At 44.2% G+C, this 144,179-nt stretch overlaps 4 protein-coding genes across 4 annotated transcripts; 1 reads left to right on the forward strand and 3 right to left on the reverse strand.

The window, feature by feature from the left end:
- The first annotated feature begins 21,003 nt into the window (after nucleotides 1-21,003).
- On the forward strand, nucleotides 21,004-79,058 carry LOC309559654 (methyl-CpG-binding domain protein 1-like). Its single transcript, XM_082263003.1, has 17 exons — nucleotides 21,004-21,211; nucleotides 21,289-21,419; nucleotides 26,307-26,418; nucleotides 26,496-26,647; nucleotides 30,268-30,353; nucleotides 33,021-33,061; nucleotides 38,093-38,236; nucleotides 38,624-38,758; nucleotides 39,964-40,020; nucleotides 45,586-45,639; nucleotides 48,014-48,067; nucleotides 53,531-53,692; nucleotides 57,592-57,693; nucleotides 57,785-57,877; nucleotides 60,363-60,464; nucleotides 60,553-60,633; nucleotides 78,016-79,058. The coding sequence occupies exons 1-17, from the start codon at nucleotides 21,197-21,199 to the stop codon at nucleotides 78,460-78,462; spliced, it is 1,968 nt and encodes a 655-aa protein (XP_082119129.1). The 5' UTR covers nucleotides 21,004-21,196; the 3' UTR covers nucleotides 78,463-79,058.
- Nucleotides 79,059-97,037: 17,979 nt separating this feature from the next.
- Nucleotides 97,038-97,832, reverse strand: LOC309559824 (olfactory receptor 1f45-like; the record flags this gene model as incomplete). The annotated part of the gene is made up of 1 exon (XM_082263257.1): nucleotides 97,038-97,832. The coding sequence occupies one exon, from the start codon at nucleotides 97,830-97,832 to the stop codon at nucleotides 97,038-97,040; it is 795 nt and encodes a 264-aa protein (XP_082119383.1).
- A 17,736-nt stretch (nucleotides 97,833-115,568) lies between these two features.
- On the reverse strand, nucleotides 115,569-116,534 carry LOC309559825 (olfactory receptor 5V1-like; the record flags this gene model as incomplete). The annotated part of the gene is made up of 1 exon (XM_082263258.1): nucleotides 115,569-116,534. One exon carries the CDS (start codon nucleotides 116,532-116,534, stop codon nucleotides 115,569-115,571), a length of 966 nt encoding a protein of 321 aa, XP_082119384.1.
- A 22,889-nt stretch (nucleotides 116,535-139,423) lies between these two features.
- On the reverse strand, nucleotides 139,424-140,371 carry LOC309559968 (olfactory receptor 5V1-like; the record flags this gene model as incomplete). The annotated part of the gene is made up of 1 exon (XM_082263446.1): nucleotides 139,424-140,371. One exon carries the CDS (start codon nucleotides 140,369-140,371, stop codon nucleotides 139,424-139,426), a length of 948 nt encoding a protein of 315 aa, XP_082119572.1.
- Between the last annotated feature and the right edge of the window lie 3,808 nt (nucleotides 140,372-144,179).

The raw sequence follows: 144,179 nt of genomic DNA on the forward strand, positions 1-144,179 counted from the left end.
ATGTGTCATATACTGTACTCCCAATGGGCGAAGGTCTAGATGTGTCATATACTGTACTTCCAATGGGCGAAGGTCTAGATGTGTCATATACTGTACTTCCAATGGACGTAGGTCTAGATGTGTCATATACTGTACTTCCAATGGACGTAGGTCTAGATGTGTCATATACTGTACTCCCAATGGGCCTAGGTCTAGATGTGTCATATACTGTACTCCCGATGGGCCTAGGTCTAGATGTGTCATATACTGTACTTCCAATGGGCGAAGGTCTAGATGTGTCATATACTGTACTTCCAATGGGCGAAGGTCTAGATGTGTCATATACTGTACTTCCAATGGGCGAAGGTCTAGATGTGTCATATACTGTACTTCCAATGGACGTAGGTCTAGATGTGTCATATACTGTACTTCCAATGGGCGAAGGTCTAGATGTGTCATATACTGTACTTCCAATGGGCGAAGGTCTAGATGTGTCATATACTGTACTTCCAATGGACGTAGGTCTAGATGTGTCATATACTGTACTTCCAATGGACGTAGGTCTAGATGTGTCATATACTGTACTCCCAATGGGCGAAGGTCTAGATGTGTCATATACTGTACTTCCAATGGACGTAGGTCTAGATGTGTCATATACTGTACTTCCAATGGGCGTAGGTCTAGATTTGTCATATACTGTACTTCCAATGGGCGAAGGTCTAGATGTGTCATATACTGTACTTCCAATGGACGTAGGTCTAGATGTGTCATATACTGTACTCCCAAAGGGGGAAGGTCTAGATGTGCCATTGGGCTAAGGTCTAGATGTGCTGAGGATATGTGTAATATACTGTACTCCAAATGGGCGTAGGTCTAGATCTGTCATATACTGTACTTCCAATGGACGTAGGTCTAGATGTGTCATATACTGTACTCCCAATGGGCCTAGGTCTAGATGTGTCATACTGTACTCCCAAGTGGCGTAGGTCTAGATGTGTCATATACTGTACTTCCAATGGGCGAAGGTCTAGATGTGTCATATACTGTACTCCCAATGGGCCTAGGTCTAGATGTGTCATATACTGTACTTCCAATGGGCGAAGGTCTAGATGTGTCATATACTGTACTTCCAATGGACGTAGGTCTAGATGTGTCATATACTGTACTTCCAATGGACGTAGGTCTAGATGTGTCATATACTGTACTCCCAATGGGCGAAGGTCTAGATGTGTCATATACTGTACTTCCAATGGACGTAGGTCTAGATGTGTCATATACTGTACTTCCAATGGGCGTAGGTCTAGATTTGTCATATACTGTACTTCCAATGGGCGAAGGTCTAGATGTGTCATATACTGTACTTCCAATGGACGTAGGTCTAGATGTGTCATATACTGTACTCCCAAAGGGGGAAGGTCTAGATGTGCCATTGGGCTAAGGTCTAGATGTGCTGAGGATATGTGTAATATACTGTACTCCAAATGGGCGTAGGTCTAGATCTGTCATATACTGTACTTCCAATGGACGTAGGTCTAGATGTGTCATATACTGTACTCCCAATGGGCCTAGGTCTAGATGTGTCATACTGTACTCCCAAGTGGCGTAGGTCTAGATGTGTCATATACTGTACTTCCAATGGGCGAAGGTCTAGATGTGTCATATACTGTACTCCCAATGGGCCTAGGTCTAGATGTGTCATATACTGTACTTCCAATGGGCGAAGGTCTAGATGTGTCATATACTGTACTTCCAATGGACGTAGGTCTAGATGTGTCATATACTGTACTTCCAATGGATGTAGGTCTAGATGTGTCATATACTGTACTTCCAATGGATGTAGGTCTAGATGTGTCATATACTGTACTTCCAATGGATGTAGGTCTAGATGTGTCATATACTGTACTCCCAATGGGCCTAGGTCTAGATGTGTCATATACTGTACTTCCAATGGGCGTAGGTCTAGATGTCATATACTGTACTCCAGGGGTTGACAAATTTTCTTTGAATCTAGGAGCCAGCTAAAAAAGTTAGGAGCCAGTTTTTTTTAAAATAAAGCGGCCCGCGCCCAGAAAAAAAAAAGAAAGAAATAAAAAGGGAAAGAAATGGAAAGAAGGGGAGAGGGGGGGTGAGAGAGAGAGAAGGAAAGAGAGGGGAGGGGGAGGGAGATAGAGGGTGGAAGAGAGTGAAAGTCTCAGGCAGATGTGTATATGTACAGCTCTATGGTGTGTACAGAAGAATTCTCCAGAAGTGTGGCACTCCCCCACCTCCAGCTTCCTCCTATACACTCAGAAAATGGCCTGCTCTGCTCCCCCACACACATGTCTATGGGGGGGGGGCTCCCACACCTGGCCAATAAGAGGTAAACTGTGCCCCCCAACTAATTGTAGGTGGTTCCCTTTCCCTTAGCCATGGCAGGATGGGCTCAGTCTGCATTCCCACCTCCCCCAGGGGCTGAGGATGCAGTGAAGCACAGGCAGGCTGGAGCAGTGGGATGGGGAACGGCTGACACATGAAATTCAGTGCAGAGCCAAGACCTGGTGCACCATTTCCCCACCTCACACACAGGGCGGACTTTGTAAAATGCAGCATGAAGGGGGTTAATGTATTGCCACTGGTCACTAATGCATTAGTGACCAGTGTCGGAAAATTAACCCCTTTGTGCTGCAGTAGTGGCAGTGTTTATAAACCCCTACATGCTGCAGCATAAATGAACACTTATACTAATGAACACTGATACTACTGCCACTAATGCAGCACAAAGGGGTTAATTTTCTGACACTGGTCACTAATGCATTAGTGACCAGTGGCAATACATTAACCCCCTCATGCTGCATATTACCATTGGTAATTATATAACCTCTGATACCAACACCCCCCCCCCCCCCCCATCACCACCATCACCCAGAGTATGCCAATTCAACTGTAGATGCAAATCTGCTTACTTTTCGGATGCACTGGCTGGCTGGCTGATTCCTTCCTGGCGGCTCTCTATGGTCCTCTCCGATCCCGCCTCCCGGTGACGTCGCGCCTTGCCGGGACTCGTAAGCGTCTGTCAGGCAGAGATTACCCTGCGGCTCTGCCTGGCAGGGAAGTGAAGTCCGGGTCCCAGGCTTGTGCCGAGTGCAGTAGTGTACTCGGCACATCCTCCTTACAGCTCTGCAGTGTTTTAGCGCGACAGGCGCCCAGCGGAAGTCACTTGTTGCCCAGAAAATAGTTAACACAGTGTCAGCACTTCACTTGCTCTGCGCCCCCCCCCCCTTTCTACAATAGATTGATCTGCCCACCCCTTGTACCGCCGCGGACCCAGCACTCTTACCTGATGTCAGATGGATGTGTGCCGGGTGACCGCAACGAGGAGGGCTGACAGAGTCAAGCAGTGCGTCCTATAGATGTGCTGAAAGTGGAGAAGAGGCAGCCGGTTCTGATTGGTCAGCGCCGTCCATGTGACGGTGCTGACCAATCAAAATGCCTTGTCAGGACACAGAGAATTATGGATAGGAGCCGCGGGGATTTCAAATCTCTGCATCACAGAGCGGCGTCCCGATGCCTGACAGCAGATGGCTGAAATCCTAGGCGCCCGGACTAAGTTTCTAGTCGCCAATGCGACCTGGCGCCCGGGAATTGTCGAGCCCTGCTGTACTCCCAATGGGCCTAGGTCTAGATGTGTCATATACTGTACTCCCAATGGGCCTAGGTCTAGATGTGTCATATACTGTACTCCCAATGGGCCTAGGTCTAGATGTGTCATATACTGTACTTCCAATGGGCGTAGGTCTAGATGTGTCATATACTGTACTCCCAATGGGCGAAGGTCTAGATGTGTCATATACTGTACTCCCAATGGGCGAAGGTCTAGATGTGTCATATACTGTACTTCCAATGGGTGAAGGTCTAGATGTGTCATATACTGTACTTCCAATGGGCGTAGGTCTAGATGTGTCATATACTGTACTTCCAATGGGCGAAGGTCTAGATGTGTCATACTGTACTTCCAATGGGCGAAGGTCTAGATGTCATATACTGTACTTCCAATGGGCGTAGGTCTAGATGTGTCATACTGTACTTACAATGGCCCGAAGGTCTAGATGTGTCATGCATTGTTCTCCCAATGGCCGAAGGTCTAGATGTGTCATGCATTGTTCTCCCAATGGCCAAAGATGTGTCATGCATTGTTCTCCCAATGGTCGAAGGTCTAGATGTGTCATGCAGTGTACTCCCAATGGTCTAGATGTGTCATGCAGTGTACTCCCAATGGTCTAGATGTGTCATGCAGTGTACTCCCAATGGTCTAGATGTGTCATGCAGTGTACTCCCAATGGTCTAGATGTGTCATGCAGTGTACTCCCAATGGTCTAGATGTGTCATGCAGTGTTCTCCCATTGGTCTAGATGTGTCATGCAGTGTTCTCTTCTCCCATTGGTCTAGATGTGTCATGCAGTGTTCTCCCAATGGTCTAGATGTGTCATGCAGTGTTCTCCCATTGGTCTAGATGTGTCATGCAGTGTTCTCCCATTGGTCTAGATGTGTCATGCAGTGTTCTCCCAATGGTCTAGATGTGTCATGCAGTGTTCTCCCAATGGTCTAGATGTGTCATGCAGTGTTCTCCCAATGGTCTAGATGTGTCATGCAGTGTTCTCCCAATGGTCTAGATGTGTCATGCAGTGTTCTCCCAATGGTCTAGATGTGTCATGCAGTGTTCTCCCAATGGTCTAGATGTGTCATGCAGTGTTCTCCCAATGGTCTAGATGTGTCATGCAGTGTTCTCCCAATGGTCTAGATGTGTCATGCATTGTTCTCCCAATGGTCTAGATGTGTCATGTACTGTACTTCCAATGGCCGAAGGTCTAGATGTCATGTACTGTACTTCCAATGGCCGAAGGTCTAGATGGGTCATGTACTGTACTCCCAATGGCCGAAGGTCTAGATGGGTCATGTACTGTACTCAGTAACAGTGCATATGTATAGCACTGATTACTGTAGAAATGTCACTGGTAACCCCAAAAGTGTCAAATGTCAGTCAAGGGTCCGATCTGTCTGCCGCAATGTCGCAGTCCCGCAAAAAAAATCGCAGATCGCCGCCATTACTCGTTAAAAAAAACAAAAAAAAACAAAAATGATAAAAATCTTTCCCTTAGTTAATAAACCGAATAACTTTTGCGCAAACCAATCAAAATACGCTTTTTGCTATTTTTTTTTTTTTTTTTTACCAAACATAGGTAGCAGAAAACAAATTGGCCTAAATGTTAAAAAATTTATATTTTTACATTTTTTTGGGGGGAATTTCATATAAAAAAATGTGAAAAATATTGTTATTTTTGCAAAATTGATGCTCTTTTTTTTGTTTATAGCGCATGATCAAAAAATCGCACAGGTGATCAAATACCACCAAAAGAAAGCTCTGTTTGTGGGGAAAAAAATTTGTTTAGGTACAGCATCGCACGACCGCGCAATTGTCCGTTAAAGTCACTCAGTGCCGAATCGCAAAATAGGCCCTGGTCAGGAAGGGGGTAAAATTTTCTGGGGCTTAAAAGGTTGTAAACTCGCTTTTTTTTTTTTTTCACCCTGCAAGAGAAACACATAATGAGCTAGTATGCATCGCATACTAGCTCATTATGAAATACTTACCTTAGAACGAGCCCCCACCGTGCCGTCCGCTTACCTGTATAACGGGCGACATGTTCAGTCGCCAGTCTTCCGGGATCGCGGCATCCGGCCATCTGATTGGCCGGAGCCGCGGTGACGTCACTCCTGCGGGAGCCGACGGTCACGGCACGGGGCTCTGAAGAAACGGCACCAGCGGCCGTTCCTTCAGAGCGCATGCGCCAGTGACGTCACTGGATGCATGTAAGATAAATATCTCCTAAATGTTTAGGAGATATTTACACTACCTATAGGTAAGCCTTAATATAGGCTTACCTATAAGTAAAAGTTGTAGAGGAGGGTTTACTTCCTCTTTAAGTGGTTAAAGTATTCATATTCCTTGAAAGTCTCCACATTTTGTCATGTTACAACCAAAAAGGTAAATTAATTTAATTGGGATTTTATGTTAAAGACCAAAACAAAGTGGCACATAATTGTGAAGTGGAAGGAAAACGATAAATGGTTTTCAAAATGTTTTACAAATATGTGAAAAGTGTGGCGTGCATTTGTATTCAGCCCCCCGAGTCAATACTTTGTAGAACCACCTTTCACTGAAAGTCTTTTTGGGTATGTCTCTACCAGCTTGGCACATCTAGAGAGTGACATTTTTGCCCATTCTTCTTTGCAAAATATGTCAAGCTCTGTCTGATTGGATGGAGAGCGTCGGAGAACAACAATTTTCTAGTCTTGCCACGGATTCTCAATTGGATTTAGGTCTGGACTTTGTCTGGGCCATTCTAACTCGTGAATATGCTTTGATCTTAACCATTCCATTGTAGCTCTGGCTGTGTGTTTAGGGTCGTTGTCCTGCTGGAAGGTGAACCTCCGCCCAAGTCTCAAGTCTTTTTTACAGACTCTTAACAGGTTTTCTTCCAAGATTGTCCTATATTTGGCTCCATCCATCTTCCCATCAACTCTGACCAGCTTCTCTGTCTCTGCTGAAGAAAAGCATCCCCACGTAATGCTGCCACCACCATGTTTCACAGTGGGGATGGTGTGTTCAGGGTGATGTGCAGTGTTAGTTTTCCGCCACACATAGCGATTTGATTTTAGAGCAAAAAGTTTAATTTTGGGTCTCATCTGACCAGAGCGCCTTCTACCACATGTTTATTGTGTCCCCCACATGGATTCTCCCAAACTGACTTCTTTATGCGCTTCTTTCAACAATGACTTTCTTCTTGAAACTCTTCCATAAAGGCTAGATTTGTGGAGTGCATGAATAATAGTTGTCTTGTGGATCTCTGCAGCTCCTCCAGAGTTACCATGGGCCTCTTGGCTGCTTCTCTGAATAATGCTGTCCTTGCCCAGCCTGTCAGTTAAGGTGGACGGCCATGTCTTGGTAGGTTTGTGCATTCTCTTTCCATTTTTAGGTGATGGATCTTGAGATCTTCAGAGCTTGGGATATTTTTTATAACCTAACCCTGCTTTAAACTTCTCCACAACTTTATCCTTGACCTGTCTGGTGTGTTCCTTGGCCTTCATGATGCTGTTTGTTCACTAAGGTTCTCTAACAAACCTCTGAGGGCTTCACAGAACAGCTGTGTTTTTACAGAGATTAAATTACACACAAGTGCACTAGTTACTAATTAGGGGACTTCTAAAGGCAGTGGGTTCCACTAGATTTTAGTTAGGGGTGTCAGAGTAAAATGGGCTGAATACTAATGCACGCCGCACTTTTCAGATATGTTTGTAAAAAATGTGAAAACCATTTATCTTCCTTCCACTTCACAATTATGTGCCACTTTATGTTCTATCACATAAAATCACAATAAAATCCATTTTACGTTTTTGGTTGTAACCTGCCAAAATGTGAATAATTTAATTTCATGCGGTGTGAATACTTTTTCAAGGCACTATGTATACACTTATAAGTATTTGACTTAAACATAGAGCAAGTACACAGCCAGTTAAGTGGGAGTTTGCTGACCTGTTCTGTGTCAGTGACTTGCCATTGAAGCCAGGAAATCTAGCATTTGCAAAGGCAACAATGGCAATCTTTTCCTTGCACAGAATAAGTAAAATCCAGCCACTTTGTCCTAGTCACAGGCTAAATTGATGTGTTCTGGAATAGTTTTATTTTGCCTCCCGAATTCTGAGTAGTTTGTTGTGCAGCACTTTACGGTGTGGTGCCAGCCTATCAGGGCATTGCACTTGAGGCATGTGATGGCTAAAGAGAATAAGTCACCATTGAAGAACAATCCTATTTAGATTCTTTGGTTTTGTGTTCCTTATGAGCCTCTGTTTTACCGAATGTCATTCCCTTTATGCTCTGCAGTGTACGTGTGTTTCATCCAAGCGTGTAACCTTGGCATGCATTTTCCTTAACGTGAATATTTCACTTTTTTTTTTCTTTCTTTTTTAATACACCAGATATATGGCTTTTGTATGAATCCGTTGCTCTAGACCACATGTGACAAACGCAAGGCCCGCGGGCCAAATCTGGCCCACTGGGCAATTTCATGTGGCCCTCATAGGGATTTTTCTCTGTCGGAATGGAGTTTCTCCACCTTTGGTTGTCGCCTTCTGGTCCCTGTTTACCACTGTCACCTATAAAAACAGAAGCCTTCTGTTGAGGACAGCTTTCCTCTTGGCGGCTTTCACAGATCCCTGCCTGCCCTGCACTCACAATGGAGACAAGGGAGATGTAGGAACTGTGTGGGATGGGGCATCACATGGTAAGCTGTACTGCGATCTCTATCTGTGTCTGGGTGCATTAATGCTGATTAATTATCTTTTTGCAAATGAGAGAGAGGGGCAGAGCCACCTACTCCACCGGCAGTTACTAGAACCAGGCTGGATAGGTGAGATGCACAGAAGTTTTTAGTGAGGGGAAGAGATGAGTGTTATAAAGGGAGGTCAGAGCCAAGGAAGGGTGGAAGTGAGATGTGAGCAGCCTGTGAAAGAGTCCTGAATCCTGCACACTGTGCATAGCATGCCCCTAAGCCCTGCACCAGGGCTCGACAAATCCCAGCCATCTGCTGTCAGGCATCAGGATGCCGCTTCGCTGATCCAGAGATTTGAAATCCCGCGGCTCCTATCCATACTTCTCAGTGTACGGACAAGAGCCATTCTAATTGGTCTGCACTGTCACATGGATGGCGCTGACCAATCAGATTCGTCTGCCTCTTCTCCACTTTCAGCATATCCAAAGGATGCACTGCTCGACTTCTGCCACTGTCAGCCTCCTCGTTGTAATCACCTGGCACACATCTATCTGACATCGGGTAAGAGTGCCAGGTCTGCGGCTGAGTGGTGTGTGAGGGTAGGGGAATGGTGCGCCGGGCCTGGGCTCTGCACAGAATTTCATGTGTCAGCCGCTCCCCATCCCACTGCTCCAACCTGCCTGCCTGCGTGTCACTGCTTCCTTAGCCCCTGGAGGAGGTGAGAGTGCAGACGGAGCCCATCCTCCCCTGGCTGAGGGAAGGACACCACCTACAAAAAGTTGGGGGGCACAGTTTTGAATTGGCCAGGTGTGGGAGACTTCCCCCCCCTCCCCTTAGACGTGTGTGGGGGAGCAGAGCAGGCCATTTTCTGGGTGTAGGGGACACATCTGTGTAGATACACATCTGGCTGAGACTTTCCCTCTCTTATCTCCCTCCCTCTCTACCCCCTCCTCTCTTTCTACTCCCCCCCCCCCCTCCTCAGTCTCCCCTTCTCCTAGTCCCCCCCCCCCCCACCTCCCCCTTTATCTTCCTCTCCTCCTTTTTCTTCTCTATGCGAGGTTTGTCCAGCGAACTCCCTCATTGAGTTGTATTCTCAAAGGGGGACAGACCCCTCGCCCCCCCTGCCAGAACACTTTGATTAGCCTTCTCTGCCATTGGCTGAGAGTGCTGATCGGGAGTGGATCAGCTGCTGGTTTTCCAGCATGCAGGTCAGACAGAAGCCAGCCACACCGACATACACATGAGCAGAATGTCGGCCGGTAGTTTTTGTACCGGCAAATGTCTCCTGACATTCAGCCTGTGTGTACGGGCTTAAACAAAATCCTGGGAAAATTTATATAATCTTAAAGATGCAACTGGCAGTTTGATGGTAACGATAATGCTGAGGCGGCCCATGATGAAATTGAATTTGACACCCCTGCTTCTGCTTTTTTTTTTTTTTTTAACCCAGTTTTAAAAAAAATCACAGTTTACTGTACTATCCAACATGGTCACGATATTTAAATTAATGGGCACTAATAATTTAGAGCAGTGGGGGGTCAACTATTCCACAATTGGTGGTAACTGTAGGGAGTATAGCTCCTTTTTTTAAGACACTTGGACGTGCATCTGAAAGATCACAACATTCTGGCACACACACCTGCACAGGTTGAACTTGATGGACCGTTGTCTTTATTCAACCTCAACTACTATGTAACTATTTTAAAATGGGGGCCTCAAGTGGGGCCCCTGACATTAAAGGGCAGCACATTACATTCAATGAATAGTCATTCATCAGAGACAGCAGACACACAACAGGATATAGTCAAAGAGAAGAGGTGGTCAGAGACTGTGGACATACTGTAAAACAGGAAATGGTTAGAGATGGCAGACATGAGGCAAGAGCTGGTCCGAGACTGAGGAAAGCTGCAGGAGACTGTCAGAGAGTGTGAACATGCTCTAGGAGTTGTTGGAGACAGGGGACATGTTTCAGAAGACAATCATAGACTGGAGTCATATTGCATGAGGCTGCTAGAAATCCCTACTATCAGGCCCCTTCCACACGGGGCAGACTCTGCCAGCTCAGAGGGGGGGAATCGGACTGCTGGTCCGTGTCCGCTCATCTTTTGCAGAGTGGACTCAGCCACAGCCCGCTCTCCTCTATGGGCAGTTGGATGGAAACGGACCACCTGTTTACACCTGACTGATATATCTGATCTGATCTGCTTATCTGTTTTTAGTGGATCGGATTGGATGTCGGTAGGTGTAAACAGACACGTCTATTTGCTCCATAGAGAAAAAAAGAGGGCCTGAAAAACTGACAGGCAGACCCAATCGGTCTGCTTGTCTAAAAGGGGCCTTACAGGGCAATAGGGAAATGCAGATTAGTGTCTGCAGGGGCCCCAAGGGCCACACAAAAAGTACCAAAAGGCCACAGGTTGGTCATCTGGGATTTAGAGTGAACCTTTTTTTTTGTCTATTCAGGGGATATTCCCACCTGTTTAGCTTATATGAGACCAGAGCCTTGCAAGAAAGAGCCATGCATAAATTCTTGACTGGTTTTAGACCAGAGCTTGCACGGGGCTAATAACCCGCTATTTGCTCCATGTAACAGTGTTTGGGCTTGGTGATTAGCCACTCAGGTAACCATCTTACTGCAATGCAAATTTTAGATAGATCTTGTGGTTGTACAGATGGCTGTTGAACACAGAGATATCTACAGACATTTGGTGATGGCCAGCCATGCACAATCAGGCTGCTAATCATTCTACGAGTGTGGATATTTGCATCATAAGAAAGTGCATGCTTTTTCCAATAGAACATCTTTGGCATTGGCCTCTTAACTGGAAACAGTAGTCATCAGCAGGAAAGCATCCATCATGGCTAATAAACTTTGTACCTGAGAAGCTTTGGAGTAGGGATCCACTGCTGTTCTGAAGTCTTGTCCATCTACAGAATACTGATCTGATAGTAAAAGGCCAGAATGCTTAGACATCTTAGGGCTCTTTCACACGGGCGATCAGTTTTTTGGCTCCGCTCCTGTCCTTTTTTTTTTTTTTTTTTATTACACGCTCCGTATGTCCGCATATCATCCCATCCATTTGCGGATGATATACGGACATAATGTATGTCTATGGGGATTGCTAAAGTCAGCAAATGACACCGCTGACATCCGATTTTGCTTCCTTTCTGTTTTTTGAACGGAGGAAAAATAGGGTTCTGTTCCGTTCCAAAAAACGGAACAGAACTGAAAGGAAGAAAATCCGATTTCAGTGGATGGTCATCCGCTGACATCCGCAATGCCATTGACTTACATTATGTCCGTAAATCATCCGCAAAAAAATAGGATGATTTGCGGACATACGGAGCGCCCGTGTGAAAGGGCCCAACGATACATGCTTAGTGCCTGTAGGCTCCTTTAGTTCTAATAAATATTTCATAGGGTCCTTTCACACGGCCGCTCCGCTGCTTTCCGTGTGTCCGCAAATCATCCTATTTTTTTGCGGATCATTTGCGGACATCAATGTAAGTGAATGGCACTGCGGATGTCAGCGGAATACCATCCGCTGACACCCGATTTTCCTCCATTCAGTTCTGTTCCGTTTTTTGGAACGGAACAGAACCCCATTTTTCCATCCGTGTAAAAAATGCAAAGGAAGGAAAATCGGATGTCAGCGGTGTCATCCGCTGACATCCGCAGTGCCATATACTTACATTAGGTCCGCATATCATCCGCAAACGGATGGGATGATATGCGGGCACACGGAGCGGATGACAGAAATGTCATCCGCTCCGTGGAAAAAAAAAAAAAAAAGTCCCGCAGCGGACCTTTCACACGGAGCGGCCGTGTGAAAGGAGCCGTAGGATTAATTTTTTTTTTCCACCCTGTGTGAGAAAGCATGGGATATTTTGAACCAAGTGCCAGCAGATATGTTTTGGAACCTTTCCAATTTACCTTATATGATACAAAAAGCCCAGATTGACAATATTTGCAGTCTATATTATGTAGCAGATGTGGGGCCCTATACCAGTGAAACAATACATTGTATTAGGTTTCATTGTATAATGGGAAGGTTAACGGTTTTCTTAAGAATGGGTATAAAGTGACCCATGGGACAATTGTCACGCATGCTCAAACACAACAACAAAGACAATACAGATTGGTGCTTCAGAAAACGCATCACTATTATCCCGCAGCTTATACCCTTACAGAAGGAATCTGTTGTCTCTGGAAGGGAAATTAAACTGAGACAGCTTTGGAAATATAGGCCTTTGTTAATCTTGACCTCCCCCCTGATTCCCTTCAGCGCCTAACAGTGATGAGAGGTGGGGGAGGAAACGGTGCTGTGATATACTGTGATGGTTAGTCTGTATCAGGATGGGTGTGATGATCTGTATCAGCCAGCTCAGAGTGTAGTTGAGAAATTTATAAAGAACAGGGCTCCAGTTTTCAGTTTGTTAGCCTAAAGCTGGCCATACACCGGATTTTTTTTTTTTTTTAAATTTTAGTTTTCCTAACATTCATTCGATTTTTCTAATAGTTAATGTGGGAAAGTTGCTGATCATTTATGACGGTAGTGATGAAAAAATTGAAGAATTAGGATGGAAAATTTTTTGAGAGAGGTTTTCAATCATAAGATCTTCTAGGGACTCAAAAGAATTGGCTTTCAAGCCTCTAGTCCACTGCCGGAATGTGGTGCGTAAGCGACTTACCACATCCATATATGAGTCCCCATGCCCCTTTTGCAAGGGCATAAATCGCTTCTGTTACACTTCCGGGGTCAACTGATACTTTAGGATGATCGCAGCCTTTATGGCCTCATAATCATCTTCCTGCTCCACTGGCAATTCAACATAAGCATCCAGGGCCCTGCCTCGCAGCCCTGGCATCAGGTACTGGGCCCACTGTGCTTGGGGCAGATGGTACTGATAGTTTTTTCAAACAGTAGAGAGATGTCATTGTCCCTATCCTTTTCTATAACTGGAAATTTGGCAGCTTGCTCACAGGCAGAGAGGTGTCCCTGTGCTCTAGGGATCCAAGGTTTTGAGCCTGGTGCTGCTGCTGGAGCCTAGTCCTCTCCAGTTTGTGCCAACGATCAGCCTCCCTCTGAGCAGCCTCTCTCTCAGCTTGGCACTCAGGGAACTGCAGGTACACCATAGGATCCGTCTCCCTGATGTGTTGTAGCGTTTCTGAGGCGAGTCTATGCTGGTTGCAGGCAAACTGGAGCTGGTCTGCTCATGTTGTGGCTTGGAGGTGACATTCCGCGATACTCCAGTGTCAGTCTCTGCTTGCCGATCCTGCAAGGCCATCTCTGAACAACTGGGCTCTGAGGTAGGCTCGCAGGACCACAATCTAGGTGCCAGCAGGCTGAGAGCGATTGTCACTGGGCCTGTTAAGCAATTAACCCTTTAAATGCCACCACCTCCGTTTTGTCCAAGCAGGCGGAAGCTCGTAATTCTAGCAATACCAATTATGATTTTAGGATAATTGTCTAGAACAGACAGGTATGTTCATAGGATTTATCCTATACAGTAGCACTCTTCAAGAGACAGGTTCTTTTTTAGCTTGCATTAAAAGCTTCGGGACAAGGTTAACACTTTTCAAAATATGGTTTTATTAATGAAAAGGTCAAAGTTGGTGCAAATAAAATATTTACAGATAAAATGTGTTTCAAAGAAATAGAAACATAATTAAGCAATAAAAAGTAAGGTAGAATTGAGGGGGAAGAATACTTGCAGTCAATGTCCTGGGCGTTTATCAGAGTTTAGTCGATGAGCCAGATGTTATCGGTTCTCAAACTTGACATGTTCCTGCTTTGATGGTACCATGAGAACTCTCTCAACTGGCTTTTCCTCTGGGATCAAAGGGATGTTGCCAGATGCCCCTGACCAATAGAGTGTCCATGGGCTGTCCTGGGTTTGTGACAATATCCGGTCTCTACAGACAGTTTTATACTATCTGATTGCCCCATAGAGGAGAATGGGCTGTGTCTGCATAGAGTGGACAGGACCTGTCATCCACCTGCTCAGTGGGGATCAGCAGAGGGATCCCAGCTGAGAAAGCAGATTCTGCTGAGTGGAGGTGGCTGTGTTAAAGGGGCCTAAGGTGGCATATGTTACTCTTGGTCATTGGATCTCCTATTGCCCCCACCTTGCTGCACTGTTCTTCCCTAGTGAGCCGTTGCCCATCACACGCAAAAGTACAAGGCATATTCATGACCACAAAAAGCCAAGTGAAAAAAAAAATGCTATTGCATTAAACACCTGGTGTGTCGCATCAGAAAATATTCATTATCTACACAAAAATACCTATGATGTTTGGTTCTAGTCGTCTTTATGTGTAAATTTAAGATAGGTAATTTTTGTCATTGAAAATAAAGCTTTGTTGTAAAAAAAAAAAAGCTGGCTCCTAGATTCCAAGCAAATTTGTCAAGGCCTGCTTTAACGGTTTTCCTGGAGTTGATCTTTACCTGTCACAAACCTTGCCATTCAAGTGTCCTTCTTTTGTACTTGTAAACTATGTTCATGCAGTTTTGCTCCATTTAAAATGAAACACTACAATATACTTTTTAACGTGTTTGGCCAGATTTAGAGAACAATTTGATTTTTTTATTTTCTTTTAGCTGTTGCTCATTTGTTCAATGAACGTTTGCCTAAAGCTGGCCATAGATGAATAGCTTTTTTTTTTTGCTCTCCGCTGAAGGTGTAAAAAATATTCTTTTATCCACACAAACAAGGTGGATGAAGGAATCTCCAACCCCCCCCCCCCCCCCCCCACTTGGACATTGTGTTCTGACAGCTGGACAGCACAAGTCACATTACTTCAGTTGTTGCGTTAAAGTAGAACTATGGGCAATAACTTTTTTTTTTTTTCATTTTAGATAGAATTAGTGAGGGTTATAAGCCCTTTTCATATCTTTTTTTTTTTTTTCACCATCTGTGTCTTATTGGGGAGATTTACCTTCACTTCCTGTACTATAGCTAAACAGGAAGTGAGGGGAAATTCTTGGGGACCCCCAGGTCACCAGAACCAGCGTCCCCGTTGGAAGATTTCCCCTTATATTATTATTCTGGGGACAACCCGAAATTTGGGATTTTCTTTTACTTTCAACAATGATATTGGTAAACAGGACAAATAGAGAGGATAAATCTCCCTAACAGGGACACAGAGAGCAATAAAAAGTGACAGATGTTCTGATCCCTCTCCACTCCAAAACGAAAAAAAAAAAAAAAAAAATTTTGCCTTATCGGCATTAAAGTAGCCCCAGAACCTGTGTAATGTGTTCGGTTTTAGGCCTCATACACACTGGACGTTTTTACAGCGGCTAATATTGGCGTCAGATGTTTTTTTCTGCAGCCAGTAAACTCCCCAGCATATTATCCTATGTGTTCATGCACACACAGGCTGTTATCAGCAGTTTTTGGCAGGGGCGTTTTCTGGCTGAAAAAACCCCAGAACTAGTGGGTTTAACAGGCGCTTTTCAGCTGTAAAAATGCTCGAACTCTGATAAAAGCTTAAAAACGCAAAAAATAACGCAACTATTCTGCATTTATCAACGTTTCTGAGCCGTAAGCTTTTGTTGGAGTAAAGTTTTGCTGAAAAACGCTACTGCAAAAAAGCAGAAAAACGTATTTTACAGCTACAGTCTTCTACTGACAGTTTGATAATGTCCAGTGTGCATGAGGCCTTAAAGAGATAAGGAAGCAACCTTACCCACAACCCCTGCAGGGAGTGAATAGAGGAACCTGATATATGTACTCATTAAGAGTGCTGATTATGCCTGCTCTTTCTGCCCCCCCCCCCCTCCATTCAATCTGTACAGTAGCTTCTATGAGTGAATAGCTATTTTCTCTAATCATATTTCAGGGCAGCACCTGAGATAGGCTCCTCCCACCTGAAATAGGAAAAACAGTCCACCATTCTCAAAAAGTCAGTCATACCTTCAGCCTCAGTTTGATTCTGTTTCCTCTGGACCCCCGAGAGCAGTTTATTTTTCAGTCTCTGCTATTTGCAGGAAACTTCCTAACCAGCCTTCCATTCAGCTCAGCGAACCCTGGGTAGTGCGGGGCAGGTGCAGCACACTGGGGCGAGCAGGCCCCCGCCCCCTGAGGTTTCGCCATACTAAGCGGTATGCAGCCATCCCCCCAGCTGTCAGGATGCCGCAGGTATTCCCTCCCCAAGACCGTACCCGGTTCTTTCAGGCCAGTCTGCCCGGCCTCAGCGATCCCTCCGGACAATTGTGATCATAGGTGTGGTAGAGTGAGTGTGGCACTAAAATGTACAAAGGCTTACAACCAAAAAAACCTAGAACATTTCTGGTACATGAGTCCCTAAAAAAACTTGGTAAAGAAAGAATGGATAGAACCCGGAAAATAAGCTCTTTGCCCCAGCTGCAATTAAACCCAGGTATCCGTTCACAGAGGAGGATACCAAACCCTGGGCTAAATGCCCCAAGGTAGATGCCTCGCTCACCAGAATCGCTAATAAAGCTGACTTGGCTTTTGTGCACTCTGGAAATCTCAGTGATCCGATGGATAAAATGATAGAGGCACTCCTGAGAAATGCCTGGGAAGCCGCAGTTGCAAATCCTAATCCAGCCATAGCCTTTACCTGCACGGCCAGGGCGCTATTGGTCTTGCTGACATAGCTGCAAGAACTGCTAGAGGGGGACACCCTAAGAGAGGAAAACCATTCCCACTCTAACCAGAGCGGCAGCTTTCCTGGCGGACGCATCTGCAGAACTTTCTGTCGCAAGGGTGGATCAGCCACCCGAGCCACAAGGTCATGAGGTATTAGGCCTGGTGCCTGAAAGGACAAGGTTGCAGAACAAAGGTCTGTCTGACGGGGTGATTGACACCATCTTAGCCAGCAGAAAACCAGTGACTAGAGCCATTTATGGGCAAGTGAGAAAAAAGTTTGTCCTCTTTGTCAAAGGGGCTCTTCCGGCAATCTTAGATTTTTTGCAGGAAGGAGCGGATGGTTTTTCTCATAACACTTTGAAGGTTCAAGTGGCAGCCCCATCTTCCCACCTAGATATTAGGCTGGCGGCAAACACTCTCATAAAAAGATTCCTGCTCTCATAAAGGAAACCCACACCCATGAGGTGCAGCAGAACTCCAACATGGGACCTCGCCACGGTACTAAAGGGATTCCTCCTGGCACCCTTCGAACGACTGGAGGGTAGTTCAAATAAATACCTTACACTAAAAACAGTACTCCTGGTGACGTTGGTATCAGCAAGAAGAGTCAGGCTCTATCCATGGTAGAACCCTGCTGTTTTTATTCTGGCAGATTCAATTATTCTCACACCAGATCCTTCTTTCCTACCAAAAGTCTGTTCAATTTTCCACATTCCCTCCCTTCCAAATTCTGTGGATAGTAGGAAAAGAGTCACTTATACCAAAGTGGATGTAAGAAAGAGCCTAATAGCTTACCTAGAAAGAACTAAAGCATGGCGTAAAACAACCACGCTATTCATCCTCCATGACGGAGTGAACAAAGGATGTCTGCTTCGAAAAGTATGATAGCCAGATGGATAAAGCTTGCTATTCAAACAGCTTACCAAGCACTAGACCTTGCCCCGCCGAGTGGAGTCACAGCCCACTCAACCAGGGCTTTGGGCATCATCAAGTGCAGAAAGAGCCAGGGCAACACCTGAGCAGATCTGCAGAGCAGCGACCTGGTTGAGTTTCAATACCTTTACAAAGCATTACCGTATCGACCAGCTGTCCAGCCAAGACCAGATATTTGGTCGCAAGGTGCTCCAGTCTTTTTCCCCTCCCTAGTAAGTATTGCTTGAGACATCCTCTTAGGTGCTGCCCTGGAGGATGATTACAGAAAACAGGTACCGGGTAACTTTTTCTAAAGAAGGCTTCCAGGACAGCATCAGTTCCCGCCCTAAACAACATTAAAAAAGGGGCTTTGAGGATTCAAAGAGCTTACAGAGGGGTCCTTCGGTACTTTGATGTTACTGATTCTGAAGGTATGACTGACTTTTTTATAATGGTGGACTAATAGGTTTCCTGTTTCAGGTGGAAGGAGCCTATCTCAAGTGCTGCCCTGGAAGACTTCTTAGAAAAAGAGTTACCAGGTACCTAAGGGCTCTTTCACACGGGCGGTCCGATCAGATCCGCCTGTCAGTTTCTTAGGCGGATCTGATCGGATGCCCCATTCAGTCCTATGGAGCAGCGGATGTCAGCGGTGACATGTCCGCTGACACCCGCTGCCATCCGCATCCGATCCTGTCCGTGAAATCCGGATGGATGGAAACCCTATTTTCCATCCGTCCTGGGGATTGGATGGGATTGGATGAGAGCGGACAGGCGGTCCACTCTCATCCGATTACCCATAGAGAGCAGCGGGGGCTGTGACACCTCCCTCTCCACACTGCAAGCGGAGACGGAGCTGTCATCCGCCGACTCAGCGGGCATCGCGGATCGATTCCCGCTGAGCAGCACGGATCCGCCTACGGAGGCGGACCGTGTGAAAGAGCCCTAACTCTGTTTTTGAATAGAGAATGTGCAGATGAATGAAAAATCCACATCCTCCGTTCATAGAGCATTTTTCATTCACGGACATAATAGTACATCTTCTATGAATGGAGGAGAGGGGCAGAAAGGGCAGTCATAGTTGGCACTTTTGTCGAGTACATATGATGGGTCCCTCCTCTTTATTAACCCCTGCAGCACCAAAAGATCACAGGATCACAGGAGGGGAAATCAGGGGGCCAGAAAGTTTTAAGTAAAACACATTGCATTGGCTGTAAGTAATGTCATTTGTGCTGATTTTATTTTTTTTAAACAACTAAACTTTGTCCTTCTAAAAGTGAATCTTTTCATTGCGCAAAAGAGTAACAGATAAATGAAAAAAAAAAAAAAATCCACATGTGCTCTGCATAGCTGGCTAACCATATTACAACTGTATTGTAGTGTTTTATTTCAAATAGAGCAAAACTGCATGGGACATAGTTTGCAATTAAAAAAGAAGACGCCTGAATGGTAATTAAAAGTAAATGCGGTCATTGCAAAGTAAGAATACAGTAATCCCCCGCTCCATCGCGGGTTCAGTTTTTGCGGTCCCGGTAATTCGCGTTTTTTTTTGTAATGTTATTTTACTATATAAATCATTAAAAATGAAATATTTTTGTGTTTTTCATAGCTCTTGCTCTGTCTCTTAGTATCTTTTATGTGTTTAACCGGTTGCCGACCGCCGCACGACTATATACTGCGGCGGTCAGCCCCGGCCAGGCAGAGTGACGTATCGGTACGTCACTCGCCTGTCACTGACTTGCGAGCCTATAGCGAGCGGGCGCGCGCCCGCCGAGGCGCGCGCCCGCCGCGGCTCGTTCACAGGCAAGTCAGTGCGTGTGACCGGCGGACTCGATGTCCGCCGGCCACACTACGATCGCTCCTGTGAAGGGAGAAAGACAGAGCAGCTTGTGTAAACAAGCTGCCTGTCAGTTCTCCCTGTGTAAAAGTAAAGATCTGACCGTTCTACTATGTAGAACGGTTGATCTTTGCTTTTACACCAATAGCAATGTCCCTACACAGTAGAAAGCACGCCCCTAGGACACACTTAACCCCTCCCTTCCCAATAAAGTTAACCCCTTCCCTGCCAGTGTCATTTTTGCAGTAACAGTGCATATGTATAGCACTGATTACTGCAGTAATGTCACTGGTAACCCCAAAAGTGTCAAAAATGTCAGTCAAGGGTCCGATCTGTCCGCCGCAATGTCGCAGTACCGAAAAAAAAATCGCAGATCGCCGCCATTACGCGTTAAAAAAAAAAACACCAAAAATGACAAAAATCTTTCTCTTTGTTAGTAAACGCGATAACTTTTGCGCAAACCAATCAAAATACGCTTTTTGCGATTTTTTTTACCAAACATAGGTAGCATAAAACAAATTGGCCGAAAAATGTTAAAAAATTTTGATTTTTACTTTTTTTTTTGGGGAATTTCATATAAAAAAATGTGAAAAATATTGTTATTTTTGCAAAATTTACGCTCTTTTTTTGTTTATAGCGCGTGATCAAAAAATCGCACAGGTGATCAAATACCACCAAAAGAAAGCTCTGTTTGTGGGAAAAAAAGGACGTCAAATTCGTTTAGGTACAGCGTCGCACGACCGCGCAATTGTCCGTTAAAGTCACGCAGTAAAAAATCGCAAAAAAACCCCTGGTCCTTTAGCAGCCAAATCCTCCGGGGCTTAAGTGGTTAAATGAGTTTCTATTGTTTTAAAAGTGTGTTTAAAGACCTTAAAATGCTTTTACACGTACAGTGACCGTAAAATAAACATGCCTACAATGCATTTTAATAGGGTTTTTCTATTTCGCGGAATTTCACTTTTCGCGGCTGGGTCCGGAACGTAACCCCCGCAATGGAGGGGGGTTTACTTATGCTGTAAAATGGATGAGTAGATGCCGTCCCCTCTGAAAACTGCTTTGGGTTCTTTTTTTTTTTTGACCATGTAGATTGATTAGACTTTTCTGCCTAAATTGTGCATTTAATGTCATTATTTTTGCATATTGTGTAATGCAAATGTGGTTTAAAAGGTTTTTATTAGCTGGCTTTTTGTGGGTTTTTTTTCTGTTGTATCTTGTAATGTCAGATTCACTTTAAAACCTCAAGCATCACCCAGAACCAGAAATATCAGCTTGGATGCACTGACCCTTTAAAGAGGCTTATCCTAGTGAAGGGGATTGTATAATGAAGTGCACTGGTCCAGGCTGCCTGGACTCAGGGGATGGAGGAAGAAGACAGTTAACTGATGGCCTTCTTGTGCATAGGATGTCATTCCAATTTGTTCCTGGCTTCCAGCGCATTGCAGGGTGTTCCTGTCTGCTTCACTTCCTCCCACAGCCTTTACTGTGGGCTGGAATAGCAGGAATTCAGTGAGTCAGAGACTCTGGCCCTGGGTTGAAGCTGTGAGCATCCATGTGTGTCTCCAATGTAAGTGTCTCCCCTATGGCTGCAGCTGCCGCAGGCTCCGAGGGCCTATTTATCATCCTGTCCCCTTGTTATTGCAGTTCCACGGAGCCCCGCTCACCATGTCTGAGGGCTGGGAGGACTGGCCACTGCTGGGCCCCGGCTGGAAACGGAGGACGTGCGTTCGTAAATCTGGACAGTCCTGCGGACACTCGGACACTTATTATCAAAGGTAGGTTTAGACGCAAACTAAGGGCCCTGAGTTGTTGTAAAATGACAGATAATTAGCTTGGTTCATGGCTGGCTAAACACAGCTATTGATTATTTTGTGTTACGATACATTTGCTGACGCTGAAAAAATGCATAGTTTAATTCAACTAAATTGACATAACAGTTAAAATAGATCTGTGGCATATTATTTATTTCTTTTTGTATGAATTTTGAGCTTATAAAGTTTTTTTAATTTTCATGTGACTTTTACATTTTATGTATGAGCTGCTCCATAAATTCATAATTGCCTTTAGTACGCAGATTTTAGCTACTTTTCTCCAGCATCACTGTGGATGTGAAATGCTGCATCTGCTGGAAGAGTCCTAGAGCGTGTATTGTTTTCAATCACTTTGCACCTTGGGTACAAAGACAGTTCTGCATATGTAATGAACAAATATGGCTGCCCCCATGCATGTACTATGGTTCTCTTTAACCACTTTACCACCGGAGGATTTTGCTGTCTTCCATCCAGGCCACTTTTTGCGATTCGGCGATGTGCGACTTCAACTGACAATTGCGCGGTCGTGCGACGCCGTACCCAAACAAAATTTACGTCCTTTCTTTCCCACAAACAGAGCTTTCTTTTGGTGGTATTTGATCACCTGTGCGATTTTTACTTTTTGCGCTATAAACAAAAAAAGAGCGTTTATTTTGAAAAAATAACAATATTTTTAACATTTTTTTATATGAAATTCCCCCCAAAAAAGATGTAAAAACCAATTTTTTTTTAAATTTTTGGCCAATTTGTTTTATGCTACCTATGTTTGGTAAAAAAAATCGCAATAAGCGTATTTTGATTGGTTTGCGCAAAAGTTATTGCGTTTACTAACAAAGGGAAAGATTTCTGTCATTTTTGGTGTTTTTTTTTTTTTTAACGCGTAATGGCGGCGATCTGCGATTTTTTTTTTGCGGGACTGCGACATTGCGGCGGACAGATCGGACCCTTGACTGACATTTTTGACACTTTTGGGGGTACCAGTGACATTACTGCAGTAATCAGTGCTATATATATGCACTGTTACTGTGAAAATGACACTGGCAGGGAAGGGGTTAATTTTATTGGAGAGGGAGGGGTTAATGTATGCCTGGTGCTTACTGACGTGTAGGGGGGGAGGTGACTGAGTGAGTCATGGACAGATCGGATGTCCAGCTATGCTGAACAGTCCGATCTGTCACTCCCTGTCACTATGGAGATCCGCCCGCTGTGTTTACACACAGCGGGCGGATCTCCAGACTCGATCCCCGACGATCGGGTAAGAGCAGCGGCGATCGCCGCTGCTCCTCCCCTGGCCCGACTCCCGCTGTGAATGAAAACAGCGGGAGCGAGCCTCCGGCGGCGCGCAAGCGCCGCCCAGAAGGGGGAGTGTCTGACGACGTAGTACTACGTCGTCAGACGATAACGAGCCACTCTGCCGCAGTAATATTACTGTGAGCAGAGGTAAAGTGGTTAAAGAGTACCTGCCAGCTGTACCTACTATATAAGTGTGTTTTCAAATGCCACAATTGTCACCTTGAGTGGTTGTTATTACCCATTAACCACTTCTGGACCGGAAGATTTTCCCCCTTAATGACCAGGCCATATTTTGCCATTTGGCACTGCGTGGTCATGCAACGCTGTACCCAAATAAAACTGATGTCCCTTTTTTCCTACAAATAGAGCTTTCTTTTGCACTATAAACAAAAAAAGAACGACAATTCTGAAAAAAAATAAATAATATTTTTCACATTTTACTATATAACATTCCCAAAAAAAAAAAAAAAGAAAAATTAAATTTTTTTTTTAAACATTTTAGGCCAATTTGTTTTCTCCTACATATTTTTGGTAAAAAAATCGCAATAAGCGTATTTTGATTGGTTTGCCAAAAGTTATTGCTTCTACTAACTACAGCAAAGATTTGTCTTTTTTTTTTCCTTTTTTTTTGTTTTTTTTACTAGTAATGGCAGCGATCTGCAATTTTTTTTTTTTTTCTTGCGGGACTGCGACATTGTGGCAAACAGATCGGACCCCTGACTGACATTTTTGACACTTTGGGGGTACCAGTGACATTACTACAGTAATCAGTGCTAAAAATATGCACTGTTACTGTAATGATGACACTGGCAGGGAAAGGGATTAACACAGCAAGTGATCAAGGGGTTAAATGTATACCTAGGGGCATGTTGCTAACTGTGGGGGGGGCGTGGCTTGTGAAATTATCAGAGACATATATATGTCTCTGTGACATATATATGTCTCTGTGATAATTTCACAAGCCATGCCCCTAGGTATACATTTAACCCCTTAAAAATATAAAATATGTCCTATATAGCAGGATCACATGCACTTACAACAGCTCCCCGTCCTTCTCTCTCAGCAGGGAGTGATCGTGGGTGTCAGGTGGCAATCACAGCCGCTTGCCAAGTGCATCGGCATCCCCGCTGCCGAGTGGGGGGTGGGAGCGCGCTGGCGGCAGCGCACGCTCGCCCCCTAGCTGCAGGCGCTCGACCAACGTATACCTACGTCGATTCCCGCAGGAGGGCCGCCCTGCCGCAGTATTAACTACGGCAGGCGTTCGGGAAGTGGCTAATTTTATAGTTCACCATTTGAGGTTGCAATTTACTCAGACTCTCTGTAGAGTACTCTTATTGCTTTATTTCTCTTTATCCTGGGTTTCTAGCATTAATATTTTACACGGTACAGACCTGTCTGAATAAAATTGTAATCTGCTTTAAAGAGTGTGCTAAAAGGAGTTGTTAAAATAATATGCCAAAACTCTTATTTATTTAGCACCTGTGTTGCCCTGTCTTTATTTCGGGGATTAATGAGAGCAGCTCGGTGTAGCAGAAGAGATCAGGAAAGCTTAAGCTGGATACACACTATACAATTCTCTTTAGATTTACCAAAACCATATAATGTGGTCAAATCTAAACACTTTCAATTTGTATGCAGTCAGACAAGCCCTTGCACTACATACTCAAAGGTAAATCTAAAGGAAATCGAACAACAAAAGTTGTATAGTGTGTATCCAGCTTTAGTCTTTATGAGATGGGTGTTGCCATTTGTCATTACAGTGGATGCAAATAACTTTAGGAAGCATGCATCACCTGCAAGATTTATAGTTGATGCATGGCTCTAAGAATGTTTAATAAAAGCTACCAGGAACTTGGCGCTGAATTGTATGAAAAAACTGACCTCCATTATGAAAATGCTAGTTGTTTTGACTGTCTTGCTGATCCACCTCTTTTTTTACTTTGTGAATTGGAAATGTAGCCCAAGCATGCTGTTGGGAAAGTTTGAGAAGGAGATGTCCTTTTCTGCATACTTGTTAAGGGGACACTGACTCAAAGTAGCCAGGCTACTGACATTTTCATGAGGTCAGTAATGGCAGCGTCCATGTAATTCTCATAGGTTTAAAAAAAAAACAAAACATTATGTGTGTGTGTGTGTGTCTAACCATTGAAAAGCATGAGCCCATCAAATTATAATTTCTTTATTGTCTATTGAGGGACTTTAAGCGAAACTCACCCCAAAGGGTACGTTCCATTTTATGCCCTCCTACCCCCCCCCCCCACCTTCTTTTCTGTTGCCACTTTTTGGAAAGGGAGGGGGGGGGGGGAAGAGAGAGAGCGCGTATCTGTTTTTGACAGGTACCAGCTCTCACTTCCAGTTGGATTGCCTCGGCAGTCCACCGAAAGTTAACAAATACATCATCAGAAAACTGCAGGACCATTCACAAAGCGCAGTGCGTCTCGCACAGTGGGCAGACAGCTGTGAAGCCGCAAAGGAATCGTAGTCGGCTACCCACAGTAAACATTCCGGCGCTCCCGCAGCTCTTAAGACTTTTATTAAAAGTCAGAAGCTACAGTATTTTGTAGCTGCTTTCAATTTTTTTTTTTTAAAAGTCTGAACCGCTTTAAGAAAAGTAGTAACCATAGACAACTGATTTATATGCAGCTGTCATGTTGTCTGTTTGCTACCTCTCTTGTGATTCTCAATAGACAACAAATAATTACCTATCTTAAACAATTACCTGTACGGAGTTTGCATGTTATCCCTGTGCCTGGCAGGTTAAAATATGTCCTATATAGCAGGATCACAGGTGCTCTGTGATCATTGCAGAGAGAACGGTCAGCTGTGTTTACAACAGCTGCCTGTCCTTCTCTCTCAGCAGGCAGCGATCGTGGGTGTCAGGCGGCAATTGCAGCTGGTTGCCAAGTGCATCGGCATCCCCGATTTTGCACGGAGTTTGCATGTTATCCCTGTGCCTGGCAGGTTAATTGGCTCCAGTCTAAATTGGCCCTAGTTTGTGTATGTATGAATTTAAATTAGGGACCTTAGATTGTAAGCTCCTTGAGGGCAGGGACTGATGTGAATATGTAATATATAATATGTTAAGCGCTGCTTAAATTGGCGGCGCTATATAAGTACCTGTAATAAATCATACAGTACAGGACACAGGCAGCCTATTCGTTCACCATGGCGCCTAAAACTGAAGGTGTATGAAAAAGTTGCCAGTGTTCTGTACTGTACTCCAAGATATGGGATTTACAGGTAAGTGTAAATTCCTTTTTATTATTTGGTATCTACCTTAAAATCTCTGGACTTCCTTGAGGGACACAGGAGATGGTAGTCATCATAGATGATAAACAACTTGATTAAACCATCCATGTAGCACACTTCATATCCTGAAAGATTGATTATTTTTTATAGTAGAGAAAGCCATTGAGTAGTTATTTTGTTCTATGTATGACCAGCATTAGACTGATTTTATATGCAGTAGATAGTGATTGTGAGTTCTTTTTTTCTGTTCCCATTATGTAAAATGTCTGACATTGCTTCATTACTTATCTTGCGCTTCTTGTTCGGTAGTCCCACTGGTCAGCGATTTCGCAGCAAGCCAGAGCTGTCCAAGTTCTTAGGAGAATCTGTGGACCTGTCATGCTTTAACTTCAAGCATGGAACCCTGATCCCACCCGAGGCGGTAGGTGATGTGTTTCCTGGGGGAGTAGAATGGTATAGTATTACAGTCTGTCCGCTAATTACATTTCTGTTTTTTAGAGAAAGAAGATTAAGAAAAAGAAGAAGAAGGCAACGCCAACATCTCCGGTGACCCCAACATCTCTGGTCCAGACTGAAAAAAATGTGTCCTTTCCTTTTAAGTCTTCTGATAAACACCAGCAAAATGGAAAGGACGTAAAATCAGTGACCGCGTAAGTTGCTTGCTTGAGTGGGAATAGACAAAGGTTTGTCTGTTGCATGACCAAGGTAGAGGCAGCCTCATATAGCAGAAGTGTCACTGTATTACTATGAAATGGGACTACGTGGCGTTTAGCTCTTTAAGGAAAAATGTAGTTATTTTTTTCTATTGGTTTTAAATGGCTCCTTATATGTCTTGGGTGGGAATTAGGGGTGTTTTAAGTCACCTTTTGTGTATTCCATCTCCTGGTGCTTTGTTCTCTACAGTATAAAACAAATAAAACCTACACCAGGGGTGGTGGGAACTTCTTATAATGGCCACAGCAAATGTGAAGACCCAAAAACCAGTGCAGATATTTCACCAATCTAGTCAGATGCAAGAACTGCCAAGCGATTTATTACTCCAGCATCTCTAACAATCTACAATACTAATTTTGTATGGATGTTTTTTTATACAGGAACGCTTTTTCTTAAAACAAGTGCAGGGTGCATCCAGCTTGCTAGGCTTTCTAGAAGAAACACAGTGGGGTTCATTTACTTAAACTGGGGAGTGCAAAATCTGATGTCAGCCAATCGGCTTCTAACTTTCGCTTGTTCAATTAAGCTTTGACAAAAAACCTGGAAGCTGAATGGTTTCTATGCAGCGCTTCACCAGATTTTGCACCCTCCAGTTTTAATAAATCAACCCCAGTGTGTTTACACTTTCAGACAGCCTGTGTATAACTGACTAAAGTAGAACTAGGCGGTCCGTCTTTAAGGTCCCTTTCACACGGGGTGAAACCTGTAATGTGTACCCACCTGCTCAGCAGGGAGTCTCTCCGCTGATCCCCGCTGAGCAGGCGGATGACAGGTCTGTGTACAACCTGCTATGCAGTGTGGACACGGACACAGCCCCGCTGTTCTCTATGGGGGGGTTGTATGAAAACCGACCGCCCTTCTGTTTCCATCAGCCGGTCATCTTCGCCCCGCTGGATGGATGGGGAATAGATCCCCCATCCTTCTGTTTTTGGCTTTTTTTCCCGCTATTTTCCGTTTTTGTCCACTGAGATCCACCGTTCCATAGAGATCAATGGCTGGTCCGATCAGGTCCGTCTGAAAAACTGACAGGCAGACCTGATCAGACCACCCAGATGAAACCAGCTTAATAGAGGAGAATGAAGGTGTCTCGCTGTTTTGTGTAATCTGATCTCTCCCACATTTCTGGTGTGTTTCGCAAGGGAGCTAGAATACAAAAATGGTGGGACTTGCTGGTCTCGAGATATTCTTTGAAACTATTTCAGTTTTATGTGAATCAAAAGAAATCCGCTTTTTTTTTTTTTTTTTTTTTAGCCCCTAAAATTAAGAATACTATACAATAAATATATTTTTTTCAATGGTTGCCTTTATTGCATTTTACCTTCTGTAAAGCTAGAATACAGTGAAACCTGAACAAAGTGTTGTACCAATGGCTCCTCTGCTGACTGAATTCTTGTACTTGCCCTCATCCATATCTTTTTTAATTTGGCCTTATTATAATCAAGAACTTTTAAAATCACAGAGGTTGTCCTGGGAAATTTGAGAGGCTGTGAGGAAGTTGACTTACTATACTGGATCTTTCATCTACAATATAGATCTTATTGTGGACAGAATTTTGTAATCCTAATGGGTTTTACGCTTACGGTTTTCATATTTGAAATAGCTGTATTCTGGAACTAGCTATGGGCACTTGATTAATGTGTCAGGATGTCTTAACCCTGTACTGAATTACTGATACATTTGTATTGGTCCGAGTCCTTGTGTTCAGTCTCTTAGATTGCTGTTCTCCACTCTGGAACATTGTTATTACTATGGAATATGTCTGCTAATGAGTTGTTTATGCTCAATAAACCTTTTTCAGATTTAAATTAAAAGGCAGAACAGTGTGTGTAGTTCCAGCAACACCACTGTTAAGTTAACTGCATTTTCATATACTTCGCATAGAGGGAGATTGTACAGTAGTAAGGCTGTATTTGGGTTTACAAGTGTATTTGAGGGGTCTGCAGGATTGGCTGTTTTAAGAAAAAATGTTATCACTGTATGGGCAGTAATAATAGATACATGTGTGTAATAATATACATGTGTGTAATAATATACAGTGTATAACGCTCTTCCAGCTCTATTTCTTTGAATCATTTGAGCTGTGAATGTGCAGTGCATTAATTCACAGTTTATTTTAGCTATATATTTCTGTGGGGTGGAGTTTGATGTAATCATTGTTCACATCTTTCCACCAGGCCCCATTATCTATGTGGCTTGATGCACACAAAACCAACAGGACTAATGTATCTGTAATATTTTCAGTAAGATTTGAAGGGGTTGATTTATTAAAACTGGAGAGAGTACAAAATCTGGTGCCGCTGTGAATGGTAGCCAGTCGGCTTCTAACTTCAGTTTTGAGAAAGAAACCTAGAAGCTGATTGGTTTCTATGCAGAGCTGCAGTATATATCTTTTTTGCGCTCGGTGGTGCCTGGGAATATGTGGGTGGGTCTCTTTTTACGCTTGCCCGACTGTTGTGTGTGATGCCAGAGATTTTGCTGCCCTCTCAGGACCTGTGTGCGTTCTTACAATCATTGAAAACTACAACAGAAGAAAGGGCACACTGACCTAGTGCATTACCAACAAAACCATTTTAATTGGAAGGTAAAATGTAGTCTACTTACAGACTCTTAAGCCTCGTACACACGCAACGATTGTTGGCCGTAAATTGTCGGCCAACGTCCGATCGGCCGATTGTAGGCTTGTTAGTATGATGCTTCCGACAACCAACTGCGACTTTTTTGTTGGCCAACAACAGAACGGGCGATTGTTCCTCCGTCAGTACAGATTTCGGCAGACAAAAATCTGATGAGCAAGACTGGGCATGCTCAGAGAAGAAAAAACACACGGAAAGTCAACCATCACATGACATCACTTCTGAAGTTGGTTTTTGTTGGCCAACAAAAGTCCAGTGCAAGTCTAGAGCACATTTGAAACATTAGTAAGCACTGGGATGTACAATGGTGCCGGCGAGACCGCCTTAAGATCCACAGTCCTCAGCCAGTGGTATGGGAAGCCCTCGTAGCATCCAAAGGCTAACCCGTTTTGAGGGTTGAGCCTTCTTCGTCAGAGGGCCTATACCAGTGGCTGAGGACTGTGGATCTTGAGATGATCTCGTAGGCACTATTATGCATGTCTATGCTTACGAAGAGTTTGTAAGTAGACTACTTTTTACCTTAAAAAAAACATGGTTATGTACTAGGTCGGTGCACCCTTTCTTCTTATGTTTTCTATGCAGAGCTTGGATAGAGTGGAGATGGATTAAAATACCTGTCCGTGTTCATTGCTGTCTGTGTCCCCATTAGGGAGATTCACCCTCTGCATTTTTCCTGTTTACCATTGTTATTGAAAGTAAAATAAAATCACACAGATTACATAAAGATTCTTTGTCACTTTATACGCTAAACCCTGGTGGTCCTTCATTTTATAAGTATTCTCCAAGGTAAAGAGAATAAACTCTGTGATCTACATGAAATATCTGTTTGCTGAATGGCCATCAGCATTTTACTTGCATGATGTTGCTGTCAAATCATTTGGATTGACAAGTATAAGGAATTCTTAAACACGCTTCTCTTTTAGATGCTGCAGTGGTTGTAAGGTTTGGTTTACCGGGGTCGAGTTCGGTCGGTCGAAGCATAACATTTGGTACTGTGGTAACTGTCGTGGTAAGAAATAATTTTAAACAAAATAAGAGCAATATTCTCTGATGTTGGAATTTTTTCTGTAACTCCTGAGATTCTCTCTTTTCTTTAAACTTGTAGCAGAAAAAAAAGTGAAATTCCCTTTTCGTGTGCAAGATGCCTTCAGTTTTCCTTTTCTATTTTGATAGAACATAAACAGCACACCGCTCACCTTTTTTAAATAGCTCGTGACAAACTGAGTACCCAAACTTAAAGCAGAACTAAAAGCTTTAAGTGTAGTAAAGTCTTTAAAAAAAAAAAAAAAGTGCCCCCGCAAGTTAATGACCTAATATGCTAGTATGCGCCTCATACTAGCACATTATGACAGACTTATCTGTAAAGGGGATCTCTCCAGCAGCATACTGCTGGTAGGGCTTCCATCTTCTCCCTGTCTCTTCTGGGTTTTCCAGCTGTGCATGGTTGTCATGGCTGGGGCACAGTGCTCTGGATTTACTGCACATTCAGTGTACCCTCAATTCATAGCGCAGTGCCGCGTTGTCTAGTGACATTATTCATTGTACCTACAGGAAGGCTTTATTATAAGCCTACCTATGGGTACAAGCGACCATGCAGTGTTTACTACCACTTAAATATTCACCTAACAGTCTTGCCTCGGCATCATTTTCTGAATGCTGGATTTCGTGCCTCTTCATTGGCTGGTGAGGGAAGACATCACTCTTGCACATGCGCAGGATGCCGTCATCCCCACACTGTGACTTGGTTGGGTGCTGTAAACTGAGCCACGCATGTGCAGCTCAATTTACAGACCTGGAGAAGACAGCAAGCAGGCAGGTAGGAGCATTTTATTTGAAAAGAGACAGTGTATGTCTCTTCTGCAATAAAAGCCTGCCTGCTTGCTGTTTTCTTACAGCAGAACTTTAGTTCTGCTTTCATATGTCTTTATCTGCTGGGGAGTGTACAGATAGCCTTCCCACAAAGAATGATTGTATTTCCTTTATCAGACATAATGGTGTAGGCTTCTTCTCCTTCTAGAAGGCTTGGCTCTTATTACAGGTGCGAGGACCTGGATTTCTCTCCTGATAGCTTCTTCCTACTCTCATCAGCCATCCTTTCTTTAGTGCACTGATTAGGTAATAGGTTGCAGTGGATTATTCAGCTTATTTCAGTAGAATGGCAGTCCCCCCCCCCCTTTTTTTTTTTTAAAGGTGTCAGCAGTCTGCATTGCATTGGAGTGTGGAAAATCCCAACAGCTTAACTTTAACCAATCATAACCAGTTATTACTGTGGTCTACCTCTGCAAAGTCTTTTTCTAAAAACACTTTACATTTTTCACCAATGCTACCTCAGTGAACAGCTGTGGACTGTGGTGTCATGGAATTTTCAGTTATTGCCACTTACTGTATCTGTTATTTAGTGGAGAGATTTCGGCACTTGTAGCTTGCATGCTGTATATACTTGTATACATATAACACCCTTGAAGGTCCAGGAGCCCCCTTTTTTATTTTTTTATTTTATTTGTATTAGATAAGAGGCTGACCAATGCGGATCAACATCTGTTACAATTCATATCCTAAGATTTCAATAAATACAAAATAAAGACCACATCATATATAATTGAATCCAAAGCCAATAAAACTTGAAAGTCTACCATACTTCCTCATACAAATGGTGTATTCTACATAGATGTATCATCCCTTGTTTTTATATACAGATTGCAAATGCATGTTACAGTTGGATAAATTTTGTATATCACATTTGCGGATGTCTCCTATGTCAATGTGCTTCTCAGGTTTCGTCCACTTCAGGACTTGAAGAACCCAGTTCATGTGATTAACATAATCCCATGGTGTATATTATTTAAATGAATTGGGATGTCATATTCTAAATAATAACGGTTTATGTAATACACATTTATAAATATACATCACTGCTTCATCAGAATAATGTTGTTACCGTATTACTCTGAATATTGCCTTTTGGAATAAATTATATGTATATATGGTATTGTTGTATTTTGTATATATTGAAGCTGTAGGATATGAATTATACAAATACTATAAGTACAGTGTATATGGATTTATTTGGGTGATCACCATTGTGCACACGCTTTTGGGATAATTTTTTTGTTTTAAACCATATACCCTCTGTTGGTTTAATGTCTGCCCTGGCTGTTCACTATTCTCTCTCCAGAGAAATAAAGAGTACATAGAAGGAGAAGGTTACAGAGGGCAAAAGTCCAAAATAGTTTTTTTTTTATTTTTTTTATTTTATCTAAGTTGTAATAGAAATGAACACAAAATGAACAGGTTACATGAAACCTCATTTCACTTCAGCGCTTTCACAATTGGCTGTCTTTTCTGTGTCTCTGAGACTATAATGTGTTTTGCAGTATTCCCTTTTTCTATCTATGTATCAAAGCTCCAGCCAAAACATTTTTACTAAAGCTATAGAAATAAAGAACATGAGTCCATAAGTAAACTGGTGAGGATTGCAATCAACTTGGGATGTGAACCCCTTAATTGATATTTATGAAGCACTGTGTAACCAAGTACCAACTACATTTATTTTGATGATAATCCTTAACCTATGGAGAACTGTAAGAGCTCTCCAGATCAAGTCTACAGTCGCATGACATCCATAAAATACATTGTAATGCTGTAAGATAACTATTTTTTCCATCTTTATTGTTAGCTAATCGAAGAGCATTCAACAGGGAACAGAAGCGGCTGAAGGTAAGCCTCTTTTTTACTAAAAAATAAATGCGTTAAAGGTATTTGGTGCCCCTGTACCATCCCTGGTCCCACCATGTTGTTGGCAGTCAACCAGCCTAACTACAAAGCCATTCCATGTGTATTTTGCTTAGTCTGATCTTAGTACATTCATTCAGAGATGTTAGGATATGTTTTTAGGTAGATTCTTTTCAATTGTTACTGCTATTGCAATTGACTGGTGAGGAAACTAGACCGTCTAAAAGATTCAAAGTGAGGTTTATCTACACAGCTTCCTTGACTTGGTAAATAGTTGAATAACAATTTTTGGCTGGAGCTCCTTTTAAAAACTATAGTTGAACCGTCCTCTGGGACCTTTTGGCCTACACCTTACTCTGCTTCCAGTAGGATTGCCTTTTCCTTCTGGAGAAATCCGATGTAAATAAGCCTTGATCTTAAATAGGCACCCTTTATTCTGGACGCAAATTATCACGGCACCTGTCCATTCCATTGCTTTGATGCCTGTTAACCACTTCCGGACTGCCCGCCACAATTTTATGTCACTACTTTGACGTTAAATCCTGAGGTTATGGCAGCAGATAGCTGCCATAACCCCGGTATTTTTTTACTGGGCGGGCGGTCCTCTTTCTCATAAAAGTGGCCCCAGCGGCGGATTTGCCGCGGGATCACTTTTATGGGGTGACGGGAGAGGTGCCAAAAAGGTAGTGCTGCATGCAGTTTAACTGAGAATTTAAAGCGCCCTGTCCCTCCGAGCTTGCACACAGAAGCAAACGCATACGCAAGTCGCGCCCACATAGGTAAACGATGTTCCAACCACACATGTAAGGTATCGCCGCAATAATTCTAGCCATAGACTTTTTTTTCATAGAATTTTTAAGGCGTCGCCTATTGAGATTAAGTACCATGTTTGTCGCCATTCCACAGGCGTGCGCAATTTTGAAGCATGACATTTTGGGTATTCGGCGTAACCTTCTTTCACATTCTAGAAAAAAACATGGGCTAACTTTACTGTTAAGTTGTTTTTTTTTTTTTTTTCAAATGCAGTGAAATATATTTCCCCACAAAAAATTGCGTTTGAAAGACCTCTGTGCAAATACCGCATGACAAAAAATATTGCAACAACCGCCATTTTATTCTTCAAAGTTTTTTCTAAAAAGATATATAGAATGTTTGGGGAATCTAAGTAATTTTCTATAAAAAAATACTGCTTTTAACTTGTAAACAACAAATGTCAGAAATAGGAGGAGGATGGGCAGAGTTTTTATTGGCTATACTTCTCCTGTGGGTAACAGAAATGCATTTAGTTCTGCACTCCTGTGACCCATTTTCAGCCATTTTCGGCTGACATCATAGACCTGGTCCAGGCTCTAAAAAAGATCCGGACCAAATGGTTGTGATTCGCCCAGCTGGCTCAGCTTTACAATACGCTGCTTCTGCCCCTCAACAGCTCAGCTCTCCAATGAGCAATGGAGGGGTAGGGCAGTGAACTTGGGACTCTTTACAGGCTGAAGATTGAGAGCTGACCGATCGGCGGTGTATGTTCAGTTTTCAGTCTAGAGGCAGTAGACAACTGCATCTGGGATCGGTGCTGCAGCCATCTGAAGGAGTATGATTGTTTTTTTTTTTTTTAGATTCCTGAACCTCTTTAAGGTTCTAAAACAAATAGAACCTCTAATTGGAAACCAGCTATGCATGTAACATTGACTAAGCATTAGTCCAAACTTTGCTTTTACAACCAGTTTTGATGATGGATCAATAGTTATTGTCTATAGACTACTGAGTTTCTTAATTAGGAGCAGTATAGTGATACGTTTTCACAGTGGTGCAATAGTGCTGGCACATATTATTGTCTTTAACCACTTTACCACTAGAGGATTTGGCTGTCTTGCGTCTGGGCCACTTTTTTCGATTTGGCGCTGTGCGACTTTAACTGACAATTGCGCGGTCGTGCGACGCCATACCCAAAAGAAATTTACGTCCTTTTTTTCCCCACAAACAGAGCTTTCTTTTGGTGGTATTTGATCACCTGTGCGATTTTTACTTTTTGCGCTATAAACAAAGAGCGTAAATTTTGAAAAAACAACTATTTTTCACATTTTTTTTATATGAAATTCCCCCCCAAAAAAATGTAAAAAAATCACAATTTTTTAAAATTTTTGGACAATTTGTTTTCTGCTACCTATGTTTGGTAAAAAAATTCACAATAAGCGTATTTTGATTTGTTTGCGCAAAAGTTATTGCGTTTACTAACAAAGGGAAAGATTTCTGTCATTTTTGGTGTTTTTTTTTTTTAACGCGTAATGGCGGCGATCTGCAATTTTTTTTGCGGGACTGCGACATTGCGGCGGACAGATCGGACCCTTGACTGACATTTTTGACACTTTTGGGGGTACCAGTGACATTACTGCAGTAATCAGTGCTATATATATGCACTGTTACTGTAAAAATGACACTGGCAGGGAAGGGGTTAATGTATGCCTGGTGCTTACTGACGTGTGGGGGGGGGAGGTGACTGAGTGACACAAGGACAGATCCAGGGTTCAGCTATGCTGAACCCTGCAATCTGACCCTGCCTGTCACTTGGGAGATCCGCCCGCTTGTGTTTACACAAGCAGGCGGATCTCCACACTAGATCCCCGACGATCGGGGAAGAGCGGCGGCGATCGCCGCTGCTCCTCCCCTGGCCCAACTCCCGCTGTGACTGAATACAGGGGGAGCGAGTTTCCGGCGCGCGCGCGCGCCGCCGAGAAGGGGGAGTGTCTGACGACGTAGTACTACGTCGTCAGACGATAACGAGCCACTTTGCCGCAGTAGTACTACGGTACTCAGACGGCAAGTGGTTAAAAAATAAATTGATTTAACATAAAGTAATCACTGAACTCTAATAATGTTGTTAATATTTTTGTTCATTTCAGAATTTTTTTTGTAATTTCTAGCTGCTGCCAGAGTATTTTTTTTACTATTTAAGTGTTAAGAGCCTGACTTAGCTTTTATAAAGCCAACCTAAACCCTGCTCTCATATGGCTGTCCAATACCAGCAACTTGTGCTGACACTTTAACTTCTGAGGATAAAAATATAGGGATTGCTACTGCCATTGGCTACCCAACTGAGCTAGGATTGAGTTTTATTTCTTACATAGGTCTGCTGTGCCTTCTGTGCCCTAGCAATTCTGCAGCCTGCGATTTCCTCCCATTTTTTTGCTTTTCGGTCTTTGTCACCTCTGTCACCTTATACAACCTTCCTGTTGGTACCTTGGAGCACTTTAAAAAGTTTCTGGTGTTAGACAATCTAATTTTTTTCCTGTGTTTGGATTCCTGTTGTTTTTTACCAGAGGGTTGCATAGAACGTGAAGTAAAATTAGAGGTGCTCCTTACTATAGTAGCTTTGTTTTTTTGTGAAACACTTTTTAAAAACTTTCATTACTAAATAGATGCCGTGCTTTTTTCCGATTTACCATTCTAAGATTTATTTATTACAGGCCAACAATTTACTCAGAGATTTATATAATCTACCTTTACATCAGTCGCTGCCCACAAGAAGCTTACATTGCTCAGATGATGACAATGAAGCCTCCTACTTAAGCTTGCCTTAGATGGTTCGAATCTCGGCTCGTTCAGCAGGGACCAGCCAATATACGAATCTATGTGCAGACTGATTTAACCAAAGTCAATTCATCAGTCGATCAGCATGTCGGATTTTTACATGTGAATATTGCCAGCTGCTATAGCAACTAGTAATAATGATTTAATAGTTTCTAATGTGAAGGCACCTGGTTGTTTACATGGGTCTATAGTATACCTGCTGCCCCTTTTAATTGTATAAAATACAATTATGATTCAGAGTATAAGGTAAAAAGGAGCTGGTATAATTTATAAAAATTCTTAAATATGTGCAATAAAATGTGAATAATTTTGCAATAAATTGCTATATTCATATATAAAGTGCTATCATTATGTGCAAAGATAAATAATTTGTGGTATTGTATTGATATTTGTACTTTTTAAAACAATGTGCTAACAATCTCTAGAAAGTGCTAGAAATAGTGCTGAAATAAATTCTTGCTCAATATCGAATTCATTCAATATAAATATAGAAGTATGTAGTCCATAACTGAATCTAATATTCCAATATTAAAGTGAACAGTGCATAAAAAGGTGAACTGTGATCCAATACAATTCATGCAGTGATGGAGTTCTTATTCATTCAGGTGCTTCGGTGATAGATAAGTGGTAATCAATGCCTCTTATCCGATAATACCAGGTCACACAGACCTCAGGCGCCTTTGATCCTATTTATTTAGAGTGAATCAAACCATCAAGACTCCTCCATTCCTCATCATGAAATACCATAAAAATGTAGAAAAATTGTAAAAGCTAGATTTCTCCTTCTCCTCACTCCTTCTCCACACTCAAGCTCATAGGACAGTAGCAAGCCAATATGCAGGGGAACAATAAATAAAGCCACAATAGTGTAATACTGTAAATTTATTAAAAATTAATAAAAAGGCTTTAAAATTTGCTGCTTACATTTAGCGGTGCCCACCTGGCACAGGCCAATGTACGTTGGTTGCTATGGCAAGGGATCGGTGCGGTGGCTGTATGATCTCCTATCTGCACAATCTGTCTGTATCTCCCTTGTAGCGTGGCAGCTGTCTGGCGTGTGTTCCACAGCTTGGGTAATAATGATTGTGTTCTCCCGGCAGGGACAGCTCCCCGTGCAGGCCCTTGCCCCCCTCCAGGAAAACACAATAGCTCCACGGATAGGATTCCCCCATCAATACTGACTGTATTGATGGGAGAATCGAGCAATTTTAAAAATCACATAATCTATGGCCTGCTTAGAAGTTTGAGAATGCACAGGATAAGGCCTGCATCAATTCCAAAAGTATAAATTGCTCTGAAGGGGATTTTTTTTTTTTTTTTGTATTTCTCAAAAAAAACAGGAGTTTCTCTATCATAGAATGTTTTGTAGTGTGTAAAATTGGTGAATTATATAGGTGGGAAATCCTGTTAATATCTCCTTCCTAACTTCAGAGCACCGGCTGTGGTAAATGTGCTGCATGCAGTTTGACTGAGAACTGTGGTTGTTGTTCGATATGTCTCCTCCGTACCCACAACCCTGAATTCGGAAGCTCCTGGAAGTGTGTGAAAAGGCGCTGTCTGAAGGCTATCCACAAGGTACCATCGCAGCAACTTTTGTGTGGCCAGCTTAAGAGCAACCTGTTCCTGCACCACTTTGGTGCTGAGCGTTCCCAGAAAATGAACAGTTTCCCACCCTGCTGAAGATTTATATTTTATCTGTTATCTCTTGAAATAGGTATTAGTCGACTCTTGACAAGAGCCTTCATTTCATGGTTAACAATGCAGTTCTCCTCATTTCCTGTTTTCTTTTTTGTGCTACATTAATTTGTATCTTGCAATGTAGCTGTTTTAACACAAGAGTGTCAGCAGCTATTTGAATAGGGTAACTCCACTACCCTTCTGTTTAACAGCATTTCTTTACAGCTTTAGCATAATTTGTATGTTGCAAAAAGTAATTGTTTTCATTATATTCTTCTTGCACAGACAGGTGACTGTGGAGTGTGTCAGGCCTGTACTGCAACAGAGGACTGTGAGGCTTGTTCTGTGTGTTTAAAGAGGCAACAAAACCCAGATCTAGGCATCAATACGAAGTGTATGAAACGAAGATGCCACAAAAAGGTTAGTTTGAGAGTGAGGGCATACAGATCGACCCTGGATGCATCTTGCTTGTGTCCAGGGCCGTTCACTTGCCATGTAATCATGGGAGCTAGCTATTCTTAGACTAGCTTCTGTGGAATGGCCCTGCTGAAAAAACAGCATTTGATATTGTGTATTTAATGGAGGGGGGGGGGGGTGAGTGTGAGGCTCGGTTCACACTTGTGCGATGCGGGAACGCTGCAAATATGCAGCGTGTTACCGCATCGCATCCGCACATCTGACAGTTCACACTACCATATGGGATACGCAGGGGGTGTCAATTAAAAGTTAACGACACCCCCAGTTGGATTGCAGTGTGATTTGCAAGTACGCACAGAATCGGATCGCACAAGTGTGAACCACTGTGCGATCCGATTTTGATGCGGCTCAAAAAAATGCCTCCTGTGCGTCTTTGGTGCGGATGCAGTGCGAATTCAGCCATACAAAGTGTATGGCTGAAATTCGCACCGCACATGAGATCGCATGTAATGAAGGAGCAGTGCGCTCCGAATTAAATGCGATCTCCGCAGCCGCACAAGTGTGAATCGGCACTGAAGGCAGACGTGTCCCCACTGTCAGAATACAATAGCGTGGCAGGGGAGACCCTGTATCCACAGTTCTTATGTGAATGCAGGGATCTTTGAGTTTTTTCATTTAACCGGCTGGTTGTAAGAAAAAAAAAAAAATCCCTGTGTTTTTACCCTGCTTTACTCCTAGGCTTCATAGGCAAGGTGCCTAGGTGAGGTAAAGTCAGTGAGTTGCCCTTTTTAAAAAATATTGGAAAAGTTGAGGATTCATCTACAGTTCTCATGCATCCTTTTGTGAGAAGTGGAGTCCTGCAATTTTTCAAGATTCTTCTGTGACTAGATCCTTCAGCGACAGGAAACAAAGCAATTAAAACCCAGAAATAAGGCGTTGTCAGCGGGGAGGGGGGTGGGTGGCGAGAGCCACATTTTGTGGGCCTTGCATTTTATTACAAGGTGTCTGCTGTAAATTGCACTTTCTCTTTAATGTAAAACTCATGATTTATTTTTTCATTCACACTAAAAGTAAGATAAATGCTTCTTACTGTATGTGATCATGCTTTTTATTTGATTGTTTTTTTTTACTTCATCCATTTGAGGTCTCTTTACACATAACTTCTCTATAAAATATTGCCCTTGACTTTGCTTATTTTGTGTTTGCAGAAATCAGGGACCAAAACAGAAGTAATTAAGGATTTTGCTACAAAGAAATTAAAAACAGTAAGTTTCTTAGGACTTGCAATGGTTTGGATGATCTAATGGGTAGGGCAGTAATTTATTTAAATTCACTTGGGTAGAGTGAGGATGGTTTAGATCCGTGTATGTTTTTTTTCAATGCACACCATTGGTTCTGGGCCCTAATATGGGTACAAATAACATCTTACATATGTGGTATCATTGCAATCATCAGGAGCTGGAGAATTTATTTTTGGTTCTTTATTGGCAAGTTATGGTGTTGGCAAGAAATATAGATCTTTTACTATTATGGGCCAGCTTTCTTTTGATAAAAAAAAAAGATCAGGAGATATCTTACCATTTACTACCAAATTTAAAGACCCTCGGTCAAAATGGGGTTCATTAGGACTGCAGTAGACCAATTATGCCTCTTTGGGAAAATGTAGTAACAGATCAAAACAGCAATGTAAGGTCATTGAATGAAGGATAAAAGGAAGATACAAGGATATCAAGAAATATTTTGTGGTACTCCCATGAGAATTAAGATATTGCAAATGAGGTGTGACAACCTAATGCTCTAACTCTCCTTGGTCGCAGACCCGTTGGTGCAATGCTTTGGAGACTCCCATGCAAAAAAATAATGTACATTTTTTTTTTTTCCTGCAAAAATATGTGCACCTATTTTATTATTTTTAAAGGTGAACTTGGCCCTTTAAAAGATATGAGGACAATAATTTAGGCACACATATTTTAAAGAATGCACAAAGTAAACCTGTGCATCGGCTATGCATATTAAAGCATTTACATAAATTCCTGAAAATAGATATGTATAGAGATGTTTCTAAAACAGGTTACTCAGCATTGGAGTTAGGGGTGTTATGAGGGGGGGGGGGGGGTTGTTTTAAAATATTTTTACCTGAGCCCGATCTCGATCCAGCTCTTGCCCAAGAGCTGTGGCACTGCTCTCTCTCCCCCTGCTCATTCACCATTGGCTCCCACTGCTGTCAGTCAAATCCAGTGACAAGGAAGCAGGGTGTGTGTCAATAGATGCACACAGTGCGGCTTGGGGGCGAGCCTGCATATGAGTACATGGATCTTCCTCCCTTAGTCCCCTTTTTGGGGGCTCACGGTTGTGTTTTTGGGTGGGGGGGCTTCACTGGTGTTGGACTGGAGAACGGTGGGTGTGTATCCCTTTGGAGGGTGCCTGTACCTTTTGGTGCTGCAGGGGGGGGGGGAGCCTGGGGTGTTTCCTCCTGGCGGATGCTCACATGGGCCCAGTGGGGTCTCCGGTCCCACGCAGTGGCGCTGCCACTTCGCCGTTGATGCCGTTTCCTGGCTTCGGCAGCCATGTTTGTGTAGTCCAACGGCCATGTTTTTGGTTTCCCATTGAAATTAGCGGCAGCCATTTTCTTGTAGTCCAAGTGCGGTGATGTGCTGCTTCTAGTGTCAGTGTCGCACTTCCTCTTTGATCTCAGTGTGGCAGGCTGTTCGGCGCTCTCCAGCTCTGGGGTGGTGAGTGTCTGTGGATATACAATCCTTCCTCTGCTATTCAGTGCCGCGAGTGCGCTGATTCTTGTGGTGCTCCAGCGGTGTGCAGGGGAGTTCTTTTTAAAAAACAAAAAAAACATGAAGCTTTTTTTCTTCATCCTTTTAAGGATCCTGTGGACAAGAGAGCGGAGGCTCTGGTTCATCTCCTTTTCAGCGTGGCAGGTTCAATGTTGAGGCCGGTGTTTGCTATCATCTTGATATCCCAGACCTTAACAGAATGGGCAAAAATTTTACGCCAGGATCTGTCTGGAAGGGGGTCAACACCCTTCTGAGCTGGCGGATCAGTTGATCCAGGGGGTACAGTACATTTGTGATGCATCTTTGGATGCAGCCCCCTTGGCCGGCATGGTATCTGTGACGGCAGTGATTCTTCGACGCATGATTTGGTTGAAGGACTGATTGGCCTGACCAGGCTTCTAAAAAGGTGCTGACTGATCTACCTTTTGTAGGTGTTTGTTCGGTGCCTCTATGGAAGAGATCATTAAGAGCCTTAAGGGAGGTAAGAGTACATTACTTCCGCAGGTTGCTAGGGGTAAGGAACCTCGTAAATGTGGTCCTTTTTTCTCCCCTCCCGAGCGGCCCTTTTGTCCGTCTGGATCACAGGAAAAGGGTTCGAGATCCACCCGTAACTTTGTGGGAGGCTCCAAGAGACCCTGGAATGGTAAGTCGAAAGCGGGCACTACCGGTTCCACAGACAAGCCTTCCCCAGCCTCAAGGGGTGTCCTCACCTGCATCTGGGGTGAGGGGACGTCTTCGCCTTTTTCCGGAACCGTGGACCTTGTTCATTCAGGACAATTGGGTCCACGAGTTGATTTGGTTACAAGATCAAGTTTCAGTCGTTGCCTCCGGCAAGGTTCTTTCCTTCCAACTTGCGCCTGTCTCACGATCGGCTACAGGGCCTCTACGGGGCAGTGCAGGACCTGTTAGCACAAGGAGTTATTGTGCCGGTTCCAGATTTGGAACGTTTTTATTCAAATCTGTTTACAGTTCCCAGGAAGAAAGGTAAGGTTTGCCCGATTTTGGATCTCAAGGCTCTGAACTGTTTTGTGTGGGTTCAGAAATTTCAGATGGAGTCCATCCGCACGGTAGTAGCTTTCCTTCATCAAGGGCATCTTCTGGCCTCTTATCGATCTCAACGGCGCTTACCTTCATATTCCAATATATGTCAGGCATCAGCGTTTTCTTCGTTTTGCTGTGGGCCTGGAGCACTATCAATTTGTGGTGTTACCCTTCTGGTCTTGCCTCCACTCCTCGGGTGTTCACAAAGGTTTTGGCCCCAGTGCTGACCTTGCTAAGGCAGAAGGGGGTCGCGCTACTGGGTTACCTGGATGATCTACTTCTGGGTGCAGAGTCTTTTTCGTCTCTAGAAGCCAACTTGGACAAACTCTTCAGTTTAGATGGACACTGAATTTTCAGAAATCGGCTTTGATTTCGTCCACCAAGCTGGACTACTTGGGTCCGATGCTGGACTCTGCATCGACCTGGGTGTTTCTTCTACAGGCGAAACTACTAAGTTTGCAGGATGCGATTCAGCTCCTGTTCTGGCCAAATGGAACCAGGATCCGCTGTCATTTGGTGGTCTGATCCTATTGAGTCGGTTACGAGGGGGCCTCTACTATGGTGGCTTTGCCTGGGAAAATCCTTTCTTCCCCTATATTGGACTGTGATCACTACGGATGCCAGTTTGTCTGGGTGGGGAGGTGTCTTTGGAGTGTACTCGGCCCAAGGTGTTTGGACTCGAGTCCAGTCTGCCGATCAACATCCTGGAGATTCGGGCAATCAGGCTTTGTTTGTCTCAATGGATGGATCGTCTGAGAGGATGCCCTGGGAGGATACAATCGGAAAATGCTACGGCTGTGGTATATGTCAATCATCAAGGGGGCACAAAGAGTGCCCTGGCAGCCTGGGAAGTAACTGGTATCTTCAGGTGGGCAGAACATCTCAGTCGGCAGCTGTGTCTCCAGTGGGGGACCCCGATGTGGACCTGTTGGCCTCCCATCTCAACAGGAAGGTGCAGAGGTTCTTGTCAACGTCTCAGGATCCTCTGGCCGATGCCGCAGACGCCCTGGTGGCCCCTTGGCTGATTTACGCCTTTCCTCCAATATAACTTCTGTCGAGAATGCTACGCAGAATTGAGGTAGAAGGGATTCCAGCCATTCTGGTGGCACCAGACTGGCCTCGCCGGTCTTGGTACACGGGCCTGGTAAAGCTGGGTGCAGACGTCCCTTGGAAACTTCCTCTCAGGGAAGATCTTCTGTCTCGGGGACCAATCTTCCATCCTGCTTTACAGTAGCTGGCTTTAATGGCTTGGCTATTTAAAGCCAGGTGTTGAAGGACAGAGGGCTGTCGGAGTCAGTGATTCCTACTTTGTTCAAAGCTAGGAAATTTACTTCCAGGTAAGTTTATCATAGCGTTTGGAAGGTGTACATTACTTGGTGTGAGTCCCGGGGGATTTCTCCCCGTTTCTTTTCTGTGTCTCGCCTGTTGGAGTTTCTAAAACTAGACCAACGTTTGGCTCTGGGCACCATCAAGGGCCAGATCTCCGCCTTGGCCATATTTTTCCAAAGATTGTTGGCTGCGAAGTCCTTGGTTCACACTTTTTTGCAGGGAGTTCACCATCTGGCTCCTCCGGTGCGATCCCTGGTACCTCCGTGGGATCTCAATTTGGTACTGTCGGTGCTTCAAAAGCCTCCTTTTGAAAACATTTGTGAACTCCCGCTGCTCACTCTGTCGCAGAGGGTGGCCTTTTTAGTCGCTATTACTTCTGCATGTAGGGTGTCAGAGTTGGCTGCGTTGTCCTGTCGGTCACCTTACCTGGTGATTCACAGGGACAAAGTGGTGTTGCGACCCTGTCAGGTGTTCCCTCCTAAGGTTGCCTTGGGGTTTAATTTGAATGAAAATATTGTGTTACCGTCCCTATGTCCTAAGCTGGAACATCCTAAAGAAATTGCTTTACATTCCTTGGATGTGGTCTGGGCGATATGGGTGTACCTGGCGGTGATTAGGAATTCCGATTCTTTGTTCTTACGGATAGACCTCATAAGGGGCAGGCTGCATCTGCTGCTACCTTTTCCAAGTGGATCAGGCAGACGGTGGTGCAGGCCTATGCTACTAAGGGTCAGGTTCCTCCTTTCCCTGTCAAAGCGCATACTACAAGGGCGCTTAGTACCTCCTGGCCTCATCAGGCGTCCGTTGTTCAGGTGTGCAAGGTGGCTACGTGGTCGTCTGTACACAGTTTTTTAAAGTGGATGTACTTGCATCTTTGGATGCGGTGTTCGGCCGCAAAGTTTTGCAGGCTGCGGTGGCAGAGGCTCTCACCCCTTGAGGGTATCATTTTTTCCTGGTGGAGAGCTCCAGTTCTTGGTTGAGCTCCTGTTTTTACCTGGTTGGCTATGTTTAGCCTTGTTAAGAATCATACATTGTCTTACCGTGAAATCCTTTTCTCTGAGGTTCACTGACGGACACAGCACCCACCCCTCTGTTGGGTCGAGTTATGTATTTTTCTGACACTGCTTGTTACAAACTGAAGTCCTATAGCAGGAAATGATGGTATATCCCCTGAGACTGCCTCAGGGGCGTAGCCAAAACATTTTTCTGCCTAGTCCTACTCCTGAAGAGAGACCAGCATATGCTCAAGGGTCTAGAAGAAATGAAATTGTGAGAGACCAGCATATGCTCAAGGGTCTAGAAGAAATGAAATTGTGAGAGACCAGCATATGCTCAAGGGTCTAGAAGAAATGAAATTGTGTCAGTCAGTGAACCTCAGAGAAAAGGATTTTACGGTATGACAAAAATTCAGTTTTTTTTCCTATCTGGTAAAAGGATGGTCCCCAGGAAGTGAGAGGAAGCCTCGAAACGCATGACCTAAACTGCCCCATTCTATTCGCAGCTAAATACTTCTAATATTCTTATACATTTCTTACATTTACTTCCAGTACTGAGATTTTGAATAAGATTTTGTTTCTTTGAGAATGTCCGTCTTGGTGCCCTTGTACAAATCCTATCTGTAGTTTAGTCATGTGACAGACATCCCACCTCCAACATTCTTTATCTCTAATTTAGAAATGGCGATTGATGGCAGAACGAGATGGGAGCAGTCTTCCGGCTAAGCAGAAGGTTAGTGAAACTTCTCTGTGTATTGTCGGATATCTCCGGTGAATACCTATTTACTAATAATCTTGTGATGATTTAGACCAGCTGTATAGCTTGGATGTGTGTAGGCTTTGTCTAGATCCTATATAGGATTATTTGTCTGTCTGCTGTTCAACTCTAATCTTTGAAGGCCACTGATCAAGGTTTTTAGACGTAGACCTCAAAAAATATTTACCCCCCCCCCCCTTCTTTGGAATTTGCATATTTTTGGACAGCATTTTTATACTTCAGCATTGCTACTTTAAGTCTCTAACCACCAGAACTGTTGTGGGTTATTAATTTACCCAGTCATTAAACCTAGGGATGTCTTTGCAGTGGCTGTATAACTGCTGCAAATACTTGACTTTAAAATGAACTTGTTTTCTGCCCATGCAGGATAAAACAAGTTCTCTTTAAAGCGACCTCCAGTTACCAGTGGGGGGTAGCGGAAGATGCCCTGTGAAATGTTTGATCCTAATATGAAGCCTTTACAATTGACCCAAACCAGCCTATCCTTTATAGCTGAGGAACCTGCCATATTTGACTTAGGTTAGATCTGCAGTTGCCTATACACAAGATCAGCTTTGACACCAGCCATTTGAAGGCTTGAAAGTTTAATTGAAAGCTAATATAAGCACAGTAGTAACTGTAACGGTTATTGCCAGAGGCATGCCCTGAAATGGGCACGTGTTGAGAAACCATTAGAGGAGCTCCAGGCTCCCCCCAAAAAATTAAGTCAGCAGCTACTAATACTGTTGCTGCTGACTTTAATACAAGGACACTTACCTGTCCTGGAATCTAACTATGTTCTTCCCCAATCTGATTCTTCAATCGGCTTTGGCTGCAGACCCTGGCATCTCGGTAAGCAAAAAAGGCAATAAAGCCAAGTGGCTTCATAGCTGGTTTCCTACTGCGCCTGCGTGAGCCACACTGCGCCTTGTGAATGGTCCCGTAGACTTTTGGGTCCTGTGATGAGTCCCAGAAGACTGCGGGGGTTGGAGATAAGGCCAAACTCCTGGCTCAGAACGCCATGGGGCATCTGACCAGGAGTGGGTACCTTTTCAAAACCCCCTCCCCCCAAAAAAGCGCAAAATGAGGCAGTGGGGAGGGGGGGATGCAAACAAGCAGGACTTTCCCCCTTTGGGTGAAGTTTCGCTTTAAATTGGTGGGTTTGTTTAAAAACCTAGAATTGTTTAACATATGTATGAAATGTTCATTAAAAGGAATATTCCTCCAAATTCACAAAAGAAAGTTTGGAGAATTTTGCAAATAGCTGATTGTTGGGGATCACTTGCAGATGAAAGTGGAAAATCCCTTTTATTTCATTGCAATCTATTACAAGTGCGTTTTACAGTTGGAAGGAAGGTGGCCCTCAAGGATGGAGTTGGATAGCCCTGCTCGGTTTCTCTTCTAAACTGCATGCTTGTGTAGTGTATTTGTGGATCTCTCAGTCCATGTCCAGCTAGCTTAAAGGGTAACTCCACTTTCATGGGGGAAAAAAATAGCAAATTTGGAAAAAAATAGCAAATTTGGAAAAAAAATAGCGTATACAGTTGCGACACAAGTCATATTGTAATTGGATGTTATTAAAAAATACCTTTCCTTTTCAATCTGCATCTGCTGTAATTTTCTGAAAATGCAATGGAATATGGCTACCTGGAGGTGTTCTGTACAAAGAATGTGTAAAGAATGTCCCTCAGAAACATCATTTCCTGCATATGTGATTGGCTCACTAATTTCCCCAGGAGTCTGCACTAACATGCAAGTCAGATTTCTGGCATCCCCTGCAACAAAAATGTCATTTTTGGTGAGATACTCGCAATAGGAACACGTCTAAAGGGATGCAGGCCCAGCAGCTTTCCTCATTAGTCTCCTGCAGCTGCATAGCTGATTGATAATTATGAAACCACTCTTATTACTCACTCTGCACAGAGGAACGCACGGTGATTTATTCAGAATAACAAAAGGTAGAAATCTACAACAGTTTGTTAAAATCCTTGCAATGTACATAGATCACCCAGAGGGTAATGTTTTTTTTTTCCCCTCTACAAAAGTGGAGTTACGCTTTAAAGATATTGTCACCCTGGGCTAAGAGACTGTGCCTTTGTAAAGGGCCCGCCTGCACCACTTATATTTTGCCTTCCTAGCACTCCCGCATGCCAGCAACTATACTTATCGCTTCAGGTTATGTTATCCGACCTCTTACTAAATGTAGGGAGCTGCGAAGGAGCTCTGAGGAGTAAGCTGGGGCAGGAGACCTTTGCAAAGGCTTTTCTTTTTCCTTTACATGGGCAAGGTGACAGTGTCTCTTTAACTGTGGCTTGTGCAATCTTTGCCTTTTCTCTTTTCTTACTCTTAGAAAAAGGCCTATCATAAAAAGGTGAAGGGAAAAACTGAAAAGAAGAAACCGAAGGTCAGTGGTGATTGACAGACTCTTGTTGGAGACCTTGGCTGTTCTCTGACCTATCCTGTTGATGTTGCGATTGGCTTGGTATTCTAGTTGCAGTTTTTGGGTTGCTTGTATACTGTAACAGAAGATAACATCGTATTCTTTTTGTAGGGCTGTGTAATAACTTTTACTCTTTCCTACTCTTTTTGTTATGCCGTTCAGCTCATGGTTTCTGAGTTTCCAATGTGCTTACCCTATTACAAAGCTTCTCTATCCATGTTCTGCTGCTTTCATATTTACTCTATTGGTTAACAGTTTTCAGAACCATGCCCTGTGTTTTGCCATATTTGCATTTGCTTACGAAACAAATCTATTTCCACTCGTAGAGCCTTTTTGTGTGCTTGACTTGCTTGCATGCTTTCTGTCCTCCCTTGCATGGGTTTTTTTTCCTTGTTGCATCTTCCTTTTAAACATCTTTATTTTTAGGTATTTGCCAAGTTTTTTATTGCAAGCATTCAAAAATCTGTGTTTCATTTGTTCACCTCTGATTCTCACTTGTGCTACCCTGGGCATTTCATGGACAAGTAATACTCGCATTTCTTGAAGGAAGCCAAATGCATTAGCTTGTAAACAGTAGACTAAAGAAAATCCTTTACAGCAAGCATTTAGTAAGCTTATTTTTGGCCACATTTCTCCAGTGGGTCACAGGAGTACACTTACTTCTGCACTCTGTACACTCTGAGTACACTCAGTTCTGCACATGTGACAACCAACAGCTGACGGTGAAGTGAAGTCCGCTGTTGGTTGTCACAGAGTGGGTCCAGGGTCTGCATGTGTCTGGACAATAATATTGGGATCCGCCCAGATGCCTAACTGGCAGCTGCTCCCTGCATAGCTTTGCGCTTCAGTGAGCACAGCGCAGTGACTGCTCACTGAAGACCAAGCACTGAGCGATCAGCGGTCTTTGATCACTCAGTTCTCGGTCTTAGACGTGGAAGGAGACTGATACCGCATTGGAGCGATTGCTGCATCCACCTAGTTGAGTATAAATGTTTGTTCTTTTGGAATCGTCACTTCTATTTTAATCCTCACTTGATTGGTTATTTGCCACATACAGGTGATTGGCCATTGGCAAAAAAAAAAAAAAAAAAGGGAAGGCCATACCCCTCCAATACAGGAAGTACCTCAGTTTTTCACCAGGTGATGGTCAAAGGGCAGTGGACCCAATAAAGGGGGATAGAGTCCCTGAGGGTCCTGAGAGACATTGCCTGCTGTGATGGGTGAAGGTTGGATCCCTTACCTCTAAAAAGGGGGATCCTGCTGCAGGGGAATGGTGAGCGCCTGGGTTGCTTTTTCTTGTACTTACAGTGCATTTAGAAAGTATTCACAGCGCTTCACTTTTTCCACATTTTGTTATGTTAGTCTTATTCCAAAAAATATTAAATTCATTATTTTCCTCCAAATTCTACAAACAATACTCCATAATGACAATGTGAAAGAAGTTTGTTTGAAATCTTTGCAATTTTATTAAAAATAAAAACGAAAAAATCCCATGCACATAAGTATTCACAGTATAAAGAAAAAGAGGTTGTGCATTACCCAAATGGAGTTTATTAAAATTAAATAGGACGAAATATACTCAAACATAAAAATGTTAACAGCATATCGATCCACAATGAACCCAAAGTGACCAGGTCATCAGGACAGTGTCCAGTATGTCTGAGGACCTTCAAAATGGCTGACGTGTTTCGGGGGGGGGGGGGGGGGGAGATCCCCTCTTCAGAGCGAGGGCATCCCCTCTTCAGAGCCACCTGGAGAAACAATGGAGCTTTGTCGGTGACCATCTGGTTTTTAGTCACCTCCCTAAGGCCATTCTCCCTCGATTGCTCAGTTTGATCGGACGGCCCGACGGCCCGCTCTAGGAAGAATCCTGGTGATTCCAAACTTCTTCCATTTACGGATGATGGTGGCCACTGTGCTCAATGGGATCTTCAATGCTGCAGAAAATTTTCTGTACCCTTCCTCAGATCTGTGCCTCCATACAATTCTGTCTCGGAGGTATACAGACAATTCCTTGGACTTCATGGCTTGGTTTGCGCGCTGACATTCACGGTTAACTGTGATACCTTATATAGACAGATGTATGCCTTTCCAAATCATGTTCAATCAACTGAATTTACAAGAGGTGGACTCCAATCGAGTTGTAGAAACATCTCAAGGATGATCAGTGGAAACAGGATGCACCTAAGCTCGATTTTTGAGTGTCATGGCAAAGCCTGCGAATACTTATGTAACTTCTTTCATGTTGTCATTATGGGGTATTGTTCGTAGAATTTTGAGGAAAATAATGAATTTAATCCATTTTGGAATAAGGCTGTAACATAACAAAATGTAGAAAGTGAAGTGTCGTGAATACTTTCCCGATGCATTGTATGTGTTACTGTGCCTAACTGCTTTTTCATAGTGTTTTTTTTTTTTTTTTTTCCTATTCTCAGTGAATAGCTGCATGCTGAGTTCCTCTGTGTTTCTGTGCAAGGTTGCTCATCTGGTAATACACTGGAGCTTTGGTGCTTTATATTTTTTGTGATAGCCCAACACAAAGTGGCATATAATTGTATAAGTGGAACTTGAGAAATGTGGTGGTCAAGCCTGTATTAAAAAAAAAAAAAAATTAAGTCAGTGGCTACAAATACTGTAACTGCTAACTGTTAATATAAGGACTCTTACCTGTCAAGGGATTTCACGATTTTGGCACATCTATCCAATCCCTCCATCGGCTCCTGGTGCAGGCGCCGGCATGCTTACTAAGGAAAAACACGAAGTGAAGCCACAGCTTGTTTCATACTGCGCATGCGCGAGACGCACTGCGCTTTCCAAATGGTCTAGCTGTCTTCTGGGACATGTGTATCTCTCAGAAGGCAGCGGGGGAAATTTCGAAGATCACTGCTTCGTTGTGCGGCGACCTTACCTGGAAGTTGGAGCGGGTACCTGTTTTACAGATACCCACTACCTCCCCCAAATGTGGCAGTGTAGGGGGTGGGGGGAGGGTGTGAACAAGCGGAGCTTCCACTTTTGGGTGGATCTCCACTTTAATATCTGAAAAGTGTGGCGTCCATTTGTATTCAGCCCCCCTGAGTTAATATTTTGTAGTAGGAATGGGCTTGGGTGTGTTCGGGATACCACCTGCCCGATCCCTCCAGGAAGTCGACACTGCACACTAATTACAGGTAGTGAGACATTTCCTGGTCCACAGCTGCCAGTCAGCCACCCACAGGCCCTGTGCCAGCGAGCCAGTCATCCGCCCACAGGCCCTGTGCCAGCGAGCCAGTCATCCGCCCACAGGCCCTGTGCCAGCGAGCCAGTCATCCGCCCACAGGCCCTGTGCCAGCGAGCCAGTCATCCGCCCACAGGCCCTGTGCCAGCGAGCCAGTCATCCGCCCACAGGCCCTGTGCCAGTCATCCGCCCACAGGCCCTGTGCCAGTCATCCGCCCACAGGCCCTGTGCCAGTCAGCCGCCCACAGGCCCTGTGCCAGCCAGCCGCACACAGGGTGCCAGCAAGCCAGCCATTAAACATTAAACAAAAATTAACATGTTCAGTACCAGATTTGTGTCAAAAATTGCCTTTATTTTTCAAAACTTTAAATGTACAAAATATCGTCCGATACCGATACGTTGTGACTAAAATATCGGTATCAGCCCTGAAAAAACCATATCGGTCAGATGAGCGCACAAGCAACTGTGACAGTTCTTATTCACACAAGGCCTTGAATGTGACTGATTTGCGTGTAGTTCCATTTTAAGAAAGAAAGTAAAGCACCTGTTGAGGAAGTATGGCTAGCCAAGGTAAAACGTTAAACAGATTTCCCTTTGACTATCTTTTGGCCATAGATGCTTTAAGCAGGATTATTTTAGCTAGTATATTGATCAGAAATTCCCTGCAGGAACCTGTTGGTAGTTTTTTATTTTCTTTTTTCTTTCTAAGCAACTTCTGTTAGGCCTGTTTCCACAGGGCTGGTGTGCAGTGATATCCATCTGAGATCAGCATAGTGCTGATTCGCTGAGCTCGGAGGATCACACCATTTACTTTTTTTTTTTTTTTTTTTTACCGAATATTATTGAAATGTCACACAGATATCTCATAAATTTCTATTGTCAGCAGCATGATGTGAGGGAGTGGATTGCCCCACGCTGCACTGCACTGAAAAAAGTACTTAAAGTGATTGTAAAGTCTCTTTTTTTTGACAAAAAAACAAACGTTATAGTTAGATCCTTTGTGCAGCCTGGATCCTCCTTCTCTCGGCTCCCTGTCTGGAGCTTCTGGCCCCTCCTGATGAGTGCTCCCTCAGCAAGCTGCTTGGTATGGGGCACCTGGACCGAGCTATTTGGCCGCACCCCCTCTCTCTCCTGATTAGCTAGCTGACTTGGGAGACAATGGCGCTGGTTCTGTGTCTCAGTCAATCAGGAGGGAGGGTCCCAGGCGGCTGAAGGACTTGTGAACAGCAATGGACAGAGATGGGGCTCTGGTAAGTATTAGGGGGCGCTGGGGCGGCTGCTACACACAAGGTTTTTTTATCCCAATGCATAGAATGCATTAACATAAAAAAGCTTCTGACTTTACAAGTTCTTTTAATGCATGAACTCGCTAGTCTCCAGTGAGTGACCGAGCGATGGGGCAGTGCAGGCGTTTGAGGGAACCTGCAACAGATTCAATTTGAAGCTGTTGAGAAAAACATAGCTCTCTAAATGCTTGCTGAAAGTGATGCTCTTTAGCCTATTAATGAAAGCAGAGCTCCAAGCATAGGACTAAATGCAGTATCAGATGACTAGAGTTGTTAAACTTAGTACCACTTAAAGAATAAGTTGACTTTTTAGAAAAAAAATGTACAATTTTTTTTTTTTTTTTGGAGCCTGTAAAACATTGCACTAGCGATCAGCAAGAACTGCAAGCCGACAGCCGCAAAGGATGTTGGGGCTTGTAGTTCATTCACACACAGCTGTGTGAGTGAATGACGTGGCCCCACTTGGCCGTGCTGATTTAAAAAAGTGATAGTGCGGGGGGGGGGGGGGGGGGGTTGGAGAGAAATCAGGTGGAACATGTCACATGTTCCTAAAGGTGAACTTGTCCTTTAACTGCAACGTCATAAATCAGTTTTGGGTGATTAGTCCGGATTAATGCTCATTTTGCGATTTTGGTTGCTTGCACCTTATCTCATTCTCTTTCCCCATCTCTTACAGCTTTTCTTGTGCTTTCCCCTGGTTGCCAAACCTTTTCATGCATGTAATCCTATTTGCAGAGTTTGCTTACAGGAATCCCCTTTACATATTACGTTTGTTCCTTTCCCCAAACCCATTTGACCTTGCAGTTTGGATGGCATCTTCCTTTTTTGCGCATTCAGCATTATGCATTAAGTTCCATGTTAATAACTGCCTGGCAAAGCTTTAGAGCACCTAATCAATACTGTCCCTCCTGCTATGTTCTACTGCAGAAGGTAGGTCGTCGCAAGAACCGAAAATGTGGCACGTGTGAGGCCTGCCAAAGGAAACAGGACTGTGGCGATTGTGACTTCTGCCAGGACAAGCCCAAATTCGGTGGCCGTAATCTTAAGCGACAGAAGTGTCGCTGGCGCCAGTGTCTGCGGTTTGCCACGGTGGGTTTTGTTGCTTAAGTCTTTCGTGACCAGAGGTCATTTAAAGCCTAAATGTCCAGACCAAATTTAACAGTACTGTATACCGATTTTATTTTTATTTTTTTTGTTTTAAGAAAATATATGGCTGTTATCTGGTACCATATGCTGCTCTTCTTTTTTTGTCAAAGCCTAACAAAAATGTAAAAGTGCATTTTTGTTTTTTTACAAATGAGTTTGATTAAAAAAAAAAATATTTTTTTATTTTTTTTTAATTTAAGACTTTAATTGTGCATTGTATTTTTTTTTCTCTCTGTGCAAGAAGTGTGGTGCAGTGCCATCTACAAGAGAGGTGTGTTTGTAATTAAACCCTCCATCCTGCTTGAGATCCCCATGATAGGCCGTCATGATGATCACATGATCAGGAACCATTCTGATTGTTTGCGGATTGTTAATCTGAGAGCTGCATTCGTCGTAGACAGTATTGACTCTAAACTAGCTAAGATTATGCTAGTTTATAGTGCTGCTTCATGCTGCTAGTTCACAGCTGCATCGTAGATTAGGTTCTCTCAGCATTTGGAAACATTCTTGAAAACAAGGTGTTAAATAACAGCCTAATCAAGCAGAGGTAAAATACTCACTCACACTAGGCCTCTTACCATTCATTGATTTTAAATGTTACATATTTTTTTTTTTTTTAAGATTAAGGTTGGATTGCAGTCTGCCTTTAAAGGTGCATGCCAGTCAAACCTAATGGATTTGCATTTAAACTCAAGAAGTGGGCATAGTCAACCTGATAAGTGGCTGTAGTTTCCATCACGATTTTTAGTTTTTCCAAGAGGCTGCCCTGTTGCTTAAATTCTTAAGTTTTCCAAGTAGGTTCTGAAAGAGAAACCTGTGCCGTCCTCTTACTGGCAAAGTGAACCCAGGCAAGCTTACTTTGAGAGCTCCAGAACACTTAGCATGGTTTGGCTCTAGACTGCCCATCACACCTCCCTGTTAACAGTCATTAAGGACAGAATGTTGGGTATTTATTGGAGGATGTGAACCAGAGCCTCACCTAGTTCTGTGGTCCTCAACCCTGGCCTACAGGGCCCACTAACAGGCCAGGTTTGCAAGATAACTGAAATACATCCCAGGTGATATCATTTGCTGCTCAGTGATTGCAGTACTCTAGTCTGCATCTCCCCAAGGTAATACTTAAAATCTGGACTGTTAGTGGGCCCTGAGGGCCGGAGTTGAGGACCACTGACCTAGATGACTGGTTGATTTTTTTTTTTTTTTTTCATGTTTACATGCATCAGGTTTTTGAAATCCCTTTAAACAAACCACACTGTTTTTGGTAGAAGAAATGCCTTCTTAAGCATCAGAGAAGATTTACATAGCACAGAATTTTGCAATTTTTAGTTGAAGTTCATCTGGAAACTTTGTGAAAAGCCTACTGAGTGTAGCTGTAAGGCTAGATTCACACCTATGTGAGTTGAAACCCAGGAACTTAATTAAAATATATATACATACACAGTATCTCACAAAAGTAAATACACAACCCTCATAACAAAAAATTCATAAAATAAATTTATTATATCTTTTCATGTGACAACACTTTAGAAATGACACTTTGCTACAATGTAAAGTAGTGAGTGTACTGCTTGTATAACAGTGTATATTTTCTATCCCCTCAAAATAACTCAACACACAGCCATTTAATGTCTAAACTGCTGGCAACAAAAGTGAGTACACCCCCTAAGTGAAAATGTCCAAATTGGGCCCAATTCGCCATTTTCCCTCCCCGGTGTTATGTGACTGGTTAGTGTTACAAGGTCTCGGGTGTGAATGGGGAAGCAGGTGTGTTAAATTTGGTGTTATCGCTCTCACTCTCTCATACTGGTCACTGGAAGTTCAATATGGCACCTCATGACAAAGAACTGAAAAAAGAATTGTTGGTCTACATAAAGAAGGCTTAGGCTATAATAAGATTTCCAAGACCCTGAAACTGAGCGCAGCACTGTGGCCAAGACCATACAGCGGTTTAACAGGACATGTTCCACTCAGAACAGGCCTCGCCATGGTCGACCAAAGGAGTTGAGTGCATGTGCTCAGCGTCATATCCAGAGGTTGTCTTTGGGAAATAGATGTATGAGTGCTGCCAGCATTGCTGCAGAGGTTTAAGGGGTGGGGGGTCAGCCTGTCACTGCTCAGACCATATGCCGCATATTGCATCAAATTGGTTTGCATGGCTGTCGTTCCCCAGAAGGAAGCCTCTTCTAAAGATGATGCACAAGAGAGCCCGCAAACAGTTTCCTGAAGACAAGCAGACTAAGGACATGGATTACTGGAACCATGTCCTGTGGTCTGATGAGACCAAGATAAACGTATTTGGTTCAGATGGTGTAAAGCGTGTGTGGAGGCAACCAGATGAGAAGTACAAAGACAAGTGTGTGTTGCCTACAGTGGTGGGAGTGTCATGGTCTGGGGCTGCATGAGTGCTGCCAGCACTGGGGAGCTACAGTTCATTGAGGGAACCATGAATGCCAACATGTACTGTGACTTACTGAAGAGCAAGATCCCCTCCCTTTGAAGACTTGGCTGCAGGGCAGTATTGCAACATGATAATGACCAAAAAAACACACCTCCAAGACGACCACTCCCATGCTGAAGAATTTGAGGGTAAAGCTGATGGACTGGCCAAGCATATCTCCAGGCCTAAACCCTATTGAACATCTGTGGGGCATCCTCAAACGGAAGGTGGAGGAACGCAAGGTCTCTAACATTCACAAGCTCCATGATGTCGTCATGGAGGAGTGGAAGAGGACTACAGTGGCAACCTGTGAAACTCTGGTGAATTCCATGCCCAAGAGGGTTAAGGCAGTGCTGCAAAATAATGGTGGCCACACAAAATATTGACACTTTGGGCCGAATTTGCACATTTTTACTTAGGGGTGTACTCACTTTTGTTGCCAGTGGTTTAGACAATAATAGCTGTGTGTTGAGTTATTTTGAGGGGACAGCAAATTGACACTGTTATACAAGCTGTACACTCACTACTTTACATTGCAAAGTGTAATTTCTTCAGTGTTGTCACATGAAAAGATATAATAAAATATTTACAAAAATGTGAGCAGTGTACTTACTTTTGTGAGGTGTGTGTGTGTATGTATGTATGTATATATGTATGTATGTGTGTGTATATATATATATATATATATATATATATATATATATATATATATATATATATACACACACACACACACACACACACAGTCATTCTTAATTTCATCCCTAAGTACATATACAATAAAAGCAAGCACCCAAAGTATAGCGTAGTACAGTAGACAGATGAATGCCCCGTGTGTTGTGATTCAAAGTATTGTCCAAAATAGTATGCAGTTCTCACAGTGTATGTCAACCCACAAACATTTTTCTTTAGTGGTTTCATTCTGGCCCCATCTAAAAAAACAAATATTTTTTTGATAGTCTGTTGGAAAGCTACTTATCTTGAGTTACTTCAGAAAGAGCGCTTCCTTTTGCAGGCTTACAACTAAGCTGCTGTCTCACACTTAGAAGCGTTATCAGCCTGCTATATTAATGGAACGTTGGGGGCTATCTACCTATCAGGTCTCTTGATTAGGCAGCCCTATGATTATCTGAAAGAGTGTAGTAATTGCAGCAAAAGATGGCACGTAAAGATATACAGTACTTTTTTTTTTTTTAATTTTTATTAAACTGTAAAGACGGGCTAATTCCATCGCTAGGATGTGATGTGCTTCCCAGCATTCCTCATGGCTGACCATTCCATGCCACACGCTTTCAGTTCTTTTGCTAGCTGTGGTTTGGGGTTTCCTCTTTGTATGAATTAAGTTTTGGCTATGTAAAAGCCCTGCTTGCAGTTTGCTTTTAACCCTCTATGATTTGGGTCTTAGGAAAAAAATATCCCTGTGAATCTCAAGTCTAGCAATCATCCTGTGATCCTCGAGCGACTCCAGAGAGAGAAGTTGGCGGCTGATGATGAGAAGATGGAGACATTGGTGAGTTTCATGCTCACAAGAGCTGAGCTCTGAAGTTCTTTCTCATTGTTTCCTTACATTAATTTATCATTTTGCTGTCGTCCTCTAGCAACAAAGACCGGAATTGAAGCTTACACCCAGGTTGCCAATTATTAAGCTGGAACGACTTGATTACAGAAATGGAAAATACACATCAACAGCGGTAAGTATCACACACATAAATGTACATGTTGGACAGATCTGAAAATAAAGCCTGAAAAATTAGCATATCTACCTGCTTTCATCTTCAGCTCCCTGGCTTTCCTTTTGGGATCATCTTTTTCTTACTTTATATGCAGTGGTGGTTCCCAAGCATACTAACTGCATTTTCCCAAAGGCACCAGTAAGCTTGAAAACTATTTTTGGAGGAATAAATTGGAGTAGGGATTTGTCAAGCAGGCTGAAAGGAAGTTTAAATTGAGATTGCATTTATTTTAATTTTTATATAAATAATATAAAATAATGATAAAAAGCCTTAGTGCATGCTCTGACAATGCCTAGTTTTCAGCCTAGAGAAGACTTGGTATACCCCATCCTTACCCCTGGGGATCCCATAATTTTCCATGCAAGAAAATTGTGCTGTCTGACATAAGCTAGCTTCACTGTTTACCAGTTTGTCAAAACTGTGCTGGAGGGGTCCCAAAAGAGTGTTGTTTACACTGCAAAAGGACCCTTTTTGTCGGTTTAGGCAACAAAATGTGCAGGAGGTTGAAAGATGCTCGGAACTGTAGGCAGATGAGATAATTATAGAGCAAATTGATATATGCAAGCAAAATAGCCACCCCCTCACAAAAACATTGTGCAGAACAAGACATGGTAAGTCAGCAATTGGGACATAATCAGCTGTAGGGAGCCCACAGGCAAAACATGTGACTTGTCCTCTGTTTGCCTTTTTTTGAGCACCGTTTCCAGAATTTAGGTCCCCTTTAACCACTTAAGCCCCGGAGGATTTGGCTGCTCAAGACCAGGGCGTATTTTGCGATTCGGCACTGCGTGACTTTAACGGACAATTGCGCAGTCGTGCAACGCTGTACCCAAATGAAATTGACGTCCTTTTTTCCCACAAACAGAGCTTTCTTTTGGTGGTATTTGATCACCTGTGCGATTTTTACTTTTTGCGCTATAAACAAAAAAAGAGCGACAATTTTGAAAAAATAACAATATTTTCACATTTTTTTTATATTTTCACATTTTTTTATATGAAATCCCCCCCCCCACCCGAAAAAATGTAAAAATCAAAATTTTTTAACATTTTAGGCCAATTTTTTTCTGCTACATATTTTTGGTGAAAAAAATCGCAATAAGCGTATTTTGATTGGTTTGTGCAAAAGTTATTGCGTTTACTAACTACGGGAAAGATTTATGTCATTTTTATTGTTTTTTTTTTTTTTTTTAACTAGTAATGGCGGCAATCTGCGTTTTTGTTTTGTGCGGGACTGCGACTTTGCGGCGGACAGATCTGACCCTTGACTGACATTTTTGACACTTTTGGGGGTACCAGTGACATTACTACAGTAATCGGTGCTATACATATGCACTGTTACTGTAAAAATGACACTGGCAGGGAAGGGGTTAACTTTGAGATCCAGGGGTTAAGTGTGTCCCTAGGGGCGTGCTTCTAACTGTCAAGGGGCGTGGCTTTTAATGTAACCACAGAGACATACAATCCTACATAGCAGGATCGTATGATCTCTGCAGTTACACCAGGGAGAATGACAGGTGGCTTTGTTTACATTAGCCGCCTGCCTTTCTCCCTCTCCTACGGGAGATCGCGAGTGGCTGGCGGACATCGGAGCCACCGTTCACTCGCACGGTGATGGCAGTGAGCGAGCGGGGGCCGGAGCGCGCCTCTGGCGGCGCGCTTGCTCGCCCCCTATTGGCTCGCGGGTGAGTGGCGTACCGATACCTCACTTTGCCCAGGAGGGGCTGACCGCCGCAGTATATATATATATATATATATATATATATATATATATTAAGTACATCTTAATGCATTCTGTGTATTAAGATAAAAAATCTTCTGTATGCAGTGGCCCACCCAACACTTACCTGAGATCCCTCTCTGTCCAGCGATGTCCACGAGTGTCTCAGCCATTCAAGATTCTCCCTCCTGATTGACTGAGACACATTGGCTTGCATGACTTTGACAGCAGAGGTAGCCAATCGGTAGAAAGGGGGCCGGGCGGGGAGCAGTCACTCGGCTCGGGTGTTTTCCATAGTAAGCTGCTTGCTGTGGGGGCACTGAACAGGAAGGAGGCACCAGGAGCACAGAAGAGGGACCTGAGAAGAGGAGGATCCAGGCTGCTCTGTGCAAATCCACTGCAACAGAGTAGGTAAGTATACCATGTTTGTTATTTTTATAGGAAAAAAACAAGACCTTAGCTAAACATTTGGCAGGTCTGCAGAACTGTGCTCAGTGTGTCAGGATCTGATTTTTCAATTTAGAGATCTTGTATTTGTGGAGATTTTTATTATACTGCAAGTCCATCAGTTAGCATTTATTGTATGGTTTCAAAAAAGGTTTTTGTAGCTCCCTTGTCGCAGATCAGTAGTGATTATACATGTCTGTAACATGACCACAGAACACCACCAGGTTTGCACCCTTTTGAGATTAGCTAGTGTTTTCTTCACATGTATTCTTGTTACAGGATGGTGGTGCCTGGATCATTGGCAAAGTGGAGACCAAACCAATAAAACAGGAGTGCAAAGAGAGTAACATAGTCGATCAGGACATACAAGAACAGCCCCTGGTAGTCTGTATTTTTTATGTATTTAGTACAGAACTTGCAGCTTTAAATCTTCTTATGCTAATAATGTGCTTCTTCACAACTATTACAGGATCTTCACTGCCCGGTGAAAGCGGAAGAGTTTATTGTAGAGACAGATGATGTAGAGGCAGCTGATGAGAGCACTCCAGTGGTTAGTTGGCAAACTTTTGTGTTTGTCTTATATTCTTTTGTGTTATAATGAAAACAATTATATGCCTAGATTTAGCATCCATGCTAATGCTATCTCTGACCATCAAAAGAGATAATCAAAATAAAATATACATTTCTCTTTCGTTCATTGACAGACACAGATCCTGATCTTCTTACATTGGGTTATACTGCCCCCTACAGGAGTAGGACACTTGGCAAAAAAAAAGTCGGGCTACACATATGGGCAGTCCCAGGGGGTATACTCCCTCTCTCTGCTATAGCTACTCAGTTTTTTGTCTGCCTAGTCAGGAGTAAGGACCTAGTTCCTTGCTGGGAGCTCTGGTCCTGGCAATTTTTTTTTTTTTTTAAGATAGATTTTTTTTCTTCTGCTTTTTCCTGTGAGATCTACAATCAACTGCCGGATTGTGCGATGGGCTGGATAATCTTGATCTAGTTGTCACCCCTGTCTGGCCAGCGAGCGTGTGCAGACCTCAGCTCCGCGCTAGGTTGGCTGCGACATAGCCCCACCAGACGTGAGCTGGCCTGGTCACGGCCCATGTCACAGCGTTCCTCCTGGCCGACATCCCCCCATTTCGATGGCGAGGGGTTTTGTCTTTAGCAGTGCCCGCCTGGTTCCTGGTATGGTGTGTAACTGTCCCCCCCTCTTCCCCTGGAGGGTTTTGGGGTGGATGTGTGCCCCTTCACGGGACGGTCGGACCCCCGGGTTCCCCCCCTTTCTGTCAGGCACCCTCTTTCATCTGTCCCCCCATCCTACCCCCCTCAACTTATGCTGGGGCTGTGCGTGTGGTCTGGTCCACCTCCTGGGGTGGGGGCAGGGCATACTGGGGGGTGCGCCGCCGGCGCCTAAATGATCGGCTTGGGGGGGCGGGGGGACGGGGGCTGTATCTGTTGGGGGCTCCTTGCCAGGTCCCTCCATCCTGCCTAGGCCTGTCCTTGAGACCTAGAGATCTCTCCTGGGAGCCTCGTGGGGCCGCCAATTTGTTGTAGATGTGTGCAGCAATGCAACGGCCGCTATGTTTGTGTAGTCCGGCCATTTTGCGGCGGTCTGCCATAGAAAACAGCGATCGCAGCTCGTACAGTGCAGATTAAACGAGGCAGCCATGATTCCAGTTAGAGTTCCCCCGCCTTTAAGGACCCGGCTGACAAGAAGGCGGAGGCTGTGGCCCGCAATAGGTACACCCTGGCTGGTTTGGCACTGAGGCCAATATTCACCATTGCCCTGATATCGCAGCCACTGACCGAATGTGCTAAGCTTTTTCGCCATGACATGGAGGGGGAGTAGCTCCCCCCTGCTTTTGCTGAGCTAGCGGGCCAGCTGGTCCAGGGGCTGCAGTTTATCTGTGATGCCTCTTTGGATGCAGCTCGGCTTTCTGTTTCGGCAGTGGTCCTTGGGCGTGTCTTTTGGCTCAAATGCTGTTCTACGGACCAGGCTTCTAGAAAGGTCTGACTGATCTTTCTTTTCGAGGAATAAATTGGAGTAGGGATTTGAGATCGCCTGTTTTTTGCTACTCTGGATGACATCATTAAAGGTCTCACAGGGGGGGGAAGAGAACCTTTCTTCCGCAGGCTCCTAAGGACAAGGACCCTCATCGTAGATGTTGGCGGTTTTTTTTTTCGTCCCTCAGGATCGACTGATAAGTGATTGAAGCCCTTTGGGGCCTCCTCTGGAGGATCCAAGCGAACTTGGTCTGGCAAGTCAAGACCGGGCTTCTCCAGACCCGCGGACAAGGCTTCTTCGGCATGAAGGTGCGCCCTCACTTGTATCGGGGGTGGGGGGGGGGGGAGACATCTTTGCTGGTTTCCAGACCCGTGGACTTCCCTGGTACAAGACAAGTTAGTCCACTAAGTCATTCGGTCCGGCTTGTTCCAGCCCTCTCCACCGTACACATTCCCAGGGTGGAACTTGGCAGGCGTTGGACCAAGGGGAGTGGTCCCTTCATCCGGAGGTATTTCATCAGTTGTGTCTCCGGTGGGGCATCCCCGAGGTGGATCTGTTGGCGTCTTGGCTCAACAGAAAGGTGCAGAGGTTTGTGGTTGGGTCACGGGATTCTCTGGCGGACACCACAGATGCACTGGTGGCCCCGTGGGGTCAGTATTGTCTGATTTACGCTTTCTGCCATCACATCTATGCAGGATCTAGGCAGAAGGGATTTCGTTCATCTTAGTGGCTCCGGACTGGCCTCGCCGGGCTTGGTATGCTGATCTGGTACGGCTGGTCGCCGATGTTCCTTGGAAGCTTCCTCTCAGGGAGGATCTGCTGTCCCAAGGACTGATCTTCCACCCTGCTTTACAGTCGCTGGCTTTGTTGGCTTAACTGTTGAACGCCAGGTGCTAAAGGATAGAGGTTTATCTGAGTCGGTGATTCCTACACTGTTAAAAGCTAGGAAATCTTCTAGAAAGACCTACCATCGTACGTGCAAGACGTACATTGCGTGGCGTGAGTCTCTTGGGGTTCATCCTTGCTCCTTCTCGGTGGCTCGGATCTTGACCTTCCTTCAATGGGGGGTTGAACAGAAATTGGCCTTGAGTAAAATCAAGGGCCAGGTGCCAGCTTTGACAGTCTTCTTCCAATGACCTTTGGCCACACACTCCCTGGTGCGTACCTTTTTCTTCAGGGTATCCGACATTTGGTTCCTCAGTTGTGGTCTCCGTTGCCGCCTTGGGAACCTCAATTTGGCGCTTTCGGGCCTCCAGAAGCCTCCCTTTGGGAACCTTCGGGAGATTTCCGTGCTTACGCTGTTCCAGAAGGTGGCCATTTGGTGGCTATCACCTTTGGGCGCAGTGTCGGAACTGGCGGCATTATCCTGTCGTTCACCTTACCTGGTGATTCACAGAGATAAGGTGGTTCTTCGTTCCTGTCCGTCATTCGTTCCAAAGGTTGTCTCTGATTTTCAGTTGAATGAAGACCTTGTGTTGCCCTCCCTGTGTCCCAGGCCTAAACATCCGAAAGAAATTCCCTTGCATGCCTTTGGTGTGGCCTGGGCAATTAGGGTGTACCTGGCAGCCACGTAGTATTTCAGGAAGGCTGACTCACTGTTAGTGCTCATGGTTGGGCCTTATAAAGGCTTGTCCCCTTCCTCTTCGACCATTTCCAGATGGATCAGACAGACCGTGGATCAGGCCTATTCAATCAAGGGTCAGGTTTCTCCTTTCCTTGTTAAGACGCACTCTTCTAGGGCGCTTAGTGCCTCCTGGGCCTTCCATCTATAGGCGTCAGTGACGCAGGTTTACAAGGCGGCCACCTGGTCATCGGTGCACACTTTCACAAAGTTTTATAAATTGAATGTGTTGGCATCTGAGAATGCTTCTTTTGGCCGCAAGGTTTTGCAGGCTGCTGTTGAGAAGACCTGATCCTCTTTGAGGGTGTATTGTTTTATTCAGGTGGGCTTCAGTTTTGGATGAGCTCCTGTTGCCTGGTTGGCTACTATTTAGCCTTAGGAATTTTTTTGCTCTTCCCGCCCCTCATGTTGGGACTGGTTTGGGATGTCCCAATGGTAAAAATATCAGGAGCTGTGTCTGTCAATGAACAAAAGAGAAAAAGGGATTTTCGACTTACTGTAAAATCCATTTCTCTGATGTTTTGACGGACACAGCACCCATCCCTCTGTGGAGTTGTAATTCTTCTGACACTGCTTTTAACAAAACTGAGTACCTATAGCAGGGAGAGGGAGTTTACCCCCTGGGACTGCCCATAGGCATAGCCAGACTTTTTTTTTTTTTTTTCTGCCTAGTGTCCTACTCCTGTAGGGAGCAGTATAACCCAATGGTTAAGATGAGGAGTTGTGTTCGTCAATGAACATCAAAGAAATGGATTTTACGGTAAGTCAGAATCTGATTTTTCTCTTAGCTGCTGTCATTTAATTTTGTAAATAAGGTAATTTTTTTCTCTTTCACTGATGTGCACTGATGAGGAGGCACTGATAGGCAGCACTTATGGGAAATGATAGGTGGCACCACTGACGGACACTGCTGGGGCTGATTATCAGTGCCCTGATTACCTGTACACGCTGATCGGCTCTCCTTGCCTCACACTCTAATGCCCCATACACACATGCAGATTATCTGCAGACTTTTGTCTGCAGACTTACCAAAACCATATAATATGAGGTCAAACCTAAACATTTTCAATTTGTATGCAATCCGGCAGGCCCTTGCACTACATAGAAAAGGTAAGTCTGCAGACAAAAGTTTGCAGATAATCTGCACGTGTGTATGGGGCATTAGTCTCTCGTGTCATCAGCTCTTTACCGAGAACACAGCGCAACCAAGATCGCCGCGCTGAGAATGGGCGACCATCCTATGACGTCGGCCCAAAACAAAAGACGATCCCGCCCGCCATCATTTGACTATACAGTGGTTGGGAGGTGGTTAAAGAATGTTTGTACGTGGACTGGGCTTACCCAATCAAATTGTTCGTTCTCTCAAAAAAGTTTGCTGAGCTGTACCCTATGGAAAGTGAGTTCACTAAGAAATGGAGTATGCCTTTACTTTTATATCTCAACAAGTCACTGACGGTCGCAGTAGACAATGTCCCAGTATTTAAAGGATCAGTTCACCGTTGGACAATGTTATATGTTCCACCTGTTTTTAGGATGGATCATGTAACCTGTTCCAGGATCTGTACCCCGCGCGGGCACGGGGATCCTCTCCCAGCTGCTGTCACGATTTGTAAATAGTGCAGCCTTGTAGGAGTGTGCCAAAGCCTGAAGGTTTGGTCTCGTTGCACAACGAGAGAGAGAGAGAGATCCTTGTAGTGGGAATACTGAGGCAAGCAGGTGCGTGGATTAAAGGACTGAATTCAGCAACTGACTAGGAGTCTTGCTATTACACATGCAGGATCTCATGGCTAAAATGTTGGTCAGCAGAGTAGCTCTGTAAAAAGCATGTCGAACCTTTACTCTTTCAGGAGGAACGTATGTTTGGCCTGTCACTGAATGATTACATTCACAAAAAAACTGTGGGTAAGATTACCCTGTTGCTGCTTAAAGTGGAGTTCCACCCATAAGTGAAACTTCTGGTTTAAGGCCTCCTGACCCCCTGACATGCCACATTTGGCATGTAATTTTTTTTTTTTGGTGGGGGGGGGGGACCTCGTTTTGACAGCTACCCGCTCCCACCTCCGCTCAGGCCACCTAGGTGGCTCGAGCGGAAGTTCTCCTTACCTCCCTCCCTGCAATCTTCTGGGACACGTCACAGGTCCCAGAAGATTAACCGTCCACTCAAGACGTGCAGTGGCACTCGCACATGTGCAGTGCGCACCCGGCTGTGAAGCCACAAGCTGTCACAGCCGGTTGCCCAGGCTAGAGATGCCAGTGCCGCGGGGAGAAGAGGGAGAGAACCGAGGCTCCCGCTGGCCATATCGTTGGATCGTGGGACAAGTGAGTGTGTGTTTATTAAAGGTCAGCAGCTACACGTCTGTGTTACTTTCAAGAACCTTGGACGTCTCTGATCGGGACAAATGGGTTCACAGACTAATTAGTTCAGGGTACAAGATCGATTTTTGGTCTCGCCCAGCAGACAGGTTCTTTCCATCAAATCTCTGTCTCCGGATCGATAGAAGGATCTCAGGGAAGCAGTGCAAACTCTCCTTGCACGGGGAGCGATTTTGCCGGTTCCTCAGCAGGAATGATTTTGAGGTTTTTATTCAAACCTGTTCACAGTGCCCAGACAGGAGGGCAAGGTGCGTCCAATTCTGGACCTCAAATCACTGCACTGCTTTGTGCAGGTGCAGAAGTTCGGATGGAATCCATTCGGTCGGGGGTAGCATCTTTACATCAGGGGGACTTTGTGGCCTCCATAGCTGTAAATGATGCGTATCTGCACATAACTATTTACGATGGTCATCAGCGGTGTCTCCGTTTCGCAGTGGCGGAGGAGCACTTTCAATTTGTGGCATTACCCTTTGGTCTAGCTTCCGCTCCTAGGGTATTCACCAAGGTTTTGGCCCCGGTGTTGACTTGCTATGCAAAAAGGGGATGGCGATCCTCGACTATCTGGACGATCTCCTGTTGAGGGCAAGCTCTCTTGTCCCCTTGTCGGGCAACCTGGCATTCACGGTTCAGACACTTCAGGAGTTCGGGTGGACCATCAACTTCCAGAAGTCTGCACTGACTCCGTCAGTGCGCCTGAACTACCTGGGCATGATCTTAGACTCCTCTCAGGTGAGGGTCTTTCTCCCAGAGGGAAAATTTTAGGCCTTGCAGGGCGAGATCAGTTGCTGATGGATCTCTTCTCCCTGTGGACGTGTATGAGGTCCTTGGGGCTGTTGGTGTCGACTTTCGAGGCGGTCCCATTTGCTAAATTTCACACAAGGCCTCTACAAACAGAGCTTCTTGTCAAGTGAGACAAGGACCTGCAGTCCTTGGACAGAATGATATGTCTAAGCCGTCTCACGAGGTTGGAGCTCTCTTGGTGGCTTCTGTCGCCCGCTCTGAGCCAAGGCAGGTCCGTTCTGCCACTGTTGTGGACAGTGGTCACCACGGATGCCAGCCTGTCAGGCTGGGGCGGAGTACTGGACACTTTGTGTCCAGGGAACGTGGTCGCTGGAGGAATCATCCTTACCGATAAATGTCCTGGAGCTAAGGATGATCAAACTCTGTCTGCTCCATTGGACGCCTCGGCTGCACGGCTTTCCTGTTCGGGTACAATCCGACAATGCCGTGGCTGTGGCCTACATCAGTCATCCGGGGGGCACTAAGAGTGTCCGGGGGGTCAGGGAAGTGGCTGAGATCCTGATTTGGGCCGAGGCACATGTTCCGGCTCTCTCCGCTGTTCACATTTCAGGTGTGGAGAATTGGCAGGCGGATTACCTGAGTTGTCAAGTTCTGGATCAGGGGGAATGGTCCCTGCATCAGGAAGTTTTCCCTTGTCGTCTTTCAGGACAGCACTTCTGAGAGAACCTGGCTCCTCCCTTCATAGGAAACACCGTCCCAATCTAATTGATTTAAGCCTCCTTCCAGCTGGCTGCCTCAGTTCTGGTGTTTCCTCCAGCGGGGAGACACTGTCCAAAGAGGAGCCATAGCTGAGGCTGGGAAGCTGAAGCTAAAAGAGAGCCAGGTACTCTCAGAAGCGGCCAGAAAAACAGCACAAGGGGGGACCCGCTTACCTGTCGGCTGCAAGAAATGTATCACCCCAGCCCCGCTCATGGGGGCGTTCAGGCTGGGGGGCCTGCTCTCCACGCTCGGGGAGAGAGTCCGATTGTGCACTGCCCCCCGCTGTACAACCCGGTGTGGAGCAACCGGGCCGGATGACTGGAGACGTCACTTCCGGTAGGGGCGGGCTTTTCCGTCGGCAACCGCAACTTCCGGGTCGCGACGGTGAGCGGGCCAGATATGAAGACTGGTGCATTGAAACTGCTGGGGGACAGCTGCTTGAAAGAGTTCGTGAGCCACTCCAGGAGCCATGTCAGAGGCACAGGTCTCAGGGACTGCTCCGGGGGAGAACAGCACCAGCCACCATAAGGCAAGGAGACCTGGGGAGGTACTCCCTTACCTGCCTCCCACTAGCTCCATTTTCCTTTCCCCTAGAGGCTCTTTAAGGGGATCAGGGAGGCTTGAGGGTCACACTGTGGGATCTTTTGGTGATGGTCGTCCCTAGTAACACCCTCTGTTGGGGCAAGCTGTGCGGGCTGGGGGCACTAGTAGGAGTATGTTTTTACTATGTTTGTTTTTTTTTGTATTGCTAAGAAGAGATGCCCTCCCTGCAAAGAAAACATGGGGGAATCCTGGACTAAACCTTTATGCAGAGAGTGTCTGGATAGTTTAGTCAGAGAGCACACTGAAAGTAAAAATGCAGACTTAGCCACATCTGTCAAGGAGCTTACTAGCACTTTCCAGTCGTTTAAGGAATTGTTTGCTAATATCCAGCTTCCGCAGAGTTCCCCCAAGTCGGCACGGCAGAAAATTGCTCCAACGCCACAGGTACTACCTTCGACAAGTGGGGAGGTACCTGCGGTTTCTAAACGTCAGGGGGAAGAGTGCGACCCCCCAATTCCCAAGGGGAATCTGAGGCAGAGGGGTCGAATGGGGAATCCAACAGAACCTCTAGGTACAAGCTGTCTCTGGAAGAGGTGGAGGGCCTTTTAGCGGCTATCCACACTACTCTGGGAATCCAAGAAGAAAAGAAAGCCTTATCCCTACATGATCAGATGCAAGCGGGTCTGGGCAAACCTAAGAAAAAGGTTTTTCCAGTACAGGAGGTCCTAGTAGACACCGTAAAGGGAGAATGGCAGGACCCAGAAAGGAAACCCTTCTTTTCAAGAGCTCTAAAGAGAAGATTTTCTTTTTCTGAGGAGGATTTGGCGGTCTGGAACAAATCGCCTAAACTGGACGCAGCCTTTTCACGAGTCTCCAGGCATACGGATTTCGCTTTCGAGGATATGGGGTCGCTTCCCGAACCCATGGATAAGCGGGCAGACTCCCTCCTTAAAAAAGCATGGGACTCATCTCTGTGAAACCTAAAGCCTGCGATGGCAATTACTGTGGTAGCTAGAAACATGGAGTATTGGCTAACACAGATAAAAGCACACATTGAGGCGGGTACTGCTAAGGAGACCATATTGTCCTCCTTTCCCATGCTGCTACGGGAAGTAGCATACATTGCAGATGCCTCCGCAGAGTCGGTGCGCATGACAGCCAGGTCATCTGCCTTAACCAATTTGGCTAGGAGAGCCCTCTGGTTAAAAACTTGGCAAGGAGACGGGGGATCTAAAGCCAAGCTGTGTGGGATCCCATTTACAGGGGACCACCTATTTGGCCCTGGGTTAGAGACCATCCTAGATCAAACGGCAGATCGGAAGAAATCCTTTTCAGTAAAACAGGGGAAAAAGACGGGGTTCAACAGAAGGTCTTATCCCCAAAAGAACTTTTCAGCTCCAAGAAAATATGAAGGGCAGAGGAAATCTTGGAGTCAAAAAGGAAAGGGCCATGGGGGGGGGGCTATTTTTCGCGCTCCTGAACAGCCCAGGAAGTCACAATGACAACCTCACCACAGTGGGAGGAAGACTGGGGGCTTTTCTCCCATGGTGGGAAGAGATCACCTCCAGCCCCTTTATCCTGCAGATCATAAGACAGGGTTATCAGCTGGAGTTCTCAAGCCCCTCTCCTGCCAGAATGTTAATTACCCATCTACCAAAGTGCGAAAAGAAGGCCATGGCCATACTCTCCTCCCTCAAGGACCTAAAGAAACAGAAGGTCACCAGGAGGGTTTCACCAGGGGAAGTGGGAGAAGGGTTTTATTCCCACATTTTCGTGGTAGTAAAGCCCTCAGGCAGTCACAGGTTAATTCTAAACCTAAAACCCCTGAATCGTTCAATCAGATACAGGAAGTTCAGGATGGACTCTTATCTGTTCGATAAGGACTATCCTACCCCCACAGTGTTATATGGCCTCAATAGACCTCAAGGATGCCTACCTGCACATTCCCATTGCAGAGAAAAGCCAAAAGTTCCTGATGTTAGCCATAAAAACAGGGAAGGACATTCAACACTGGCAATTTCAAGCCCTCCCATTTGGCCTCTCCTCTTCCCCCCCGAATATTCACCAAGGTTATGGTAGAGACCTTGGCATTCATGCGCCTACAGGGGTTGTCGATCATTGCGTACTTGGCCGACCTGCTACTGTTCGCCCACTCCCAAGAACAATTGTCCAAGGACCTCCGGAATGCAACACGAATTCTGGAAAGTCTGGGTTGGCTACTGAATCTAGAAAAATCCTCCTTAGTACCAACACAAAGGATTTTGTTCTTGGGGTACCAGATAGACTCCACAGTCCAAAAAGTCTTCCTAACTCTGGAGGACAAGAAACAGAAGATAAACAAAGCGGTAGGACAGTTACAAACCAACCAAGCAATCTCAGTTAGACAGTCTGTCTATTCTGGGGTTACTAACAGCGGCCATCCCAGCAGTTCAGTGGGCAGATCTGCATTTTCGTCCCTTGCAGCTATTCATTCTGGAAGCTTGGGACCGCAGCCAGGACTCCCTGGATACTTTAATCCACATCCCAACCGGAGTAAAAAGATCTCTGTGGTGGTGGAGAAAAGATGCAAATCTATCGCAGGGCCTCTGTTGGGTTCAGATAGCTTCCACCATTATCACCACGGATGCAAGCGGCACAGGCTGGGGGGCCCATCTGGGATCCAAGCTAGCTCAGGGGGCTTGGGAACCGGAGGAAGCGAAACAATCCTCCACTGGAGGGAATTGAGGGCAGTAGAGCTAGCCCTCAGAGCCTTCCAGGAAGACTTGCAGGGACGCCAAATCCAGGTTCGGTCGGACAATGCCACAGTGGTGGCATATGTAAACCAACAGGGGGGAACCAGGAGCAATCTCCTATGGGGTTTGGCAAAGAGGATTTTTCAATGGGCCGAAGTCCCAAGTTCTCTCTCTTTCGGCAGTTCATCTCAAGGGAGAGTTAAACCAACTAGCTGACTTTCTCAGCAGGAAAACTGTAAGAGAAGGCGACTGGACGCTAAATCGGGAGGAGTTCAATGGGATTACCCAGAGATGGGGAATACCAAACATCGACCTGTTTGCCTCACGGCAGAACACAAAGACGACTCAATTCTTTTCCCTGAGCAGATGGGACGGAGCTCTAGGAGTGGATGCTCTGGCTCAATCTTGGGTTTTCCCCACATCTTATGCCTTCCCTTCGCCGGTGCTAATACCAGCGGTCCTGAGGAAGTTTCAGGAGGAAAGTACGACGCTAATCCTTATAGCGCCACACTGGTCAAGGAGGCCGTGGTTCTCGACCCTAAAACACCTAGCGGTAGAACCCCCCTGGTTATTACCAGTGAGATAAGATCTCCTCTATCAGGGCCCAGTACTCTGTCCTCAGGCACAACTTTGGAGCCTTGCAGCCTGGCTTCTGAAGAACTGTTAAGGAGCAAGGGTTTCTCGGACCAACTGGTGCTAACTCTGCTAGGAAGCAGAAAGAAAGAGACACAGAGCATTTACCTAAGAACTTGGAAATTTTTCAGAGGTTGGTGCAAAGCAAGCTCTTTAGACACAGGAAGCACAGTGTCAGTACTCGAGTTCCTGCAAGAGGGGGCAAACAAAGGGTTAGCCATCAGCACCCTGAAAAGCCAAGTGTCAGCCATCAGCGTGTTCCTAGAAACTCCCTTAACAAAGGATCCCTGGGTGATCCATTTCTTTAAGGCTTTGAATAGACAGAGACCAACAGGAGGTCTCCCATTTCCAATGTGGGATCTGTCTTTAGTTTTGCAGGCCCTCATTAAAGAACCATTTGAGCCATTGGAGTCTTGTTTGGTGAAAACCTTAACCTTCAAGACAGTTTTGTTAGTGGCAATCACTACTGCCAGACGGGTTAGTGAGCTAGAGGCCCTTTCAGTTGAAGCACCTTTTTTACAGATTTTTGCAGATCAAATTATTTTTAAGACCGATCCAGCATTCCTTCCCAAGGTGGTCTCAAAGTTCCATAGAGACCAGGAGATAGTACTACCAACGTTTTGTTCAGATCCTGTGAGGGAACAGGAAATTATTTTTCACAAATTAGATGTCAGATGGTGTGTTCTGCAATACTTAAACAGCACGAAGGAGTTCAGGAAGTCAGATTCCTTTTTTGTTTTATTTACTGGTTCAAAGAAAGGTACCAAGGCGTCCAGATGCTCAATAGCCAGATGGCTAAGGCTAGCCATTAGTGAGGCTTATAGGCTTTCCGGAAAGGAGATTCCTATGGGTATCAGGGCGCATTCTACTAGGGCAATAGCGGCTTCTCAGGCGGAAAGGGCTGGAGCTACCCTGGAGCAGATCTGTCGGGCAGCAACCTGGTCCAGTTACACAACCTTCTCCAGACACTATAGACTGGACCTACTATCCGCTAAGGATCAGGCTTTTGGGCGAAAAGTCCTGCAGACGATAGTCCCACCCTGAAAGTAAGTACTTGCTTATCCTCTCAGAAGTGCCTGTCCTGAAAGACAAGGGAAAATTAAAGTTACTTACTGGTAACGTCTTTTCCAGTAGTCTTTCAGGACAGCACTAATACCCACCCGAAGAATGTCTGAATATAAGATGATCAAAGGATGCAGGTTATTATGATATATTTTTGTGTCTCCCCAGTGGCCGGAGGTACTCTTAAAGAACTCAGGCAGCCAGCTGGAAGGAGGCTTAAATCAATTAGATTGGGGTGGTGTTTCCTATGAAGGGAGGAGCCAGGTTCTCTCAGAAGTGCTGTCCTGAAAGACGTTACCAGTAAGTAACTTTAATTTTTCGTCTCCTGTGTGCCCGATGGGGAACTCCGGAGGTGGATCTGTTCGCGTCTCGTCTAAACAAAAAGGTATGGCAGTTTGTTGCCAGGGCTCAAGACCCTCTGGCCAACGTCACAGATGCGTTGGTGGTGTCTTGGAACCGATATCGGCTGATTTTATGCCTTTCCTTCGATACAGCTCTTGTCAAGGTTCCTCCGCAGGTTGGCGGTGGAACAGGTGCCGGTGATTCTGGTGGCCCCAGACTGGCCTCGCCGGTCTTGGTACGCAGACCTGGTAAAGATGGTCATCGAGCCTCCCTGGCGGCTGCCTCTGAGAGAGGATCTGCTGTCTCAAGGGCCGATCTTCCATCCTGCTTTATGGTCGCTGGCTTTAACGGCGTGGTGGTTGAAGGCCAGGTGTTGAGAGACAGAGGCCTCTCTGATTCTGCGATTCCTACCTTGTTGAGAGCTAGGAAGGCTACTTCCAGGAAGTTTTATCATCGTACTTGGAAGGTGTATATTACCTGGTGTGAGTCACAAAAGTTGCATCCTCGCTCGTTTTTGGTGGCGAGGGTCTTCGCCTTCTTGCAGAAGGGAGTTGAGCAATGCTTGGCTTTAGGTAAGATTAAAGGTCAGGTGTTGGCCTTAGCCATTTATTTCCAACCTCCCCTGGCCTAATTCCTTGATCCGCACCTTTATTCGAGGGGTGTGTCACCTGGCTCCGCCGAGGAGATCCCCTTTGCCGCCATGGGATCTGAATTTGGTGTTGTCTAATCTTCAACGGCCCCCCTTTGAAAATATTAGGGAGATATTTCTGCCTTTGTTGTCTCAGAAGGTTGCCTTTTTGGTGGCTCTCACTTCTGCTCACAGTGTGTCTGAGTTACATAGTTTGTTAGGTCGAAAAAAGACACCAGTTCAACCTATGATGTGTGTGTGTGTGTGTGTGTGTGTTTGTTTTCTGTTAACCGTACATTGTATACCCCTGTATGTTGTGGTCTTTAGGGTGCCCATCTAATAATTTTTTTGAAACGATCGATGCTCCCTGCTGATACCACTGCTTGTGGAAGAGAATTCCACATCCTTACTGCTCTGGCAGTGAAGAACCCCTTTACGTATTTTAAGGTTAAACCGTTTTTCCTCTAGTTTTAGTGAGTGGCCACATGTCTTATTGAATTCCCTTTCTCTGAAAAGCTTGTTCCTTTATGCTAGGGTCGCCAGTACAGTATTTGTACATTGAAATCATATCCCCCCTCAATCGTCTCTTCTCCAGAGAGAATAAGTTCAGTGCTTGTAGTCTTTCCTCATAGCCGATGCCCTCCATTCCCCTAATTATTTTTGTTGCCCTTCTCTGGACTCTCTCTAGTTCCAGCACATCCTTCCTGAGGACCGGTGCCCAGAACTGGACAGTATACTCCAGATGTGGCCGGACCAGAGTCTTGTAGAGTGGGAGAATAATCTCTTTATTTCTGGAGTGAATCCCCTTTTTTATACATCCCATTATTCTGTTGGCTTTGCTTGCAGCGGCTTGGCATTGCATGCCACTGCCAAGCCTGTTGTCTACCAGTACCCCCAGGTCCTTTTCCATCCTAGACGACTCACCCAGAGGTTCTCCCCCCCCCCCCCCCCCCCCCAAGTGAGTAGCTTGCTTTCGTGTTTGACGCCCAAGTGCCGTTCACCTTTTTTGGTCGTTCATAGGGATCAGGTTGTTCCACAGCCTAATAGGTCTTTTCTCCCTAAGGTGGTGTCTGCTTTCCACCTCAATGGAGATATTGTTTTTCCTTTGCTCTGTGCTAAGCCCAAGCATCCCAAGGAATTTGCTTTGCATTAGCTGGATGTGGTTTGGGCGATCAGGGTTTACCTGTCAGCCACGGAGTCTTTTCGGACATCTGATTCCTTGTTTGTCCTTCCTGAGGAATATCATCTGCATCTGCTGCGACCATATAAAAATGGTTCAGGCAGACAATTGTTCAGGCCTATTCATTAAGGGGTTAGGTTCCTCCTTTTCCCTGTGAGGGCGCATTCTACTTGAGCGCCGAGTGCCTCTTGTGCTTTTCGCCATCAGGCTTCTGTTGCTCAGGTGTGTGAAGCGGCGACTTGGTCGTCTGTGCACACTTTTACCAAATTATACAAGGTTGATTTGTTGCCATCCTTGGATGCTTCCTTGGGCCGCAAGTTTTTGCGGGCTGCTGTTTGACAAAGAGACTTGGTTTTCTCTTTATGGGGGTGAATTTTTTGTTTGGGGGGTAAGCTCCTGTTGGTTTGGGTTGAGCTTTTTTTGTCGCCCAGTTGGCTACGTTTTTTAGCCTTGGATGTACATTAACAGTTGGTTCTTTTTTCCCACCCCTCATGCCTACACTGCTTTGCGACGTCCCAATAGTGAAGAAGCATTGAGAGCTGCGTCTGTCAAAGAATGATAGAGAAAATTGGATTTTTGTAAGAACTTACGGTAAAATCCTTTGACAGATTTTGACAGATGCAGCTCCCGCCCCTCTAAAATGGGGTTGGTTCTGTCTTTTTTCACTGCTTGCTACGAAACTGATTTGAGAGCACTGTGTGTCTGGGGTTATGTTGTGAGGGACAGCCCCTATAGGCATGTCAAATGAAAACTTTTCACTGCCTGGTCTACTCCTGTAGATGGCGCATAACCCAATAGTGAAGAAGCATTAAGAGCTGCGTCTGTCAAAGGACTCAGAGAAAAGGATTTTACGGTAAGTTCTTACAAAAATCCAAATATATATATATATATATATATATATATATATATTTGGGGGTTCTAAGTAAATTTCTAGCAAAAAATACTGATTTTTAACTTGTAAGCATCAATTGTCAAAAAAAGATTAAGGCCCTATTCACACCTGAGCATTTTTCAGCTCGTAAAACGCTCATCTCTGAAGTCTCAAAATGCCCAACAAACAAAATCCCATTCATTTCAATGGCCCTTGTTCACATATGAGCTTTTTCTCCCCTGAGGCAAAACACCTGAAGCTCAAAAAAAGTACGAGCTTCGATTTTGGCCCTAGCAGTCCTATTTTAGAGACCAATTGTTTCACATTCCTTGGTGCTTCAAGGTGGCATGTGAATTTTCACACTAGTTAAGACTGTCTTGGCTTCGTGGGACCTTAATTTGGTACTTTGGTACTTTCTGTATTGCAGAAATCTCCCTTTTGAACCCATCCAGGATATTCATTTGGTCAGAGAAACTTGGAATTGGCTTTTCCTGTTCCTTGTAATCTATAGGGACATGGTGGTACTTCAGACTCAGCTGTCATTTTTATGTAAGTCGGTTTCTTTGTTCCACCTTGACCAAGATATCATGGTACCTTCCTTCTGTCCCAAGCCTCAGATTCCCAGGGGACAAGGTTCTTCATACATTGGATGTGGTTTAGGCTGTCAGGTGTTGCCTGCAATCGACTGGTGCAATTCATTGATTGGATTCCTGAAGGCTTTAAGCAGAGACTTTAAATATTAGGACACTTACCTGCTGACTTTTAATATTAGGACACTTGCCTGTCCTAGAGTCCAGCGATGTCGGCACCGCAGCTGATGTTTCCATCGGCTGTCGGGTGCTGCCGCCACCATTGCCGGTCAGGGAACCCGGCAGTGAAGCCCGGCAGTGAAGCCTTCATGGGCGGCTCCCTACTGCGAATGCGCGTTCTGATTGGCTCGGCGGCGGGGGAAGGAGAAGGGGGCCAAACTTCTGAGGGATGGCACTGTCTCTTGGAAGTGGGGAAGGGTACCTATCAAAATTAGTGTGTGCTGTAAAATGCCTCCAGCATTGCTCCGGTTTCTTTTTGCTGGAGGCAGTTATTTTGCTGAAGTCAAGAGCCTCTGAACAGAAGTAAATCATGAAGCTAAACTAAACCTACCCATTACAACCCTGGAACTGCTAACAATCACATTTTTGTGTATCCTCAACCAAACAGTCAAATGGCTGGTGTCCTAACTGATCATGTGTAGCACCATGGCAGTTGAAGATCAAACAGAAGCAGCTTCCTTGGCTTTAAAGGATAGAAGGGTTTAATTCTGCTTAAAGACTGTCAGCAGATCAGCCTCTACAAACTCAACAGTGCCTAAAAATGAAGAGCAACTAAGCAGAGTTTTACACAGCTATACCTGCAAAAGGGGGCCAGCTTCAAGTGATTTAGCAGGACTTAATTTTCATAATAAAGTTTCACTTTAAAGTGGTTGAAAAGTCAGATTCCTAAGTCACTTCTGTCCCCTCCTTTTTTTTTTCCTTTTTATGAAGATACTAAGTACAGTGTGTTTGTGTTTTCTTTTATTTTTTTTAATTTATAATCCTAATTACCTTCTTGTACAGCACCAATCTGCGTTCACGTGACCTTCGGCCACTCTCCCCCCAAACTGAGAGCAGTGGGAGGGACTGAGATTCCCCTCTGACGTATGCCAGCCAGCAGAGGGAGGTCATGTGACCGCAGAGCGGTGCTGTGCAAGAAGGTATTTAGGATTATAATTTTTAAAAAACAGAGGGGATGCAAGTGGTTTATATATGTTACAGCCACGGGTGAATAGAGGCAGGAGGGGAGTTGCAGGGAGGAGATCTGCTCTTAACACAGACTAGGAAATCCTAGGCAGAGAAGGGAGAGGAAGAGCAGCAGGATGAAGGAAGCAGTTAAACTGACCACTGTATCATGGATCAGCAGCCATGATTACTGTGGTCAGTACACATAGGGGGGACACAGGAACAGGCAGGATCAACCAGATATTTTACAACATAGCACTAGACAAATGACCCAGTAAAAGCACTGTGGTATTGATCATGCTTTAAAATAACCGTAGCATTTTGTTTTTCTTTTTAGGGTTACAACCACTTTAAGATTTTTAATTTGCTTTAAATTTTTTGGGTATCCATAGAGGTTTCTGCTTTGTCACTGTTAACATAGGGCTTTGAGAAAGTGAACTTTCTCAAAGCTTTCCACAGTTAGCAGTCCTAATAGGAATTTCTCCTTTGCTGTAATCTTGTAGTCAGTCCCAGTTTTGTAAAAACAAGGAAGCTCTGCACTCCTCTTTATGTGCTCTGTTTTTCAGACTCGACCATAATGAACAGAAAAAATATATTTAAAACTATTCTAAATCCCTTGTTTTATGGCTTTCCTTGACGACCACTCTCCCCAATATTAATTTGACTTTTTGAATTTGTTTTGCAGATTACGCAGATCTTCAGCTTGGGTTCCTTAAGCACCAAAAACGGCCTGGATCCGGTTCTGCAAGAGTTATTAGCAGAGCTGAATGAGATCCCCTTGCCAGCCCACTGGGAGGTCCTGTCTGACATAGGCCCCACCTTGCAGTTGGTGCAGAGGTCAAAAGCCTCCACCATGGCAGAGACAGTTGTTCACATCCAGCCAGGACTTCACTTCCACATTGTTGTCAGAGAATACACTGTACCCTCCCTCCACGAACTCTACGAAACTCACCCAAGCCGGCTTACCACCGTTGATGATGTGGTGGAGCTAATCTGTGACCTTGAAGCTTATCGTCCTTGCGCAGGCCTTCCCAGACAAGGGCCTCGTTCTCCAAACTGCCAAGTACTAGTATATGAAGAATGGTGTACAGAATGCAGACAAAACCCCTGGCCTTCAGGGTTTGTCCGCTGAGCCAGAGAAGGTGATGGATGAGCTGGAGCTCAGGGACAAAAGAATTGCTTGTGAGATATTCATAAGTGATGTGTTTTGGATTGTATGTTCAGAAGGTTACAAGAAAGCATCTGAGACCTTCACCTAAGATGAACCTGTGTAATACTTAGCAGTGGTTCAGCATTGTGGATCATTTACCCCCTTTACCACCACATTAAACCACACTGTACTACCCTGCTGAAATAATAAGCTGTATGCATAGGTAGATGATATGTTAGCCAAAGATGAGCCAGTGATGGACCTTATGGTTGTCCAATAGGTAGCACGGGTTTACTGATGGAAAATTCTGTATAGTTTGGAATCCAAGCTGAAATTAAGGATTGTTTTAACAAATGGTTAGTTCATACCTAGGCATCACCAACCTGGCAAAGAATTGATGCCTCATCCATCCCAGTTCCGTACCATGGACCAAATAAAAGCCATGTCTGTAGAAATGGAAGTTTTAATATGTGTATCCAGTGTTTGGTGACCTACTGCAGAAATGTGTGGACAAAACACTTAACTCAGGGCTGGACAAATCCCAGGAAGTCAGGTAGCCTTTAAGCTTGTAAGTCACAGCTCATGCCCTGTTTTTGTGTTTGTGTTTTTTGCCAGTTGAAATATGTTTTTTGATTCCTAGATTGGACTAACTGGCTCCTGAATTCTGCATTAATTTGTCTATTCCTGAATTAAGGTCGGATCTCCAGCAAACGGAGTGTTTTAAGGCATAGTATTGAAACTATCAGTTGTGCACAGGCTCTAGAATATCCACTATGTTGCCTGGAAAATGTTCCGATTTTGGGAGAGGCCTTGGGGGAACAGTAAACACTGCTCCTAACCCGTGACTGTATTTTTTTTTTTGTGCAGTTCACAGTGTGTATTAAAGGGATTCAGGTCATGTTATTTTTTTATTCATCAATGTAAATGATCTTATTGGTGTGTTCTGTTTTAAAAACCCTTTTATATTTATAGTTTACAATTCATTGAAGCAGCCATATTTGCTATTTACATGTGCAGGGTTTGCTGTCTGTATAGTAATGCTACGCAGTGATTGTTCTTTACTGTTCCTCCCTCACTCCGTGCTGGTCTATCGGTCTGATCAGACTGAAATGGACTCTAATGGGTGGCTTTTTCTGTGATCTTGTCATTTGTCCTGATTTATACATAACCATTACATAAGAAGAATCTGCAATCTTTGTGCGAAATGGTCATGAAAATATAGAACAGCAAAAATGAAAAAGCTGCATCAAAATGTTACTTTTAGGTAAACGTCACAAAAACACATGCACTTTAGTTTCTTAAAGACGTTTTCCAGGAAAGAGGATAACTTCTTTTTAATTAGAGGAGCATTATTCGGTTCTATACTGTCCATGAGAGAGCTGAGGAATGTGGGAAGTCTGATCCCTTATTTGAAATCAGGGTTTCTGAGATTGACATTGGCTTAGGAGGTGTTATGGATATAAGATGGATATTACTATTTACACATCCCTTGGTTTTCACAGGGATATTAGAGGTCTGAATAATGCCCAACATGACTAAGTAGAATGTAAGGTTGAGTTCGTAGAAGGTATTAACTTGTAATCACCAGTTCAAACCAGAAAATAGTTCCTGATGCTTACATCGCTTGGCCCGGGAGCCCTAGATGACTTGATGCTTAACCTTCAGGCTAACCATTAAAAGATTTTTTCAAACTCATACTTACCTAGGTTTATACAGCATTGGTTCCCCCCGCTGGCTCTAAGACTAAGAGCTCCGCAGAGAGCCTGAGCCAGCTGCTCCCGTCCCCTCCTCATGCCAGTGCTCCAGTGAGCGAGAAGAGGGCAGAGCAGCGAGCTGGTGACTGTCTATGCTCTGCCCCCTTCTCGCTCACTGGAGCCCTGGGCTGTGGAGGTGGTGGGAGCGGCTGGCTCAGGTTCTCAGCAGTTCGCTGAGCCATGTGTCGGTCCAGGGTTGTGGGCAGATCCCGCCGTCATTGTCACGACTTTACCCAAGCCTGGACTGGCTCTGTGACGTCAGTCGACAGCAGGCTTCAAAGCCCGCTGTCTGCTGAAAATGGGTCACAGGAGTGCAGAAAGGACTCCACTCCTGTGATCCAAGCTTTGGCTGTTCTTCCTTAAACCCAGCCACGTACCCAAACACGTAAAGCTTGAAGGACAATTTAAATTTTTTTGTAGTTCAATGCTTTAATTCAATTATACAAGAAGACCTGATCAAATCAGGCAAGTTATCTTAAGTGCATACAAATGTATTACAAAGAAGTCCAAAATAGCAAATAATACATTTTTATAACTTTTGTGGTCTGGTAACTGTGTGTGTAATTCCAGTAATTACAATTTTTAGTATGTTCATTTTTTAAGTTTCACATGCTGTAATGGGACAAAATATAATGTGCTTGAACATTTGAATTATTGCTCTTTAAAATGTGTAAACGGTTTTACACACCCTTCGCAGTGTTAAGCAGGCCATAGACGAGTAAAAACCGAACTAAAATTCTTGTCCATCGTCAGGTCATTCGTTTTTTTATATCATTAGTGTTCCAGCTGCGCACACAATTTTCCTGCTGCAATCGAAAATGTCTGACCCAACATTAGTGTTCCAGTTGCGACATGCGATATTTATGCCGCAGTCTAAAGTGTCTGATCCAAAATGCTGGATTTTTTTTTATAGAAAATTTAAACCAATGATGGCACAATCGTATGCACGGTTTTTGTTTTTTGATCGACAGAATGTTTTTCTTTTTAAACTTTTCTGTGGACGGCCTTATAGTTTGTCCCAGCCTTGTTAATGTTAGTTTTTCTGTTCAGCTTAGTCTGTAAATGCAGAGAATTTTTCAAATGTAGTCACGTGCTATAAAAAAAATGAAATCAATATGAATTTTATCATTCGGGTGGTGCATTAACGCTATACAGTTAAGATGACAATATTTTGCAATAGTTGTCTCTTTGATCTGACCTCTCCAGTGAACACAAAACCTTCTCCTCCCACTTGATACTTATTCCTTAAAGACAGTCCGAAGGCAAGCGGCTTCTGCTGTGTTCTCTCCATTGGATTCCAAATGCTCAGTAAATCCCATTATAAAGGGTGCAATCTGGTATTTGTTTTAAAAAAAAAAACTTATGAATTTTTTTTTAAATTTATTATTTATATAAACCTAAAAATCTAGGTACCTTGGCCTGAAGAGCAGTCTACAATAGGCAAATTAAGTGCTCTGGGCAGCGTTTTTCAAAAAGTCTAAGGTTACTGAACACATTTTAATGGCTGAATCATTAAACTTATAGCAGCTCTAAGTGACCTTTTGCCAACTTCAACCTCTGCAAAATCTTGCTACAAACTGGTTTAGGGTTGATTTCCATATGCACAGAGGCCCACATAACGTGTTTATGTGCCCAGGAGTGACAGATGTTCTGTGCAGCTGCCACCAGAATCCTGTATGAATCTTCCTACACATACATGTGCATCTGGCCCTGTACAGATATAAACATTTGATTTGTGTGAAGATCTGTACAGCCTAAGTATCTGCAAGCCTTTTATTGAAATTTGACAGGCTCCTGGCAGTGGCTGCAGGTAACATTAGTCACTCCTGGGCACATAAACACATACTGCATGGGCCTTTGCACTATGTACACAACCCCTTAAAGCTACAGCCAGCACTCCCATTAGAATCCGTATTAAACTCCCCAATGACAGGAGCTGATGGCTGCTCTAATGGCTTGCTGAAAACTTGTGAACTGCTTTGTAAATGATTGCTATACCATTTGCTCTTCACATCATACTTGTGTGAACTGAGCCTACACTTTTTACAGGAAAACTTTTTGATTTATAATAACATTCATAGCTAAGCTCCAGGCTTAATTTCCAAGCTTGGAGGTATAGTAGGGAGTTTCTAGGTTTGACGTTTTATAGGCAATTTTTCCTCGAGCTTATTCTGGATACCTCTAGAGCCTGTACTGACATATATATATATAAAAGCAAGATTTACAATATATACAGTTTTTAAAGTTAGTTACCAGGCAGATGTAAAACACTATTTATGCCAGTTATGTGTTCAATAAATAAACCTTATTGAAGGAGAGAAATGCAGTCAATCCATTGCAGCTACCCTTCTAGGTGTTTGGCTGTTATGCTGGCCTGCAGCCCTTTCTGATTTGGTGACCCAAAACGCATAACACCAATCAGGAAAGTCCTATTTCCTCTGTGTCGGATTCGAAGTATTCAGGATCAGCCTGAGAGCCAGGCAACTAGAATTGTAAAGAAGGGGTCAACAATGGCATCCTCCATGTTTCTCTCATGGTAGGTTTCCGTTAAATTTTACAGAAGCACACTGCATCAATTCAGAGCTCTAGTGCTGTGCACAGTGTTGCCTGACAATGAACATGCTAACGCAATGGGAAAGTAAAGCAATTACCTTATCAATTCGCTCCTGCTTTTTCATTGTCCCGCCAGCAGGCAGGGGATGGATCCTTCAGCTGTATTGCTTAAGTGCGCTGGTGGGTCTAGGGTCCTGTCTGTACTGTCTGGCAGGGGAGCCTGTTTTAAAAGTTTTTACATTTGTGAATCTTTTGGCAAGTAAAGCAGTTCACATATGTGTGTATTTGAGCTGTGCTGTTTGGTTGCCTGCCTGGAGTTCTTTTAAAAGACGTTTGCTGCCCTACCTGGCAATATGAAATTTGCTTGTATAAGCCAAGTATTGGACTTTGCCACATTTCAAGTATAATATTTGCTCTTAAAGTAATATGACCTATTATTGATCCATAGGGGCAGAGTTTATAATACCAGTCCTTTTAAATTGCATTTGGGGAAAGTATTTTATTTCTTTGTTTTCTACACTGGAAGTCACTGAGGCTGGGCCGCAGGTGTAAAGAAATGAAAGTTCTACAAAATTCTTTTACTATAAATCATTTTAATTTTTTGCTTTATTGGTTGCCAGACGCAAGTAAAAAAAAAAAAAAATCTACTCCTACTTTGGTCTTCCTTTCCTCCTACACTGTTATGCCCAAGCATACCCTAAAAGTTTTGTCTCCTTATAGCTATTGTTTAGAAAGTTGCTGCTTTTTAAATAAAGAATGTTCTTTATATTTGCAATAATCCACAATGTTGTCTGGTTTGTACCTAATGTTCATGTTTCTCAGAGACGAACCTACACTATAGCTGTGTACTATAAGGGAAAAACAGTTCTTTTCAGTGCTTTTCTGTAAGGCTGCTTTAGTAGGTATTAAACCATCCAGTTTCCATGTCTTTATGTCAGAAAAACGGCATCAATTCATATTGCCATCTTGGTGTTGATACATTTAAATACACTTTGTATAATTATGCTCAATGGTTGACTACTGTCTTTGCTTTGTAGCTTTTAGACTCATTGAAATACAAGTCCTAAGACAACCATGGCAATTATTGAGAAGTGTTGGTGGTTTTACCTATTGCATTTGCTTTTCCTGTGATGTGAGAACCATTACCACAGGCAGTGTAGACAATTCTTAATTTCCATTAATTTTGTCTGCGTCTAACTGCATGGAAAAAGTGAGTATGAGGAATGCCTTCTGCTCTGGGTATTTAACCACTTGCCGTCTGCTCCATAGCAGTTTTACTGCAACGTGGCGGCTCTCCTGTGCAGAAACACATGTATACGTGATTCTGCACTTCCACCTGCAGGGGGGCGCGCGCTCCGCTTCTGCTGTCAATATCCACAGCAGTAGCCAGGCACTTGATGTCCTCCAGCACCTGCCAAATGTCTGTAATACACACACAGAGTGGGGATCTGCCTATGTAAACATGGCAGATCGCCGTTCTGACAGGGGGAAAATTATAGATTCCGTGTCCCTGCAAAGCATGGACTAGAATCCATCTCTTCTGTTAGTGAAAGTCGCTCATACAGGACAAAAAACACTGGCTAGGCATACAGTTAATCCTTTGATCGCCCTAGATGTTTGACCTCTTCCCAGCCAGTGTCTAAAGTGACGGTGCATATTTTTTGCACTGATCACTGTATTAGTGTCACTAGTTCCCGCAAAGTGTCGGTGTCTGATTGTCTGCCGCAATATCCCATTCCCGCTATGTCGCTGACCGCAGCCATTACTAGTATAAAAAAAATATAAACTCTTTAAATATATCCCATAGTTTGTAGATACTATAACGTTTATGTGTAAACCAATCAATATATAGTAATACCTTGATTTGCAAGCATAATTTGTTCCAGAAACATGCTTTTAATGCAAAGCACTCGTATATTAAAGCGGATTTCCTCATAAGAAATAATGGAAACTCAGACGATTAGTTCCACAACCATTTATTGGTATAAATAAAGATATGCTGCTATCATATCTATAGTACAGTAATGTATAAGCATGCTATCCCCTCTGTTAAATATTGTGTCTATGTGCTGTATATAAATTATGCCGATTTCTACCTATACAGTACTGTATCAGAGCTTCACCCAGCGCTCACATAACTCCTCGGCTCTCTGCTCCTCTCCTCCCCAGTTGACGTCTGCGGGAGTGCTCGGCCCCGCCCTCTGGGGAGAGTAGAGAGACGAGGAGTCACGTAAGCTCCGGGTGACGCTCTGATATAAGGTATAAATGCATTTTTTTTTTTACAGCACAGGGACATACAATGTTATTTAACAGAGGTGATGGCATCCTTTTACTGTACTAAACCACTGTAACATTGCTAAACCACTTTAACATTGTGAGTGTAATACTTCTTGCATATCAAGGAAAAATATTTAAAATGTTGCTCGTCTTTCAAAATGCTCGTAAACCAGGTTACTTTCAAACCAAGGTTCTACTGTACACTTATTGTTTTTTTTTTTTACCAAAAATATGTAGCAGAATACATATTGGCCTAAATTTATGGAGAAATTCGATTTTTTTTTTTTTTTTTTTAATTTTACTGGATATGTTTTAGAGCACAAAGTAAAAAAAAAAGGGATTTTTGTCTTACCATAAAATCATTATCTCTGCTGTTCATTGAAGGACACAGCTCCAGATCTTCTTTGACCCTTGGGTTTATGCTGCCCCCTACAGGAGTAGGACACTAGGTGGAAAAAAAGTTTGACTATGCCTATAGGGCAGTCCCAGGGGGTATATTCTCACTTCCTGCTATAGGTCTTCAGTTTTGTAATAAGCAGTGTCAGAAGAACATAAAACCCAACTAGAGGGGCGGGTGTTGTGTCCGTCAATGAAAATCAGAGAAAAGGATTTTACGGTAAGACAAAAATTCAGTTTTCTCTTACGTCCTCTGACAGTCGCAGCCCAGTCCAATCAGCCTTCACTATTGGGTAATGGCAACCTCCGCAGGAGTAGCTAGGCTGTGAAAAAGTTAATACAACCAGACTTTTACACTTGACACACCCCTAGGGGCTGTCCCACATACATTACCCTGCTCCCCTAATCCCATGCTCTGTTTTTTGCTGCCTAGCTTCAGGAGTAGATCTAGGTTACCCAGCTGAGACCTACGTCTCAGTTTTTCTACATTTTTCTTTATAAGTGTTTTATTTTCTTTCGTTCACTCACTATCGCCAGTTAGTCAGGGGGATCCCTGGAGGACTACAAGCGACAGCAGAACTGGGCCTCACACTGGGTAATATAGACCCTTCTGGTGTCCCAGTATGCCACCGAGCATCGCAGGTCTGTGGTGCACCCAGGCCTCGCCACGGCTGTGCACCTCTGGATGGGGACGAGCCTGCGAAGATTCTTCGCCGCAATGTCTCAACTTTGGTACGCCCTGGGTTGCTAGTGTCCCTTCCTGGCTGATGGCAACCCCACTTAGGGCGGGAGGTGTTTCCGGTCTTGGAGAGGAGCCCGCAAATCGTGGTATGGTGAGTGATGCAACCCCCTTGTCCTGGGACAGTCTGGGGGGTGTCATGTTGGCCCATTCCTAGGGGATGACAAACATTAAGGCCTCTATAATATCCCTATGCCCGACCGTTTTTTGAGCTGGCCCCACTGGGGGCGCTATGCGCACTGATGAGAGAGTGCGTAGGGGAGTGTGGGGGCTTGCTTCATGTCTGGAGGGTCCCTGGCAGCTATCCCCGTGGTAGTCAGTGTGTTTGTGCGGTCAGAACTTGGCGCCGAACTTTTAGCCGCCATTTTAGGTAAGGGCAGGCTTCTAGCCTCACTGTGTGGGCAGCGGACATTTTTTCTGCCCTTTGGCGCTGATCTTGGATTTGGGTAGCTGCCGTGTGAGGGCAGCGGCCATCTTTAATCTCTCCTCTCCCTTACTGATAGGCAGACAGGGCTGGGGCGGCCTTAGTGCATTACATCACTTCCCTTCACTACAGCAGTGCGTGGAGGTCTGGTACAGTATACTGTGACACTGGGGGCTGATTTTTACTGTTTTCCCTGCAATACTTTCCTTTCTCTGCTCTAGGTAAGTTTACAGGGGGTCTCTATCAGCGGTGTGGATTTGCGGTGGGAACCGCGGGTACCGCCGATTTTAAAGGGCCAGTGTCCCAAAAATAAATTTGTGTGCACATGGACTCACAGGACAGCAAATTCCCTCCAGACCTGGTTGGGGCTTCAGGGTCACCTGAATCTTCTTCCATGGCCTCCTTATCTGCTGCACTTGCGACTTTAGCATCTAAGGTGGATCTGCTGATGTCAGAATGCACTTTCTTCTGTCAGGGAGAACTTAAATATTATAGAAGAACCCTCTGTCAGGTAAGCGGGTTTCTTTCGGGTCCCGCAAGGCCCAGAGGTCGGGTCAGGTTTTTCCCTGTTCCGAGGAGTTTCATGACACAGTGAACGAACAATGGCGTTGCATAAAACATATGCTTACAGTACCTAAGCGCTTCCAGTATCGTTATCCCTTTGCGAATGCAGTTGACAACCACTGGACAGAGGCACCTAAGGTGGATTATATGGTTTCTAGATTAAACAAGTCCACATTAATGCCCGCGGAGGACTCCCCGGTTTTTAAAGACTCGGCAGACAGGCGCACAGAAACGCTTTCCCGCCATATCTTTTTGTTGACGGGTTCCCTACTCAAACCGGTTTTCGCTTCTGTGTAGGCTTGTGACGGTATCAGATTTTCATGCTGCGATTAATTGATTAAGGTTTTGCCACGGTATACGGTATTATCACGGTATTCTATTATTAAATTTAAATTATTAAATTTCCACCTCACTTCAATTTCATTGCTGAATTTAGGGGCTTTGGTTCACTTATGCACATTATTATATAGTCAGTCAGTACAGACTCTGTGAACCAGGCCTAAAATAGGTCATCAAGCAGTGTCTGGCCTAACTGGTGATAACTGGTCCTGGCGCTCGGCTCCGATCCGATGGCCTGGTCATTAAGAGGGCAAATCCTTGTGGTCAAGAAGTGGTTAAACCTGAAGGAGGTGTTGTTTATAAATGACTTTACTATTGCTTTAGGCCTGGTTCACATGTATGCGGGTTGGTGGTTCACATGTATGCGGGTTGGCGGCCCACATTTGCACAGGCATAGCAGCCTATTGATTTGAACGGGCTGCTATGCCCTCATTTTCCGCAGAAAAAAGGTGCATGCAGCATTTTTTTAAAATTCAGTGGCCTTGAAATCCATTCTGCTTTTGCACCATGCGACTAACCTGCAGTTCCTGCTCTGGCAAGCTTTCTGCATTTTTTGTAGACACTGCTTGATGGCTATATAATAATGTAATGTGGGCTGCTATGCGTGTGGGTGTGTATATATATATATATATATATATATATATATATATATATATATATATATATTTATTAGAGCTGCACGATTCTGGCCAAAATGAGAATCACGATTTTTTAGCTTGGAATAAAGATCACGATTCTCTCACGATTCTCTGTGTAACAAAAAAAAAAATTGGGATAACTTTACTGTTACGTTTTTTTTTTTTTATTATTCATTAAAGTCTAATCATTGCGTTTGAAAGACTGCTGCGCAAATACAGTGTGACATAAAATATTACAACAATCGCCATTTTATTCTGTAGGGTCTCTGCTAAAAAAATATATAAAATGTTTGGGGGTTCTAAGTACTTTTCTAGCAAAAAAAAAACTGATTTTAACTTGCAAGCAACAAGTGTCAGAAAAAGATCCAGTCTTTAAGAGGTTAAACTTCCTTTCTCCCTGGCAGAGGGAAGGAAAAGATACAAATGTAATCATTTTTGTTTATAGTTAGGAGACTTAATGCTGAAAGGGGTTAGCTGTGTGAGTAAATGAGTCATCCAGCTCACTGAAATGTATCAATTCACAAGTCAGGCAGACTTGACAGAGAAACTCGGTATTTTAAAAATGCCACAATAACAATACCGTGGCTATGCAATACCGCGATATATCGAATTACCGAAAACCGGCATATGTCTACTTCTGTGATGGTGTCTCAGGCGGTCACCGAATGGCTCAAGGAGCTAAAGCGCATCCTTGTGGTGGAATCGGCCCCCCCCTGCGGCCCTCGATCTGGTGGATCAAATGGCCCACGCCGTATTGTATCTGTGTGATGCAGCCGAGGCTTCTTTGGTCGTGAAGCTGTCGGCGGTGAGGGTCGCTATCAGTCGCATTATGTGGCTAAAGAGTTGGTCTGGGTACCACGCCTCCAAGAAAACTGTGTCAGATGTCCCATTTATGGGGAATCGAGTTTTTGGGGATACTTTGGATGAATTGATCAAGGGTCTTATGGGTGGTAAGAGTACCCTACTGCCCCAAAATTCTAGGGGTAAGCAGCCCCGCCCTCAGAGGGGTCCTTCCTTCAAGGCTTATCGGGGGTCATTTCGTGCCTCAGGACAAAGGAAAATCCTTCAAGGTCCCTGGCGGGACCAAGAAATCCTGGTCTGGTTAGTCCAAGACGGTTCAGTTTGGCTCGGGGGCCCAGTCCTCCTCCGCCTGCAGGGACGCCCTCACCCGTTGTAGGGGTGGGGGGGATGTCTGCGTTTACTTTCAAGTACCATGGTTGTCCCAGATTCGGACAGATCGGTTCACAAACTGATTTGCTCAGGTTACAAGATAGTTTCGCTCTCGTCCCGCAGACAGATTCTTTCCTTCAAACCTCAGTTTGTCCCCCGCTGATTAAAAAGATCTCAAGGGGTGGTGCAGGATCTGGTTGCCCAAGGAGTGATTGCGCTGGTTCCACGTGTATTATTTCAACCTACCAGAACACATTGGCCCCATAAAAGACGACAAGGGAGATTTGGCCACAGACGACAGGGAAAAGGCGGTAGTGTTAAATAATTTTTTCTCTTCAGTCTTCACAAAAGAATTGGGGGGCTACACTAACCCAGCTTGTAGGGCCTAACTAAACAACACACCTCAGGACCTACTGCCATGGCTAACACAAGATAGACTTAGAACTAAACTAGAGAAACTTAACATAAATAAATCACCGGGACCGGATGGCTTGCACCCGAGGGTTCTTAAAGAGCTCAGCCAGGTGATTGCCAGACCATTATTCATGATTTTTAACCACTTTACCGCTGCTCACTGAGCCTCTACTGCGGCAAAGTGGTTCGTTATCGTCTGGCGACGTAGACCTACGTCGCCAGACACTCCCATTTCTCGGCGCCGCCGGAGGCTCGCTCCCGCTGCATTCAGTCACAGCGGGAGTCGGGCCAGGGGAGGAGTAGCGGTGATCACCGCCACTCTTCCCCGATCGTCGGGGAATCGAGTGTGGAGATCCGCGGGCGGATCTCCTAAGTGACAGGCAGGGTCAGATTGCAGGGTTCAGCGTAGCTGAACCTGCGATCTGTCACTCAGTCACCTCCCCCCACACATGTCAGTAAGCACCAGGCATACATTTAACCCCTCCCTCTCCAATAAAATTAACCCCTCCCCTGCCAGTGTCATTTTTACAGTAACAGTGCATATGTATAGCACTGATTACTTTAGTAATGTCACTGGTACCCCCAAAAGTGTCAAAAATGTCAGTCAAGGGTCCGATCTGTCCGCCGCAATGTCGCAGTCCCACAAAAAAAATTGCAGATCTCCGCCATTACTCGTTAAAAAAAAAAAACACCAAAAATGACAGAAATCTTTCCCTTAGTTATTAAACGCAATAACTTTTGCGCAAACCAATCAAAATATGCTTTTCTCTAGCGCTCATCGACAGACGTAGTCCTCGGTGATACACCACCTTCGGGTTATGTTACCTCCGCAGGAGCAGGACTAGACAGGAAATTAAAAAGCTCTGGCCACACCCTAGGGGCAGTCCCAGAGGGTATATCCTCTCTCTCTCTGCCTCAGCAAATCAGTTATTTTCTGTCTAGTTAGGAGTAAGGACCTAGATACCTTGCTGGGATCTTAGGTCCTGGCAAGAAATTTTTTTCTAAAAGGATTTTTGGACAGCTTTTTTTCTCCAGTGTTCCTGTGAGATCTTCAAGCAAGAAAGCTGAACTGGGCGACGGGCTGGATGTTGAGATCCGGTGGTCACCCCAGTTCAGCCTACGAGCGCGTGCAGGCCATAGCTCCGCGCTGAGTCGGCCGCGACAAAGTCCCATTAGAGGACTGAACCCGCGAGTTAAACGTCTCGCTGAAACGCCAAAGACCATGAGTCACGGCGTCTGTATCGGTCGACAGCCCTCCCGCCCCGGTGGAGAGGGGTACTGTCAGGAGTTGGTGCCCGCCTGGTTCCGGTATGGTGAGTAGTATGTTCCCCCTGTTTTCCCTGACGGGTTTTGTGGTGAACGCGGGCCCCTCTCTGTATGGTAAGAAAGAGTTCTTTCTATCCTATAACATGTCACAAATCCTCCTACTTGAGTGTGATTTTATGTGTGCAAAAGCCAGGAGGCTTGGTTTGGGAGTTAACAATCTATTGTATGCAGGTTTTAAAGATGTAATCTGTGGCATTCTGGGAATCTTATGGGTTAAGTATAAGCTACCTACCAGTCAGAAGCCATGGACATGTAGACTGCCTTCCAAGTCAGATCTCCAGCTAATAGCAGGCCTCCCGAACGGCCATGCGGTCCGCCAGGGCCGGTACCGCCAAACACGCCATATCCCCATGCAGAGAGAGTGTTGTGTGCCTGCAGCACATAGCTAGTCAGCACAGGCCGCCGCCATTTTTTTTGCTGGATCGCACGAGCCGCCATTTTGGCGTAGCCTCGTGTCTCCAGCATGGGGGCGGCCATGTTTTAGGTGATTCTACACCTCGTGGAGCTTGGGGGAGGCGCCGGAAGGCGTACAGAGGGGCGGAGCCGCCTCCTTTCTTCCTGGGCAGCCAGCCAAAAGACTTCCTGTTTGTCTAAGACAGCGCTGTAAGCTGTTGCAGTTCAACTCTGAACATCAAGTGGTGAGCCTGGGGGTCTATCTCTCTCTCTCTCGATCGATAGGGATCCCTAGCAGGTAACACTAAGGGGTTTTTTGTGGCGCTGAGGGTCAAAAAAAAAAAAAAAAGTTTTTTCTTTACTTTGAATTATATCATCCAGGAAGTAACTGGAGTTATTATGGACCCTGCCACACAGATTCCCCCACCTGTTTCCCTCGAGGGGGCCTCGGGACCCGCCGGTGTACAGAGTATAGAGTCATTTACAGCAATTTTGGAGTCTATGGTGGCTCGGGTGGAGGCGGCCTGTCAGGGACGGGGGTCAAGGAAGCGACCCCCGCCTACCCCTATACTATCTGACACCTCTGACTCTGATTCAGAGATGGTCACTGCAGTTGCAGGTTCCTCTGCAAGGGCTGCTATCCCAGGTAAAGCCCCCTCAGATAGTGAGGAGGACGCTTCTTCTCCTGCTATAATTCAGGAAGAAGCATTGGTGGACGCACTAGTTGTGGCAGTGCAAGAAACCTTAAAACTTGAGGCTTTACCGGCAGAGGCAACTGAAACAGAGAGGCCTTTTGGGACTAATAAGCCCATCAAGACGGCGAAGGCTTTTCCTGTACCTAAATGTTTTGGAAATCAGATTAAAGGAGAATGGGAACATTCTAAACGTACCTTTACTATTTCCAAGCGTATTGCTAGACGCTATCCGTTTGAGGAATCCATCATTAAGAAATGGACGGTACCACCAGTCGTGGATCCGCCTATTTCCAGGCTGAATAAAGCCACGGTTATTCCAGTGGAGGACACTTCGTCCTTTAAGGATCCGGTGGATCGAAAGATAGAAGCGGAGTCCCGCACTATCTTTTCTCTGATAGGGTCAGCATTTAGACCATTTGTTATTGGTCTAGTTTCCCAGACACTTACAGAATGGGCGAAGATGGTACGCCAAGATTGTAGGGGAAAAGATATTCCCCAGGAGACATCTGGTTTGATAGAACAGATCATACAAGGGCTACGGTTTATCTGTGACGCAGCCTTGGACACTACTCCCTTGTTAGGGCATGCATCTAAGTTAGCAGTGATCCTCAGACGTGTGCTGTGGTTAAAATGCTGGTCAGCTGACCTAGGTTCCAAAAAGACTTTGACCAATCTCCCTTTCCAGGGGAATCGTCTATTTGGAGCCAACCTAGATGAAATCATTAAGGATGCCACCGGGGGCAAGAGTACTTTTTTGCCACAGGCTGCAAAAGCTAAGGAACCTCGCAACAAGCGAGGACCTTTCTTTACCGCCCATAAAGGACGCCCGGCTGGTACTTCCGGGAAAGGCAAGACTCCTCCAGGAGGGTTCAAGAAGGGCTGGTCGGACAAGCAGAGGACCAACCCAGCCAAACCCGAAGTAAAGGAGTACACAGCCTGAAGGTGCGCCCCCACCCAATTTCAGGGTGGGGGGACGTTTTCACCGGTATTCAGGACATTAGATCGAGCATCAACCACTACTACCGGTGCGATTCTTCCCTTCCAACATTTAAGTACAGGAAGCGGTAGTTACCGTTCCCTGTATAGATCTTTTCCTTTACCTTTTCCTAAGATTAGTCCCGATACCTCACAGGAATCGGATCTGATTGACCAGATAGGCCAAGTAGCCTCTAGTCGGGTGACTTCGGTCCCTGAGGTTCAACCAGAAAAGATCACCTTGCCTGATAACTATCAGGTATCTGATAAATGTGTGGGAACAGAAAACGACCAGACTTTCTCGGATGGTCGGGGCCAGATACCTCTAGGGACGCCTGGTTCAGATCCAATCAGCGCCAGTGGTCCTAGAAATTCTAGGCTGGCCTCTTCAAGCCGGCCTGGCCGACTTGGACAGGTTAGTCGCAGACGTTCCGTGGGAACTTCGTCTCAGGGAGTGTCTGTAGTCTCAAGGACCTATTTACCTTCGTGCTTTACAGTCGCTGGTTTTAATGGCCTGGCCATTGAGACCCAAGTACTGAAGGACAGAGGTTTGTCTACTTCTGTCATTCCTACCCTTATTAAAGCAAGGAAAGCGACTTCCAGCAAAGTCTATTATCACACATGGAAGACTTATATTGCGTGGTGCGAATCTTTAGGATTTCCTCCACGTACCTATTCGGTGTCTCGAATATTGGCCTTTTTGCAACAAGGGGTTGAGCAGAAGCTAGCCTTGAGCACCATCAAGGGTCAAGTTTCAGCATTAGCAATCTTCTTTCAGAAACCTTTAGCTACCAAATCCTTGGTGCGGAATTTCATCCAGGGGGTGCGGCACCTGGCTCCTCCAGTCCGCGCGCCCTTACCGCCCTGGGATCTTAATTTGGTTTTGTCGGTTCTACAGAAACCTCCCTTTGAAAACATCAGGGAGATTCCCTTGCTTACTTTATCCCAGAAGGTGGTCTTCTTGGTGGCTATTACTTCTGCTCGCAGGGTGTCAGAACTGGCTGCATTATCATGCCAGTCCCCATACCTAGTGATTCATAGGGATAAGGTAGTACTTCATCCTAAGCCATCTTTTCTTCCTAAGGTGGTTTCAGATTTTCATCTGAATGAAGATATTGTACTACCTTCCTTGTGTCCTCAGCCCAAGCATCATCGGGAACATGCGTTGCATTCCTTGGATGTGGTTCGGGCAATCAGGGTATACCTGAAAGCTACGGAATCATTCCGTAAGACGGATTCACTTTTTGTGATCACGGATGGCCCCAGAAAGGGTTTGCCTGCATCTGCCGCGACCATTGCCAAATGGATTAGACAAACGGTGGTACAGGCTTATTCTATTAAGGGTCAGAGTCCTCCGTTCCCTGTTAGGGCGCACTCCACTCGAGCGCTCAGTACTTCCTGGGCCTTTCGCCATCAGGCGTCAGTGGTCCAGGTATGTAAGGCGGCCACTTGGTCGTCGGTACATACCTTTACTAAATTCTATAAAATTGATGTGACGGCATCGGCGGGTGCCTCATTTGGCCGCAAGGTTTTGCAGGCCGCAATTTGAGGAGACCGGTGGTCTACCTCGAGGGTTTTTTTCTGTTTGAAAAATTTTTTTGTTGAGTCTCATCATTAAGGATGAGCATTGCAAACTTCTAGTTGGCACCGGTTGGGCCTTCTAGATTGGGATTTGATTTCCATTTTCCCACCCCTCAGTTGTGATACTGCTCTGGGACGTCCCGAAGGTGGTGTATCACCGAGGACTACGTCTGTCGATGAGCGCTAGAGAAAAATGGATTTTTGTAAAATCTTACCGTAAAATCCTTTTCTCTTAGCTCATCGACAGACGTAGTCCCCGCCCCTCTGTTTTGGAGTTGGGTTGGGTTAAATTCTCTAAGCACTGCTTTTTCACATAACTGATTTGCTGAGGCAGAGAGAGAGAGGATATACCCTCTGGGACTGCCCCTAGGGTGTGGCCAGAGCTTTTTAATTTCCTGTCTAGTCCTGCTCCTGCGGAGGTAACATAACCCGAAGGTGGTGTATCACCGAGGACTACGTCTGTCGATGAGCTAAGAGAAAAGGATTTTACGGTAAGATTTTACAAAAATCCATTTATTGCGATTTTCTTTTTTTTTTTTTTACCAAAAATATGTAGCAGAAAACAAATTGGCCTAAAATGATAAAAAATTTAGATTTTTACATTTTTTGGGGGGGAATTTCATATAAAAAATGTGAAAAATATTATTTTTTCAAAATTGTCGCTTTTTTTTGTTTATAGCACAAAAAGTAAAAATCGCATTGGTGACCAAAAGAAAGCTCCGTTTGTGGGAAAAAAGGACGTAAATTTCGTTTGGGTACGGTGTTGCATGACCGCGCAATTGTCAGTTAAAGTCACACAGTGCCGAATTGCAAAAAGTGGCCCAGACGTAAGACAGCAAAATCCTCCGGTGGTTAAGGATAGTTTACAGACGGGTATGGTGCCAGCTGATTGGAAAAAAGCCAACGTGGTACCAATATTTAAAAAAAGGGGCCGAGATATATCCCGGGTAACTATAGGCCGGTTAGCCTAACATCAGTAGTCTGGAGGGGATAAGACTTTAGTACTGAAAACGGTATTAGTAGTAATCAGCATGGATTTGTGAAAAATCGTTCTTGCCAAACCAATATATCAACCTTCTATAATGAAGTGAGCTGCCACTTAGATAAAGGTAAGTCTAAGGATGTGGTGTATCTGGACTTTGCAAAGGCCTTTGACACCGTTCCCCACAAACGCTCACTGTTCAAACTAAGGAAGGTAGGTATGGAGCATAAGGTGAGTATCTGGATAGAGAACTGGCTCCAGGAGAGAGTGCAAAGGGTGGTGATTAATGGGGAATACTCGGATTGGGCGGGTGTGGAAAGTGGGGTCCCCCAGGGTTCGGTCCTGGGACCAATCCTGTTTAATTTATTCATAAATGATCTAGAGGAGGGGATATCTAGTACAATCTCAGTATTTGCGGATGATACTAAACTAAGCATGCCCATATCTTCTATGCAGGATGTGGAAACCTTACAAGCGGACCTGAACAAAATAATGGGGTGGGCAACTACATGGCAGATGAGGTTTAATGTTGAAAAATGTAAAGTAATGCACTTGGGTGCTAAAAACCAGAAAGCAAGCTACTCACTAGGGGGGGGAACCTCTGGGTGAATCTAAGATGGAAAAGGACCTGGGGGTACTGGTAGACAACAGGCTTGGCAGTGGCATGCAATGCCAAGCCGCTGCAAGCAAAGCCAACAGAATACTGGGATGTATAAAAAAGGGGATTCACTCCAGAAATAAAGAGATTATTCTCCTCTACAAGACTCTGGTCCGTCCACATCTGGAGTATGCTGTCCAGTTCTGGGCACCGGTCCTCAGGAAGGATGTGCTGGAACTGGAAAGAGTCCAGAGAAGGGCAACAAAAATAATTAGGGGAATGGAGGGCATCGGCTATGAGGAAAGACTAAAAGGACTGAACTTATTCTCTCTGGAGAAGAGACGATTAAGGGGGGATATGATATCAATGTACAAATACTGCACTGGCGACCCTAGCATAAGGAACAAACTTTTCAGAGAAAGGGAATAAAATAAGACACATGGCCACTCACTAAATCTAGAGGAAAAACGGTTTAACCTTAAACTACGTAAGGGGTTCTTCACTGTCAGAGCAGTAAGGATGTGGAATTCTCTTCCACAGGCAGTGGTGTCAGCGGGGAGCGTCGTTAGTTTCAAAAAACTATTAGATGGGCACCTTAAAGACCACAACATACAGGGGTATACAGTGTACGGTTAGCAGAAAACACTCACACACATCATAGGTTGAACTGGATGGATTGATGTATTTTTTCAACCTCACAAACTATGTGACAATGATCTGTAGGACTGCTATAAATACACTATAAGAATTTTTTTTTACGTGTATCTTTCACATCCGTCCCAAACATCTGACGAAAGATCTTATTCACAGCAATCTTAATTTGCTGGTTCCTCAAACTATATATAAAAGGATTTAGGAGAGGAGTAAGAACTGAGTATACCACTGTTACTGATCTATTTTCCTCTAATGAATCTGAGGAAGATGGACGGAAATAAGTAAAGAAGATTGTTCCAAAGAAAAGTCCAACAGAAGTGAGGTGGGAGGAACATGTGGAAAATGCTTGGTACTTTCCTATGGATGACTGTATTTTCAAGATGGTATTGAGAATCCTACAGTAGGAGATAACTACAAACACAAAGGGACTCATGGTTACAAATGAGCCTTCAGTGAACACCAAAAGGTCGTACTGTGATGTGTCAGAGCAGGAGAGCGCCAGCAAGGGGGGAAGGTCACAAAAATACTCATGGATTTTGTTTGGACCACAAAAGTTCATTGAAGAAACAATGGATATATGTATCAGAGAATGTAAAGATGTAAATACCCATGAAAAGACTATCAGAGCCAAACACATTGTCCTGTGCATGATGGATAAGTACCGTAGAGGGTTGTTGATGGCAACTAGCCGGTCATAAGCCATAATTGCCAGGACAAAACACTCCATGCTCGCTGTACAAAAGAGAAAGAATAACTGGCTCATACATCCTTCGAAGGAAATGGATTTCCGATCCCAGAGAAGATTGGTCAACATAAGAGGAGCTGTTACTGAGCTAAAACAAATGTCGACAAAAGAAAGATTTCCTAAAAAGAAATACATCGGGTTGTGCAGCTCATTGCTCTTGACAATCACAGCTACTATGAGAGTATTACCCAAGAGTGTTACTAGATACATTATAAAGAAAAGAGCAAAGAATGGCATTTTCTGATCTTGATTATGGGACAGGCCCAGGAGGAAGAACTCTGTGACTCTTGACTCATTGCTCCTGTTCATTGTGAGTTTACAGCTGAAAATACCAAAAAATGTATTTTGTATTTGGCATATCCAATAATCTATTCTTAATTCATGCAAATCGCCAGTACTAATTGGAAAACAAATAGCTATTTCTCATTCATTATAACTTTCATTCATTATAACTTCCACAAATGTGTAGTCAGAATACTATTAAATCAACACCCCATGCTCCAACCTCTGCTACACAATGCTTTATTAAGGGATATTTCCAGATTACACTTTTGTTATGTATGACCCTGTCAACATTAAGGCTTCATGTACACGGGACGCTGGAAATGGCCGTTTAGGAGCAGTTGGGCGTTTTTTTCAGAAGCCCCTGAACCCATCTACATGTTATCTTATCTGTCCATGTACACCAGGTCGTTTACAGTCATTTGCAGGCAGTTGCGTTCAGGGACTGTTTTTAGAACGCAATTATTTGCGTTCGAACGTGTGTTTCCCAGCGTTTCAAACGCGTCCGAACGTGATGACCCGCGTTTAGCGTTCACGTTTTTCCATTTTAAAGGGGAATAATTTTTTTGACCTCTAGGAACGCTTCTAAGCGCAAACGCCCGCTAACGCCGCTAAACGTGGGTACAAACGCGACTGAACGGACGTTTCAAGCGTCCTAAAAATTCCAGCATTCAAAGGGATTTTTAACAACGTCCCGTGTACATGGAGCCTAAAACTTGTAGCAATAGAACATTTAGCCTAATGGGTTTCTTAGTGTTTTATAACAAAGCTATATTCATACAGTCTAGTATTGTGGGACCATTAAACACTTATTACTTTCCAATTTTGAATTGCTGTGATGGCAATTTAAAGTGTTTGTAAAAGAAAGAGTAAAAAAAAAAGAAGATAAACATATTTACGAGCTCTGTGCAATAGTTTTGCACAAAGCAGCCCTGATCTTCTTTTTGGGCCCCCCCTCAGCAGTCCTGGCTCCTTCCCCTTGCTATGGGGGCACTGGAGCAGGCTCACTCCCGAGCTGTGTCCATTTATTCAAAAAATGTGGCTGGGCCTCACTCTCTCCTCATTGGCTCCCTGGCAGTGATTGACAGATAGACATCCAGCCACAATATTACTTGTACAGCTAAGGAAGGGGTATAACTGCCAAAGCTTTCTAGTATGCCCATACCAAAGGAATTTTGGCTGTTCACTAAGAAACAGACAAAAAAGCTTAGTAAACCAGACACGCTTGCATAATTTGATTGTATTATAGATTTTTTATTTTACAATAGGGAAAATGATTTGATCCCCTGCAGATTTTGTAAGTTTGCCCACTTACAAGAAAATGAAGGGTCTATCATTTTTATCATAGGTGTATTTTAAATGATAGAAACAAAATATCAACCAAAAATCCAGAAAAAAAAAACATGATACAGATGTTATAAATTGAGATGCAGTTCAGTGAATAAAATAAGTATCACTTTAGTACTTGGAGAAACCCTTTATTGGCAAGCACAGAGGTAAGACGTTTCTTGTAGTTAGGTACCAGGTTTGCACACATCTCAGGAAGGATTTTGGTCCACTCTTCTTTACAGATCTCTAAATCCTTATGACTTTTTGACTTGCTTGGCAGCTGGAAGTTTCAGCTCCCTCCATAAATTTTCTATAGGGCTAGCCCACGAGCCTGTAGCTCATTCCCTGCCTAGCCAGTGCGTGTGACAGGCGGCTCCGATGTCCGCCGGCCACTCGCAATCTCCCACAGGAGAGGGAGAAAGACAGACGGCTGATGTAAACAAAGCCCTCTGTCATTCTCCCTGAAGTAATGACAGAGGCTATGCGATCCGGCTATGTAGGATCGTATGTCTCTGTGATTACATCACTAGCCACGCCCACTAACAGAATCACGTCCCTAGGGACACACTTAACCCCTTGATCACCAATAAAGTTAACCCCTTCCCTGCCAGTGTCATTTTTACAGTAACCGTGCATATTTTTAGCACTGATTACTATAGTAATGTCCCTGGTACCCCCAAAAATGTCAGTCAGGGGGTCCTATCTGTCCGCCACAATGTCACAGTCCTGCAAAAAAAATCGCCATTACTAGTTAGAAAAAAATAAAAATGACATAAATCTTTCCCGTAGTTAGTAAACGCAATAACTTTTGCGCAAAACAATCAAAATACGCTTATTGTGATTTTTTTTACCAAAAATATGTAGCAGAAAACAAATTGCCCTAAAATGTTAAAAAAATTTAGATTTTACATTTTGTTTGAGAATTTCATATAAAAATGTGAAAAATATTGTTATTCTTTCAAAATTGTCGCTCTTTTTTTGTTTAAAGCGCAAAAAATAAAAATCGCACCAAAAGAAAGCTCTGTTTGTGGGAAAAAAAGGACGTCAATTTCATTTGGGTACAGCGTCGCACAAATCCTCCGGGGCTTAAGTGGTTAAGAAATTAGCAGGGGATCAAATAATTATTTTCCCCACTGTAAATAAAGGAATGCACAATCTATGGCAATTGTGCAGAGCATGGGATGAACTTTTAGCACATACAAGCGCTGATATGCCAATTATCACATTCCAAAATTTCTGATTACCCAGAAAGTGCTCCTTAATCTTCATTATTGAAACAATCCTATTACCATGCATGTGCTGGGGCAGTCATTTTTTTTTCTTCTTGTCTGAATATTTTCTTTTTATTTTAGTTCTTTTTATGTAATGGCAGACATGGGAGTAAGTCACACATGTGCAAGTCACAAGCAAGTCTCAAGCCTTAACCTTCAAGTCTCAAGCAAGTCCCAAGTTACTGTGGTGAAAAGCAAGCAAGTCAAGTCGAGTCCCTGCTAGAAGTCAAGCAAGTCAAGTCATTTATTTTGGTCAAGTCACAAATCAAGTCAAAATACTGACTACCCCGATGTTCACCTTTAAATCAGTTAAAAGTCAGTGGTCAGGAAAGGTTCTGTTTTATTTTCAACATTAACAAAACTGCTTAGTGCTTTTTTCTTGGCATATTAAAGAAACACTTTGAATGTCCAAACAGCTCAAAATCCTTTGTCCGGTCATGTTTCAACACCACAGTCACTAAAAACATGTTAAGTATTTCTATTGTTAAACAGCCAGTGTCCTAAAAATCAGAACACATTGAGGTGTTGTAAGTGACTGTGGTGTCAGAAACATAACAGGCACATTAATTTTGCTTTAACACATCTTGAGAAAATGCAAATATTTAATAACGTAAAAAAGTAAAGTCATTTCGAGTCATATGTCTCAAGTCAAAGTCAAGTCTCAAGTCATGAATACCAAGTCAAAGTCAAGTCGAGTCTTTTATTCATTTTAGTCAAGCAAGTCTCAAGTCCTCAAACTGGTCACTTAAGTCAAGGCATGTGACTCCAGTCCCCCACCTCTGTGTAATGGTTTAATCAAACACATAGAATTGTAGAAAGCAGTTTAGGATAAACCTTTAACCGCTTGCCGCCCGCCCGCCGTCATATGACGGCGGAGCGGTGCGACCATTATCCTGGGCCGCCGTCATATGACGGCGGCACTTTAAGCAGGGCAGGCGCGCGATCGCGTGCGCGCCGCCCTGCACTGCCGGTGTCGGGGTGTCCCCGGGACACCCCCCGTCACCGGCAGGGGGGAAACAGCCAATGGGCGTGGCTGTTTCCCACGTGATCGGCTGTGTTCCAATGACACAGCCGATCACAATGAAGGCGCCCACAAGATGACCGCGCATGCGCGATCGGGAGCGCGCAGCGCGGTCATGTTGGTGGCACTGTGTTCCGTAGGAACACAGCTGTCACCGGCGGTAGTAAACAGTCACTGACAGTGACTGTTTACTATGTGATCGGCTGTGAATCCATTCACAGCCGATCACAAAATGTAAACAAAGAGCAGTAACTCAGTGTTACTAGCTCTTCTCTCCTCATACAGTTTCCAGTATGAGGGGAGCAGAGCTAGAAACACTGAGTTACTGCTCTGTGTACCTGTAAAATGTAAAAGCACAGTAAAATCACACAAATAAAAGGTCCCCACACAGTCCTCAGTCCCCCCCCAATGTCACCTGTCACCCAACAGTCACCTCATCAGTGCCCAGAAATTGACACCCATAACGTTCACATGTGAGCGTAGCGATCGCAGGCAGAATCACAGCGATTCTGCCCGCGATCCGGAAATCATTGCAAATCGCGGGACGCCTGTGCGTTGCCCCTGATTTGCAATAGCACCCCAAACGCTGTGCGATGTTGCTGCGATTTCCGCCTGCCGAATCGCGGTAACATCGCGCAAACATCGCATGACGCCCAAAAAAGGTACAAGAGTTTCTTTGGAGCGTCATGCGTTGTTTGCGCGATGTTACCGCGATTCGGCAGGCGGAAATCGCAGCAACATCGCACAGCGTTTGGGGTGCTATTGCAAATCACGGGCAACGCACAGGCGTCCAGCGATTTGCAATGATTTCTGGATCAAGGGCAGAATCACAGTGATTCTGCCCGTGATCGCTACGCTCACATGTGAACGTAGCCTAAAGTTCACCGGTCACCAAAGACTGCCATCAGTACCGCCGTGCACCATCGCCCGTCACCTGTCACCCATCAGTGACCATCGCCCGTCACCTGTCACCCCATCAATCACCGTCACCTGTCACCCCATCAGTCATCGTCACCTTTCACCCCATCAGTCATCGTCACTTGACACCCCATCAGTGATCGTCACTTGTCACCCCATCAATCATCGTCACATGTCACCCCGTCAGTGATTGTCATCTGTCACCCCATCAATCATCGTCACCTGTCACCCCATCAATCATCGTCACCTGTCACCTCATCAATCATCATCACCTGTCACCTCATCAATCATCGTCACCTGTCACCCCATCAGTCATCGTCACCTGTCACCCCATCAGTCATCGTCACCTGTCACCCCATCAGTCATTGTCACCTGTCACCCCATCAGTCATCGTCACCTGTCACCCCATCAGTCATCGTCACCTGTTTGCTATATACATGCAATCACTTACTGACCGCCTAACGACTATATGCGTCGGCCATTAAAAGCTAAATACTGGGGTTATGGCAGCAGATAGCCCCCATAACCCCGGTATTTTTTGAAACGGCGGGCGGTCGGCTTTCAGATAAGGGTGGTCCCAGTGGCGGATTCGCCGCGGAATTACCCTTACGGTGCAGGGGAAGAGGTGCCCCCCCCCCCCCCCTGCCACGTCCCAGACGTTTTCCCAGCTTACCGGACCCGCCGGCAGCGGGGAAAACTATCCGGTCCCGGATCCTCAGAGACAGGAAGTCGAGTGAGGGCAAAATGGCCCTCATTCAACTCTATGGTCTTGGAGGACCGGAGCTACGTCAAAAGACGTTGCCTAGCAACCGGTTTAAAGGGCCGCTTTTTTTTTTTTGCTTTTTTTTTTTCCTCTTTCAACAATTTTTTTTTTTTTTTTTCTTTTTTAGTGTAGTTGTGAGGTGTGAGGTCTTTTTGACCCCAGATCTCACAATAAAGAGGACCTGTCATGCCTATTTCTATTACAAGGGATGTTTACATTCCTTGTAATAGGAATAAAAATGATCAAAACATTTTTTTTTTTTAAACTGTGTAAAAATAGAAAAATAATAAATAAAATAAATAGGAAAAAAAAAAAAAAAAAAAATTAAAGCACCCTGTCCCCGTTAGCTCGCGCGCAGAAGCAAACGCATACGCAAGTCCTGCCCACATATGTAAACGGTGTTAAAACCATACATGTGAGGTATCGCCGCGATCGTTAGAGCGAGTGCAATAATTTGAGCCCTAGACCTCCTCTGTAACTCTAAGCTAGTAACCTGCAGAAATTTTTAAAATGTTGCCTATGGGGATTTTTAAGTACCAATGTTTGGCACCATTCTGTGAGCATGCGCAATTTTGAAGCATGACATGTCCGGTATCTAATTACTCGGCGTAACATTATCTTTCACATTATGGAAAAAAATTGGGCTAAATTTTCTGTTTTCTTATTTTTTAGTTCAAAAAAGTGAATTTTTTTCAAAAAAATCGCATTTGGAAGACTGCTGCGCAAATATGGTGTGATAAAAAATATTGCAACGATCTCCATTTTATTCTCTAGGGTCTCTGCTAAAAAAAAATATATAATGTTTGGGGGTTCAAAGTAGTTTTCTAGCAAAAAAAATGATTTTAGCTTGTAAACACCAAGTGTCAAAAATAGGCCCAGTCTTAAAGTGGATAAATGGACAACTTTGTGTAAAGCGCTACTTGGATGTGAGGCCTATGTATGTGGCCAGGCTGTGAAAAAGTGTTACACACGTGGTATCGCCATACTCAGGAGGAATAGCAGAATGTATTTTGGGGTGCAAGTTTTGCTATGTACATGCGATGTGTTAGAAATATTGCATAAATGGACAGCTTTGTGTAAAAAAAATGTGTTTTCATTTTCTTTCCACATTTTCCAAAAACTTGTGGAAAAAAATGACATATTCAAAAGACTCATTATGCCTCAAAAATTATACGTTGGGCTGTTTGCTTTCCAAAATTGGGTCATTTTATGGGGGTTTCCATTGTCCTGGTGCTCCAGGGCCTTCAAAAGTGCGATAGGTTGTCAGGAAATGATATGTGTAATTTGTGCTCCTAGAATGCCGGACGCTGCTACTTGGATGTTAGGCCTCTGTATGTGGCCAGGCTGTGAAAAAGTCTCACACATGTGGTATCGCCATACTCAGGAGGAGTAGTAGAATGTGTTTTGGGGTGTAGTTGCAAGTATACATGTGCTGTGTGAGAGAAATAACCTGTTAATACGGCAATTTGTAAAAAAAAAAAAAATAAAAAAAAATAAATCTTCATTTTGCAAAGCATTGTGGGAAAAAATTACAACTTCAAAAAACTCATCATGCCCCTTATTAAATACCTTGGAATGTCTACTTTCCAAAAAGGGGTCATTCGGGGGGTATTTGTACTTTCCTGACCTTTTATTGTCTCAAGAAATGAGATAGGCCTTCAGTACATCAGGTGTGATCAAGTGTGATCAATTTTCAATGATTCGCACCATAGCTTGTGGACTCTATAACTTTCACAAAGACCAAATAATATACACTTATTTGGGTTTTTTTTACCAAAGATAAGTAGCAGTATAAATTTTGGCCAAAATTTGTGAAGAAAAATTACTAATTTGCAAAATTTTATGACAGAAACAAAGAAAAATGCATTTTTTTCACGATATTTTCAGTCTTTTTTTATTTATAGCACAAAAAATAAAAAACCCAGTATTGATCAAATACCATCAAAAGAAAGCTCTATTTGTGTGAAAAAAAGGACACAATTTTTGTATGGGTACAGTGTTGCATTACTGAGTAATTCTCAGTCAAAGTGTGAGAGCGCTGAAAGCTGAAAATCGGTCTGGGCAGGAAGGGGGTGAAAGTGCACTGTAGGCAAGTGGTTAAATATCTTTTATATTTAGAAAAAAAAAAAATCTGCAAAGTTAGTGAAAAGCAGACCCCTGTGGAGCTGAATTCAACCTTACAATGTGCTCCTAAGTTAATCAGGACCCCAAAGACACAGAGTGCTCAGATAAGCAGGTATACAATTTTGGGATGTGAAGTCAAGGACAGGCCTACTCCCTCTCTATGTATAGCTATTGGTGAATAAGGCTGCTCTTCTTCTTGAAGGAGATCTATAGTCACAGCATAAACATATTCATTGTATAATATCAGCATTGTAATAGTAATTCAAACTGTATTTTTTTTAACAATCCAATGTAAACTTGCCTAAAGGAAAAGTATAGCCAAAGTTATTTTGGCTGTACTCCTCCTATGGATCACAGGTGTTCAGTTCGTTCTGCACTCCTGTGACCCGTTTTCAGCTGACAGTGGGCTAAAGCCCGCTCTCAGACTGACATTACTCAGCTGATCCAGGCTCTGAAATGATCCCAGACCACATGGTCAGGATCCACCCAATAGCCCAGACCAGCACCTGGCTTAGCCTCTCGGCTGGCCGCTGAGAGCCAGAGGCAGCCACTCCCGCCTCCCCCAGAGCACAGTGCTCCAGTGAGCGCCGGAGGGGAAGAGCAGAGGGTAGAATTGAGCAATCCGCGTTGTTTGATCACTCACTTCTCACTGCAGAGCTAGTGGGTGACCGATGCAGTGTCGGATCGATCCTACATCCACCTAGTTGAGTATAAATCTTTTTTTCAAAATCTCCTTTCATGTTTTAAAGGATCCCTTTCTGCTGGGCATCTTTTTTTTTTAAGACTTCCTGGATTCCCTACATGCTTTGCAGCTTCTCCTCTGCTGTTTTCTATACATTTCTAAGGACTACATATCCCATGGTACCTTGCTGCTTGCAAGCAGTGATTCATGTACAGACTCCACCTCCTTAAACTCCTCCCCTTAGCATGTCTGTTGTTCAGAAGGCAGGCTCTGAGAAATGTGTGACACAGCAGTGCCTACAAAAAGGTTAAATACATTTTAGTGAATAAATGTACAAAAGAATCAAATGTCAACCATGCAGCAAATGATTTCCTTTACATAAGGTAAGAGATAGTTACATAGTTAGTCAGGTTTAAAAAAGAAACAAGTCCATCTAGTTCAACCAATAAAAGAGAAAGAAAAAATCATACAATGCCATATACACAATCCTATACATACAGTTGATCCAGGGGAAGGTGAAGAACCCAAGCAAAGCATGAAGAAATTTGCTGCGGCAGGGGAAAATATTCCTTCCTAATCCCCCGAGAGGCAATTGCATATTCCCTGGATCAATTTTACCTATAAATATTAGTACCCATTTATATTATGTACACCTAGGAAAGAATCCAGGCCTTTTTTAAAGCAATCTACAGAGCTGGCCAGAACCACCCCCGGAGGGAGTCTATTCCACATTTTCACAGCTCTTACTGTGAAGAAACCTTTCCATATTTGGAGATGAAATCTCTTTTCCTCTAGACGTGAAGAGTGCCCCCTTGTCCTCTATGATGACCTTCGTGTAAATAACTCAACACCAGTGGCGGCTGGTGAAGTTTTAAGATGGTGGGGCGCAAGACCCCGCCCTTCCATTTGACCCCTCCCATTTCTCAGAAGCCCCACCCCTTATAGACTCCCATTTTGTCCCCTGTATTTTGCTTTCGTGAACAAATTCTCCCAATATATCACATATTAAAGGGTCCATCAGTACTAGTATATCCCATATAGGGAACAGGGGCCCTATTATGGGATATACTGTGAGAGACACCCTATTATGGGATACACTGACTGAGAGTGGCACAAACCCCACAGTACAGACCCCCCAGCACAAACCCCTCAAGCACAAACCCCACAGTACAGGCCCCCTAGCACAAATCCCACAGTACAGGCCCCCTAGCACTAATCCAACAGTACAGACCCCAAGCACAAACCCCACAGTACAGGCCCCCTAGCACTAATCCAACAGTACAGGCCCCCTAGCACAAACCCCACAGTACAGGCCCCCTAGCACAAACCCCACAGTACAGGCCCCCTAGCACTAACCCCACAGTACAGGCCCCCTAGCACTAATCCCACAGTACAGACCCCCTAGCACTAATCCAACAGTACAGGCCCCCTAGCACAAACCCCACAGTACAGGCCCCCTAGCACAAACCCCACAGTACAGACCCCCTAGCACTAATCCCACAGTACAGACCCCCTAGCACAAACCCCACAGTACAGGCCCCCTAGCACAAACCCCACAGTACAGACCCCCTAGCACTAATCCCACAGTACAGACCCCCTAGCACAAACCCCACATTACAGGCCCCCTAGCACAAACCCTACAGTACAGACCCCCCCAGCACTAATCCAACAGTGCAGGCCCCCTAGCACAAACCCCACAGTACAGGCCCCTAGCACTAATCCCACAGTACAGACCCCCTAGCACAAACCCCACAGTACAGGCCCCTTAGCACTAATTCCACAGTACAGGCCCCCTAGCACAAACCCCACAGTACAGGCCCCCTAGCACAAACCCCACAGTACAGACCCCCTAGAACTAATCCCACAGTACAGGCCTCCTAGCACAAACCCCACAGTACGGACCCCCTAGCACTAATCCCACAGTACAGGCCCCCTAGCACAAACCCCACAGTACAGACCCCCTAGCACAAACCCCACAGTACAGACCCCCTAGCACAAACCCCACAGTACAGGCCCCCTAGCACAAACCCCACAGTACAGACCCCCTAGCACTAATCCCACAGTACAGGCCCCCTAGCACAAACCCCACAGTACAGGCCCCCTTTCAATGCAGTGACCAGCGTACATGCCCCCTTTCAATGCAGTGACAAGCGTACATGCCCCCTTTCAATGCAGTGACCAGCGTACATGCCCCCTTCAATGTAGTGACCAGTATACATGCCCCCTTTCAATGCAGTGACCAGTATACATGCCCCCTTTCAATGTAGTGACCAGCGTACATGCCCCCTTTCAATGTAGTGACCAGCGTACATGCCCCCTTTCAATGCAGTGACCAGCGTACATACCCCCTTTCAATGTAGTGACCAGTATACATGCCCCTTTCAATGTAGTGACCAGTATTCATGCCCCCTTTCAATGTAGTGACCAGCATACATGCCCCCCATGCAGAGATCAGCATACATGCCCCCAAAGCAGTGACCAGCATACATGCCCCCAATGTAGTGACCAGCATACATGCCCCCAATGCAGAGATCAGCTTGCGTGCCCCCAATGTAGCGACCAGCATACATGCCCCCAATGCAGAGATCAGCGTGCGTGCGTGCCCCCTTCAAAGCAGACAGTACTGTGCCAGTGACAGTGTGTGGGCCGGGCCCCCCCTGAAGCATCACTTGAACTTACCTCAATTGGTCGGCTCACTCACGGACGGTGACCTGCGTGCACTGCTGCTCTGAGTCGGGCCCCGGGGCGGCAGCGGGACTACTCACTCTTGGATGCGGATGGGATGCGGAGTGGCGGACTCTCTGACTTCCGATTCTCCTCACGCGCGTGTGGCTATCCTCTCTGCTGGCGGGTGGGAAGCTCTCCTCTCTGTTGGTGGGCGGGCGGGACTGGCGCACGCACCGCCCCCACGCGTCGCGTCACCAGGTCCCGGGAATCATGTCCTCCTGTGTGATTGGTCCAGGCTGGAGTCCGGACCAATCACAACCAGGACATCACAAAAGTGGGGAGTGCCGGGGCGCATTGCTCTGCGCCCTGTTGACCCCCAGAAGGCCGCCAATCGGTGCCTCTACACCGCCGCACGTGGGTTGAAAAACCCCACCCCCCCATACCCACCACTAGTCCGGCGCCCCTAGTGGGCTGAAAATTGAATTTTTTTTAAATCTTTCTTTTCTGTGGCCTCAGATTGGGGGGGGCGACGCCCCCGCGCCCCCGCGCCCCCTATAGACAGGCCGCCACTGCTCAACACCAAGTTCTTTATATGAGATGATGTCATCCTGGTGCATGTGCAATTCTAGGCTGTGCTTCTAAATGTCTCACACAGAAAAATTCCTCCCCTTATGTTACAATGTACAGTTTGAGTGATCACTGTGAGAGGGGGGATAGAGAAAATTCTTCCTCAAGCCTGCATAGGACTGATGGCATCATCTTAAGCCAGCCACAGATGGTTCAAATCTAAGCTGGTTTTGTGTGTAACCAGAAGTGACGTCACCCGGCTTCTCCCGACGCGTATACCAAATAGTATTAGACGATAAAATTTAATGGAAACATAAATGACTTTCAATTTGGTATACGCGTTGGGAGGAGCCAGGCGACGTCACTTCCGGTTACAGCCGAAACGGGAAGTTATGTGTTTTACCAATGTTGTGCTGCTACGGGAATCGTTTGGTCCTCGCTTAGAATTACCTGCTATAGTATACCAAATATAAGTCATTTATGTTTCCATTAAATTTTATCATTAAATACTACACTATGGAGATTTATTATTTGCTTTCTTTGTGAGTGGAGCATTACCAGCCTTCGAGTCATTTCCCCACCATAACTGCTTAGAAGGAAAATATTTGGTCTCTTTAAACCCAGCTGACTTCCACCTGCCAATGGATTAGACCTCTTTATTGGGAGCATTATATATATGTACATGCGTTTACTTCTACCTATTAATTTGAGCGGCCATTGCACGTGGTGGCGGATATTGGTTTGCTGTGTATGTGCACTGGGGATTTTATTCTTTGGACAATGGACATTATTATTAATCACTTTTTATACCAAGAATCTTAATATTTTTTGGCACTAAGGTGGACTCGCACGATTATTCACTATTTCTATAACTATAATGATGAACTTTATTTTGCACTAAGATTCTAGGGATATTTTGATCTTTGGACATTATTTATTTTAAGTTATTTGGCTTTTTTAACTCAGAACATTTTTTCTACACCTAGTTTGTTACAATTTTTACTTTATTTTGAATGAAGTTCACATTTATTGATTCTTGGATTGTATTTATTGGTTTACATTATTTATGGATTTTTATCACAGGGGTGTTTTTTATGATTGTGATTTTTAGTTTACTTGCACTGTCGTTCTGATTATGATCTATATTTTATATATTATTTGCAACTTATTAATTGTTATACTATCAGTGTATTTTATAATTTTAGACCTTTATGCGCTAGCGCCTTTCTATTATTATTTTTTTTTGACTCCTATCAAGTTGTAGAAACATCTCAAGGATGATCAGTGGAAATAGGATGCACTAGAGCTCCATTTTGAGTGTCATGGCAAAGGCAGCGAATACTCATGTACATAAGATATTCGTTTTTTTATTTAAAAGAAATTTGCAAAAATTAAAGATTTCAATCGAACTTCTTTAACATTGTCATTATGGTTTATTGTTTTTCGAATTTTGAGGAAAATAATGAATTTAATCCATTTTGGAATAAGGCTGTGATAAAATGTGGAAAAGTGAAGCAAAATACTTTCCAAATGCACTGTATTTTTATATTGCAACTACAAAGAAAAAAAAAACCCCTAAGGCTTCTATTTGACCTCAAGACATTTGTGAGAAGTAGTGAGGCCTTTTTAGGAGCAGGTGGAATCTTAGTCCGTAGGGTTCAATATTGAGTTGACCCCCCCTTTGCAGCTAGAACAGCTTCAACTCTTCTAGGAAGGCTGTCCACAAGGTTAAAGGAGTTGAAGTCAAGAAGGTTTTTTTTTTATCCTAATGCACTAAGATAAAAAGCCTTCTGCGTGTAGCAGCCGCCCTCAGTACCCTAATATTTACCTGAGCCCCCTCTCTATCCAGCGATGTCCAGGAGTCCCTCAGCTGTCCGGAACTCTGCCTCCTGATCCGCCATTGGCTCCCGCTGCTGTCAATCAAAGTCAGCTTGGGTGCCCCCATAGCAAGCTGCTTGCTGTGGGGGCCACTCGACAGGAGGGAGGGGCCAGAAGCAGTGAAGAGGGACCCAAGAAGAGGAGGATCCAGGCTGCACTGTACAAAACCAAGTGCACAGAGGTAAGTATAACATTGATGTTTTAAAAAAAAAAAAATTAAAATTAACACAAGACTTTACAATCACTTTTAGGAGTGTGTCTATGGGAATGTTTGACCATTCTTCCAGTGCATCTGTGAGGTCAGGAACTGATGTTGGATGAGAAGGTCTGGCTTGCAGTCTCCCCTCTAATTCATCCCAAAGGTGTTCTATCGGGTTGATGTCAGGCCATCCCCAAACTGTTCCCACAAATTTGGGAGCATGTAATTGTCCAAAATGTCTTGGTACCTTAGGAGATCCCTTCACTGGAACTAAGGGGCCAAGCCTAACCCCTGAAAAACAACCCCGCATCATAATCCCCCTCCACCAAATGATTTGGACCAGTGAACAAAGCAAGGTCGATAAAGACATGGATAAGAGTGTTTGGGGTGAAGGAACTGGACTAACCGGCACAGAGTCCTGACCTCAATCTGATAGAACACCTTTGGGATGAATTTGAGCGGAGACTGCGAGCCAGACCTTCTCATCCACATCAGTGCCTGACCTCAGAAATGCACTTCTGGAAGAATGGTCAAACATTCCCATAGACACTCCTAAACCTTCTGGACAGCCTTCCCAGAAGAGTTGAAGCTGTTATAGCTGCAAAGGGTGGGCCAACTCAATATTGAACCCTGCAGACTAAGAATAGGATGCCATTAAAGTTCATGTGTGTATAAAGGCAGGCGTTTTTTTTTTCACGTAATTCAAAAGGGATGTCTCATAGAAAAGTTCTGCGATTTTTAGGGAGTCAGTTAAACTCTGCAGCATTCACCCACACTTTTTGAGAGAAGTGATGTTTTAAAGGGTAACAGAGGCTCAACCTGGAGAAATGACTTACCTTTTAAATAAAAGAACATAAAATGTGTGCAACACAATCACAAATTTATTTTCTAAGAGAGAGATTATAAACTGATTAAAAATATTATTTACGGAGCTGCTCCAAAATATATCAATTGGCATCAGTCCTAGAAGTGAGTTAGTGGCACAATATTAGTACCGTAGCATTCTCTATTTAATGGTTTTTCTCCCCCCCTGAGTCTTGTTAGTGTGGCAGATTCCTACCTTGGGGATTTGTGTTTTATTTTTAGTCATGGTGTTTTTACATAATCCTAAAGAGTATGCTAAATGATTAAAACATATTTAATGGCAAAAACAAAGTTGTAATGTATTGCAATTTACCATTTCTTAACCACTTCAATACAATGCACTTACACCCCCTTCCTGCCCAGACCAATTTCAGCTTTCAGTGCTCTTACACTTTGAATAACAATTACTCAGTCATGCTACACTGTACCCAAACAAACCTTTTATAATTTTTCCCACACAAATAGAGCTTTCTTTTGGTGGTATTTCATCACCGCTGGGAATTTTTATTTTCTGCGATATAAGTGAAAAAATTGTGAACATTTCGAAAAAAAAAAAAAACACTTTTTTTTAGTTTATATTATAAAATTTTTCCCAATAAGTAATTTTTCTTCATAAATGTGTGCCAAATTTTATACTGCTACATATCTTTGGAAAAATGGAACAAATAAGTGTATATTATTTAGTCTGTGTAAAAGTTATAGAGTCTACAAGCTATGGTGCCAATCATTGAAAATTGATCACACCTGATGTACTGATGGCCTATCTCATTTCTTGAGGCCCTGAAATGCCAGGACAGTACAAATATCCCCCAAATGACCTGTTTTTGGAAAGTAGCCAATTCAAGGTATTTAGTAAGAGTCATTGTGAGGGTTTTGAAGTTGTAACTTTTTCCCCATAATTCTTGGGAAAATGAAGAAATATTATTATTATTTTCTTTTACATAAAATTGTCATATTAACATATTAAAAGTTATTTCTCACACACAGCATATGCATACTTGCAATTACACCCCAAAATACATTCTGCTACTCCTCCTGATTATGGTGATACCACATGAGTGAGACTTTTGCACAGTCTGGCCACATACAGAGGCCCAACATCCAAGTAGCACCTTCATGCGTTCTAGGAGCATAAATTACACATCTAATTTCATTCCTACCTATCACATTTTTGAAGGCCCTGGAGCACCAGGACAATGGAAACACCAACAAAATGACCCCATTTTGGAAAGCAAACACCCCAATATATATTGTATGAGGCATTATGAGTCTTTTAAACATGTCAATTTTTTCCACAAGGTTTTAGAAAACGTGGAAAGAAAATTAAAACATATTTTTTTTTTTTACACAAAGTTGTCAATTTATACAATATTTCTAACACATAGCATTTAAATAGCAAAAATCACACCCAAAAATACATTCTGCTACTCCTCCTGAGCAGGGGGATACCACATGTGTGAGACTTTTACACAGTCTGGCCACATAGAGGCCCAACATCCAAGTAGCACCTTCAAGCGTTCTAGGAGCATAAATTACACATATAATTTCATGATGACCTATCACACTTTTGAAGGCCCTGGAGCACCAGGACAATGGAAACACCCACAAAATGACCCCATTTTGGAAAGCAGACATCTCAACGTATATTCTATGAGGCATTAGGAGTCTTTTGAACATGCCATTTTTTTCACAGGTTTTTGGAAAACGTGGAAAGGAAATGAAAACCTATTTTTTTTTTTACAGAAAGTTGTGAATTTATATGATATTTCTAACACACAGAATGTACATACCAAAAATTACACCCCAAAATACATTCTGCTACTCCTCCCAAGTATATGTGATTTTTCAGCATTTCTTCTCTATTTTGCAAATGGTTAACATGCACATAACACACTGTTTTTGGGTGACACTGCTAGCTTACTGCACTGCTCTCCTGATTTAGACTACAAACATCTCCTCCTCTTCTGATCTCCATTACATAGAGGGCTGTAGCTTCGTACAGAAGATAACTGAGAAAGCTGATAACATTGTTTGAGATTTCAGTTCCGTGAGCGGTGTCACCCAAGGACAGAAAGTGCATTTTTTGCATGCTCACCAGGTAAAAACTCCTGAGCATTATCCCTGAAGATATAATTCCACTGTCATCCAAATTGTTGGTGTATTTGTTGTTTCTCGCTTGTAAACTCATAGCACAGAGAGGTCATCTAGATGGATCACATGGATCTGTGATCCATCTAAATTACATCACTGCCACAAACTCTACACTCCACCTACTGGCTGATTAAGAATATTCCCAAGTGGAGCACCTACCAGCTGATTCTATACACCAATGGTATCAATATTAAAGGGGTTGTAAAGTCAGAAGGTTTTCTTCCTAAAGCATTCTATACACTCAGTGTCTGAGTGGATCCACGGAGCTGTGACTCGGCTCGGGTGCCCCCATAGCTAGGTGCTTTCTGTGGGGGGCACTGAACAGAAGGGAGGGGCCAGGAGAGCCCAAGAGGGACCCGAGAAGAGGAGGATCCATGCAGCTCTGTGCAAAACCACTGCACAGAGGAGGTAAGTATAACATGTTATTTTTATTGAAAAAGAAATGAGACTTTATAATCACTTTAGGCAATATTAAGCCACAAAACATGTTTTATTTGGTGAGATAAAGTAATGGGATGTTTTACTAAAGCCTGTCCTTTGAACATCCACTTTGTGCATCTCTGCCAATCAAACTACTGGCTGGCTTTTTTTTTTTTTTTTACCGTCAGGTAAGTATAACATTTTCAGTTCTCCTGACACAAGCACGACATGGGATGTAGCATGCCAACAAAACCCATAAGGGAGGGCCATGCTGAAGTGTTTTAATCAACATATTCTTCGACTCATTTAGAACTGAAGTCAACTCCCCTGTTTCCAATGCTGCTTGATTAACTTTTTAATAGAGAAAAATGTTTAGTATATGAACCTAGTTGGTATCCTGTGAAAATATTTCTGGACCTATGAATTCTGCCTATGACCACACCACCTGTCTGATAACGTGGGCTGTGCACTAGATTGATGAATTCATCTTTGCCCTATATGCCCCTAGGCTGCTTTGACCCGAGATGATGTCATCGTCCTAGTGGACAGTGAAAGTCTTCTTCTGATACTGCCAGGCCTGAAGATGCCACTGTCTGACCTTCTAGAGAAGGGCCACTTCCAAGTATTTCTTCCACATTGAGTTCACTACCCAAGCTTGTGGTGACTTAGACATTTCAGTTTGGACATGCTGGAAGGATCATTTTCTAAACCTAATTTTATTTAAAGAAACAAAAATCATAGCTTTTTACATAGTTTTTTTAGTCTGTGGATTTTCAGTGCATTTTTTAGAGCTTGTTTCACTTCCCTATTCCTCAGGCTATAAATTATTGGGTTCAACATTGGGGTCATGATCGTGTAGAGTACGGCCACCACCTTAACATCCTTGTCAATGGCGAAAGTGGCAGATGGCCAGATGTAGCTAAATATGCCACTTCCATAATACAAGGCTACCACTGTAAAATGAGATGCACATGTAGAGAAGGTCTTAAACCTTCCCCGACTGGTGCTAATCTTTGTAATTGCAGTAATGATTCGACCATAGGTCAAAAATATAAATATGAGTGGACCAAATCCTGCGACAACCACCACAATCATGAAGAGAGCCTCACCAACTTGGGTGTTGGAACAAGACAACTTGAACAGCGGGGTAACATCACAGAAGAAGTGATCCACCCTGTTGGATTTACAGAAGTTAAGATGGGATATTGAGATCGCTTGGACCATTGAGTTGACAAAACCACTAATCCAACAGGCAAAGACCATTCGAACCCGAACTGCAGTGTTCATTATAAGGGTGTAGTTGAGCGGAAAGCAGATTGCTACATATCTATCGTAAGCCATGACTGCTAGAGTATAACACTCTACTACCATGAAAAATTGGAAGAAATAGAGTTGGGTAATACATTGTGTGTAGGAGATGGACCTCTGGGCTGTTGCCAAAATAAACAAAAGTTTGGGGACAGTGGCAGAAGACAAAAGGATGTCAACAATGGCAAGGTTAGCTAAGAGAAAGTACATTGGCGTGTGTAGTCGTTTTTCAGAGGAAATCACACTTAGGATCACTATGTTCCCAACCACAGTGATGAAGTAGATGCCAAGGAACACTAAGAAGAGGTGTATCTGTGGATCCATGGTTTCAGAAAGTCCAACAACCAGAAAGGTGGACACCGAAGTTTGGTTATCCCATTCAGAGTCCTCCATTGAATAACCACATAACTATAATAAAAATACCAAACAAAAATGTAAATTGGTAATTCAATATAACCATAAAACATTTAATTAAAAAAAAAAGGAATGTGACTTTTTAGAGCAGATGTTGAAAATTGCATTTTTAAATTTGTCGCTCAGCAAATTAAAAGAATATAGCCACATAACAATTCAATAGTTATAATTGTAAAACCCAAATTTCTATTTAAATTCTTACATCATACAGACTAAGCAATGTAGAGTTAGGAAAAAATTTTTTCCCAAAACAAATGGGTCCAGTTATAAAGCAGCAGAATCTCAGAGTAAAAAAAAAAACAAATGTATAAAGCACAGCAATGTGCCCAATGTTCCAAAGCCAGCAGTAAAATATTAACATTAATGTGTGTGCCAGAAAAAAAAAAAACAGAAAATCCCCAGTCATGTGACCTATCAAGATTATGGTAATGACCTCTTTTGCAACCATTGAGTTCTTTTGGCTGCGTTAAGCATTGAAAACTCTGTGACATGCCGCAGACTTCACACTTTATGAATACACTTTATTACTTCAGTGTATATCCTCTTCTCAAACAGGTAAGTGTCGGTAAGCTAAAACTCATAGATCGTTTTTCATTGCGGGAAGTGATAGTAGAGCTTCTATTAATGGAGCAGGCAGGTGGAAAGGGTGGAAGCAATAGTCAGCAATTGAGTGTCTTTCGTATTAACACTGGATGATCACAGGTGCAGGGATATATGTGGGGTAGAGGACCAAAGATTTCAAGCAATACAGCACCCTCCAGCACAAGAACGCTTTTTATTGATTTTAAAGAGGAGTACTGCCTCTCCCCCCCAAAAATAATAAAAAAAATATTAAAAGTCACCAGCTACAAATACTGTAGCTGCTGAGTGTTACTATTAGGGTACTTATCTGTACAGGCATCCAGCGGTGTCCTCACCGAGGCTGATTCTTAAATCGGCTCTCGGTGCCGCCGCTGCCATCTTGTCTAGGGAAAACCTTGTGGCTTCACAGCCGGTTTTCTACTGCGCATGCGCAATGTTAAAACCAGGCACCCGCTCTGCCTTCCTCCCCAAAAGGTGCCAAATGTGGAAGCGGAGGGGGGAGGAGGCAGATAGGTAGCGCTTCCCCTTTTGGGTGGAGCTCCACTTTTAAGTACCGTCCCTGGTGCTGCTTTAAAAATACATTTTCACTAAACTTAAAGTGCACAAAAGGTACATTTTGAACCTTAAAAGAGAAGGGAGGTCCTTAAGCAGTTAAAGATACTGCACTAGCAATACTGTATCCTTTCAGTTACCTAACCACCAATAGTTTCTATGCATTTGTCTAAAGTAGGGGTTCTGGGCATATATCTTTCTGAATGGGCTCCAGCCCAAAAAAATTACATCACATTTTGTGCAGGGCAGGTTGTTGTCAGTGGAAGACTAAAAGCAATAAGCAGAAATGAAACTACTGTTAATACCTGTTCCCAAAGTCCACAAGTGTAAGGAGCATTTATCCAACTGACCATCACACCAATGTATCATGAGGTGCATGGGCGTTGCTAGGTGGGAAAAAGACTAGGGGCTTCAGCCTGAAGGTAAATTTGATAACCCCTCCCACATTTTAAAGTAAGTCCCACCCAAGCTCCTCCCGAATTTAAAAGTAAGTACCGCCCAAGCTCCACCCAATGCCCCGCCATGAAATGTTCTAAAAACCCATTAGGACACCAAATCTTGGAATTTTTAATAATTAGCAATTAGGAGTATTATATAAACCTATATTTAAGATGGCAGTAATCTCATGCAGGGAGCAGGATAGATTATATATCTGCGTACACACACACCTTTGTGCACATATCAAAAGACACTGGCAGACTGTGAGAGCTTATGTGGATGCTATGGAGCCTAGGGACAAGGAGCCCCCAGTGGAGTCTACAAAGGATTTGTAAAATAAAAAAAAAACACCCCAGCTGTATTGCATTTTTCTACTTCTATCTTGCAGTTTTCCTTGAAATTGTTACCGTATGTATGTTCCAGCAGGCTATAACTATATTACTGTAAGAGCTTATGTGGATGATGCTATGGATGGAGCCTAGGGACAAGGAGCCTCCAGTGGAGTCTAAAAAGGCTTTGTAGACTCCACTGGGGGCTCCTTGTCCCTAGGCTCCATCCATAGCATCATCCACATAAGCTCTCACAGTTATATAGTTATAGCCTGGAACACACATAACAATTTCAAGGAAAACTGCAAGATAGAAGTAGGAAAATGAAATACAGCTGGGGTGTTTTTTTTTTGTTTAGAAATCCTTTGTAACAAAGGATATGTAAAATAAAAAAACCACCCCAGCTGTAATGCATTTTCCTACTTCTATCTTACCTCTTCCTGGAAAGCCCTGCACTGTGCATGGTCCACTGCAAATTGAAGATGATCTGGGCTGGCTTTCCTCCAGGCTCCGCTCCAGGATCACAGTATCTGCGCGCTGTGCGGGCCTCCCCCAGCTCTAAGCTGAGCCCGCGCTGCTGCGTGGAGAAGAGGGAGGTGGCCGGGGGGTGAAGTCAATTGTAGGCGCGGAGGAGGAATTTGAAATCCTCCTCCACTCTGACTGTTGCCCACGCTCTCCTGCAGTCACGTGACGATGCTAACGTCACGTGACATCACTAGTTGCTAGATGCCAAGCGGCATACTAGCAACCAGTGTAGGCAGTAGAGCCAGGCTGAGGCCCGGCCGGGCCAGCACAGGTTAGACTCGTGGCTAATAATTATCTATTACCATAAGGAGACCCGAGGCTATAGCCCGGGTCAGCCCCCCCCTCCCGACGCCACTGATGAGTTGTAAATATAGTCATTTTTATCAGGGGTTCACTGAGACCTGAAAATTATTTCAAGGGTTCCTGTGTTGAAAAGGTTAAGAAAGACTGCTTTACAGTGTCATTAAACCCAGACTTTTTTTAAAAAAAAACTCTAATTACGTGCTATATAACAGAGTGTTCATACTCACAAAGCCACTAAAGCATTTCTTTTGTGTAGAATAAAATATACCTGGTTGATCCTGCCTTCAGTGGTCCCTCTCATCTCCTCTGTGTCCCCATTGCAGGCTTAGTTTGTATAGACCAGCTGGTGTCCTCTACAGAGCACGCTCAATTTCAGTTCCTTTCTAAAATGTTAATTTCCTCCTTTTTTTATCTGTGCATTCCACATGACTATAGAAACACACATGTGGTAAATTACACTCCTCTCCCTCCTCCTACATGTCATTCTATAGCTAAACACCATGGGGGAGGGATATAATATGCTGATTGGTTGCATTCATTAAGAAACTCACAAAAAAGCTTAGTTTTAATATAAATCAGTATTCAATATATTTAATGTAATTGCTAATACCTGTAAAGTGAAAAAAGAGCCTTGGATGCAGGTGCCATCTGAACAAAACGAAAGCCAGTGTCAGTCATCTATGACTGTGCATACACCATGTTAACATAAAATACACACTTGCTGTCCAATAAAGATTTATCGAGAGCTGTAAAATTGTTATTTAATATTTATAATTTCTGAAACCTTTATTTAGTCATGTGAGGCACTGTGGTGATCAGAGGCAATTGCTGAAGAGTTTCTGGTGTATGGGACTGCATTTTTTTCACAGACATTGAATCATTTATTGATGGACTGTATATCTATTCAATAGAAAAGATGGACTCATGTATATTTATTATATATAGATGATTTTTACACTGTTTTTAGATATTTATTTATGCACTTTAATTTGAATGCACTTTATTGAAGGAGAGCGCTGCACTTTTATGTGACCAAATATATTTATCACATTTTGTACAGGTGGTTGGATGCATAGTGGTGCTATCTGCTTCCTATAGTATATAGAGTTGAATAATAGGTGGTTTAAACACAGGGATAGTGCTGAAAGTTTTTTCACATTTATAACATTAGACGTTTAACACATAAGAAAGGTATTCCTTATCTCCCCCCGTATTTTATAATTAAAACCCTGAATGGATAACCATGTTTAAAGCCCAACTCCAGGCAAAAAAAAAAAATGCTCCCATTTAGTGGAGATGTGCCTGCAATGCATGGGTCAACTTCTCATTTTTCTGGAGGAGAGGAAACCTTATACTCCTCCGATCCTTTGTTCCACTGGAAAACGGCGTTCCCCCATGGTTAACCAGTGGACTGGATTGTTCCTGGTCTATGAAGCCTGCTCTGGGCTTCATGATGTCAGGAAGAGTCCACAATTCAAGAATCCTGAAGAGCAGAGGTGTAGGACCAGTCTTGTGATTGGAATTTTGGAGGATTAGATAAGTGAATCTCCTTTCTCCTCTCCCCTAGACAAAAATGAAGGCCCCTTGAACCTCCTTTAGGGAAAGGGAGCCTTGACTGCTGGAAGCATGGCGTCACTGTGGGTGTGAACCTAAAAAAGAAGTTAAGTAGCTCCCTTGTGATTGGCTACAAAGACTTGAGGTGACTGGGTGGAGCCTCAACTCTAGTAAAAGGTTACGCTGGGGCACATCCAACTGTTCTGAGGAGATTCAGCTGTTACAAGAGTTGACCACTAGGGTTGATCGAACGGTTCGGTTCGACCATCAGTTCGACCCGAACATTGGCTGTTCGAAATTCGGCCGAATTCCGAACTTTTTGCTGTAAAAGTTCGGAATTCGTCCATCAGAACCAAAATGCAATGGGACATAAACTGGGCTTTAAAAGTCTGTGATTGGCCCAGAAACATCAGTAAAAGCAGATTGGAGTGACTAGGGGGTCCAGAGGCTAATCAGGAGTGAATACGCCCCCCAGTATATAACATAGCCCCCCCAAATCTCTAGCACTGTAATAGAGAGGCTGTGCAATAGAGTGGAAGCATTTCTTTTACTCCTGCTGCTCCAGTGTCATTTTGCAATAGTGTGAGGAAAGGGATATCTAGTGTAGTTAGGGTACTATATACCACTATAGTTAGATTCAATAATCTAGTTTCTGTAGGGAAAGTGTTAAGTGTCAGGGCGACCGTAGTGTAGTTTAGGGTGAACTGACTCTGACTGCTATGCCAGGGTGACCCAACTCTTCCATGTCAGGGTGACCGCCAGAAAAAAAAGATCATTTGTCTTAGAATTTCAGTAGCGCAGGGATGGGGCTCCGCTCCTTTCACACCTGGGCGTTTTTGTTGCAGGCGTTTATTGGGCATTTTTTGGGCGTCTTTGGAGACAGGCATGACATCTGAACTTCTGTATAGGGGTATATACACACACACACACACATATATATTCACATATACACATACACACATATAGGTGTGAAAGGAGCTTATTTCAGTAGCGCAGGGATGGGGTTCCGCTCCTTTCACACCTATATGTGTGTATGTGTATATGTGTATATATACCCCTATACAGAAGTTCAGATGTCATGCCTGCCTCCAAAGACGCCCAAAAAATGCCCAATAAACGCCTGAAACAAAAACGCCGGAAACAAAAACGCCCAGGTGTGAAAGGTAACACCATCCCTGCGCTACTACAAATTCTAAGAAAAATTATCTTTTTTTTCTGGTTCTGGACATGCTACAGAGCTAAAACTTCACAGATACACTTTTTAGACCCCCCCCCCCCCCCCCAGACACTAAATCCTCAGAAATCTTTTTTTTTTTTTTCAATAATTTTTTAAATAATTGGCTCTCTATCAAAAAGGACAATTTTTAAGAACTTTTTTTTGTGTGATTAATAGTCCCTGGGGCATGACCCAGAACCCTAGGCACTTTTTAGGGGCATTTATTGGGTTTTAGGGCTTCAAAATTGTGTTTTTTGATTCCAGAAGTTCAGGTCCCATTGATTTCAATGGGGTTCTGGAATCCGAACCGAACTTTTGGGAAGTTCAGGTGTTTTGGTCGAACCGAACTTTTCAAAAGTTCGATCATCCCTATTGACCACCCCCCGCCCGTTGTGATGTTTTGACACAGCTTTATTGGTGGTTTGACCTTGCCAGAAATCGATGTTGCTTTATGGGCTATGCCCTCAAGTTAAATTCTGGGGTCAGTCTAATGTCTGTCTGGCACTGATGGTAAGGACAGGCCTCTTAGACTATGTAAGTTTATGTTTTATGGGTGCTCACGGTAGAACTGTGATTGGCATTGTCGGGTGCTCACAGTATAACTGTAACTGGCACTGTTGTTTGGTGCATTTGGAAAGTTGTTACTTTTGCAAAGTTCAATAAAACTGTGGCCTTGCCCTATTTCCAACTTAATCAGCTTCTGTGTCTTTTTGGGGGCCAAGGCATTGGTTTATTAGCTGCTCATAAATGAGCTAATGCTTCTCAGCAGTCAAGAGCAGTTAACTTGTGCAGGCAGAACCCTATTGGGCTTTAAACCCTTGCATAGACACCTTATGGCAGGGGTCTTCAAACTATGACCCTCCAGTTCAGGAACTACAATTCCCATAATGCCTAGTCATGTCTGTGAATGTCAGGAGTCTTCAAACTATGGCCCTCCAGTTGTTCAAGAACTACAATTCCCATCATGCCTAGTCATGTCTTTGAGTTTTACAATGCCTCATGGAATGTGTAGTTCCGCAACAGCTGGAGGGCCGTAGTTTCAGGATCCTTGCCTTATGGGATAAAATAAAAACTAATAAACATATTTGAAACTAGCACTAACATAGACAGTAGTAATAACATGAACACTTTTTATCTTCCCTAAGGCTGCATGCACATTGGGGGGTTTAACCTGTGTGCATCGATTCCTGGTGTTTACTGAACCTGGAGCCACAGCAGCACCATTCAGCCCTGATTCCTGCAGCCTCTCAATGTCTATGACAGACTGAAAAACTCTGTGGCTGGACGCAGTTCTGAGTGATACTCATGTTTCAAGCTCTATCCATTCAGGAAACTATGCACAAAATACAGAAAACCTGTGTTCTAGGCATACGGCCCTGAACATATGCGTCTCTATATAGGAGCGTCACTCCAGACAGCGTTCAGAAGAAGATTATTTCAGCTTGTCATAGACTTTGACAGGCTGCAGTCAACAGGGCTGGATGCTGCACCTATGCCACCTGGGGGCGCTAAAACACCAGGAATTGATGCACATGGGCCAAACATCCATTGTGCATGAGGCCTTTAAGTGTAGATATCTCTGCCATGGGTTTTTCTTTGAAATATTTGATGGAATAGTAGAGGATTATTGGAAGCTGCAATATGAATTTGTATCCCTCTTTTCAGGAGTCTAGTAGTACACAGCCAACATACTGGAGCTGGAAAATGATACATATAACCAGATAAATCATGGATTTTGTATCACAGTTGATGAACTGTTTAATTGTATAGATTTTCTGTGTTTCTCAGGGTTTGACGTGAACTGGCTTGGTGATGGGCGCAATAGTGATATCTAGTGAAACAATAGGGAAATTATCCCTTCATAAGAAGCTCTTGTGTTTGATTTAAAAGCATTTGTCAAGGTAATTTATTTTTTCCATTAAAATAAAATTTTATACTTGCCTGCTCTGTGCAAGCACACTGACTATGTCAATGGGGGAATCAGGCGTTTTTCTTTCATGCACCCTGATGCATACATACAGTTGCTGCCAGTGTGCATAGAGCGTGCCGTGATGCACCTATAATGGTGATTTTTTATGTGTTAATGTGTGCTAAAAACCCATTCGGAATTTTTGGGCTGCCCTGACACAGCAAACCATAAGGCACCAAAACACACGCATTACAGCACATCCATTATAGAATGCAAAAGTGTGACAGAACCCCTAATCTTTGCTCTATCACTCTCTAAACCTCTTCTGTTTAAAGCATAACTTTGGGAAATTTTAAAATGTATTTTTTAAGCAAAGTGGAGTGAAGGATTGGGCAAATCTACTTTAGCAAGTCCCCCGACCCTAAACAAGCAATTAACCACTTAACCCCCGGAGGATTTTGCTGCTCAAAGACCATAGAAACCTATTTTGCGATTCGGCACTGTGTGAATTTAAGGGACAATTGCGCGGTCGTGCGACGCTGTACCCAAATGAAATTGACGTCCTTTTTTCCCTACAAACAGAGCTTTCTTTTGGTGCTATTTGATCACCTGTGCGATTTTTACTTTTTGCGCTATAAACAAAAAAAAGCGAAAATTTTGAAAAAATAACAATATTTTTCACATTTTTTTATATGAAATCCCCCCCCCCCCAAAAAATGTAAAAATCAAAATTTTTTAACATTTTAGGCCAATTTATTTTCTGCTACATATTTTTGGTAAAAAAAAAAATGCAATAAGCGTATTTTGATTGGTTTGCGCAAAAGTTATTGTGTTTACTAACTAAGGGAAAGATTTATGTCATTTTTATTGTTTGTTTTTTTTTAACGAGTAATGGCGGCGATCTGTGATTTTTTTTTTGCGTGACTGCGACATTGCGGCGGACAGATCGGACCCTTGACTGACATTTTTGACACTTTTGGGGGTACCAGTGACATTACTACAGTAATCAGTGCTATACATATGCACTGTTACTGTAAAAATGACACTGGCAGGGAAGGGGTTAACTATTAGAGATGCAGGGGTTAAATGTGTCCCTAGGGGCGTGCTTCTAACTGTAAAGGGGGTGTGGCTTTTCATATAACCACAGAGACATACGATCCCACATAGCAGGATCGTATGAGCTCTGCTGTTACACCAGGGAGAATGACAGACGGCTTAAATTAGCCGCCTGCCCTTCTCCCTCTTCACCGGGAGATCGCGAGTGACCGGCGGACATCGGACCCACCGGTGACACGCGCGGGGATGCAGGGGAACAAGCGGGGGCAGGAGCGCTTGCCCCCTACAGGCTAGCGACATAGTACCACGTCACTTTGCCCAGGAGGGGCTGACCGCCGCAGTAAATGTACTTGCGGCGGTCGGCAAGTGGTTAACCCTTGCAGTTAATTTTAAAATTTTCTGAATTTTTGGCTTTTAGGGTATTTAACAAACATATAATACTGTACCTTGCAGTCTTTATTTGTAAGTGCTGTACAATTATCATAACTCAGATTTATTTACAATACACAAGGCTGTACAATTATCATAACTCAGATTTAAATCCAAAAAATTGGTAGACATTGCATGCAAATTCAACATAAATGTTAGGTTCAAGCATTATCATTTATATACTCATATAATCATTATTATTATGTCCATGTAATGACCACACCAGAAAGTACGGTGTGAAAGGGGAGTTTAATTTACAAAAATGCAAAGCTCCTCCAACTACTCTATTCAAGACAAGCTCTGCATCTTTTGCAGATGAAAATGTCCATGAAATATAAAATAGGTGTGAAATAAATAATTTTTTAACAAAAAATAAATAAAAATATCTGTAAAATAAATCAATGAAAACACAAAAAGCAATCAACTATTCAAACACTATTTTCTCCATAGTTCTGTTCTACATATATTTCACATCCTAAACATGAGGTGGCGAATTATTCAGGTTTGTGCAGTTCTGTTATGAAATTCAGCCTCAGTATTCCCAAGCATTTTAGCTTGTTACAGAACAATTGCATTTTGTAAATAATATATATATACTGTATATGTTCACGGTTTTGTTTTTTTTTTTTTGTTTTTTTTTTTGCAGTATACTATAGCCAATTGTTTTTAACAGTTATTTGTATTTATATACTTACAATTATCATCAATTGTCGTAAAGATAAATGAAAATGGTGTATATTGGCAGCTGATTCTAGACATGCCATCTGCGTATCTCTTATTTAACTAACATTCCCCAAAACAACTGTCATTTTCACCCCATGAACGGTGTCTGTTCTGAATGACCCAGTTAGTGAAAGTGATTTCTGTCTGAAAGCCTGACTTCCACCCAGCATGTCCCATGTCATACTCACAGCATCTCCTCCAGCCTTCAGCAACCTCTTTACAATTCTTCCTCATATGAATATTCTTAAAACCCTCCCGAGCAAATCCCATGTCACCTCCTCACAAGAGGACGTCAGAACCTACAAACTTTCGGCGAACCAGACTTCCGTGAAGAAAAAAGCAACTCTGTGCATCTTGGGAGTTATTTGGCAAAGTGATAAAAAAATAAATAAATAAATAAAAGTTTAACTTTTCACAACATTTTAAAAGTTGTTATATTTTCTGATTGTATATTGAAATACTTTGAAAGGAGAAATTCACCTAGATGTGTGTTTCCAAAGATTTGAAAAGACACTGTCACCTTGCCCATGCATACTTGCCAACGTACAGTACTTGGCCCGGTCCCTGGGACACTGTCACCCTGTCCATGGCCCACACTTAACGTACCTGCGATCCTCTCAGTTAATAACCCTTGTAAATTACTGCACATGCTCAGTAACTCAAATAGGGGTAAAGCTGTGAATGCGGGGCAAACCCAAGGATACTGCATAACAAGCACAGAGCATCTAGATGTGGGAATGTCCTGACAAATCCGGGACAGTTGTCAACTATGTCCATGTGGGACAAAGGGACAATGTCTCTACAATGGGACCCTAACCCCCATATACTCACCTTACCAGCTTTCCTTTGACTCTCTCTTCTCTTCCACTGCTGTCCAAGATACAGGCCTGTGCCCAGTGCTCTGTGTATTTCGCAATCCTTTGCCGAGCACTTTGTGTATTATGCAGTCCTGCGTCCAGCGCTCTGTGTTATATGCAGTTCTGTGCTCTGTGTATTATGCAGTCCTGTGCCCAGCACTCTGTGCATTATACAGTACTGTGCCCAGTGCTATGTGCATTATGCAGTCCTGTGCCCAGCACTATGTGTATTATGCAGTCCTGTACCTAGCGCTCAATGTATTATGCAGTCCTTTGCCCAGCGCTCGGTGCATTATGCAGTCCAGTGCCCAGCGCTCTTTGTATTATGCACTCCTGTGCCCAGAGCTCTGTGCATTATGTAGTCCTGTGCCCAGCTCTATGTGTATTATGAAGTTCTGTGCCCAGCGCTCGGTTTATTATGCAGTCCTGTGCCCAGCGCTTTGTGTATTATGCAGTCCAGTGCCCAGCGCTCTGTGTATTAGGTAGGCCTGGGCCCAGAGCTCTGTGCATTATGCAGTCCTGTGCCAAATGCTCTGTGTATTATGTAGTCTTGTGCCCAGGGCTCTGTGTATTATGCAGTCCTGTACCCAACAATCTGTGTATTATGCAGGCCTGTGCCCAGCGCTCTGTGTATTATGCAGTCCTGTACCCAGAACTCTGTATATTATGCAGTCCTGTGCCCAGCATTTTGTTTGTTTGTTTTTTTGCAGTCCTCTACCCAGCGATCGGTCTATTATGCAGTCCAATAAAAAAGGGGGGGGGGGGGTGATGGTGCGCTTCAAGGATGAATAAAAATATTCAAATAAATACAAATAAATCGTATGTGGATGTGATATATGTGCTTCAATCAAAATAGTGAAAAAACATTTAAATAATAAATCACTCTAATAAAGTGCTTGGTGCTGTGAAATTATTCAAATCCCAAAAACTATTAAAATATTACAAATTCAAGTGGTGAAACGAAAAGTTCATTAAAGGTAATCAATTAATGTCCAATCAAATCAAGATGTGTCTTCATTCACAATATAAATGCTTCAAAAGAGTGCTTTTAAGTGCCAATCTTAAATATCCCTCCGGAGTTCCTTGTATGGGGCTCCTTATATCGCGGATATTTTTCTTGCCACGACCTCAGGGGCTCATTAAATAAAAAGAGCCATCATGGTGCAGTATTATAGACACTTTATTTCGCATAAAAAGTATTGCACTTACATTAAGCTTGCTTGTTTACAGCGTGGAAACAATCTAACAGCGCTACGGGGACATCAACCCGTCCGTCACGTCACTTCCGGTTGTTTGGGCACCTCCTACGCGTTACGTCACGTCACGTGACTTCCTCAGGAAGGCAATACACATAGGACCCCCTAGAAAGGTCCCGGGAGCCAGAAGGAACCTTGCCAAAGGAAAAAGGCACACAAACACAGGCGTTTTATTTATATATTGGAGGTGAGAGTTTAGAGCACCTAGAAGTGACACCTGGTGGAGGAAAGTAGTCACAACACCTTACTTGCACTTAAAAGCACTCTTTTGAAGCATTTATATTGTGAATGAAAAGACACATCTTGATTTGATTGGACATTAATTGATTACCTTTAATGAACTTTTCGTTTCACCACTTGAATTTGTAATATTTTATTAGTTTTTGGGATTTGAATAATTTCACAGCACCATGCACTTTATTAGAGTGATTTATTATTTAAATGTTTTTTTGATTGAAGCACATATATCACATCCACATACGATTTATTTGTATTTATTTGAATATTTTTATTCATCCTTGAAGCGCACCATCACCCCCCCCCCCCTTTTTTATTGAACTTTAGACTGGTTTGTAGTGTCAGTACCGTGGTGCAGCATTAAGGAGGGATTGAAATAGTCCAGGATAGCGCAGGAACCACCTACACGTATATATTGATCTATTATGCAGTCCAGTGCCCAGAACTCTGTGCATTTTGCCGTCCTGTGCCCAGCGCTATGTGTATTATTCAGTCCTTTGTTGTTAATAAAATAAATTAAAATAGATTGTTAAAGCGCCCCCAGTCGCTTGCAAGCGACTGCACATGTGTGTAATGCATGTAAACGGTTTTCACACCACACATTGCGGTATTGCTGTAAAATTTATAGCAAGAGCAATAGTTGTAATTGTAGCAATAATTGTAGTGCCAGACCTCCTCTAAACTCCTCTCCTCCTCCTCTAAACCGGTAACCTAGGAATACTTTTTAAGTATGGAGATTTTTAAGTATCGTATCGTATTTTCTCGCCATTTGCCATGTAGTTTGTGTGCAAGTGTAAAGCCTGACACGTTAGGCATCTGTGTACTCAGCATAACATATACTATATACAAGGTTTAGGGGTTCTAGCTAATGTTCTAACAAAAAATAGATTTTTACATGTAGGAGAGAGAAATGTATATTTGCAGAAGAAGAAAATGATGTGACTGGAGTGACGGAGACTTTGTGTTGATGAATGAGTGACAAGCAGACATTTCATTATCATAGATGTAACATTCATATTTATTATTAATGTATTTATCTTATTAATGTATATTGCAGTAGTAGTATTTCCCCTGGGGGAGGGATTATAGGAGGTGTAATTGACCCCCCCAGACGTGGCACTTACAGTGTGCTGTGTGAGAAGCCGATAAAATAGTGTCTGTACTAGAGAAGTAACTCACAGGAAGAAAACAACGAGCGGATCCCCGAACGGCGCATGCGCAGTAGGGGCCTCGGAAATCCCGATCGTTCTGCGCATGCTTCGGATCCCTGGCCCACGCATGCGCAGTAGGGGCATCGGAAATCGCGCTCATTCTGCGCATGCGTCGGATCTTCTAATTTGCGGTGGATGCGGGCCACTACTTGTGGTAGCCACCGCACCAGCTTCAACTGCACTTATGGTACTCGCCACGTCACCAAGTGATACTGCAGTGCTGGTATATGTAGGACCAGGATGTACTAGGCTGCTGGTGCTTGCCAGTTCACCAGAAGTGTGAGCAGCACTAGTACTGGCACTCTGCTCCATACAAGCACCCTGCGATCTCTGCACCTCAGCAACTCCAGAATGGGGTCGGGTACGTATGACCTTAGCAGGGACCCCTCCGTCGTCGAAGGTATCTGTCAGGGAGCCACTGCTGTCTACAGGCTCGTATACTGACCCTGATTCTGCCAGTGAGGCTTCCCCATCGCTCTCATCTGACATGGTCAGTATGCTGTAGGCCTCTTCATTACTGTACCCCTGTTTGGATATTTTAGCCACTAAATTTACAGGTACACTAGTGTGACTCACAGGTAAAAAAGCAAGTGGTTGTCAAGTACTATTTGAAACGCTACAAAAAAAAAACTACTAGTGCTAGCAGGGATCAGGCCTGACTCTGCTAACGCTACGGTTTCGTGTGTTGTGTTTTTGGAAGTGACAGTAATCTATTGATTACTGCACTTGCCTGGGTGGGGTGGGGTGGGCGGAGGGGCTAAATGCAGGTGCTGGCAGGTGTCGTGACTGATCCTGCTAAGGCTGCATTTTGGGGATGCTAGTATAATTCTGATCAGATCAAAGATATTGATCCGTTCAGATACTATACTAGTAATGGAGGTGTTTGGTGTGTGTATGTGTGTGTATGTGTGTTACTGGCAATCAAAGGGTTAATTAATATTTCTAACTATGCGGCGGGGATCTGCACTGTCCCTAGACTGACGCTAACTAGCATTAACTAATGTCACCTGTGACACTAATAATAGTGATCAGAAAAAAAAACTGTACACTATAAAAGTGACACTGTGACAGGACAATGAAGGGGTTAACTGGGGGTGATCAGGGGGTGATTAGGGGGTAAATCTTTATTAGGGATGGGGTGGCAGGACCCTAAACCTACTTGGGACAGAAACTAACTCGCTACCGCTAAATCAAGTCACAATCACACTATTACAGAAATATAGAAAACTGCTATATACCTGTATCTAGTGTGCAATGTGACAGGGGATGTAGGGGTTAACTGGGGGTAATCAGGGGGTTAAATCTTTATTGGGGGCAGTGGGTACCCTAAACCTACTTTGGACAGAAACTAACTCGCTAGCGCTAACTGAAGTCACAATCACACTTTTACAGAAATACAGAAAACCGCTATATACCTGTATATAGTGTGCAATATGACAGGTGGTGAAGGGGTTAACTGGGGGGATCAGGGGGTTAAATCTTTATTGGGGGGTGGCGGGTATCCTAAGCCTAAAAGTAACGGTTGCTAGTGCTAAACCAAGTCACAAGGCACACTAATACAGAAATATAGGAAACTGCTATATACTGTATTTAGTGTGCAATGTGACAGGGGGTGTATGGGGTTAACTGGGGGGGGGGGTGTGATCGGGGGTTAAATGTGCCTATCTATGTGTGTGGAAGTGTGCTTGGTGCAGTACTCACAGTTTGATCCTCTCTCTTCTCACTCTGGAATCCAAAAAGGATTTTGGGAGGGGAGAAAGGGTAATTTCTGTGCCTGTGTTTACATTACACAGGCACAGCTAGGTCTGTGATTGGTCAGGACCGATCAGCAGGTCCAGGCCAAAAATCATTGGCCTGCCAGAGCCCCGGGAGCGAGCGCCGTACATGTACGGGGTTTTGCCCAGGAGCGGCTGCCTGGTTAAGTGGCAGCAGGGATAGGCGAATGTTTTTATGTAACATTTGTGTAGGTGGCCCCAGAGGCGTAACTAGAACCTTCAGGGCCCCAGTGCAAGAAACCATGAAGGGCCCCCTGGACTCTTCCCACTTATCCTAGGGCCCTTTTGCTCTCATTGCGGGGCCCTTTATTACACAGGATCCTTTCACAAGTTCTGTAGTGGTCGCCCTTCCTGCCATCTTGGGTCCTCCCCATGGTGGTGGAATGCCAGGGTCCGGTTGCAAGTGTGACCTTTGCGATCCTGGAAGTTCACCCACTGGTGTCAGTAGTTTTTATTTTTTTGTATTATTTTTTATAATTTTATTTTTTTTTTTTTTACGATGTCACTGACTATGACTCCATTCAAATGTCCATTCAAAAAAGGAAGGAGCTGGTAAATTACATATTTACCGACCCCATCCTGGTTCTCTATTGCGACACATCCCCTGCAGCAGCCGACAGGAGAGGGAAGGGAGCACAGTGGGGGGTGGGGGCAGCACAGTAGGGGGGGACCAGGGGAGCACTCGGGGCCCAGAGACAGCAGAACACAAGTGAACTGGATAGGAGGAGTGTCGGGGGCAGCATACAGAGGAACCAATCTCCTCCATTTTCCTCCTGCAGCTACAGGAGGAAAAAGGAGGACAGTGATTTCTCTACATGCTGTCCCTGCTGCCCCTCCTATCCAGGTGTACAGGGGAGCCACACAGGCCCCCTGGAGCATGGGGCCTGGTTGCAATTGCAGCCCCTGCAACCCATGTAGTTACGCCCCTGGGTGGCCCTAAAAATGAGGGAGTGGCAGCAGTTTAGAAATTGTGGCAAGATCTCTTCGCTCCTCGGGAGCAATCCACTCGTTTCAGGATATTTCTTGTCTATATAGTGTAAAAACTGTGGGAGGAGTTAGGTTGCCAAATTTTCTCATAGGCTTTCACTATAATAAGAATAATATATATGTGAAAGAATATTAAGTGTACTTTCCATAGTCAAGAACACTTAATAAAGAATAAAAAAAATAAAAGGGATCAAGGTTTGCCAGGGTTAGTGTTAGGGTCAAGGTCAGAGTGAAATGTCAAGGACAGAGTCAAAGGTCACGGTCGGCATATTCTGGGCAGAATTTTTTTTATAATGTTTTTTTATTTTGTATCAGTGTCAGTGTCTTTTAGGCAGAATAAAAAAAAAAAAAAAACAAGATATAAACTAGGTATAATCCACCTGGATACACAAAGTAGTTGTGACAATATGTACAGTTTTTTTTTTTTTTTTAGACAGGTTAATTTTTATTCAATATATTCTCTCAGCAACTTAGCTCATCTTCTTCCCTAAAGATGGGAGACCTTTAATCTGATATATTCAGTTGAGTGACCATTCTCTTCAGTGTGAAAAGCAAACTCCTGTTCACTTTGGATACCCAATCTTAATGAAAGAAGTAGGCAGGAGTTTGATATTCAATTGATTGGTCCATTGAAGTGAATATTCACATCATTTATTGTGTGAAGTCTCCACTTCTTTGCTACCTATGTTGCTAGGCTTTTGTTCGCTTCAACACGGGCTTTACATTCTCGTACAAGTCTTCCATTTGACGGTTCATTCACTCATTGTCTGATAAAAGGACAGGAAGTGACAGAAAATCCCACCAACTGCAACCAACCAGAATTACAACAGTTTTTTTTTTTTCAGCTAAGCAGGGGGGTGGGTGCTAGAACCTCTGTCAGATTTGTATTTTTTTTCTCTGTCCCTGTTGTAGATTGTCCCCTCAATTCCGGTCTAGTAAAAGGTTGTCCCTGAACAGAACGTAAGAGGAAATCTCTCTACCGGAGCCCTGGATAGCAGTAAAACCTAATATAGGTTCTAACATTTCCCCGTTCTACACAAAACTAAAAAAAAAGGAATAATATATTGCAACTTTCCAGTCCTTAAAAGAAGTGGCTGCATTTGTTTTCTTTTTTTTAGACTAAAACATTATCAGCAAGTACAGAAAATACCTGTCAAGAAATGCAATGTCCTTGTCTTTTCCTGTGAGCTAAGCTAAAGGCAAAAAAAGTTATCTTTAGTCTGTCACCTACTAATCCCATCAGTTCCCATGTATTGGAGATTAACACAGGCAGACATGTTTGAAGTACAGCCTGGGTGACAACCAGGGATTGATCCACAGATACATTGGAGAAGTCAGTGAAGCCACCCAGGGACAGGAATTTTGGTATTTTCAGGATTAAAATGCAAAAAGTCTACTGCAATGAATTAGATTTTACCTTCCTCTGAACTGGATTCAGTAAAATAATAAAAAAAAATCCTTGTACTTTGCACTGTTTTATAGGTACACAGGGGCAGACTGACCATTCAGGCATTTTAGGCATTGGGGGTAAGGGGGGGGCCCGGCAGGGCTGTCTTTCTGCATGGGCACGCTGGCAAGTTGCCCGGGGGCCTCATGCAGGGTGGCAATTTCCCTGAGCTGATCCCCCAGGACGCCGCAGCAGCAGCAGCTTTAGTGTGCGCTGTACTGGTTGCTAGATGGCCAGCCGCCTGGCATCTAGCAACCAGTGACGTCAGTAGAACGAAAGCGAGGCAGAGGAGAGGACCCAGCATGCTGAGCGGAGGAGGATCTTCCTCGTCCTCCTCTGCGCGTATTATGGAATGTCTGGAATGTCACCCACCTCCTCCCTTAATCTGCAGTGTGCGGCTGGCCAAGAAACTGGCAGCAGAAGACCTCAGAGCAGGACCGAGCAGAGGCAAACTGCTGCTTGAGGTGATCTCACTCATTGTAAATGTTGGTTATCCGTTTTTTTTTCTCTCTCTCTCTCTCCCTCCCCCCCTCTCTCTCTCTTTCTTTTCCCTCCCCCCCTCTTTCTCTCCCTCTTTTTCCCTCTTTCTCTCTCTTTTGTTTTCTCTCTCTCCTCTCTGCCTTTCTTTTTCCCTCCCTCCCTCCCACCCGCCCTCTTTCTTTCTCTCTCTCTCTCTCCCTCTTTCTTTTTCTTTTTCCCTCCCTCCCTCTTTCTTTCTCTCTCTCTCTTTCTTTCTCCCCCCTCTCTCTCTCTCTTTTTCCCTCCCTCCCTCCCTCCCTCTCTCTCTCTCTCTCTCCCTCCCTCTCTCTCTCTCTCCCTCCCTCTCTCCCTTTCGTTTTACCTCTCTCCTCTCTCCCTCTCTCCCTCCCTCCCTCTCTTCCTCCCACCTCTTTCTTTTTCCCTCCCTCCCTCTTTCTCTCTCTCTCTCTCTCTCCCTCTCCCTCATTATTTTTCCATCCCTCCTTCTTTCTCTCTCTCTCCCTCTCCCCCCTCTCCCTCCCTCCCTCTTTCTTTTTCCCTCCCCCTCTCTTCCCGCCTCTTCTTCCCTCTCTCTCCCCCTCCCTCTTTCTATTTCCCTCTTTTCCCTCTCTCTCTCCCCCTCTCCCTCCCTCTCTCTCTCCCTCTCTCTTTCATTTTCCCTCTATCCTCTCTCCCTCCATCTCTCTCTTTTTTCCCCTCCCTCCCTCCCTCTTTATTTCTCTCTCTCCCTCTCCCCTTTTCCCTCCCTCCCTCTTTCTCTCTCTCTCTCCCTCTCTCTTTTTCCCTCCCTCTCTCCCTCTCCTCTTTTCCCTCCCTCTTTCTTTTTCCCTCCCTCCCTCTCCCTCTTTCTTTTCCCTCCCTCTTTCTTTCTCTCTCTCTCCCTTTTTCTTTTCCCTCCCTCTCTCCCTCTCCTCTTTTCTCTCTCTCTTTCTTTTTCCCTCCCTCCCTCTTTCTTTCTCTCTCTCTCACTCTCCATCCCTCTTTCTTTTTATCTACCTCCATCCCTTTTTTTTCTCTCTCTCTCCATTCCTCTTTCTTTCTCTCTCTTCATCCTTCTTTCTTTTGTTCTTTCTTTCATCCTTTCATTTTCCATCCCTCTTTCTCTTTTACTTTCTTTCCCTCTCTCTCCATCCCTCTTCCTTTCGCTCTCTCTCCATCCCTCTTTCTTTCTCTCTCTCCATCCTTCTTTCGTTTTCCCTCCCTCCCTCTTTCTTTCTCGCTCTCTCGCTCTCCATCCCTCTTTCTTTTTATCTACCTCCATCCCTCTTCCTTCATCCCTTTTTTTCTCTCTCTCTCTCTCTCTCGCTCCCTCCATACCTCTTTTTTCTCTCCCCCATCCCTCTTTCTTACCTCTCTCCCTCCATCCCTCTTTCTTTTTCTCTCCCTCCATCCCTCTTCCTTCATCCCTTTTTTTTCTCCTTCTCTCTCTCTCTCCATCACTCTTTCTTTTTCTCTCCCTCCATCCCTTTTTCTTTTTCTCTCTCTCGCCCTCCATCTCAGACATTAACGACTTGATTACATTTGCAGTTTGGGTCGGTAAAACCCCATAGCTGAGCCCTGTTTTTACCACCCCCAACTGCACCCCCTTAAACTACAGTGGCCAGGTGTGTACACATACCGCAGCAGGAATTTTTCACCCTGTCACACTTAACAGGTGTAGCACCTGCAAAGTGTGACCCATTTTAGTGAGTGGAGCTGCTCTGCAAGCGCTCTGCAACTTTGTGCAGTACAGTGACCGAGGGAGTAAAGGAGGTGATGAGGATGCGTTCCATCACCTCCTCACCAACTGCTTTACCCCTTTGGATCCGACACTAGCATGCAGCAACTGCATGCATTGCACACAGTTGCGGGGCCTTTGCAGAGTGGCCCCATTCACTTGAATAGGTCACACTTGGCAGGCGCTACACCTGTGTGACAGTGTGTATAATTCCTGCTGTGGCTGCGACAATTGTACACTCCTGGCCACTGCAGTTAAAGAGGGTGTGGTGGGGGAGGGTTAAAAATAGGGATCAAATATGGGCTTTTACTGCCCCCCAAACTGCAAATGTTGTGTACACCTCTGGCCCGTGGGTGAATTTGGGGGAATGGCCAGTGGACAGGCCCTAGGATATGTTGGCGGTTAGGCCTGGGGGGGGTCAGGCCTAAAGCTCTATAAGGGCCCTCAAAATTCTAAAAACTGCCCTGATCACACAGTTTAGTGTGTGTCTATAATTACCAGCCAGGCTGAATGAGTGTTCCTTTTTGCCCAGTGCCACTCATGTACAGATACCACTGTTATTTACACTGCTCAAAAAAGTTAAAGGAACACTTTTTAATCAGAGTACAGCATCAAATCAATTAAACTCCTGGGTCAGTTAAGTAGCAGAGGGGGTTGTTAATCAGTTTCAGCTGCTTTGATGTTAATGAAATTACCAACAAGTGCGCTAGATGGGCAATGAAGAGACAACCTCCAAAGCACAAATGGTTTTACAGGTGCAGGCCACTGACATTTTTTTCCCTACTCATCTTTTCTGACTGTTTTTCACTAGTTTTGCATTTGGCTTGGGTCAGTGTCACTACTGGTAGTATGAGGCGATACCTGGACCCTATAGAGGTTGCACAGGCAGTCCAACTCCTCCAGAATGGCACATCAATACGTGCCATTGCCAGAAGGTTTGCTGTGTCTCCCAGCACAGTCTCAGGAGCATGGAGGGGATTCCAGGAGACAGGCAGTTACTCTAGGAGAGCTGGACAGGGCTGTAGAAGGTCCTTAACCCATCAGCAGGACCGGTATCTGCTCCTTTGTGCAAGGAGGAACAGGATGAGCACTGCCAGAACTCTACAAAATGACCTCCAGCAAGCCACTGGTGTGCATGTCCTTGACTAAACAATCAGAAACAGATTTCATGAGGGTGGCCTGAGGGTCTGATGTCCTCAAGTGGGCCCTGTGCTCACTGCCGGGTACCGTGGCGCTCAATTGGCATTTGCCATTGAACACCAGAATTGGCAGGTCCGCCACTGGCGCCCTGTGCTTTTCACAGATGAGAGCAGGTTTACCCTGAGCACATGTGACAGACATGAAAGGGTCTGGAGAAGCCGTGGAGAACGTTATGTTGCTTTTAACATTGTTCATCATGTCCGGTTTGGTGGTGGGTCAGTGATGGTCTGGGGAGGCATATCTATTGAGAGACGCACAAACCTCTATAGGCTAGACAATGGCACCTTGACTACCATTAGATATTAGGATGAAGTCCTTGGACCAATTGTCAGACCCTACACTGGTGCAGTGGATCCTGGGTTTCTCCCGATGCATGACAATGCCCAGCCTCACGTGGCGAGAGCATGCAGCCAGTTCCTGGAGGATGAAGGAATTGATACCATTGAATGGCCCCCATGCTCGCCTGACCTAAACCCAATAGAACACCTCTGGGACATTATGTTTGGGTCCATCTGACCCCGCCAGGTTGCACCTCAGTGTGTTCAGGAGCTCAGTGATGCCCTGGTCCAGATCTGGGAGGAAATACCCCAGGACACCATCCGTTGTCTCATTAGGAGCATGCCCCGACGTTGTCAGGCATGCATACGAGCATGTGGGGGCCATGCAAACTACTGAGGACCATTCTGAGGTCCTGCAATGAAATTTCAGCAAAATGGACTAGCCATTGTCTTTTAATTTACCCCTCTGTAGGTGATCATTTTCATTTCCATCAAACGATGTGACATCCTTTCCTTCCTAACACATTACCCAGTCCATACCAGTATAGATCCTAACACATTACCCAGTCCAAACCAGTATAGATCCTAACACATTACCCAGTCCAAAACCAGTATAGGTCCTAACACATTACCCAGTCCATACCAGTATAGATCCTAACATTACCCAGTCCATATCAGTATAGACATCCAGCATGATGTTTTTGAGATCTGTTGTGTTTTCAGTGATCCTTTAATTTTTCTTTGAGCAGTGTATAAGGAATAGTACTCATTGTAGTACATATATCAGTGTTATAGATACTAGCACTCAGTTTACAGAGATCACAGATCAGTGTTATATATAGGGAATAGCACTTAGTGAGTGATACTCCCTATATATATAACACATATCTGTACACTGAGTGCTTTTCCCATAATACTGACATCTAAACACTTTGGTGGGAAGAATGTTCCTTATATTGGTGGTCACTGAGAAAAATGTCTCCTTACATTGGTGATCAGTGGGAAGAATGCTCCTTACATTGGTGGTCAGTGAGAAGAATGTCGCTTACATTGGTGGTAAGTGGGAAGAATGTCCCTTACATTGGTGGTCAGTGGAAGAGCGCTTCTTACTTTGGTGGTCAGTGGGAAGAATGTCCCTTAAAATGGTGGTTGATGGGAGGAATGGCCCCCTTACATTGGTGATCAGTGAAGAAAATGCTCCTTACATTGGTGGTCAGTAGGAAGAATGCCCCTTACAATGGTGGTCAATGGGTGGAATGGCCCCCTTACATTGGTGGTCAGTGAAAATTATATAAAGTAAATAAAAATTGTTAAAAAAAGGTTGGAAAGCCCATCCAGGTAGAGTGCTATGTAGGATGAGCACATGTATGTAAACAATAATGGCGGCACATATGTATGGTATCATCGGGAACGTCGGAGTGAGAGCAATTCTAGGGCCATAATTTTGTAACATGCTGATCAGAGCTTTTTATTGTTTATTTTTTGTATCTTTTTTTATTAAACTGTTCAGCTAAAAAGACATTTGTTGCACCTGTTATATTGTGTTAATTCATGAAAAACCTTCATTTTGGAAATGTACCATTGTTTCACTTTATTTGATGTAAGTTTATTTTTTATTTTTTCTATAATAAATATTTATTTTGAACATAGTGTCGAGAAATTCTGTGACGAACAAATGTAATGTAGGCGGGGCTTTGTGTGGGTGTGGCTTGAGTGTAGGCGGGGACACAGGGGGCCCATGATCTCTTATTGCCCGGGGGCCCCATGAGTTGTCAGTCCGCCCCTGTAGGTACAGTAAGACATCACCTTATTTTATTCTCTTGTTCCCCAAAGCCTTCTTCAGGGCCTGTTTTACATCCCTGTTCCTCAAACTGTAAATAATAGGGTTCAACATGGGGGTCATAATCGTATAAAGTACTGCCACCACTTTGACATCCTTGTCCATGGCGTACGTTGAAGATGGCCAAATATAGCTAAAGATGCCGCTACCGTAATAGAGTGCCACCACTGTGAAGTGAGAGGCACAAGTGGAGAAGGTTTTAAGACGTCCTTTACTGGTGCTAATTTTCGAAACTGCTGCAATAATGCGAACGTAGCTCACCAGAATAAAAGTCAATGGCCCCATACCTGCTAAAACTACCACTAATAAAAACACAGCCTCCCCAAGCCGCGTGTCAGAACAAGACAATTTGAAGAGAGGAGTGACGTCACAGAAGAAGTGGTCCACTTTATTGGGACCACAGAAGTCAAGGTGTAAGATAGAGATGGCCTGAGTCAGCGAGTTTACAAAGCCACAGGCCCAGCAGGCAATGACCATCCGGATGCGGACCTCCTTGTTTATGATAAGCATGTAGTTGAGAGGAAAGCAGATAGCCACATATCGGTCATAAGCCATGACTGCTAGAAGATAACATTCAGCTACCACAAAGAATTGGAAGAACGAGAGCTGAGTGACACAGTCAGAGAAGGAGATAGTCTTCTGGGCAGTGGCTAAAATAAAGAGAAGTTTGGGAACAGTAACAGAAGAAAAGATGATGTCAATGATGGACAGGTTGGCTAAAAAGAAGTACATTGGTGTGTGTAGTCGTTGGCTGGAGGAGATGATAGAAAGGATGAGTATATTACCAATGACAGTGATGAGATAGATGCAGAGGAAGACCAGGAAGAGACAAAGCTGAGGTTCTGTATCTTCTGATAAGCCAACAACCAAAAAGACAGACACCAACGTTTGGTTTTTCTGGTCAGCCTTTTCCATAGATCACCATCTATCTGAGGAACAACAGAAAGGCATGAAAGTACTGTTTTTTGTCAGGACCGTTTTATAGTATCAGCAGACAAAGCTTATTGATCATTCTATTTTCAGAACTTTTAAAACCACCCCAAAGCTTATTTCTAAGCTAGCCCTTAACTTGATCTTAACACGTACTGTATATAAACTCTTAAAATGCTCCTTTAAATCTAGCTCCTCAGCATACTGCGTTCACACGGCATTTTTGATTCCAGAATCACAGCAAAACGCAGGATGCGTTTGTGATGCCGTTATTTCTTAATGGCACCCCAAACAGGATGGGATTCTGCTGCGATTGTTGCATGACAAATCATGCTGCAATCGCGCAAACCAAATGCCTAAACGCGTGCCGCTCATGAAAATTTCCCGAATTTCTTTTGGGCAACATTTGTTGCGCTACTTATTTTGCAATTCAAAACACCTGTATGAACAGCGCCTTAGAGGAAATCCTGGAGGAAACATTGAAACCACCATTACTCACCTTTTCTTCTTAAAAACATGCTGACTGCTGGTTATTCATAAATATAGCGCTACACACAAGGGCTGTTGGTAGTAGTTTGAAACATCCCTAACAGTACAGAGGCTGCCAGTCACCCAAGCACAAGTCTATACATGGTTCTGATGAGTTAGTCTAGCGGTTGTCTTTTTTAGGTTTATTGCTTAAAGAACTTTAACAGGAGAGGGGATCAGTCGCCCTGGGACGACTTGAAAATGCTGAGTAACGCTGAGTAACACTAGTCACGGCTAGGCCGCTACTTCACTTTGCCCTTAGCTGTGAAGTATAAGTGAATGAGCTTTCTGAGGTAATCTGTACTGTACTGCAGAACAATCTTTAAGGCCCTTCCTGCCATCCCCTTTGTTCCTATTCTTCAGGGTCAACTACACGCACCCCCTTTACTGATAAACTTCCTGTGTGAGCTAGCTCCTTGATCCCCTGACTTCTCTGGAGTGGTCCCCTCTCCTAAGCAGTCCCTTAGGCAGAACTCCTGGTACTCACAATACTGTTTTTCCCAACAGTCTCTGCCAGAAGCTCCCTTGTCAGCGCTCTGGATCCTCTGCAGATCGGCTCCACACACCTGGTTCACTAGGCCGACCGCCTGATCCACCTTCCTCAAACCTACAGGAGGAGAGACAGCCGTCCACCTCCTCCTGTGACTTTGCTCCCGCCAAAAGACACCCTGCCTCATGTGCTCCCCGCTTTTATCATCAATCCCGTGATGCACCTCTCCAGATGCCAACCCACTGGGACAGTACATAAGATTGTGTATCACTGGCCAGGTTTCCTACACTGTCCTACAGGCCTCCCCATTGGGTACAGCGGGGACACTCCCTCAGACCAGATGAATACACATTGAGCACAGAGAGCAGGCCTAACTAAAGATCAGGCTCCCCTGATAAGCAGCAGGAGCATTAGATGCTTTTACCTAGCACCTATGTAGGAGGGTGCTACAAATACATTTATAAATATTAAGGCTGGCCATTTTGAGTCTTAAGCTCTGGAAGCTTTTTCCAGAGGCAAGGGGAAGCAATCAAACTTCCAGCCTGTGAAACCCCTGAGCAAACCAGGCCAACCAATTCCTGTTCCCTTGATTACAGAAGTAGCCAACAGCTACATTTACCTTGCATCCTATGCTACACCAGCAATAAGACTGTAGCATGGTCGCACGGCTGGTATTGTTCAAACTGTATTTGTTATTAAAGTTCTGAAAAGACAGTGACTTTGAATTATGGGAAATGTAGTTCCAGAAGGAGTCAGGACCATAGACTTCTATGTATAGGGACTCTTCTCCCAGGGAACAATGTGACCCACGGAGCCTGCTGGGAGTGTCTTTATAAAGGGGGGCGGGATCCATTTTCGTTTTCTTGCCTCGAGGACTGCGCGCTGAAAAGAAGGGGAAGAGCTGCTGCGGATCGCAGAGGAGTATGCTAAAGGCCTAGTGACGGACACCGGAGCTGAGGCGGGCGGTGTGTGTGTGGAGGAACCTCGGTATTGTGACCGAGCGGAAGGATGTCTGACATTCAGAGAGAGTCACTGAGCAGAGCTGGGCCTGGCTGCAGTGGGGAGCGGAGTGCCCGGTATTGGGTGAGAGACATCCAGCATCTACATTAACAGTTATATCTGTCACACCCCTAGACTGAGCCAGGGCAGGATTGCTGAACTGTTTGGATAGCAGGGCCATACTGACTGATAGTATTACCACTGGACACTGCCATTACACTTAGTGCAAAGTGGATGAACTAGGCCTTAGGCCCTTTCCAGTACTAGGCTGTCCGCCTGATGAGAAGCAACCAGACCAGTATCGCATTCATCCTTGTGGATTACAATTACTGACTACTTTGGGGATTATAACTACCAATTACCTTTATTTGGATTACAATTACTTTCCTTGGATTGACTGAGTATTCCTTGCCAGTGAAGACTAGTGAGGCCTCACTCTCCAGGAGACTGTTGCAGTTCAGTATAAAGGGAGCCCCCATTAAGTACAGAGTGCACTCTGATATTCAGGTAGTATAGTTATACTGTTCATTTTACAGTTATTTTATAAGTGTGGTTAACCTTAATTTGCGGTCACTCTCTAATCACTAAAACCTAAATGTGTCTTCATTGTTACTGAACACAATTCTCTAGCATATATATGTATGTACTTATATTATATATGTGTGGCTTGTGTTCCAGATCCTGAGTGCTGAACCATACTCAAATCTCTGGTTTGGGGCTTAGGATCTACATTATTGGCATGTGCTGCATTATTTCTGATTCTGTTTGTATACCCTTTTAATTCAAATCCAAAAGCAGTAAACATGTTATTTCACTGCAAAACTGGTGGTCTAAATCATTTAATATGACCGAACCAATAGTGTCAGTTGGGTTGGAGCAGGCTCAGGGTGAAAGAAGTGAAGAGGATATGCTCGCATTATGCCACTCCCCTGGGAGCAGGGCTACATTTGGGGGCTCGTCCGGGATATCCAGTGCCACTTCTGGCCTGAATGCCCCTCCCAGAGGGCCAGTAGCCGGAGAAGCAATGAACCCTGCCCTTGCCCAGTCCTGGGCACTTTATCAAGGGGCCAGTCTGTACCAAAGTGTGGTCCTGGAAGTCGCAGGAAACGATCATACAGAGACTGAGATCAGACGGTGGATGTGGGCCCTAACACTGCTTACATCCTGGATGCTCGGGTTGCTTACGCCTTGGATATCGTGCAAGTGTTGGTGGAATGGAAGGGAGAAGTGCCCGATATATTCCAAACAGACAGGGTGATGCTGGATGAGAATGTCCTGACTAAAGTTTTCTCCTCTTTGAAGAGGACTGCATAGGGAAATCCCCTTCCCCTCCAGGAAGCCCCCGCCCAGGGCCCAGCTCCATGAGCAAGGACGGAGACAAAGCCACCATACCTCCCGTTTCTTTTTACGCTGACATGAGTCGGTTGGTGGATAGCCTGGTTCTGAATGGGGTAAGTGGAGCTGCACGAAATTACCGCAAGTTGCGTTTCTTTTCTGGGCAGTTCCCAAACCCCCACCGGCGAGGAGAACTTCGAGAGTTGGATGACTCAGGCTACCCAGGCTGTGAATGAATGGTGTTTCGCCGAGTCTGTGAAGAGCCAGAGGTTAAGTGAGAGCTTGAGAGGCCCTGCAGTAGAAGTGATGCGAAATCTACAGATGGGAAACAAAAACTGCACAGCTGACGATTATCTGAAAGCCCTTTTTGATGTGTTTGAGCGCGTGGAGAAGACCACTGATCTACTCTATAAGTTCAACCACATGCACCAGCAGAAAGGA

This window comes from Pelophylax lessonae (assembly GCF_965119305.1).
Source record: "Pelophylax lessonae genome assembly, chromosome: 7".
Lineage (NCBI taxonomy): Eukaryota > Metazoa > Chordata > Amphibia > Anura > Ranidae > Pelophylax > Pelophylax lessonae.

What these genes read in the sequence shown, in the direction of transcription:
- LOC309559654 (XM_082263003.1), top strand. An exon ending in GTACTGTGGTAACTGTCGTG is followed by an intron (nt 30,354 to 33,020) that starts GTAAGAAATAAT and finishes CTTTATTGTTAG; the next exon opens with CTAATCGAAGAGCATTCAAC. An exon ending in CTGATGAGAGCACTCCAGTG is followed by an intron (nt 60,634 to 78,015) that starts GTTAGTTGGCAA and finishes TTTGTTTTGCAG; the next exon opens with ATTACGCAGATCTTCAGCTT.